Source organism: Paramisgurnus dabryanus, chromosome 10 (assembly GCF_030506205.2).
Source record: "Paramisgurnus dabryanus chromosome 10, PD_genome_1.1, whole genome shotgun sequence".
Lineage (NCBI taxonomy): Eukaryota > Metazoa > Chordata > Actinopteri > Cypriniformes > Cobitidae > Paramisgurnus > Paramisgurnus dabryanus.
This window is the reverse complement of record NC_133346.1, coordinates 18,105,250-18,249,428: the sequence shown is the minus strand read 5'-3', so window position 1 is coordinate 18,249,428 and position 144,179 is coordinate 18,105,250. Positions and strand designations below refer to the sequence as shown.

Genomic DNA, 144,179 nt, shown 5'->3' with positions numbered 1-144,179 from the left:
AACAAAACTATTACAAGTTCAATTATTATTATTTATTTATTATTTATCTCTAATAAAAATTATATTATTATTTATCTCTGCCATCGCGTCAACTAAATTCACGCGCTATGGTGTAATTCCTCAACATTGAACAACGGTCCGTGTCAATCAGATCCCTGCGCGTATAGTGCGCGTTATAGGAATTTAACGAGTCTTCAAGGCAGAAGTTTAGCCTCGAGAATTTTTTTTTAATCGAGTTTATCGAGTAACTCGATGAATCATTTCAGCCCTAATTCAGTGTAGATCCCCCACTGCCTCCAGCAGCTCAGCTGTTTTCGGAAAGAAGCAGTACAGCTGATCTTTCTTTTATACATTTGATAAAACAAAAGACATGAAGGATGCAATACTACTCTGTACCCAAGATTAAAAAAATTCTGTGTTTTATGTGACCTTTAAAGTCTGATAATTTTCTAGAGCTCAGTGGTGATTCTAATTGGTGTAATTATGTCTTTTTTAAATGTAAAATGCAATTTCTTTTGATTTGAGGATTAGCTCTATGACCCGTGTGCACGTTAAAGTGGCTTTACACTGTATTTCTATGAAAATGGTTCAATTATGTGTTCTAAAACAGATTGAAAAGCCATTCATGTTTAATTGGAGAAAAAATAAGAATAAGAAATTGCTTTGCTGTATGTCTATTATACTATTAAGGCACTCAACCGTTTTCTAATGCGCACAATTTTGTTATCATTTGTAAAGTCAAAACAAATAATCCCCTTTAAAGAGTCCATATTTATCATTTCATGATTTTACATTTCTTTTGGTGAGTGTTAGTACTTGTTAAGTTACAAATCCCGAAGTCTATAATGACGCAATTTATCTTCTCCAACTGAAATCTCTTTTCTTAGACTACAGTGATTGTAGGTAACAGTTTACTTCCTGTTGATGTTGACTCGATGCAAATTATCATAATTTGCTTCAGATCGCAGTATGTTTTCATATTTAAAGATTTTACTGACTATTTAAACCTTGATTCAAATGTGAGTTTTGAGCAGTGCAGAGTAGCGCTTGTTGTTTCTATGATTACAAATGCAGACATAGTTTTATGTTTTAGTATCCTAACCTTACCAATCTGTTACTTTCTGCTCTTTGCGCTGGCAAAGTTGATTAACCAGTTTGGTCATCTGCATTTTCTGAATTAGATCCAGGTTTGTATTGATAATGTAGAAAAGGCTATGTTATATCTTGTTGGGAGCTGATCTTTTGCGACACATTTCTACACTAGATGTATTCAGCCAAACGCACTGTGGTGCGTTTCCCAAAAGCATCGTTAGCCAACGAACATCGTAAGTTCCATCGTTACTAACATCGTTCAACGACTTGGTGTTTCCGAAACCATCGTTCAACGAACATTCGCAAACTGCATCGTTAACTTGTGTCGTTGGAACGACAGCTCTTGACCTGTCATTAGAAGCATCGTTCCTTGTTATTATCACATGTAGACTTACGTTGATCATGCTTTTGAACAAAATAAGCACAAAACATGTAGTACAGTCAATATCCATCATTTAAAATATATTACAGTTTTATTTTACGTCTTTAAATTTGTAAACAGAATGAAAGCGCTGCATTTGAAAACTGTGCATGTGTGCAGCCCTACGAGCTTTAAGACCCTGGGGAATCCCTGGGAGGAGTGACGTAAGAGGGAACTTGCGCGTGAATTAAATATGTTGAAAATAAACAACAGATTACTAAATCTCGATAACAAAATCAGTCTTCCGATGCAATATATGTTATTTACAGCAATAATCTGACATTAAATCGATTTGCACAGATTAATCAGTACCTCTCACGTGATCCCAGCAACTATGTTGTTAAACCAACATGGTTCAAACGACGAATGTGCGACAAAGTTACCATGCTTTCGGGAAACAGTCATGACAAGGTAGTTCGTTTCTCCAACGATGCATCGTACAATGGTCGTTCAGCAACGAGTTACGTCGTTGTTTAGGAAACACACCCATGGATAGCTAGCCAATTGCAGCACAGCGTGCTTTTTAAAGCGATAAGCTTTGTAAAAATCAACGTGTTTCAGAAAGGCGGCGCATAGAGGAGCAACAATAATGTACGGTATGTGGAAAAATAATGTACTTTTTTTAACCATAAACCACATGAACACATTACAAATGTGTACACCAAGCACAGAAAATAATGTTATTTTTAATAATATCACCTTTCAAAAGCCCAAGGACGCTTTTCATAAAATTGAATGTTTTTAGCAACTTAATAGGGGCTCTTTAAGCTTCCTCTCACTCCCAAAAGCATCATTACACCTTTCCACTATAATTACGCTCATGGGTGATTCAGAACCATCATCTTTAAACTTTTCAATGCCATTCAATACACCGTGGTCATGAGACCCACAGCGTGACAGAAAGTGTGAACAGAAGTTCAAAGCACGAGAGCCTATTTGACTTCTTGCAGACATGCTTACCAACACCTCTCGGTCTACAGCTGATCAATAAAACATGTGCACAAACACAAACAGCTAACAAAGGAAAGGTGGCAGGATGCCTGGATTTGTCAGCTGTATTCTGCTTGTTAAAGTAGCAACAAAAGTGGCACGATTTTGTTCAATTTAATAAGATTAATGTGTATTGTATCATTTTCAGGCATCTTGTCATGCTTCATGTTTTTTTTTTTTTGCATGGGGTGGTTTAATGGTCACATCATGCCATTCACTTTGCAATTGTTAACCTGAGTCTTTACTTTGAGGGATTAGGGGGGGGGGGGTTTGGAAAAAATAGGAATTTTGGCATGATAGGGGCAAACACAAGGAGCATGCCAGACCGGGTTTAGATTAATCCAGGACTATACATTTAAGTAGTTTTTACAAGCAAAAACGTTACAAGTGTGCGTCTCGAGACAAAAAACAACACTGATATACGTTAAGATATGTGAATGCAAGGTGTTTTTAAATTCAGGCAGCTTAAACATGCATTTTAGTCTGGTACAAAGAGTTGTTATGATATATTTGTGTGAATAACACAGAGAAAATTAAAACATTATTCACCGATAATCTTTCCATCTGTCCTATCAAAAACAGCAGGTTTGCATTTACAGTCATTATTATAGGCAGAAGAGCGGTCTGGATTTAATGCTAAAGCTGGTAAATCAAAATTTTGGGATATTATTGTGAGTAAATAATGGCAGAAATAATTTAGCTGCACTAAAACAATCTCTCGCCTGGGGGCTTGCATATGGGACACATAAAAACGAATGTGCCGTTGTACTTGCAGGCTGTTGCTGTTGTATTGTCGTTTATGTGAGGATAAATATTCCCATAGCAGAATAATCGACATACTGTATATCTGTGAGGTGTCAGGTCAATTATAAGTGAACGAAATCAAACAAAGTTTGTGTTCACATTATTCATATTCATCTACCAAGTCAGTGGTACATGTTTTATTTAGATCTACATGTGTGCAAACACAATTAATGAACACTTTGAAATGAAAAATGAGAACATGTATGGATATGGAGTTTTTTTATTACTTTTATTCACGACCCACGCAGTCACATGATCAACTGGCGGTTTGACGTGTGGTCTAATTAGCCGTTTCTAATTAGAGGTATTAATCTAACATCAAATGAAAATAGACCGGGAAACCTTTTGTAGCGCAAATTCGCCCTCAGCATGATTTCCACTGGCACTAAATCAAATTCAGGGGAGATAATAACGTGTTGTCAGTTACGATGGCGAGTACAGTCTGTTTCTTTAAGAAAAAAGACCCTTCACGATGTTTGTATGGTAGATTGTGTTTGCTCTCATACAACCCCTCTTGTATTACTTAATAATGCAAAACGCTACGTTTGATCAAATCCGATCCCTGACGTAAGCAGCGTGCATGATTAAAAAACTAAATTCAATTACCGGCAAAGTCATTTGAAGTGCTTTGAGACGTAGTTCATGTCTCCTCTGAGATATCATCTGTGCCTTCAGAATGAACTGCACCATCACTTCTTATCTTTGTATACAAGGAAGGGTGCAAGCAGATGTTTGCTTCAAGTGTCATGAAAACAAGGCAACTTTCTCATTTCGCATCAGTTTTTGAGAAGCTCGCGGCTTGTTTGACTGGTGCTCTGTGGGGCTGGCACCGCGAGTAGGGATGTTGCCTGCCATGAGCAAGTTTTTGTAGAGCAGCTTTGACATTTTGTACAAAACCACGTTTGCTGATGTAATTAACGTTGTTTAATTGATGAAGTTTCACTTGTGGTTTACGCCTGAAGTGCAAAGTAGGTAAGAAACTGGCGAAGATGATGTTTATATTGTCAGTGGTTACTGCGAAGGTCAACCTTATAAAACAGCGACGTAAAATAAACTCATAACCGGTGTTTGAATTATGTTAAAGATCATGGGGGTCCCATAGCTAAGCTCCTGCTGTCATTATAGGGACACCGTGATTTCACAAAGTAAAATGTGAACCTGCACTGAAAAAAATCTACGGTTGCACACGATTGAATCAAGTTTTCTTAAAATAATTTTTTTAAATTGTTGGATATACGTAATTTAATTATGTACACCATTTAAACATGAACGAATCAAGTTTTCTTAAAATGAAATTAATTTTAATTAGTGTTCATTTCATTTTAAGAAAACCTAATTTAATTATGTGCAACCAATATCCAGAAGTTTTTTTCAGTGTGGATACATTTTTTTGTTGGTACTGGATCAACGTTTTAACCAAAGAAACCCCAAATTACCCTTAACTCAAACCCTAACCATTTTTACCCATCAAATTAGTGTGAAAAAATGGTTCGAGAAGAAATTGTCTGTCAATTCCTTCAGAAAACAGCTTGAGGCGCACTTATATTTATTTCAGACAGAAATCTTTTTGATTAGTTTATTGTAAAATTGCGACAAATAACAGATAGCATCGCTTTGTGGCAGTGCCGGACAAGAATTTGAAATGTTTATTTTTGTGTTAATAGGGGGCCCCTTAAAGGAGTAGTCCACTTTAAAGATGGGGTCCATTGACTTTTTATAGTAGGAAAAAAAATACTATGGTAATTCAATGGGCCCCATCTATAGAGTGGACTACTCCTTTAATGCTTATAGGTGGTCTGGGACCACCCCAGCCCCCCTCAATTCAAACACTGCTCCTTACCCTTTCACGCAATGTGTTGATCCTTTAAAATTGACAAAAAAAATGCCTTCTGTGTAAATGCAAACACATCCTTGAATAGATTCTGGGATTGCTCCCGTAAAAGGGGACCTATAGTAACACTGCAGTAACGTTTCCAGTATGTATCCTGTGTGAACAAAAAGCAGGAACAATACTGTAATGTTAATGTCAGGGTCAGGTTAAGGTCGTACTAAGGACGCGTGTGTCATTGCAACATATATATTTCACATGATCCCTTAATGGATAGCAAGGGGGAGCAAGGACCCCCAGTACATGTATCAAATTGAATACTGCATTTACATACTTTGTTATGATGGTTACACTACAAAGATTTTAAAATAATCTCTATGATTAAAAAAATTATTAACATTAACATACTACATAACATTTTACATTTACTGAATAGTTTTTAAAATGGGAACCTTCATTTTATCAAGCTTTATTTATTTTTAAAATTAGCCAATTAATGTCTTTAGTTTTATGTTTAATTTATTTAAATGTATTATTTAAAAAAAGTATTGAAAAGTCAAAGTATTTGAAGGACCCCTGGTAATACCACCACGGACCCCCTGTTGAAGACCTATGCTTTAATTTAAACACTTATTCATTTTAATGCATTAATACATTTGTTAAATTCCTCAGGGCATTCATGTATAACATGCTGCTTAAAATACATTCACACTTATGTCATAGACTAATTTAGCTATAATTTATATAATGAGACTAATTGGTTTTTCTTTAAGAAAAAAAATTGTTGTTTTTCAACTCAAAAATACTTTCTGAAGCATTGGTATAGTAAAAAAGACAAGTGATGTATGTAAATGTGATTAGATTTCTCATCAGTAAGCGAGGCTATTAAAATGCCAGGCACAATTATATTTCTCAGCCAAAGGGCATTATATAGTAGGTAATTCTTAGCAGCGACAAATAAACCTGCCCTTCACCCGTCTCTCCATGTCATAAGTACAAAGCTTAAGAGTTTTAAACAGAATTTATGGGTATGATAGACAGTTAAACCCAAAAGAATTATCTAAAGGTCCAATGATGTCTGAATGACATTTATAAATTAGCAAACTTCATCATATAGAGTTCTAAAGATAAATCGTTTTTTTGCACATTATGTACTTGGTTGATGCTTGCGTGTTTGTTGCTTGTGAGAATAACCTTTCAATATCATTGTATACAGATCAAATTAAATTTTTTATTTTTGAAAGGGTTTGAAAATTAGGTTTTTGCATCTTAAATAGGCAGGAAATTATAAAAAAAATCATATTATACTTAAATATTATATCTCATTAGAAATTAGCCTTCAATATCTGTGCACTCTTAAAAATAAATAAATAATTCTGCAGTATATTCTGCAGTTTACATTTATTCAGACCAACATATGAATTATACAGTAGTTGAAAAATACTTTTTTACGAATGTGCTGTAATAATGATCATAATTGAGATTTCATAACAACCCAGCTGAAACATAAACTTGCATAAAGCTTTTGTGTTCCACATCACTGAGTGTCTCATAAATGAAAAAAATTAATAAATGACTCGGTTAATTACATTGAATAAGCCATGCAGAAGGGAGTTTTTGGCTCTTGCCGCCCTTTCATCTTCGAAGTTGCTAAAATACTAACAAAAGGATTTCTTTAGGTGAGTCTTATTTCACCTAATGATATCATGCAATGAAAAGATGTGACAATTAGTTTCACACTTTTTGAAAAACCTGTAAGCTTCATTACCTTCCCAGGGTTGCATAGGACTTGGGTACCAAAGATGAAACATTGTGGATTGGGTCACTGGTAGCCTCTAATTGGGGGAAAATGTCATGGAGAGAAATGCTCATTTTCACTTCCAATTATTAAGTCACAATAAGGGCATACTTGGTTTTTGTGAGAATTAAATTGACCTATATTAAGTGCTTGCTCTTGCTTGCCTTATTCCTGTAATGGTTTGAAGTGTGATTTTTAACATGATTTTCTGTAAGTAACCTATTGTTCGTCCGGGTTTGCGTTATAAATCCTTTGCCAATATCTCCTGGCATTTTAACTTGCTCACTGTCAAATTAGCCTTGAGACTTTTTCTCAAATTGTTTAAATTTTCTACATTTGTCTCGCACCTGCGGTTATCACTTTGTGAAGCTTGACAGTATCTGTCAACATCCTCCACATCCGCGTTCCACACCATCCAGCTAGCCAAGCCTGGAGATATTCAGGGTTTTGCATCATTCAGAATTTTTTTTGAAAATGCTTTTTGAATTCCAAGCTACTTTCTGATTTTGAACAGAATTACACAAAGCACTGCGGTTACACCACACTCTAAAACATGCTGGGTTGTTCCAAAATATGCACAACCCATCAATTATAACTGCATAACTGAAAATACTTTGATAATAAATAGACTTAATTCTCTATGCATTTGTTGCACATGCCATTATGCACAATTGATACAACCTCCTTGTCTAATTCGAGGCATAAGATACCCAAAAAGACTCGGTTTACAACAAAATGTACAACATTTTTGCAAAATATACATGTCTTTTAAATTAGCCACAGAGATTCTCTATGCTGATCTTAGGTCAGCAACTAGTAAATATAATCACTATAGTTAGGATGTAATTGATGTGTGGCTGGTGACATGCATCATTTTATTAACTACATTCTTAGTTATATTATCCAGTCAGCATATTGTAATGAGATGAGTGGCATGGCTATACATTAGTGGTTGAATGAAGTGGGATTTTTTATGGCCGAAGCCGATATTAAGACAGCAATGTGGCCGATATTTAAAATATATCATTATAGTAACTAAGAAACATACAAACAATTAATGAAACTAAATAAACATTTATTTAGCATATTTATGCAATATTCACTTAATTTAAAATAAATTGTACTGAGGTAAAAATTGTACTGCAGTTAAATAATTACTGCTTATAGATTAATGTAACATGTATAATTAATGACAAAAACAGTATTTAATTTCTTAATATCAACAAATAAATTGCATTACGTTCCCTTATTCAGAGGTTGTTTCACTTTCTTAAAGTTGAAAATATATAATTAGAACAAAAACATGTTCTTCTGTTTTGTTTTTGTAAAAACAATACAAAAACTCGACAAATGCATAGCAAGTTTTATATTTGCTTAGTTAGAGACATGTAGCATCAAAACAGAATGATGTCTTGTCCTCCTCATACACGCGGACACACACGCACGCACGCATGCACACACACACACACACACACACACACACACACGCGGGCAAGCGTTTAAGGGCACTCAGTAGTGCACACATGGAGACGCATTTCAAAAAGCAAGCGAACATAAAATCTTTCTGTTCTTAACAGGGCACATACAAACAAAATGATCTCCACAGTATTCTATTTCCAATAAAAACATTTGTTAATGTCTTAGGTTTATGGCTTGTGCTTCTCTTAAAGAGACTGCAATCTCAATTGACACTACTTAAGTCTGTGTCATTAATGTTACAGTTTTTTTCGATTGCTAAACGACAGTGGGCACAACTGGAGTCACATGTGCAAAACTCTAACTACAGTCTGCACAGCAGCAGTTCATGCGGACCAAACTCTAGTTCGTTTTTCATTGGTTAAACACAGTTTTCAAAACTTTACACACTTATCCCATGACTTTAACCACAACCTGCACAACACTGTGGATTTACAGCACTTTGTTCAAATGCTAACACACTGCTGTCAAAACTGTGAACCACACAATCAAAACAGAATTGATTTCAGCCTTGTGCCTTTCAAACACTGCTGATTGCAATTTCATATAAATATAAATTCCAATTTCATTTATATATTTCATTTATATATAATATTACTTTTTATATAAATATGATAGGTAGAGCTTAGAAAGACACATTTTGGAAATGGAACAAGGAAGACGGGTTCGTGGAGGGAGAAGGGTGGCAGGTAGTGGCCTGATGCTAGCGAAAGGCAGGATTAGCTCCTCAATTATTTGTTTGAAATACAGTATGTACTTTTAGTTTCTACCTTTTTTCCTCATTACTATAATTCCATAAACTACTACAGACTATTGAAGCAAACTGCAAATTTTCATTTACCTTAAAGAATTGTTCTGGTCAAAAAATTTCAATAAATCATGTGATAAATCAATCAATAAATACATCATTATTTGAAGAAAATATTACTTTGTATGAAGTCACTGAAATTGTTCAAACTGTAACGACAAAAAAATAGTAATTTCTGTATTGGTGTTTGATGTTAGTGTTTTTCCTCTCAGTGTGTTGTGAGTGACAGTGTGTGTTATCTCAGTGAGGGTTGTGTTTAGTGTTTGGCTGCACTGAGCTGTTTTGAGTCATGTGTTAAGAGTTGTGCTCAGGTGACTTTTGGTATTGCAGGTTGTAGTTAGAGTTTTGCACATGTAGCTCCAGTTGTGCCCACTGACGTTTAGCAATCGAAAAAAACTGTAATCAAACAATCCTAGACAAAGAGAAAATCATTTCTGTAGCTCTAAAATATAATAATTATATTTAATTCATACAATAAAGACAGTGTTGTGATTCATTTGACTTGATTTCTGTACCTAATGCTAATTTTAGCCCTTACTTAATGTGCAACTTTGTTCTTTTTATAAATAAAATATTAAAAAAATGGTGAGAGGGGGGCCCCAAAACAAATTCTGCTTAGGGCCCCTAATAGGCTCGGGCCGGCACTGATCATGGGGACCTCAAAATGTCCCCACAAGGTCACAAAACACTGGTATTCCTATCTTTGTGGGGACAAGTGGCCCCCACAACGTGATAATTAGCAGGTACACACACACACACACGCGCGCGCGCGGGCCCCCCCCCCCACACACACACACATTCTGGTTTCCATGTTTTGTGGGGACATTCCATAGACGTATGGCATTTTATTCTGTACAAACTGTATATTCTATTCCCCTAACCTACCCCATTCCATAACCCCAACATCACAGAAACCCTTCTCCTACTTCACATTTTCAAAATACATCATTTTGTTTGATTTATAAGCTTGTTTCCTGAGTGCGTGAAAAACCGTGTCTTATTTGTCTTATTAAAAGTATGTGAACCCCTAGGAATGAGCTCTTTTTTTTCTGTGATTTGCCATAAAATGTAATCTGATCCTCATCTAGTTCACAACAATAGACAAGCCCAATGTGTATAAGCTGACAACACACAAATAATTCTAGTTTTTTGAAAACTAATCTTTTTTGAAAACACCCATTAAACATTGACAGTTCTGAAGAAAAAAGTAAGTAAACCCTTGAATGTAATATCTTGTTGAATCTCCTTTGGCAGCAATAACTTTAAGCAAAGGGATGATGTTGTTAAGATGTGCCCTTTTTGCGCCGTAGTATTTTCCCCGAACAATCCAACTTTTGTTTCATCAGTCCATAAAATATTTTTCCAGTAGCACTGGGGTTTGCCAAGGTGCTTTTTTGCAAACTTCAGGCTCACAGCAATGTTTTTCAGGAGAGCAGTGGCTTCCTCCATAGTTTTCTGCCATAGACACTGTGCCTGTTCATAGACTTGTGTATGATAGACTCATGAATAGAGATGTGTGACAGTTCCAGTGATGTCTTCGAGCCTTTAGATGTTACTCGTGGGTTCTTCTTTACTTCAATGAGTATTCTGCGTTGTGCCTTAGGGGTCATCTTGGCTGTGCGCCCACTTCTAGGAAGAGTAGCTTGAGTATTTTTGTTGGTTCACACCAGCCGCATTTGAGGCGTCACATTCACGCCTACCGCGTCTAGTTTGCCGCTTGAACATTTTGAGTTTACTCAAGTCATTCGCGCGTGAAATTCTAGTCATCGAGACATTCACGTGGAAATTCACATCATGGAAGGGGTTTCTGCGACTTCGCTCGTTTCCTGTAATCACGTCACTACTAGAGCAAGCTCCTGATTGGTTAACGTGCCACGTTTTTCGCCAAAGTTAACATTTTTCAACTCGTAAGAACTCATGAGGCGGAATCGCGTCTACCGCACCACGCTAACCCCCCCAGTCACATTAGCTACAGGAGACAGAGCGACACGCTACCATTCATTTTCAATGGGAGTGGCTGTTTGCCAGCAACAAGCGACGAGCTCGCCGCTGCGCCGAGCAAGGTAGGGCCAAAATATACAAGAAGGCTATTTTATGCAAATGCTGAGTGATGCGACAAAGCGACTGCCAATCGAAGTGCAGGGGCAGCGTGACGTAGGTCTGTGGGGCTCGAGTCGAAGAAAAAATTCAAGATGGCGGAAAATGCTTATTTCTATATATATCTGATAAGTTTGGCATTTTATCTCATATATTTTGTTACTTTTATAGAGAAATAAATACTTTTAAATCCAAAAACATTGTTCTTGTACCTTAACAATACCTCTGAAGTGACTTTTGATACCGCTTTTAGATACTAGCCAAGGAACGCCTATCAATCGAGTGCGTGTTGCTTGGTGTCGCTCACTTTTGTAGCTAATGTGACTGTAGGGTAAACGCCTCATTCGCGCCGCGAGACCTCCAGACGCGCGTCAACGAGTCTTTACATTGACTTAACATTGAAATCACTCACACTTGACGCCTCTACCATGGCTGGTCGGAACGCAGCATTAAAATGTCTGCATTTATAGACAATTTGTCTAACTGTCAACTGATGGATGTCTAAACATTTTGGGATTGTTTTGTATCCCTTTTCAGCCTTATGGAGTGCAAGATATCTTTAGAGAGCTCCTTCTTGCGAGGTATGGTTCATAAGTGCTAATGCTTCTAAAGGACAGCAATCTTTAAATGTTTAAGTGCCTTTTTATTATGCAAAGTATCACTAAACCACACCTTTCAACTTTATTTCTGACACCAATTAGCTTTCATTAAAGTAATTAGTCTACGGGTTCCCTTCAATTTTCATCCAGAACTGTGAATGTTTAATGGGTGTTTTCAATAAAGACACAAGAAACTAGAATTATTTGTGTGTTGTCAGCTTATACACATTGTGTTCGTCTATTGTTGTGACCTTGATGAGGATCAAATCACATTTGATGGCAAATCACTGTAGAAACCAATTCATTTCTAGGGGTTCACATACTTTTTCTTGCCACTGTATTTACCACTGGGCTGTGGATATGACACCTCATGTCACACAACTGTTTTAGTGAGACTTTGCTGCATCACAATGTCATGTTTAAAAGGGAATGATGATTAGTTATCTCACCGTCTGTTAGATGCTGGCTGTGTCTTCGACTTTGTGCGATGCTCCATGAGTCGGTCGGCGTGTAGTGCTTTAAAAGCATATGAAGCAGTTTGCTCTCCCGGTGCTTTGGTGTCGTGCGCCAACCGGTCTGTAGGTTGCTGCGTGGGCTCAAGTGTATTTATCTTGGAACACAACGCTAATGCGCTAACTTAACCCAACGGGAGAATCTATTGGCCAAAAGGAAGATTTCAATAATAAAAAAAAATCAAATATTGGCTGATAAACCGGCCTCTGCAATATATCATTCGACCACTACAATACTGTAAATACTTTCATTCTTTACATGTTTCTCATCTTCCATCCTGTTTTCCTGACCTGGGCACCAGATGTCTGAGACCTTTATTCTCAATCTCATCTATAATGTTTTTGTGTTAATGTAGACAAGAAATTCTTCTGCTCTTTCTATCTCTCATTTTTGCAATGGTTAATTGTCCTGCGCCTTCTCACGTTTCTGAGTGAGATGTGAGGTGTGTTGACTTCACACAGGGCTGCGTAGACCCATCTGTAAATGAACAGAGCTCATGGTGACATAAAATGATTGACGCATCGTGCAAATGAGCAGTTAAAACCATGTTGTGCCTTCCTTTTTTATTTTTTGTCAAGAGTGCCACGCACATGCTGTCTCAAAAACTTGATCCATTTGGTCACAGTCTGGACTCTGGAGCACTTGGTGCCCCTCTTTTGCCTGGTGCCCCAGGGCACTCGCCCAATCCCGTCTATGGATAATGTGGCCCTGACAACAGAGCATACTGTAGGTTAAATTACAACCCAACGAGATGGGTTCAACCCTTTTTGACCCAACGCTGGGCTGAAAACAACCAAACACTTTTTTTTGAGTGTTTTTGACTTACAGATTGATTTATGAATATAATTCTTGCATTAATTTGAATTATTCTTGTAACACATTCTTGTACAGTATGCATTTTAGTAACTGCATTCCTATTTTAACTTATAAACTGAAATGAAGCTAATTCTGAATTTTGCACAACCCTGACAGGTATGCAAGGTTAGTTTAATCCATCTTAAAGTAACTGACTGAAGTGCAGATCATTCGAGTCCTGTAGCTCAACTATAAGAGAATTGTGTTACCAATGCAAAGGTCATGGGTTTGATCCCAGGGAACACATCCATACTGATAAAATGTATACTGTAGATTGAATGAACTATACAGTAAGTCGCTTTAGATAAAAGCATCTTGTAAATGTAATAATGATCAAATTATCTGGTGCACAGTATATATATTGCAATTTTACTCTCTCTCCTGTGACTCCCAGATACATTTGAGTTGCAGAACTAAATCCACTTTCTTATTATTGCCTTCCTCCATGTCCCTTTTACTGGCAGAACAAAAGTGCTTGATGTGACAAGGAGCTATGCTTTGCCAGAGTGGATATTGGAAAAAATGCTTCTGAGGGGTTGTTTATTTGAGGAGATGTTTTGTATTTGCCATCCTGTTTGAAACATCCTCATTTGGCGTGGACTTTCCTTATCTGTGCACTCTTCTGAGCTCCTATGCAACTGCTTGAAAATCGCATAAAAAGATGAGTATAAGAGTGATTTAGAAGATTGTCTGCTTTTCGGTGGATTCGGTATGTGCTGTGCCTTAAGTACAACAAAAGATGCAAAATCCGCTTAGTGCATCTGACATGTTTTCTTTTTTTAATAGGCTTTTAGGTTAAGGTTTAGCCATATCACTTTAATGGCAATGAAAACTTTCTTAGTCAGTAACTGAAATGCTTTATTTTCACGAATACATTTGAGACTTACAGGTACATTTAAAGGGCCACTAACCTAAGTGTTTTCAGCAATATACAGTAACAATAGTCTCTAGAATGTGTCTTTAAAGTATCAGTTCAAAATAGACCACATAGGCCTATCCCAAATGGCGCACTTCATGTGGACTTAAATTGCGCATGCTCACTTAGTCTACGAGTCCATAGGGTGTCCCGTCTGTCATTTTTACGCTCCTAAGTGTGCTCATCAGCGCCCCCTTTGAACCCTTGATGCGGTCTTCAGCGAAGCCCGCACTGCAGCAGGCTTGGCGCACTGTACCAACCCTGAAATCCTTGCAAAAGAGAAATCAGACCAATCAGATGATGGAAGGGAGGAGTTCACACTGATGGGCAACTTCTCTTCCTATTTCCGCCATAACGCTCGAGTCTGTCCCAAAATACAACTTTGGTGCACCCTCTTGGACTTGCAGGATGTTTCTGCACACACACTGGCGACTCATTTTCTGATAAAAACACATTTAAAGTGCATTTTCTAGGTTAGGCGGGCTTTAAGTTGCAGAACTAAATCCACTTTCTTATTACTGCCTTCCTCCATGTCCCTTTCACTGGCAGAACAAAAGTGCTTGACATGATAAGGAGATGCACGCTATGCTTTGCCAAAGTGGATATTGGAAAAAATGCTTCTGATGAGTTGTTTATTTGAGAAGATGTTTTATATTTGCCATTGTGTTTGAAACATCTTCATTTGGCCTGGACTTTATTAGTCAGTTATTAAAATGCCTTATTTTCACAGATGTCACTTTAGTGATTTAATTGGTGTTTAACAAATTTGACTGACTTTCGTTGCAAAACCCTCTAAAGGGCTCATTATAGTTGTGCGTACATCCTAAGGCATAGCCTCGACGCTGTAGGATATGCATCGGTCTTCATATACACTTCCGCATCGTCATCCCCGTCGATTTGCAAGCACGCATGCAGACCGCTGGTAGGCAGTATCCACGCATTGTACTGTTACCACAGTAGCAGCACGACCATCATTGAAAAAGCATCTTGGCCAGTTTAACCATAGATATGTAAAATAAAAGCTAGATGTCTTACGGTGGAATCTCTAATGTCATCATCTGGCGGTAGGGTGGCCATTCGTGCCAGTTCCGCCAGACACGTCCCGAACATGTTTTCGGGTTCGTTCTCTGGAAGTCGCGTTGGTCGACTGCATACGTCATCAAGGTTTAATATTTCGGGTTTAATTAAAAAAAGCAACCGTTACATTTCAAGGTAAGAATGAAACTACAATGATTGTATGTCTTAAAATAAATAAATCTTAATTTTCTAATGTATTTTAACTGAAATGTGACAACCTCGATGACGTATATGCGGTCCAGCAACGCGACTTCCGGAGAACGAACCCGAAAACATGTTCGGGACGTGTCCAGCGGAACTGGCACGAATGGCCACCCTATCTGGCGGCCATCTTACCTCAGACAGCTCGCTAAGTCGTAGCATTGTGTTTAATGGTGCATGTACTTTTAAATGACCATAACATGCTCAATTATTATCGACCTCCATTGGCCAGCAGCGTGGGAAAGACATCTAGCCTTTATTATACATATCTATGAGTTTAACCCACAAACGCAAAAGAAACAGCAGCTTGTTGTGTATGTTTTGAGAAGGCCAGCAGTGATGGAAGTAAATAAAAAGTGACTTTTGTTGCAGTTTCAGCTAAATCACACCTCAACTTGGCCAATTTTGTTCTCAACGTCGCGAATGGAAATACCTATGACGCATTTTTTTTTGCACAAACCATAGTAAACATTTGAACCACTGAACCACACAGTAGGGGGCGCTGTGATGCATGTGGCTGCCACATTCAGGGTTGTATTCCGATCCAAGTTTTTTCATCTTTATTGCACTTTGAGGAATTTACTGAAAAATCTGTGTGGTGTTTAATAGATTCTTTCAACAAACAGGTATTTCTGAATGGCCTGAGGTCAGGATTAAGTGGATTTGGAGTGAAAGTATTTGATGAAAGTATACAATCGTATGCCGAGAGCATTCGGTCAACATCATTATCTCATTTTTGTTGGAGGTGGCATTTAACGGCTTTGCTCAACTCTTCATATTTACCTGGACTGAGAATTTTTTTTGGTGTGTTTTTTTCTTGAGCTCTTGACAAAAAACAAGCAGAACTCAGTCCAGGTAATACATGGAAAGAGTTAACATTGTTAATTTACAGTACATATGCTAACGAAGTTGCAACCATAAAAAGCAGGTGGAAATTTGGCAAAATTTTACTTTAGGTGTCTATGGAGTTGGAGGAAAGAACAAGCTTGACATTCTAAATTTGAGGAGTTCATAGATATAAAGTTGTGTAAGCGTTCATGCACATTACATACTGTAAACTGTATACCTCAGGGGGGACATGAGCTGATAGTGTTGATAGATACACTGAAATAAAGATGCATTGCTCACCACCATGAACCAATATCAGTTTGCTAGTGTTTCTTATAGGATGGATATTGTTTGGGGAAATTTTTGGTAGATGATGAAATAATACATAACAGATTTGTTTAGGCTGCTATATTTATTTAGCCAAAGTGAATGTTGATGATACTACTGTCAAAAACAGACAGGTTGCGGTGCAAAAACTGTACAATGTACTTAAACTCTAAATTCTGCTGCTGGGTTATTTTTAACCCAATGTTGGGTAAATATTGGACAGAACACATGTTGAGTTAATAAATAAACTTTATTTGTTTCAGTGCAATGCTTGGTTGTTTTAACTCTATGTTGAGTTAACAATACCCGCATAGGTTTATTTATAACCCAACATGTGTTCTGTGCAATATTTACACAGCATTGGGTTAAAAACAACCCAGCAGAATTTAGAGTGGAAGTGAATGTCTGCACTGTTAAATAATTTAAGCAAGAGGTACAAATATATAAGCTAAATGTTTCTAAAGTAAAGCAAGTGTTTTGGGGCTATTACAGAGAAATGAGCAACCTTCGAATGTGAAGCCATTAATGAGAATTGCAAACCATTTTAATGCACTGTGAAACTGTTTGTCAGTTAATTTAACATTATACTAATATATTCAAGTAAAACAAATAAAATGTAGTTTGACTGACTTAATTCAATTCATTTCAATTCAATTTTATTTCTATAATGCTTTTAACAATTGTTCATCCTACCAAAACAGCTTCAGGTGAAATACATACACTGAAAGCTTTAAATTACCTGTACCATAAGCTTAGCTACCCGATCTAAGCAAATGTTAAGTCTTAGATCAGGTAAATAGATCCTTAATGTAACAAATGCTTGACTGTATATGGTACTACCATGACTTTTTACATTTACCATGGTACTACCATGGTTTTACCATTTGATACAATTACTGCACCACAGTGCATTACTTTGTCTAGCATATGTGGTTTCAGTGTCTTTCATAATGTTCAAAGTATTTTTAACATTTCTTTATTTTCTTCAAGGCTAAAAAAGATTCACTAAAGCTTTATGTTGAAAGTTTACATCACTGAAACTGACAGACGATGAATAGAATGAAACAAACAAACATAAATTTGTTGTCTTGCAGTTATTGCTGTAAACAAACTGATGGCAACAGCTTGGTTGTGACTAATCACAGAAAAGAGCTATACAGTAACTTTAAAACTTTCACTGTTATTTACAATAAAAAGTATTAAAAGAGCTCAGACCCCAAACCCTTTGTGTAGATCTGACATGATTTCTTGTAAATGAGCATTTTTATTAGACTCTTAACAGATTTTGCCAACAAACCAGTATTTCTGAATGACCTAAAGCCGGGATAAGTGGATTTGAAGTGAAAGTATTTGATGAATGTATAATACGTGCCAAGAGCATTCTGCATTTTGGCGGAGGTGACGTTTAGAGGCTTTTGAAACATCATAAATAAACAAATAAAAGTCTCTTCTACATTGCTTACCTTCTGAAATATAATTCCATATATCTTGTGTAAAACCTCACACCAGGTCCAAATTAAACATGGTCCTATCATTTCAGTGCAATAAATATTTAAGAGGTCAGAGGTTGTGCTTCATCCTTTTGCCTAAGAGCTATCCTTCAAACTGTTAGAAATAAATGGCCCCTAGCTCTTACCGGGGCGATACCCTTTCAAAAAGTATGCCTAAAGAGTTCATAATACCAGTATTTTACCACAGTATTTTACACTTTTTAAAGTGTACTGCCCTACTGACAGATAGGGACCATTTTAACATTTTTTTACTGACAGTGCACCTTAGATTTTTACACCTGCAGTTTTTTGGCACCTGCAGCTTTTAAGAAGAAAACTTTAATTGTCCTTTTTATTATATTTATTACATTTCTACAGTGATTTTCATGATGATATTAAATAATGATGGAATGCATTGCAAACAAATTTGTAAGCAAACCAAACATGTCATTCAATGTTTGAAAATGAATCTCTCGCACCTTGTTATAGTAACTCGTTCCCTAATAGCTCCCAAAGCAAACATCATTTTATCTGTGAACCACAGAAAGCTATTGTTCAATAACATGCCCACAAATATCAAAAGAGTTACATCTGACTTCATTTCCCTATTGCCAGAAGTGGCAATCCAATCAAACAGTTAATAATTCATTGAATACAGTATGTTCCTGGCTTAATTCTTCCTGAGCAGAAAATAAAAACCAAACCGGAACCAAGAATGCTAAAAAAGTATGCATTTCGCTGTGTTGAAAATAGGTGAGCAGGGGCTTCTAGTATAGCGAGAACAGGTTTTTGCTCTCCGTGTTTTATATTTAGATGTTAATCTAAGAATGGGCTTGCAGACCTGACACCATCTGAGATGAACACGCTAATGGAGAGTGCACAGGACGAGATCCAGTAAAATACAGAAGAAGAGCGCAGTAATTTACCGTACGAGCTTTAAACGGCCTCGCTTAAAGAAACAGCCAAGCAATTTCCAGGCAGATTTACAACAGCATTTGATGCATCCTTATAAGCCACTCTCTGGTGTGATTTCTTTATGTGTTTTAAATACACTGGATAGTTTTGCCTTCAAATATAGCTAACAATTACAACTGTAAAAAGTAAAAGTTGGACCTACTTAAAATAATGACTTTTTAAATCATCGTTTAAGGGAAAAAATGAAAAAACTTTAACCCTCATAAGCCCAGATTTTCCTGTTTACGTTATAGTTCAGCAGGGGTAAAAATGACCCCAGAAATTAAAAGAGTGATTACAAATAATTTATGTATATATATATATTTTTGTTTACTTCCCATCTATAAATGCTGTGTTTTGGCAGATATGAAGTACTGTTTTACCTGTTTACCACTAAATTCCTCAACTAAACTGTTAGCTTGCCTGTAAAATATCAACTTTTATTAAAAATTTACATAAATTATTATCTAAATTTGATTTAAATTGTTTTTAGATATTGATCTAGATGTTATGTTATGAATTCGGACATCAGGTGTTTAGAAAAAAAAAAAACATAAAAGAATTACAGTTTAGAAAATAAATTATTTCAACTAGCAAAGGCATTCATTTCAGTGGATGTGGCCAACTGCTCACATCACTACTTTACTGATACATTTTGTAAATGTATGTATATATAAACATTAGAAATGCCATTAAAAAAAATATTTCAAATACATTTTTTGTAGTTTTTGATGCATTTTGAAATGTTTTTTTTTCTAAAATGCCACAGAAATTTTACTGAATGTATGTGGGTGTGTGTGGGGGTGTGTGTGGGTTTGTGTGGGTGTGTGTCCGTGTAACTTTGTCTTTCTGCGTGTCTGGGTCTTTGTGTCTAAGTGTCACTTTATCTTTGTGAGAGTTTGTGTGTGTGTGTGTGTGTGTGTGTGTGTGTGTGGCCGGGTAATTATCACGTTGGGGGGACCAATTGTCCCCACAAAGATAGGAATACCTGTATTTTTGTGACCTTGTGGGGACATTTTGATGTCCCCATGAGGAAACAAGCTAATAAATCAAACAGAATAATGTTTCTTGAAAATCTAAGGTATCAGACAGTTTCCTGTGATGGTTGGGGTTAGGGAATGGGGCAGGTAAGGGGAATAGAATATACAGTTTGTACAGAATAAAATGCATTACGTCTATGGAATGTCCCCAAAAAACATGTAAACCAGAACGTGTGTGTGTGTGTGTGTGTGTGTGTGTGTGTGTGTGTGTGTGTGTGTGTGTGTGTGTGTGTGTGTGTGTGTGTGTGTGTGTGTGTGTGTGTGTGTGTGTGTGCATGATGTGCATGATGGACTGGGATATTGGCTGCTGTTGTACAGCTTTTATGCTAAATTTGGATTATGCCATGATAACTGCTTATCTTTTTATCCAAATAAAGAATTGAAATGTGTGTGTGTGAGATTGAGCATGTTTTTTCTATATTGCATTTGTGCCCTAGAACAAGGCCTTATTTTCTGTGTTGAAATTTTCAGTTTTATTCTGGGTGCATTGATTTTTTTTCACAAATAAAAAGAATAAAAATGATTTTTTTTTGCATTTCCCATTCATTTTCAATTGGTGTCATTTTTACCCACGAGGGTCTATGTAAGTAAAAAAAGAACGACCGAATCAAGCCCAGTTTTTATATGAATATTGACAGATAGTCTGGAAAAGTCCCAAAATCTTATTCCACTGAGATGAAGGGAACCATGTTTTTTAACTTTAAAAAGTTGCTTAGGGGTAAGATTGACTGCCAACACCTAAAATTGCCAACACCTAAAATAGTTTGGCTTCTTCAACTTCAATTTTTCACTTAAACTGAGAATTTTTTAGGTGTTACTGCACCAACATGAGAATTTTTTTAAGTTAATCCAACATTTCACTTCTTACTGTGAAGAGCGTATTTATGATTTTCTTCATTTCTTTATACATTTGGTTGTGTACAGTACACATTATGAAGAGGAGTCATGCATTGAGTTAATCTCACTATTAAATCAAAATCCTCACCGATTGCAATCACTGCTTCATTAAACTGGCTTTGCATTCAGGCATTGGGAACAAGAAAAACTCCAACTTGATTTATAACCAATTGTTGAGTGCTCTGTGAGAGGAAAGGTCCTTGGAAAAATATAGCTCGGCAATAAAATATATCACCTCCACAGTGCTGTGTTCTGTGTGGGAGATGGGGCTGAAAAATTAGTGGGAGTTTTATAAAGAGGATCTTGGGTGATGAGGCGGCTTCATCCAAAGCTGTTTGATCTGGCTTTTCTCCAGTCTAAGAAATTCTGTAGGACTTAAAATTCCTTTACATTTACATAATGATGTGAGATAAAATGCATGCGAAATATCTCCTTGATAGACGATAGCATCTTATGAATAAGAATGATGCTATTATTAAATTAATGAGTGGAATGAATACATTTACATCTTCACTGATGGATCTACGATATTACTGAAGTAGTTTTCTGTATGTGAATGTCGGCTGATCTAGGTTCTAACAAGAACAAGCATTTGGCTTAAAAATGTATGATTTCATGTATGTTCATACATTTTGATTGCAATAACGTTATTATGATGTATCATATATCTTGCATTATCTGCAGAGTAATAATATTTCTATGGATCAGTGCATTATCGTTTCATCTGTACTTGAATTTTTCAAGACACACAGAAATGAAATAAACTGCTATAAGATGCATGCAAGATTACAAATCACTTAATTTGTAGCAACACTGGTGAAAGTCTTTTTCGACCTATACCTCTCCGTCTTCTGCATAAGTTTTTCTCTGAAACATACGTGATCTTTTCCCTCACCTCAGTTAACTCGCTTTAATCCAAAATAAATGGTTTCTAGAGGAGAAAAGAGCAGATGCTATCAAGCGTAAAGATCACCGCACTCTGAATGTGGGTGTGTGGATCATTACAGTAAATGCAGTGCGGTAGACCCGTATGGCATTTAAAATCATTTGAGGAAGTGCTTGTCAGTTCGCTAGTTCGTTGTTATGATTTATGTTATACTGATTAGTATCTATTTTTAGGTATGAGTTATTAACAGAAATATTGTGATTGAAAAATACAAGTATCTGCCCATGTAGCTCAAGTCAGACAGCTATTCTTGCAACACCATAGTCATTAAACTCTAAAAATAAAAATATAAATTGGTGCTAAATAGCACTAAAAGATTGTAGGCCTAATCATACACTCAAAAAAAATTTTGTTCAATCAACATAATTGAATTAAGGAAAACTTTTCCACGAAATAAGATTAGGCTTGTACAACAAGAATACAATAAGTTAATTTAAACAAATAATCTTTTGTTGCACCAACTTAATAAATATATTTAAATTGGTCATAAAATTATCTTGTTCAATAAACTAAATTCAGTTAAGGAAAACTTTTCCACGCAATTATTTCTGGTCTGTTCAACAAAGACAAAACAAGTTCATTCAAACAAAAAAGTCTAGTTAAACCAATTGTCAGTTTCTATATAATACTAATTAGCATAAGCACACGTTAACATGCTAATGGCACATTGGATGAACATGCGAGACTGATCTTTAAACAGTCATTAACAAAGTTATTGCTTTTTAAAATAAGTACGTATGTCACATCCACAACTTAACCACAAGCGCCACTCTTCTGCATGATGGTAACCAAACAATTGGTAAAAATATAACACAAAATCTTCTAAATCAATAAGATAACCCAACATTAAACACTATAAAGTCTTTCTCTTTACCTAAAAATGCATAAAATAACACTTAATTAAAAAAATTACTCTCCAAAGGCAGTTGCATGCAAAGCATGCTGGGAAATACAGATTCACGGCCCAGTAAGTAATAGCAACAAAAATCATTAATGTGGTCCCAATATAAAATTATTGAGTTCATGTAATTTTTTTAAATTTAAGCAGATTGAACATTATAAAAATAGGTTGAGACAAAAAAATTAAAATTGTGTTGTATTAACTTTATTCATTTAAGTAAATTAGACAAGGTGCAAAAATATTTTTTTTGAGTGTAGGGGAACCATTTTTAGTGATATATAGCACCTCTATGAAGCACATATGAAGAACCATCCAGGGGTGATATACAGTAGCACCAGATATGGTTCTAGCACAATATGGTTCTACACAGGTGCTATACATAGGTGCTATATGGTACTTAAAATGGTTCCCTATGATTATGAGACAGAAAGGTACCTTTTCTCTGTATTGTATAATGGGGAAATGTTCAATATGGCTGCCCAAGCGAAGGAAGTCCAGTAAGAAAACATGGTCGTGGTGCATTTCATGTTGTCTTGCATTCTTGTGGACTTACAATAGCCACCACATGCGTGGGTCCATTAAAGGAAAACACCACAGATTTTCAATATTTGTTCTTACCTCAGCTTGGACGAATTAATACATACCTATCTTTTTCAATGCGTGCGCTTAATCTTTGTACAGCACCTCAACAATGTGTTAGCATTTAGCCTAGCCCCATTCGTTCCTATGGCTCCAAACAGGGAGGAATTTGGAAGCCACCAAACACTTCCAAGTTTTCCCTATTTAAAGACTGTTACATGAGTAGTTACACAAGTAAGTATGGTGGCACAAAATTTAGTTTGGAGCCATAAGAATGAATGGGGCTAGGCTTAATGCTAACACATTTACCAGGCACTGAACAAAGATTAAAGGTGCACGCATTGAAAAAAGATAGATATGTATTAATTCATCTAAGCTGAGGTAAGAACATAGTAAAATATTGAAAAACTGTGGTGTTCCTTTAAGTCCACAATACTGTAGATTTAGATTTCAAAAGGGTGCTCATGGACGCTCTCTTTTCGGTCAATATATGCCATTGATGCTCACTTTTCCTTATGTTGCACTTGTGCAAGCCTCAAACTTTTTCCCAAAAAGTCAAAGCAGAGTGTTAAGGGTGCCATTTGCCACAAAGTATGTGCTAACTTTTGTGCCATAGCTGGAGCAATCTAAAAAAAGGACAATTTTTGGGCTACAAGAAGGTTGTGCTACATTTGTTGTCAAGTTTAATATTTGTTGGAAATATGTTGTTGTGACCTTAGCACTCGATTTTAACGATACTGGCTTTTCCCATTCAAGTAGATAGGACTTGGTCTTGTGTGACTGAAATAGATGCCTGGAAGCGTTGCAAATATGGCTGCCAAGTGCGGAGACTTTACTTCATAAAGGAAGATATTTGTAATGAAGCAGGAAACAGAAGCACCATTGACTTCCATATTAGGAAAAATAGTGCTGTGGAAGTCAATGGTGCTCAAAAACGGTTTCATTGTTCAGAATCATTATGAGCTGAACACAAAGAAAGATATCATGAGCAAAGAAACAGTAAAAGAGTGTGAGTAAATGAATTTTTGGGTGAACTTTACCGTACTCTTAAAGGGATTTTGTTAGTTCACAGGTAACATACTGATAGATTGGCAAATGAATGATAAATGGTGATTTAAAAACAACTCTAGTTGACCAATCAAATCTCATGTAAGTCTTTCTTCTGCCCTTACTGGCAGGGCTATAAGCCAAATCATAATTTACCTCAAGTGGTTATGGTATGACATTTATTTGAGACCCTTCTGCTGGATTCGTCCCATATGTCCTGTGACTGTTTAAACAAAAGGGTTTAAATCATTTTACTGCTCCATTAAGCCCAAGCAATTTTAGAGTCAATTGGACTTAAATGACCCACAAAGGTTTTCTCAAGTATTCCTCTACACCTATTCCTCCACTGGCATATCCCTGTAAGAAATCAGGTCAAAATTGTTGTTTACAAGGTAGTCAGTGATCAAGCACCCTCGTGCATATCCTCAAAAGTCTCAATTGGTAATTTTGTGATTTGGGCTTTGAGGCTGCGTGTCTTTTGTGTGGATGCATCTAATGGTTGGAGCTGTACAAGTGTGCCCATTGTGATCATCTGAGAGCGATCAGCATCAATACTGCTAGTTTACATATTTATGACATAAACATGCAAGAATACCTACAAAACATTGCATCTTACCTGACACCCTAAACTAAATTTAAATTGTATTTATAGGCTTACAATAGTGTCAAGCAAACTTCCATCAATATTACTGTGCCCGAAGTCGAAGTGATGCAAACTTGGTGCTCTTCCGCCATACTAAAAAAATGTAGTTCTCTTCTTTATCCACTTAAAAAATCGCCATGATTTATTTTGTTTCACCATATTTACTCGTGTATCTACTCATGTAACAGTCTTTAAATAGGGAAAACATGGAAGTGTTTGGTGGCTTCTAAATTCATCCCTGTTTGGATTCTAAGGAATGAATGGGGCTAGGCTAAATGCTAACACATTCACGACACACTGTAGAAAGATTAAGTGCACGCATTGAAAAAAGATAGGTATGTATTAATTCATCTAACTGAGGTAAGAACATAGTAAAATGTTTTCCTTTAAAAATGTTTGACCCATAGTGCAAACAGACAGCATTTTTTTCCAACGGAAAAATTCTAAGTATAAGAGAGGCACTACTTTTTTTTTTTTTTACATTTTTCTTATTATTTATATATAATATGCATTGCACAGTCTCAGTAGGGCTAAGCGTTTTTCAATATCACAGTTTTTGTTGCTCTTCTGTGATTGGTATTGGCTAAAGGCCACTCCATGTACCGCTGTCTTGTCAGTAAGAACATTCTTTTCAGCCTAATTCTGAAAATCGTTGCACTCACAATGCCACCCTTACAAAACAGGAGAGCACAGAAACATCTCCACAAGGACAAGCTATCTGTCTAGAGCCATAGACTTGTGTTTACTTTCATATTTAAACTGAGCTTACCTTTTAATAATGCCATGAAAAATAATTTTAAATCAAATAATTTCATCCTTTTTGTCCATGGCACACTTTTTAAGGTCGTTTTGCGAGTAGGCTGTTTAAGGCATATTGGAAATGTTGACAGTTCTTATGGATTTTGGCTGTTTAAGGTATTTCTGTCTCTTCATGTAATCCCAGACTGAATTGATGGCGGTGAGATCAGATCTCTGTGTGCGCCATATTGTCTGTTTTAGGACTTCTTGTTCAAACAAGCCTTACCTTGTGCTATTGCAGCAAAATGCAAAAAATGTTTACAAATCCAATCTAATTGATCTCTCCAACCCAGGTGTTTCAGCTTTAGCACATATTGAGGAGTCGCTGGTAAGATGAGCCACCTCTTGTTTCTAAGCAACCGTTTATGGATAAAGCTTATGGCAGCATGTTCACCAAGAATCATTTATATCATATCTATAAAGAAGTAGAGCAGATAGGTGTTGCCAATAATTTGTACAAAAAGTTTTTGAGAAACTCTATTTTACTTACGATGATTTAGAGAAAACTTGTGTAGTTTAAGATACATTGCCTTTTTGTTGAAGATTTTCTAAGGTATAATGTGACAATTTAACAAAAATAGTATAGTAACTCTATGCGTCAGTGCCATATATGACACATGTGTAGCAATATCCAATTTGCCTGTTGTGAGGTGGCTCAGTGGGTAGAGCGGTTGACTCACAGGAAGAAGATCTCCGGTTTTAGGCCTGTCTGGGTGTCACAGTTGTGTTTTGTGTTCATTGTTTGTGTCTTTTATTATGAAGTTTTGTGTTCTATACACTCCAATGCTACGTACACACCAAACGTGGGGCATTGCGTTACTTGGTCTAGATTACTCTTGGGATTTAACTTCGTGTTATGTGAATTTTTCGCTCGAGTTGAATATTTTCAACTTGGGCGAATACTCATTTGAGGCGAATAGCGCGTGTTTTCGTGGCAAACGCACCACCCATATGGCAACATTTACATTGCCCCACGCGAGGACGCATCTGATCGCGTATTTGCATTGACTTTGCATCCCTGATGCTATTTTGCAGTTTCAAAAAACAATTGCGCCACTGACCAGAAAAAATTGTCTAAAGTCAGTGGCGCGTTGCGCGTGGTTCATTATGCTATTTTAAGGGCGCATGCTTGACCATAATGTATAGCGTGCACAACGCGCACACACTTTGCTTATCTAATCTACACAGATGCAACAATTATTTTTGCAAATCATAAATTGTTACAATAAAAATATTAACACATGAGATAAGGGAAATCATTGTGGTGAGCATTGTGGTGATAGTTTTTATTTATTTTGTGTGGCTGCGTTAAAAAATTATCATGCAAATAACGATTAAATATTTTCATAAATTTGTTGTGTGGCTGTATTACGTTTATTTTATGTAAATAATAATTTAAATGTTTTCATAAGAAACCTTAATGTATGTGAACTTGATTTGTAAGTGTACTTTGGGGTTGGACTGCTTGCGTTTCTTGGCTTTCAGCGGTGGACGCAGCGATGTCCTCTGCTGGCGTCAGGTCCTAGAGGCAGATCCACCTCCCGTTATACGGCGTGCCGATTTATGCTGGCAAGCTTGGGATTCCCCCGTCTCCTGACATCATTGTAGCGCTTGCAGCGCATGAGACAATTGTGGCTATTTCCTCCCACGCCTGTTTGACTGACGCTGATTTGGGCGGATTTCTCCTATCCCCATACAAAACAACTTCTCTGTCTTTGACTGCTCTTACAAGGACGTCGGTCTCCTCGGCTGTGAACCGCTCCTGGCATGCGCCTGGTAAATCCGTCATAATAATAGCAACCCGCCATGGAACTTGCGCCCTTGCGTTTAAAGGGAATGTTGGATGACGTTCTGATTGGTTTATTTAACGTTACGCCCAAACCACACCTATGAATAATGAACCTACTTCAGACCAACCCCTTATTGATTTGCGCCTGGCGCAAGAGTTACTTCTCCCGCCGGGAAAATAGCAACAGCGCCCAAGATCCGCCCACAAAGTTACTTGCGCTTTGCGCTTCGCACTTGCGTTTCAGATCGTTAAAATAGGGCCCATTATGTGTCATTTCATGTTGATTTTGTGTTTAAATAAATAAAAGGTACACAACAAGAGGTGTTAAAATAACACAAAGATGTGTTATTTTAACACATTAATTTTAAGAGTGTAGTCATGTCTTTTATTTTGAAAGTGTTCATTGTAATGTTTGTCTCCTGTTTCCCCATTCCCTGATGTGTCAGGTACTGATTGGTTCGCTGTCTGTATATAAGCCCTCTTGTTTCCCATTGTCCTTGTCAAGCTTTGTTTAAATGTATGTGTATCTACTAGAGGTAGAATACGAAGCTTTGAATCAATTGAACAAATTGCTTCGCAAATTGATTCAGTATTTCGAAGAGTTCGAAACGCACACACAACAACGACAACTGCTGGTCAAAATAGTCTAAAATCATCAAGATCTGTCCAAACATTTTACACTTTGTACAAAATAATAGCAAGACTTTTCTGAAAATATGTTTTTAAGAAAATCAATTATTTAACTTAATTCAGACATAATTAAAAGTGTATTCTGTGTTTTTAGTTTATTTATGGCAAACAAATCATTAAAAACTAACTTGTCTTTAAATTATGGACATGTTTGTCATTAAATCTGTCTATAAACAAAAAGTAGACAATTGTCGTGTTATTAGTCAGAAGGATGAATGTTTTATAATCTTGCATATTAAATCTCACATGAGTTCACCTAACCTCATTAAACACTGGTCATTTGTGTACAACAGGGTTCCCACGGGTCCTTAAAAGTTTGTGAATCTGGGCGAAAAAATTCAAGGCCCTGGATTTTTTTTGAAATATGCATACAAAGATCCAGGTCATGGAAAGTGTTTGAATCTATTTTATGCAAGACGTTTTTTGGAAAAAAAAATCCATATTATTCCCTGTGTAGTGTGGGATAGTAAAAAAATCTAGACTTTTTAAGCACACGTGCTAAACTGTTCACTTTAAATGCTTATTTCTTCTGTATGCAATGTTGATTCATACCAAAATGCTTTTTTGCATAGTTGTGTTTGACACATGAAAATGTCTCAGGTTAGGTATGTAACTGTTGTTCTCTGAGAAAGGAACGAGACGCTGCGTCTCCCGCTGCGTCTCCCTTGCCATACTCCCTGTAACGCCGTCTTTGGCAATTCAGTCCCCACATTTAGTCCTTGAATTTGAGGGTATTGGACCTGGAAAGTGTGGGGTGTGGGAACCCTGGATCAATTCCCCCTAGTGGTGAACCATCGGTTTTTCGAAACGTTTCAAAACATTTATTAATGAAGCCTCGTTTGCTAAAATCATGTGACTTGTCCAGTTTGACACAAGCTCCAAACCAATGATTCGAAACAAAAGATTTGTAAATGTTTCGAAACCTCATGAAGCAGTGCTTAGAAATCGCCCATCATTACATGCCATGTCATGTTTTATGTTTGTTCCTGTTTCTGTCAATAAAACAGCACTTGGGTCTAAAACTCGTCTGCTCTTTAGTGGATATTGTTACACTGAGTTGGGAGGCCTTTCTGTGTGAATTTTGCATGTTGTCCCTGCTTTGGTACTCGGGTTTCCTCTCAAAGTCCAAAGAACTGGAGACACCAAATTGCCCTTTCCCAACTTTTGTGTTTTCGCCATTAGATCAAAAGGGGACAAACCTAGAAAATATTTATATTTGACCCAACAATGGGTTAAAACAACCCAGCATTTTGGGTTTTAAACAAGGGGTTAAGTCGTCCTTTGTTGACCCAACGCTGGATTGAAAATAACCCAGGATTTTTAGAGTGTAAATGCTGGGATGGCATTAAGAATAAATGTATAAATTTAACTGTATATTTACATGGACCAAAAATACACAGCCCAATAATGCACCCTGTGTGAATGAATCTACCACGGACATATTCCAAAAACCTAAATCTAAGATGGGAATAGCCAACTTTGCTTTTGCAGTGCTGTTCCACTAGAATTAAGCCCATGTCCTATCCAAACACAATTCAATCAACTTTTCAAGATTACTTGAAAATTACAGGAAGCTGTGTTGGAACAGAGCTGAAAAGAAAATCTGAATACTCGAAGCAGGTTCAACTAGCCCTCCTCCACAGGCCTGGAAAAGACGTGTTGTGTCATTTTTTTTTGCAGTAAATATGCAGGGACAAACAGCAATAAATTATTTTATTACTTGTTGTTCAGCAGTGGCTTTTTAAAAACAACTGTCAGCACACTCATTATCAGAATAAGACCCAGGTTTTGCCAAGTGTACAATAGTGGGAGGACAGGAATCTGATGTCAGTGACTGTGTGTCTGCTGTTAGCAGCTCAGGTTTGTACTCCCACATCCGCTCACTGAAATAATCTAAGGTGCCATATATAAAATAGCAACCGGAAGATGGTTTGCATTGACAAAAGATGATCACAAAGAATATAGGAGGTGCATTAGTATCATTTCAACATGAAAAGATGCAAGTAACTACCCTAACCATTCTCAATTCACTTTCATCAAGCACCATTACCACAGAAAACAGAGTTTTATATAAAGAGATGTTTTTGTATGTTTTCCAGTGAACATGACAGCGGTGATCCATCATACATCATCATTTGATGGAGATGGTTATAAACAGTATTACAGAATGCCACATATGCATACATCTGGCGGCACATAAAATGCACTAAACGCAATTCAAACTTATAAACATGGCCAGCATATCTTCAGCATTTCTTTACCCACAATGGTGGGTTTTGGAAAACATTTCCACATGCATGCTAATCACGTTCAATATTTCAATTCACCGTTTAATTTCAGTCTGATTGAAATTTTTAATACCTTGTTGGGGAAATTTGTTAATGCATCAAAGCGCATGAAAGCTATGAATTATGCAGAAAGAAATGGCGCACAACAAGCGTGCAGTCTCAGGTTAATGGTAATTGAATTTGATGATGAGGCGTCCCTTCGGACAAATTGTTTCGACGAGTTGTCTCTGATTCCCCGGCTGTAATTAAACATGCTGAAAACGACGAGAGTGCTCACAGTGTATTAGACAGGCCATGTCACTGCGCTCCCTAATGCCGGCTAATGTGACACATCGCATTGTGAATCATGAGCGGATGCGCAGAGGTCCGGCCGACTCTAATTATTTAAGACAGAAGCTTTTAAAGCTTGTGTCACCAGTTTTTTTCCTTCGTGCAAACTCTAAATTATGTGGTTTTATTTTAGGTGACAAAAGTTTTGTTGAGAAGTTGAACTCTTTCAAGTTTTAACTTAACAAATTTGTCAGACATGTCAGAGAGATCAGGGTTTTAAACGAACACTGATATAAATATTCTTCTAGACATTTCCTGGAATAGAGTTTGTAATGCTACCTCTTCTGTGGCACAGAAGAGCGCCCTCTGGCTTTTCAATGTGGCGGCATTTCACCGTAATTCATTCAAATTCATTCATTCAGAAATTGCGCATTTGCACGATAAATCGTTACAGCCCTAATCCTTAAATTTTATTAATTTCTCGTCAAATAAGAGAAAACGCTTTTCTGGCATTGAAGAGTTTTTACGGCAACCCATATTTCTGCTATTATCCACTAGGTGGTACTCTTACCCAACTCATAAAACACTGAAGCATCCACTGATCCAAAAACCGTAAAAACTCTGTTTATGTTTTGATCATCATTTTGAATCTGATCACTAACAAAAGCCCTTTTACAAAAATGCAATTATTTTAGCTTTTTTTTTTTGAAGAAACCTACCCATATTTGAAAGGTCATAAAAAGTAATTTTATTTGATATATTGCATATTTGGTCATATATATCTCGGATTACTTCAGGGTGAGTAAATCATGAAGTATTTTTTATGTTTCAGTGAACTATCCCTTTAACTGTTATATGTCTCTACAATGTGTTTTTGTTGGCGTCAAATTGTAAACTGTAAAATGGTCACATTGCTTAAAGATATAGTAAAAACGTAATATATTCTTAAAAATACTGGTTCCTATAAGGTTCTTTATCAGGCTTTATGGTTCCCATAGAGAAACTTTAACATGCTCAGAACTTTTCTGTTGCTCAAAAGTGGAAAAGTGTAATATAAAAACTGATTTTTAGTCTACATATTATAAAAAAATATATATTTTTTTAAAGAACCTATAACCGATTGGGGGGTAACCACAAAAAGTTTCTTTTATAGCACTCCTGCAATGAACCCCTTTTAGTGCTTTTTTTTTAAGAGTTTATTTTTATTCCTAAAATACCTGTTTTGTTATAAAAGCTTTAAAAAGTTTTTAAAAAGTTTTAAAACCGTAATTAAATGCAATGTAGCAAGACAACACGCTGTAATGATAAGATTCTTGCACACTGTCCAAAGTCCAAAATACGTTTTCGTATTGGTCATCCTAAAATTTCGTCAGACACAGAAACCTTGCACACTGAATCTGATGCGAATTACTTTATCCACTGCGAAAAATGTGCAAAATGGAGTCTTCATAACATTAGTCCATGCCGCAGACATCACGTCCCACGAACCGTTGGCTGAAAGTCTGATCCATATGGGGTACTTTTCTGGAAACACTTCAGCGGATGTCGAAGTCGTCCTCTGATTGGTGGAATTATACAGGATTTCCGGGAGATCTATGTGTTGAAATCTTTAAACGTCCATCCGAAAACAACACAAAGCCGTCTGATCGAAGAAGAAAGCTTTCATGTTTAGTGACAATATGAGATCGAATAAATGCTGCATGTTTAAAAGTATGCAAGGTATCTTAATGTGTTTGCTATTGTTGTTATAAACTTTAGAGACGTTCATGAATGCTGGTTTGTTATTGAGGTGACATATCCAAGCCCCTAAACATAACACGGCACAAAATGAAACTTGAAAGGTTGTTTTACGTGTCAGTCATATGGCCTTGGGCGGTCCTTGGCCATTTAAAGCTGCCATGACCTTCAGTAGCAACCTTTTCACTATGAATAGATGAATGACATGACTAACAAACTATTGTTTAGCTAACAAAAGCACATCACTGTATTATCTTTCGTACACCTTTTGTTTTGAAATCAGTACGCTACAATCCTGTTTTCCAAGCTGTTCCACAATCATCTGCCACAGTCTGTCTTTGTATTCATCTCTTTGTATCTCACACTTTGTTTGTCATACAGTGCTTTGTGCTGCGAAATGAAGTGGATCAACTTCTCAGATGCCATTCTGAATTTTGGCGTTCTCTCAAAATGCTTGCAACAGATGCAAAAAGCACAGAAAACGATCCAAAATTTTGATGACAGACAAATGTTTCGGAGGCCGTGTGTAAATGAGATCAACACAATGTGGGGTTCTACATTCATCTTCGTCTTTGTAGATAGCACCAACATTGGTGTTTGAATGACTTCTGTGGTGATAATGCAACTAAATGTTGGTGCTACCTGCTAGGGCTGTAATGATTTTTCGTGTGTCCCATTAAAAAGACCTGTCTAAAATCGATTCTGCATCGCAAGGCTGCGATTCTGTGTTTCATGCGCAGCCTGTGCGTGTACTATGCACTTTTGGTCAGTAGGTCCTTATCAATCTAAAATCATTATGAGTCGGAGTCGTTTATAAAAAAATTTTTTTTAAAAAGCAACACTCCTTAAACAAAATCATTAAAATATTCTTTATTATATCATGAAAATACCTGAAACATTCTGAAGAACGGCGATATAAATATTCTTTTAGACATTTCCTGGAATAGGGTTTGTAATGCTACTTCTTCTGTAAAACAGAGTTTCTGCACAAGAGCGTCCTCTGGCTTTTTAATGTGGCTGCATTTCACCGTGATTCATTCAAATTCATTCATTGAGAAAACGCGCATGCACGATAAATCGTTACAGCCCTACTACCTGCCATTAATTCATTTCCTGCCATTGACGAGTTATCTCGTCAAATAAGAGAAAAAATTTGGGGGCCGCGAAGGAATGCACCATATACAAGGGGGGCCGCACGCTGAAAAAGTTTAAGAATCACTGCCATATAGAACCTTTAACATGGACAGAACTTTTCTGTTGCACAAAAGTGGAAAAGTGTCATATAAAAACTGAGTTTTAGTCTACATATTATAAAAAGATAAAAAAAAAATTTTACTGATGGGGGGACCACAAAAAGTTTCTTTTATAGCACTCCTGCAATGAACCTCTTTTAGTGCCTTTATTTTTTAAGAGTTTATTTTTATTCCTAAAATTCCTATATTGTAATAAAAGCTTTAAAATTACTGCAGCTGTCAGATGAATTTGACTGGGTAAAATGACACATTAAAAATATGAAACTAGACATTTTTGAAATGACTTATTCATATCATAAAATCCTTGACACGAAGGCCGTTTTTCCATATATTCTGGAGGTGGAGTGTCTGCATTTGTAATTGCTCCCTTGGAGAGATTAATTAAATTTTCTTGAAATAAAGAAAAATCAGACCAGCTGTTTTGCTCTCGGCTATTTGCTTGCCACCGTTTAAACACTTTCTTATTAATTGGCATCGGTTAGATGTTTAATCCCACCGAAGCCCCATTGGGAGGCCATTGAGATGATGTGGTGAGAAACAAATAGCGATGTTCATTAGGGATAAAGACATTCCCTAATGATCTTTATCATGATGTTATCTTGTAGATAAAAGCATGGCATTCCTTTGTCTCTAAGCGAGAACATTAGGCATTTCAAACATGTGAGTGCTGTGATGTGCTTCAGTTAGCAAATGCATTTGATGAAAAAAAACTCATGCAGACTGATGACCTCCAGTTCTGTTTGAAGAAAATAAAGTTTATGTATGTTGGAATTGGGCTTGCTAGAGTCGCATCTTGTGTGATTGGATCTGTTTTGCAGCATGTGGTCTTCATTATTAGAAAGCTCTAAAAATTCAACCCAGTGTTGGATCAAAAAGGAACAACCCAGCTGTTAGGTTAAAACAACTCAGCATTTTGGGTTGAAACATCCCAGCATAAGTTAAATTCCAAACCCAGCATATTTGTCACGTCGCTTTTTGACCCAACGCTGGGTTGAAAATAACTCAGCATTTTTAGAGTGTATGTTATCTGAAAAGTAAAAATGCTAAATGATAATGCAATGATGAAGTGACTACGTGCATGCTTTCTTACTGGTGGTATACTAATCTTTACAAGTAAGCTCAGCGTTGAGTCATTTTCAAGTATTCGTTTTTTGTTTTTTTTTGGATTTGACACAATTTGGTGCCAGCTGTAGTTAATTTCTCATAAATGATTGCTCGTATTATCATCCTCAAAATTTTCCTTCATGACGTTCTATCTTGTACCAGAAATCTGATTGTCAAGTACACAAACACACTTGTATATCATTTTACTGTAAGTGTCTTTTCTCAATAATCTAACAAATACAGTATGATGAATAGAGACAAAGTGCCTTTAGTGAAGTCGCACCACTCAGCAGCCATGCTTGCAATGCCTCCAGGCAGTTATTTTAGGCATGGAAGACTTGATTCCTTTCTAACTAATAGGAGAATCATGTGCAAAACCACAATTAAACAACATATTTCAAAACAACTATTAAATATGACACCTGTACCATAACGTTTGGTGCTTAAGCTCAAAGCTAAAAACTAATTCTCAAGGTCGTTACCACTCATTCGCACAGGTTGGCAAACGCCTCACCTGATTTTGTATAGACCCCTTCCCCAAATAATCATCAGTCTTGATCGACTTCCATAACATAAACAACATAAACAAATGGCCAGACCATTAAACAAACAGACACTGAAATTTAAGTTTCGCCCAGTTGTGTAATCACCTAGCCTGACGTAGTCATACTCAATTCTAGTCAGAATTTGAGTCTGATACCGCTCCATTGAGCTATAATTATGAGGCGTGTCTCAACCGAAAAATGCCTCTGCACTCAATTGGATAGACCTACGACCAATCAGAGCAACGGAGTGTGTAACGTATGTTGAAATGTCGTCTTTTGTAGCCTGACTGAACTGCTAGTTATTTCGCTACAATGACACTAACATTGTGATTATACTAAGTCTGAGTTAGCAACGTACATCAACACCTACTATGTTTACAACATTTAATTTATTTCACAACATTGTATTTACTAAGTCATACAGTAAGACTATCTCTTACCATTTGTACGTTAGGTGAACTTCATCCACGATGATACCCATTAACGTTACGTTGGCTTGAAAAATATCGGAGACTAGCATGTCCCTCCACTTATTCAGCAGCCACGATTCCGGGCTTCCGAAAAGAAGCTGGCAACGACCGCTAATTATATATCCATCTCGTCGTGCACGCCGAGTTGCATCGCCGTGACACTCATTTCAGTTGCTTCTTTAACTTTGTCCTTCATAAGTGCGACCAACTTTTGCCGAATCCCGTAGGAAGGCAAAAACATAAACAAATGCCTTGCTCGCGTTTCTCTGTTCCTCTTTTAAAATCAATGCTCTGTCGATATCTTTTAGAACAGACTCAATGTCAGAATTCACACATCTAAATTCTCCAGCGGCAGCCATTTCGTTGTAAACAGATTCAACACACCGCTCTTTGGTGACGCGGTTGATTACGTTACTGTTAAACATCTGTCCATCATCGTATAAGGCCCGCCCTCACAATTTAATTGGTTCGACCAGCTTTGGGACTCGCATAGTAGTTACTCAACGGAAAAACCCCAGACCGATCTTCCCCTCTTCAAAATGTGGTGGGCGGGGCTAAGATCGGCTGGCACCCAGGCGTGTAATCACCTGTGTCCGAAAAAAACTGTCTATATATGTTCCATGAGAATCTATTTTATGACCTTGGCATTGCAATTTGAGCAGCAATGGTACAAGCTGATTTCATTTAATCACCTCATCTGAACTAGACACCTTTTGATATCAAGAGTAAATATATATGACCCAAACAATCACAGAAAAAGGCTTTTGACAAAAGAAAAACCTTTTTTCTTTGTTTGGTGAAAAAGCATGGAACAATAAGATTTTTATAGACTTTATATACAGTATTATACAAATACAATATGGTATAGTGAGTATAGTACGTGATGCTGGGCGAAAAAATATTGAAATATTAAAAACACATAAACCATTAATTTTTCATTGTGGCTCCTTGTTTCACTTCTTCTTACTGTTTTCATTTTCATATATGATTTGTAGATCTACTATATCACCAATGTGTGCTAGACTGATACCAGAAACAGTACGTGTACTTACCTTGTACATAAATGGCAAATTTGTTGTACCTAAAGACAAATATGTGGTACTTACTTTTGAGTATCTACATTGTAATTAAATGGTATCATTACTGTACTTAGCAGTGGTACATACTTGGTTGTTATTACGTAACTCTAGATAAGTACTGGGTAATAGATACGTACTTATAGTATAGGTATAACGTAAGTAACAAAAAACACTAATGTACTTATAAATGAATGTACAATATATTATTTAGTACTTACAGGCAAGTGGGTTAATGATAGGTTCTTATAGTGTTCATACATGATAACTAATGACAAACAGTACTGTACTTACAAATTATATGTACATGGTAAGTGTGTTGTACTTACAAGCCAGTGTAGTTAATGGCAGGGACCTATAGGGTACGTATATGATAACTAATAACAATGTGCCATTTTTGTACTCAGGGTCTTTGCCTTGTACCATTTAAACCCAATAATGCATCTTATTTTATGGTCTGACTAGTTAATATAACTCACAGTTGCATATCTTTGCTATGTAATAGGTGGTAGGTCATGTGTAATGACTGTGTAAAATGTAGCACTTTATTTTACAGTCATGTTTCCATGCAATTACTATGGACGTACTAGTGAATGTACCCAGCAGTTAATGCTGTTATTAGTTATAATGTTTGTTATTAGTTATCATATACGTACACTATAAGTATGTATCTAACATTACCCAGTACTTATCTAGAGTTGCATAATAACTACCAAGTACCACTGGTAAGTACAATAATTATACCATTTAAATACCATGTATATACTCAAAAGTAAGTACGACACATTTGTCTGTAAGTACAACATATTTACCATACATGTACAAGGTAAGTACACATACTGTAAAATAAAAAGCTACCGAAACGTCTTGTATATTAAATGTAAAACATCAATCTACTCTTCAGGAATATACTCATTCTCTCTGATATGGATACGGTTTAAAAGTCAATATGTACTTTGGTGTAAATATGCAACCTTGAACAACAGCCCATCATATTATCCCTTTCATTCCATATGAGTGTAACTCTTCCCTCTATGGATGTAAAGCATCTTACATACAGTGCAAAAAAATGCTTACCTAGCAAGCATTGATAAAAGATTATGCACAGATTATGCTCGCAAAATGTGAGTTAAGTCATGCATCATATAATGAGACGCGACAAAACGCTACAGACAAAAGTAATGTTATATGACACAGACCTTCATAATCAGACCTGCTTCAGACAGCACCATTGATTTATTATTGTACACCATGTGCCTATGCTATTCATGTGCTTTACAGCTGGGTGAGTAAAGCTTTTAAGAATTAAACTGTGCAGTGTATTGCTTGCCAACGAATAAACTTTAGCCATTTCATACTTGTCATTTTTGATTAATTTCCCTTATCATTTGTCATTCCTTCAGTGTATATTTATGATTCGTGACTGATGCTCGAGTTACAGTAAAAAAAAAAATATTATAAAGACACACACACATATTCAGAAAACAGCACAAATTCATGTGGGCGACTCGGCGCGGTTTCATAGTCTTCAAAAAATTAAATAACAGAGAGAAATTATCATGGGTCCGAAAAGTGTCCTTGTGCGGTGGTCCAGCGTTGATGTTTTTGCCAACCTATGACAAAACACATTAAACTAATTTGCTTACAAAACTGGTTATTTTGCCAAACGTGCACCATTTGTGGCAAATTTACAGCAATGTTTGTACCAAGGGTTTGTTGAAATGCAATATTTTTGTGAACACATAATAAAAGTTTTTATACTAGTTCATTTAATATATTTGTAAAAAATTTACTTAATAAACACAAAGTCCTGCGATCCTGGAAGGTATTATACCAGGCTTCTGTGACAGCCCTGTGTCTTATCTAAAGGAATTATGTTTAGATCCCGACTTTTTGTTCTTGTATTTGGCCTTGTCCTTGGTGTCAGGATCTAAACTCATTTCCATTACATTTCCATTAATTCATTTAGCAGACGCTTCTATCCAAAGTGACTTACAAATGAGAGAGCCTTTAACATTTTGTCAGAGGAGCCAACAATAAGCATAGTCTACAAAGCTGTACAACATAGAAAATGGAAAGAAAATTTTTTTATATACCAAAAATTCAACTCATGCTCTTGTCTCTTATATGTTGGAGCATTGTCTGGATTCCACCACTTAGTTGGCATAGTTTAGAATTGGATCCTGACTCCTGTGTGTGTGTTATGTTCAGTTTAATGTTTATGTCTTGTTTAGATCCTGACACTCTACAGTCCTGGTTCTTGTTCCTGGTCTCTGTTTCTTCTGTGATCAATGTGTTCATGTGTTTTCTGTTTGAGCACATGGATTGTGATCTTTCTTGGTCATTTGATCTTCTCTCCTTTGTTTTCGATATGCCGTGTGCTCCCCTTCTTCGTGTTTTGATCCTGCCCCCTTGTTTTCGCCTTAAGCGTCCAGTTATTAATGTAGTTCATTAACTTCACCTACTTTATTTGGTATCTTTAATTCCTTCCCTATTTAATGCTCCCGTGTTTGCTGTCCTGTGCTGGTTTGTTGTCTTAAGGGCTCGTTATAGTCGTGCGTAGGTTCTACGGTGTAGCCGCAACGGGGTAGGTTCCACGTCGGTTTTCATTTATACTTTTGCTTAGACGTGCAAACACACACGCAGACCGCTGGTAGGCAGTAACCACGCGTGTAACCACAGTAGCAGCGCGAACGGCAAAGAAGAAGAAACTTAGCAAGTTAACCCACAAACGAAGAAGAAACAGCAACTTGTTGTGTATAATTTGAGGAGACCAGCAATGATGGAAGTAAATAAACAACGACTTTGATGCAGTTTGAGTTAAATCACTCCTCAACTTGGCTCATCTTTGTTTTTACCATCACAAACGGAAATACCTATGAAGCAGTATTTTTTTACCTGACGGGAGGGGTTCAGGTTAACCAATCACAGCGCTTGCGGTCCGCGTAGATCTGATGCGCTGTTCATTTTTTTGCAAGGTGCACATCAGGCTACGCAGAGCTACTCACAGGCTACGCACAGGCTATGGATAGCCCTAGGCACGACTATAAATCGGGCTTTACTGTATCAAGTCAAGTCATATTTGGTGACGTGCTCTTGGGTTTTTTGTTTAAAGCTCATATAACATACACCGTTTTTGCCAATCTAATGTTCATCTTGGTAACCTATAGAGTAGTATTTCATTCTTAATATGTCCAAAGACTCTTTCGTGTTGTTAAATTATCAAAAAACAGAACAGCCATTCTGTTTTTCTCCGGAGAAAGACTAACACAGGTGTACGGTGGGCGGAGCTAAAGAGTTACAAGTACGTGCAGCCTTCGGATACTAATCTTATGTTGAGTTGACACCAGATGCGGAAAAGGCGACATGCGTTAGTCGACGCGAATAGCCATCTGAACTTTGGCAGATTTTCGCGCCCCGTTAACCAATCAGGAGCTTGCTCTAGCAGTGACGTGATTACAGGAAGCGAGCGGAGGTAGAAAAACAAAACAACAATGGAGGACAATCATCATCGCTATACAAGACATATTTGTTCTTTTACTGGAATTAAAAGGATCTTGTTTGGAAGAAAGTAAGTGAGGTGGTCGAACAATCTGGTAAGTTTACTCAATTTGAGCTATATAAGCGAATTTTCGCATGAATGTCTCGAATGACTGTTCAAGCGTCCATATAATAGCACGTTTTTGCTGCCTCTTCTGCGTCTGGTGTGAACACACAGTAACAGCAGTAACGGCATCAAACTGTCTTACATATATGATCCAGAATTGGATTCTGGGTCAGTAATTGATCAACAGAAACAACAGCAGCAACTATTACAGCAGGACGTCTCTATCTGGTAATTAATCCTTATCTTAATAAAAAAAAGTGATGTAAATCTTGATGTGTTTTTTCTGCATTTGCCTGTTTAAAAGGTGTAAATGTCGTTAGTGCAGTACATACCAACTGAGGCGAAATGTTGTTGTTCGTGTCGTTTACATTACATGCACGTATGCGCCGATTGCAAACAAAACACGTGAGATTTTGATTTACTTACACCTGTGGATGCGACTCCTAAACAGGGTCTTTTAAAGACTCCATCAGTTGTAAACAAGTGGCAAATCCGGCATCAAAATGAGCCTTGTTTGTAAAACAATCCTCTTCGAAATGCAGCCAGGGAACAAACATAAACCCATTCGCAATTATGTTACTCTCCGGGAAAATTAAACTGCATCCACTGTTGTCTTAAGACAGGGAAAGCTGAATAAGGTTTCCTTCTCCTTACATCCAAAAACACACTTCTTTTGCCGAAACATATATTCTTTTGAAAACCTGATATAGACATGACAAAATTGAGAATTCATGCTCAGACACAGCACATAACAAAAGTAAGAAACAAATACAGTACTATGAAAATGTGTTTGCATGCAAATGTAATCCAAGTAATATTAAGTAATATGAAGAGCTCAGATGCAAATGCCGCTAAACACCACCAACATCAAAAATGAGATAATGATGAGATCTGAACGCTCTTGGCATACATAATGATGTGGTTTCCCGGACAGGGATTAAACTATTCCTAGACTAAAATAAATGTAAGAGCTGTCCAAACTGAAAACAACTTGCACATATCTTAAAATTCATCACTGTCCTTTGTTTTGCCTCAAATTGCCAACAATTATTGTTTTTAGTAAGGCATGTTTGTTAAAACTAGTTATATTTCCAAATTAAACTAAGGCCTATTCCTGGCTTAATCGAATCCCTGTCTGGGAAACCACCCCAGTATGTTTAATTAAATACTTTCGCTTCAAATCTGCTTAATCCAGGCCTCAGGTCATTCAGAAATACCGGTTTGTTGGCAGAATCCATTAAGAGTCTGATAAAAAATGCTTTTTTTTTTACAAGAAAACATGTCAGATGTACTTTCTGGGTTTTGCATCTAAGCACCTCATATAGTATATACACGTAGGTGTGCCATAGAGCATTTTTGTACACTTTTTGAAAACATGAAATTATGTAAATTGAAACCGACAACTCAGTCAGTACAAACGCTCAAGACCACAGTGACCATGATGCTCATCCAACCAAAAAATGAAAAATCTCTTGATACTACTCTGGTTTCCTTTTGCGACTCAGTCTGCTACATGTAAATGCATTAAATACAGCTTGATGGGCTTTGATTTATATCTATACACATATGGGCTCTTTTTGGCTCAGTAATCTTTAGGAACATGATGCTTCTTTTGAAATGCAGAGAAGAGCGATGCCATACATTAGCTTGATTGGTTTTTGGTACGGTAATGGCACTGAAGCGGTTATGTGAAACTGTCTATTGTGACTGAACAGTCTTGGAACAAGAGTGGAACTGATGAGCCAGTGCTCCTACTCTTCCCCACTGGACCAAGTCCAAGCTGCCCGTCATCTGAATGCCAGGCCTCTGAGTCAAATTAACAGCAAAAGCTATCTATGCAGCAGATCAATCAAGATTACTTCAATTTTGATAAATGAGCTCTAGGTTATCAACACGTTCTATAGATCAAGCGTAATATGATGGCATCACGGCGTTCGCGGAACAGAAAACAGGCCAGAGGAAAATGTTGGAGGAAAACGTCTGAGTGAAAAGGAGCGGAAAATATGCTGTTTAAAAGTAATTGAAAGCAAACACATAAGAAAACAATTGTTTTTGACATGATTGTTTTTCGCTTTTAACCTTTTACTGATAATCTAAAATTGTTCTTCTCTTGAAAAGCACTAAACACATCCATGTGTAACACATGCAGTCTGTCTGTCCTCCCAAAAACAACGAACGCAATCTCATGGCAAATCGTACATATTTCACACGTTGGCTAATACTTATTGATTTGTACAACTACATTCGAAAATTTTGTACGATTTGCTTTTGCCGCTGTAGTGCTGGGTTAGGTCTGTAGCATTTTGGACATGCTATAACAAATGATCTGTGGGGTATTTTGAGTTAAAACTTTACAGGCACATTCTAGGCACACTTGAGACTTATATTACATCTTGTAAAAATGTGGGAGCATGCCAAAAACTTTGAAACCACTGGTGGAAGGGTATACAGGTTTTTTTTTTAACATACTCTACTTACAGTAGAGTCTCTGCGTTTGTCCTCGGTTTTCTGTAAATTTGCTTTCTGAGAGTTATTTGTTTACATCGGTTTATTATTATGAAGAGTTTGCATGTCATCTAATAGGTGGTTCTTAACCAGTTTTGTCCGGATAAAGTATATCCCCCACAATTTGAACACAGATCAAAGTAAACATTATTATTAATAATACTGTACAGTTAAACCATTCTTCTAGTATATTAGACTTTGTGCTGCATGGCCACAGAGACCGTCATGCATTATTCATGTAATCTCTTTCAAGGAAAGGCCTTTTCTGAACTGCAGAGTCCACTAAATGTGGCAGGGAACACAAAACGACACACAGCAGAGATGCGAAACCATCCCGGAGGAAACCTTATGCAAACCTCCATTGTGTCCCCAATCCATCAGAGTGGGGGGCTTCACCATTGTTCCCACTTTGTGCCAAAAATACAAGTTTAGGAACCAGAGGGTGAAACTGTCGTGCACGGAGGGCTGATGCACACACATATTTAAGCGTATAGACGTGCACACATGGATGAATTCCTCCCCCACAGCTTCCATATCTGCCACCACTGCCTGAAGAGGCTTAGTAATGGCAAAAAAACTCTGCCCACAAAATCCGCCCTGGCGGTGGAGCGAGCAGGAGAAGAGAGAGAGAGAGAGAGAGAGAGAGAGAGAGAGAGAGAGAGAGAGAGAGAGAGAGAGAGAGAGAGAGAGAGAGACCGTCTGCACGGTTTGTGACTTGTGCCAGGGCTAGCATCGCTAATCATAGCTTACATCAACGTTTACTAGCAGTGATTTTAAATGGATTTTTCCAAATAGCATGCCAAACTTTACCTGTCGAGTAGAAACTTTGCGTGGGAAGCCCAACCTGTGCTTTTAGCGCATGCCAGCGTCTTCCAAAAACACTCTGGTCTTGTTTTCTTTCTTCAGAGGCCTTTCTCTTCTTGTCATACAATTCGTAGATCCTTTTTCTCTTGCGACCCTCAGACATTTTGAAAAAAACACGATGAGAATGCGAGTTTCAATGAATGGCTGAATCCGTTGACCAGCACACATATACATCTAAAAGTGCGCATGTGCAGAAGGCGAACCTAGGGACGAGCACGTACGACGGCCTTACGTCAACATATCAGCAGAATGATTGACAACTGGGATGACCAATAGTCTTGATGATCCACCCGGAAAAAGAAAATCTTCAGCTATACATTTAATGTCAAGGCCTGTGTGTCTAAACATCTCATTTAGAAAAGTTTCTTAAGAGAAAATAAAGAAGAAGGCATGCATAATATAGCATCATACGTAGAAAGTGATGCTTCCTGATACTGACACAAAGTCTGTCCCACTGGCTAGCAAGTTAACTTGAACAACTTAATTTATTAATATACATATATGTTTTGATGAGAAGATGATGTATTTCAATAAAGTGAAAAATAAACCCAAGATGGTAAATGAAGCAGGAGAAATGTGGGATATCCTTTTAACATAAATGTTCCTTTAGCTCACATTGTAGAGCATTTTGTTAGCAGCACAAAGGTGATGGCTTCAATTTCAAGGAAATTGAAAAAATAAAAAGCTTAAACCTTCACTGCAAAGAAGTAAGTTACCTGGTTGCCTTTAAATTTTGATTGAATTCAACATAAAAATATTAGAACAACTTCATATCATAAGACTTGAAGTAAATAAGAATTTGTTATTTTCAAGGTGTATAAACACATCTAAATGTAAAAAAAATAGAAATCACACCAAAGGCCAATTCTTAATGAATGCTAATAAATGGTTATATCCAAAATAAAGCATGTGACGCTCCATCTGTTTACCTCCGCATGACCCAAAATAGAAACAAGCAAGACAGATAACTTTGCGCATTCAAGGAGCCGAGGAGAAAAGTTATTCTGCTCTTTGTTGTTTTGCCAAGTTTCTTTTCTCACGTTATCCATTATTTATATCTTAAAACATAATTTGTTGTATTTATTGTTAAAACACCGCTCTAACCTTGCAGCAATCCAACCGAGTAGAAGTTTCAATTAATAAACATAAATAGCATCTGTGCTGATACACAGCAGGGGCTCACAATGTAATCTTATTAGCATTTGAAAAGAGGCTTAATAAAGTCCTGAATGAAGTACTGAATAAAGCCCAATACAATACATAATTTTTTAAGCAGGCACTTTTTAAATCCGCTAAACTGTGTCATTTTTTTCATTAATCCCAAGTTTTGAAGGGTTAGCTTTTTGAACTTCGATACATACAACATAAACTCTATGGATGTTCAATGCAGTTCATTCAGACACTTTTACAGGGGACATGTCAAAATAATTTTTAAGATGTCAAATAAATCTTTGGTGTTCCAAGAGCACATATATGAAGTTTTAGCTCAAAATACTATATAGATATTATAGCATGTTAAAATTGCCACTTTTTAGGTGTGTGCAAAAATGTGCCGTTTTGGGTGTGTCATTTAAAATGCAAATGAGCTGATGAAGTGCAAACACTGATCACAATGATGGTGGTTTGTTGCAATTCAAACACAATTGTTCTGTCAATTATTTTTCTCTCTCTCTTTCTCTCTGAACAAAATGGCAGTTCCGTGTCTGGATAGTGCAGATTAAGGGGCGTTATTATTATAATAAAATCCCCTTATGACATCATAAGGACAGCCAAATTTCAATGACCTAATTTTTCACGTGCTTGCAGAGAATGGTTTACCAAAACTTGGTTACTGTAAGATTTTCTAGGTAAATAGAAGTACTGGGAACCCAATTATAGCAATTAAACATGGAAAAAGTCTGATTTTCATGCCATGGCCCCTTTAACATAACCTACAGTAATAATTCTGCATACACTTGATTTATAACATATATTTAAACTTTTGTTTAAAGCAAGCTCAGGGTAAACGTTTTTACCTGCAACCTTGGTGTAACTAGTGCAAGTTTCTACCGACTACAAGACAAGATGAGAAATGGCTTGAAACTAGCATGAAACAAGGAAATACAACCAAACTGTTGTTTTATAGGTCAATTGATATCCAAACTTCTTTGTGCTGTAAGCATACCTGCTATTACACTGTAAAAAAAACTTGTTGCACTTCAATTTGTAAGTTTCATCAACTTGAAGTTACAACTCTTTTAAACTTTCTTGACTATTAGCAGTTGCTATAAAGGATAAAAAATTAAGTTAATTCAACTTTATTTTTATCATTTTTAGCAACTCCTCATATACTTGCAGTGTAGATGTTTAATTGAAAAAGACGTTTATAAATACTTAAAAATTATTTTTTAATCCAAATTAATCCAACTTTTTACAGTGTATGATAGTTAGATCTACTTAAAACCAGTGGCAGCCGGTGACTTCTCTTCCGAGGTGCGCAAATTCGAAATACACTTTGGGCCAGATTTACTAAACAGGGCAAATTAGCGCATGAGCGCAATTCCAAAAATGCGCTGATGGGAGTGGTGATATCTGCGGGTTATTTACTAAAAAAGCGCTAATTAAATAACACAGGCGCAACAGCTGATTTCCATAATGACCAACCAATCTACTAAGAGCAGCGCAAATTAGCGCATGGTTGCAAATAAGCAGAGATGATGCTCCTGCAGGTGCATGTGATATACAGGCCGATAAATAAAGGCAGAGAGACGCGTGAACTTATCTGGTAAAATGATCCTGGAAATCCTCTCCCTTCTACCATGCAGTCTCTGATTTCTGCGATGTCTCCTCCTAGCAACAACAATTGCAGCCATTTCGAGCGCAAAATGATTTAAGACATGCTTTTTTTCGGCGTTAAATAGTCGCGCAAATGCCATACATAACACATGCGCAAACATTAGTAAATCGCGTTGCGTGAATCATTTAAATAGTCTCCTCCCAAAATGTTTGCGTCTGAAAGGGAAACTCCTAGAAATGCATATGCAATCAGGTCAGTCGCAAAAAGAACTAGACCACACCTTTTCAGCGCTAATGATCCACTGCGCGTCTTTAGTAAATTCCGACATCGCTATTTACCGCCAAAATGATGGTTTACGCTGGCGCAAGCGCTTAGTAAATCTGGCCCTTTATGTGTTAGTTTTGTCATGTGCCTGCTGCACGCACATCGAAAGAGTTTATGATATAAGAGATGCTCACGTTCACAAAATACTCGCAAGACACTAACTTAAAGGTGTTCTAAGTGAATCTGCGAGACGTTAGTTTTTGTTGACATTTGAATTGTTTTCAAACAGACGGAGCGTAGCTAACTCCTCCCCCTCCCTTCCGTGCTTTCATGAACGCGTCCAACCCCCACCCCCAAATCCTTCTTGTCGTTTATTGGTTAGAATACTTTGTTATGGTTTCTGTTTGTAGGTTTGGCCAATGTGTTGTTATTGCCGTTTGTGAAGTCTGGGCTGTCTACAGAGATCGCGTTTTTTTACAGTTTGATCAGCGGACAAGCAGCAAGCAGATAGTGAGGAGATGTTTGCTGTATGTACCAAAAAATGTTTTATGGTCTAAAACGCGTCAATCGCTTAGAGCACCTTTAACACTAAACTCTGATTACACATGAGATTAAGCGAGTGTCTGGCAAACGTGGACGTCTCTTTTATCAAAAACCCTTTTGAAGTGTCTGCAGCAGACACGTATTTTGAAATACGTGACATGATGTGCCGAACACAAATTTTGACTTAAATTTTCTCACTTTAAATTAATCCAACTTGTATTTTTTACAGTGTATAGACAGCAATAGTGTAAGAATGATAACTGCCCAGTTTCCATTATAACCCAGAAGTCTGGAATAAATTAAGCTTCCACAAAGCCATTTCTAACATATTGTCACCCAGGTGTTCGTGTAGCTGCTTGTAGATGCAGTGTTTATGCTTTTCTGATTGCAAAAACTGAAAACAGACAAAAGCATAGTCCTGTAATGTTCAAATGACCTTCGGTCTACTCTCTACAAGATGTGATGGAAAAAGGTAAATGAGTTTACTTTCCTCTATTCACCAGCTGTGGACTATTGGCCTTTCAATACAAAACAACATTACTCATTCTTATCCATTCTCTCTATATAGATTAATATTTCTTGATTCTTGTTTTAACGCTTTTAAACATGATGAACTGTAAATTCCTCAACAGTGTATGATAGCGGCACGACCCTATCTCTATTTAAACCTAAGTACAGTACTTTTAATGAGCAGTGCTAAATGTCAAGAAACTGCAAATCAAAATAAATTGATACAGGGACCAATTATGGCACTTTTTCTATATACTGTGTCTACGTAATATACATGTTTTTCTATACAAATGAGCTCATTTGTACCCCTCAGAATATAAAATGGAATGTAAATGTGTGTTTATGATGTTCACGTCTAAGTTTTTGTCGTAACAATCTTTCATTTAACTGTTCAAAGGGTTCATCTTGGTTGTAATTCACCATATTTATTACTAATGTTAAAGATAATCACTTCAATGAGAATTGAAAAATTCAAAAGAGGTGCTTCTGTGTAGTATTTTGGAGTCTTATACGGCGCACAGCACGTTAGCGTTTGTGAAGTGGTGCATACTAGACGCCTTGCTGTATCGTTCTCCATTTAAAACTTGATTTCTCACCCCACTCTGCATAAACTCTCTGAATCAAATGGTCACTCGTGTATCATCATTACAGTATGATCGCCCTCCAACATCTTGTGGACATCTTGCTATGAGTGACTACCTGTAATTAATGTTCAACATCAGGAGATGAGGCTCCTGAAAAACCCCTGCGGGCTTCCAGACAAACACTGCGGGTGACTCACAGCTGTTGTTGCTTCATGGATCTGTTTCTTAATAACTGCAGTGAATGTGACATGGATACAGATCAAAACATGGACATTCAGGATGCAGGCTTGTGGACCATCTGTAGATGCGTATCACCCTTTGAGGACGCTGGAATGAAAGATGTAGCATGTATCGATCGTAGAGATTGCTATAGGTTCGTCTCAAATGGCATGTGAGCTCACTTCGGATATCACACTTCATATATAGTGTCGATATTCAAATCGACCTATTTTTGCAAAAGAGCTTTTCACCCATATGTTGGATGAAATTTTCAGTATTTGGGAAAAAACACATGGTTAGCTAAAATCTTTCTCAAGGTTGGCTGAGGACAGCTTATTTGAATTTCAATTGTGGAAGTATTTCTCAGGGAACGCACTGATAAAATGTATCGCACTGTAAGTCAATCAGGATAAAAGCATCTGCGAAAAAAAATCAAATAAAAGGTGATTTTCTTTGCAATCAAGGATGTAGGACGTATTTGAAAAGTGTGGGATGCTTTTCCGGTTAGTTCACTTGGGAATGATTAGTTTCATTAGCTCCCTGCTGTTCCAAACCTGTTTGCCTCAGCTTCCACAAAAGCAAAAGATGTTAGACAGAATGTTCATGCTGTTCTTTATAATCAAAGTAATATAACCAGTTCTGTGAATAAAGCAAACTAAGACTATCAGACGGTCATATTTAACCCATATGTCATGTTGGTTGACTAAGAATCCATTCTAAGCTCAGCACTTCTATTTTTAATACTTTCTTTACCCCTTAACGCAGATTTATTAAAGAATTGTGAATAAATCAAATGCCCTGCAATTATCAATTTTGCGCTTGTACTTTATTATTTTCAAAAAGTGTTTTCCAAAATAAGTTCTATTTATAAGGCAATTAGTGATTTGACACTTTTTTGTGAGGTTACAGTAAATTGTTTTGTAGATCTGTAATAGCTGTCTCGGAGGCTTTTAGGCTAAAGGAAACATTCAGTAATTGGTAAATAGACAAAAGCAACATTATACAGTATTGTTGTTTTTAAAATAAAACTTAAATGTTCAAGTGAGCTCATTTGGAACTGTTAATTGATTTATTTGTCATTTACGTAAGTCTTAATTTGTGATAAGTTGACAACTTTAAAATTTAAAAACTTTAAAAGTTGACAACTTATCACAATTTAAAAAGTTGAAAGTTGAAAGTTAAAGTTACATAAAATACATGTTGATATGATATCATTTTTACAGTGTATATTTCAAAGTGATTATAAAGTGATGTTATACAGACTAAAACTAAAATCATCATTTATCCCTTGTTGCTCTCAGATCTCAAATAAGATATTTTAAATGACTGATTTATTATCATTTTAATGCTATTAAAGTATTATTACTGAATTATAGAAATTTGATGAGAATATTTTCTTTACTGTAAAAAGTATTTTGTGGTGCTGCTGTTTCAACTTATTGAATTTGTTCATTTCAGCTCAACATCTCAAGGTTTTACTGTCTCATCTAAAAAATAGGTTAATAGGGTAACATCTATATTTTTATAACTTGAGCCAATAAAAAACAAACTACATTTTGTAGGTCTATGAAAACCTGCACTGTAAAATATACTTTCCTGCCTTTTTACAAGTTATTTCAACTTACTATTATTTATCTTGCCTAGAGATGACTTGTTATAACTACTGGTGAGTTGTTATAACTTATAAAATTAAGTTGAATTTTCTCAACTATATTTTATAAGTTGTGACAACTCATCTCTGTTGACATGACTTGTAAATTTGAGTTGACAAAAAATTTTAAGGCAGCAAAGTTTTTTTTTTACAGTGTGACAAAGTATATTTTTTCTTGTTGAAGTCCATTCATTGTAATTCTAGTCCAGTTTTTTATGTTTTAAGAACGTTTATTGTGTCTGTGAATGTTAAATGAATGTTACATTCTCATTTTCAAACTGTTAAACATTATTTCTGATTGTTTTGTAAAACATTGTTGTAGAAAACACTGTTGACTTATTAGGTTTAGATGTTAGTTTTGTTTTATTTAAAGTCACCATTATGGTGATCAGTGGTTGTTTTAGTTGAACTCTTGACTCTGAGCTTGCTAGCTTATGCACTGGCTGCTACAACATAATAAAAGAAACCAACCATTTATACACACAAACATCAAGAACCAAAGTATGGATCTTAACAATGGTGACAAAGCTTCATGTTGCAATGCATGCTGGGTATCAACAAATTACAAATAAAATCCAGGATTCCCAGCATGCACTGCAGTGTGAATAAATTAACTTTTTTACTATTTCCTTTGTCACTATTGTTGAGATGCATACTACTCTGATTCTTGGTGTTTGTGTGTCTAAATGGGCGCAATGGGCACAAGTGCATTCCGGGAAGAAACTCCAGGTTTATAATAGGGCCCTATATATTTTTCTTAAGGACATTGAGGAAAATTTGACCGCTACTGTAGCAGCCCTGCTGTTGATCATATTATTTTTCATTCTTCTTCTGCAACTATTTTTTTACTATGCTAGTATACACTTCCAATCCTCTTATGTAGTCAAGTATGTTTAAGCTCAGACAAAACCTTTTAAGCCTTCTGATGTTGTTTGTGTCAAAAAGAGTTACCATCATGTGTGAAGAGGTTTGTAAAGTAGGGCTATGCGTCACGTGCAGGTTCATTCTGATTCAGTGATTGAGTGGGTGGCCATCAGTCTACCTGTGAGCCAGGAATGTTGACCTCACATTGAGGAGATGTGAGGAAATGCTCTGAACATTTGCCAATCATGAGCGTTCAAGTTACGGCATCATTATCCCATCAAACAGTCCCGCAAATGTGAAGCAAAGTGTGGCTCTCCCACACTGCCTTTAATGGCAGAAAAGTGAATAGTCTCTGATGTCATCAGGATTAAAGTCACAGAGACAGTTAGTCAAATAACCTATTTAATGTATGCTTGAGATAGGGTTGAGGGCAGGCTTTCAAGGAAACGTAGAGACTTATCGATTGTCATTTTTGTCCTTATTCAACCTGCATAAAACATAAGACAACTTCTGCTGTCATCTGCCTCCTAATTTCTAATTGGTGAAACTGCTGCTGTTATTACAGTAAAACTTCTGTACGCATCTACAGTAATAGCTCTGAATACAAATGCTGTAAGTGACGTGCCAGATTAAGACATAAATTCAAAAACAGCCATTACACTGTATTACTGTTACTATATTTAGGTTTATTTATCATCTACTTTATAAACCTCACATAGCCAGGCTGTTCAATTGGTGGCCCTCAGCCCAAATTTGGCCCATCAATCATTTTTACTTAGCCCTCTCATTGATTCTGATGATATCACTGTTTTGTTTTTAAAGAGCTTTGCGCACAAAACCTCAACCATGTATTCAAAATTGCGGGAGTAATTTTCTGATGTGCATTATACTTTGCCCCGCTACTCTGCGCGGATAAACAGGATGTCTGTGATCAACGCATAAGAGTGGATCTGTCATTATTATACATCAACAGATAAATTTTTTAAGATTATCTTGATAACAAATGTAAATTCTAAGAAACCGTTACATAACCTATAAACTCTTCATCACCTGCGGCAACACACACACATTTGATATAGTAGCCGGGTCCTCTTCTTTCTGTTTACAGATGTAACTTATTCCCGCAATAAGTTCAAAGAATTCAAGTTATACTTTCCGCAATGTCAGTTTTTTTTGTTGCTTATTTATACTAATGTGTGTTGGTCGGTCTCTAACAATTTTAAACACGCTTTAGAAACAAATGAACTTGAAAAGTCTGACCCGACCAAGCAAATGACAAATTATTTATTATAAACTTAATGTTGCAAATCAGTGTAAGGTAAGGAGACAGTTTTGAACACTGCTTTTTTATGTATACTCAGTGTTCGAATTGAAGGGGGTCTGGGGGGGTCCCGGACCTCCTATAAGCCTTAAGGGACCCCCCATAAAGCACAAAAATATAAATTAGGGGGGTCCCCTGGTTTTTATTAAAATTAAAATACTACATGAATTTAAAATTCTCATGTTGCGTGTCACAAAGCGAAACTGTCTTTATTTGTCCCAATTTCGCAATAAACTAATTCAAATGACTTCTGTCTGAAATAAATAAACTCGCAAGTGCGCCTCATGCTGTTTTCTGGAGGAACTGACAGACAAACAGTGGCAAATCTATCCTCTCAGTCTGACGGCTGGTCCACCCAGTCACACAAAATATTTTATTGGGGAAGCAGAAGAAATCACGCTTAAATGATAATAAATTATAGTCTCTTTAATACTTAACACCAGGGCACATAAATTGCAATTGAGCGTGGTTGTGACCAACCCTCATTGACAACAAGCACACATACATAGCCTCGCGCGTTTGTGAGCGGCATTGACAAGTACATAAACCCTGTGCGTGTTTGCTGTGATTGTTTTTAATGATAGAGAACACGAACCATTTGATATTTCAGATGAAATAAAACTTATCACTAAGTTAAGCAGATCTTACTTGTAATTGTCATCTATGTGACGCGACAGTCGGCACTCAGCAGCACATCATCATTTCAAATCCGTTTACAAGATGAATTCTCTTGTTATGTTAAATATGAAGTTTACATTGCGTTGTAAAAATGATGAAATTATCTTCATACGTGCTTAATTCATAATGAGAACGTATTAATACAAGCTTTTTTATGCTGCTATATTATATAACAAAATAAACAATACATGTCATTTTATATACTATAATTCTATCTTGACAAGCACATTATCTGCTTCATGTTGGTCCGGTTTAATTCAGAGGACTCATTGCTTTGGTGTATTCATTTTCATTTTAAGCCTTTAAAAAGTAATTATTTTAGATGCAATTTTGTAATATTTATAGCTTAAATTATCTAATATAATTTTTAAAACATTTAAAATCATTTTGCAGAATTCCGCAGATTTTCCAAAACATTTCCAGAGATAAAGCAAAAAAAGTACGCATATTTCGTCTGGCCCTGTTTATCGCTCAAATACGCATCATTCAGAAATAAATAACTATATTTATAGAAAATATCTTTTGCATGTGTTTTTTTAAACCTTGCAAATGTTAACATGCAAGCGATTTTAAACAATTTGAGCGGAAGATGTTAAAGTGGGCTGTTTTATGTGCGCAAAGACAAGGACGCATCGCGCACACATACTTAAATGGACGCAACACTCATAAGCGGACGCACGGAGACGCGCAATTCCTAAAGCATGCAAACACAAAATTATTTGGAAATACCACAGTCTTGGCACCTATTCTCATAAAAACATTCAGTTATGTTTTAAAGTAAGTGCAATCAGTTCCGAAAGAAATCAGATGTTTGTGTTGGTCTGAAAGTAGCAGTTCTTATCTGCTTGTGTTTCTGTCATTTAGGCTATATTAATTAAACAACAAAACAAACGGAAGGAAAATCACTTCTGTATCTAAAAACAGATTAATTATTCGATGAAGAAGGCAGTGTTATTATTCATTTGATTCTATTTATGTACCTAAATATATCTTACTTTATTTGTAACTTTGTTCTTTTCTATTTTTTATGCTCATAATTTCTTAATTTGTTCTTATGTTATTTTCTCACCCCCAGTTTTGAAAAGTATTCGATCTATGACTCAAAAAACGCAATGTAATCCATTTAACCACTACTATACTGTATAGTAAAATGATGTAATTTAAAAATGAGGTCTACCCTATTTCACCCCTATTCTGTGTAAAATTTCTGCCCTTGCCAGTGTTTCACACTAATTTGAGGGGTAAAAAATGTTTTAGAGTTTGAGTTAAGGGTAATTTGGGGTTTCTTTGATTAAAACCAGGATCAGATGATTACTGATCAAGGACGATCACATCTTACTTTGTGAAATCACAGTGACCCTATGATAAGGGGGTGGGGCTTGGCCAGGGGGTGGGGCTTAGCTAGGGGACCCCCCATAAGCTTTGACATAATTCGAACACTGTGTATACTCAACAACTGATTTTTGTTTATATTTCAATGAAAAGGTGATGGATTGCATCTTTAATATTAAAATTTTTAATCCTATGCATGCATGCATTTTCAAGTGCGACTTGTATGTTCAAGAACTTCAAAAATGTTTTTAAGCGTGCATACACATGAACAGTGAAAAATCTGAGCTAATTCCTAGAAAGATTATTTCTTATTAAATCATAATGCGGATACAGAAGGAAGTAGGCTAGTTGACTTCATCACAGATCCAGCCCACATGGGTTAAAAATATCTTGCAAAAAATTAGAATAGCATTGTTATTATGAATCCATTTAAATATTACCATGACTTGTGCCACAGGAGAGTGGATCTAAAGTCTTGTAGAGTAATTAAATCAAATCAAGCAAATCATTTGCGTTTAGTCTTTATTATTCGCCATCTAAAACTGTCAGATATGTGTTATACTGAACAGCGAAAAATAATTCATTTAGCCACCCCTCGAATTAGCATCAAGACATCTCAGTCGCTGCAATGGAATGGTTTTATTCGTCTGCATTGCCAGATTTCACAAGAGAAGCATGCAAACTTGTATGTTATAAAAATAAATGAAACCGAGATAAAAATCGCAAAAGATGCAAATTATTTACTAGCACCTCTATCACTAATCTTAGAACATAGCACATTGTGATGAATGCTTTCCTCATTTTGAATATACACTAATTTTTAAGCAATAAGTTTGTAAATGCATAACTAGTACTGGGTTATATTTCATATGCTAAGACAGTGGTTGGAGCTGCGAGATGGTGCCAGGGGGCCCCAGTTTTAAGAAATTTATAAAATACATTAATTTATCATGAATTCTGTGTAATAAAACAAAACAACTAAACTAAATAAGGCTACTAACCAACAGCACTATCTTGTATAATTTAATGTTTTGTTTAATTAAAATGTTAGGTTTTAGAACTGTTTTTTCTTTGGGGGGTCCGCAAAGGAATGCACTGTACACAAGGGGGGGGGGGTATGCTGAAAAAGTTTAAGAAACCACTGTGCTAAGATATATTTTGATAAATGCAGATTGTTTGTCACAATGACATACCTGGGGTACAGCTTTTTTTTTGGTTAAAAGCGTTTTTAGGCATGTTGCATTGCTGGTTAGGTTTTCATTTATTTCATAGTAAAAAGCCTTGTTTGTATGTCACATTATCAAAAGAGCGATTCATGTGTAATTTCCTGCATTGCTAAAGTCTTTGAAAGGTGAAAGGAAAGTGAATACACAGTGATGCCCAAACAGCACGTGACCACTTTGAAAATCTATCATTACAGACCTGCTAATGCCAACCGGAGTGCATGCTGTCAGTAAAGCAAAAGAGCAACATACCAAACAGCAAAGCATCATAATAGCATATGTACAAGTTTATTCCTGTGACAGTAATTTCTTCATGCTTTAAAACAGCTTGAATGACATTTATGCAAATCTATGAATATGCAAATGAGTCCCCACTTCTACTCAGTCGCACAGCTCGGACCATAGATGTAAATATGAGAATTAGTCCACGCCTCCACTTCATTTTCACCACAGGGTTAACTTTTATATGATTTTGTATTAACAACATTTATATTCAATAGTAACACAACTGAATAAGAATTAGGGTTGACCTTTTTACTTTGTTCTTTAAATACTGTGCACTAATGCAGAACCAATAAGGACGTCAAATTGTGCTTCAAGCATGAAGCACTTGAAAATCTGCCTTGTGCTCTGAATTATACTTTATTTTAGAATACAATTGTGTTTTAAACAATATAAGTGCTTTTGAACTTGAGTTTGCTATCTGCTACCATTGTTATTGTGATTCATGTCTAAAATGAATAAATACAAAATGCACAAAAAAGTCCTGCTTCATGTAACTCAAGGGTCTGGTGGAGATATTCATAGCTTGACTATTTGGTTGGAATGTTGTGCTGCATACAAAGATTTCAATCAAAGCAGCCATGACAGTGAAAGCACTAGGATCAAATATTCAAATTGATGCTCATTTCAATGGCATTTTAATTAGATTTTGAAAGGTAAAATGCTCTGTGTTGAGTTCACAGTGTTACTGTAGAGTATATGGTTTTATTGTGATGGCTATATATTCTTTACTAACCATAAGAGGAAAGTAAGCAACTTTAATGCATTTTCTTATTCAGTGCTAGATGCTTGTAATGATTGGCATACTGATGGATATTTAGTGCGTTTAATTTTTAAATGAAGAAACCCAACACAAGGGGATATTGTTTTTATTAGCCTAAAGATTACAGTTTTTATTTATATAAAAATAAAAACAAAAACATGAAATAAAAAACAGGCATAAGTGTCCAATTTTGCATTGATTATTATTTGCATTTGTCAAAAATAGGTTTGTTTATCAGTTCAGTCGACTGCCAGCTTTCTTCAGCTGAGCGCTTTGGTTGCTGTGATACTTTGTTTATCAGTCGGTGTACGATGCGCCGGTTGGTTGTTGTGTATTTGATATTTGTGCCACCCCTCCACCACTGTGATTGGACGACATTTGAGAACTGACATTGACGAGCTAAGCTTTTCACCCAAAGTTGAATATTTTTCAACTCGCGCCGCTCAGCGCTGAGTGTGGCAAAATTGCAGAGCGCCGGCTTTCAGTGTGAAAAAAAAATACACTAGCTGCTGGCTTTTTTGAAAAATGCTGCGCTTCAGTTGAAAACAATTAAAAACATATGCAGTCCGCGGGCATAAAAGCTTTGGTGTACACGCCCCCTTACACAGTAAAGTACAGCACTGTCAAATAAATTGCTACAAGAATGTTTGGTTATTTTTAGTCCATACAAAGAAAGTCCATGTTTGAAGTTCCAGTAAAGACAAAGGTAGTAGAACAATTATATCCCTAGAAATTAAAAGAAAACACTATATTTTAAGTGTTAATTTAGTTCTGTTTCTCCTTTCTTGCTAAATACATACTTTGTTTCCTGTTTTCCCCACTAAGATTCCCTTTATCTCACTCACTGGAGATTTATTGTAGTATATATTTGAATTGAAAATGTTTCCCTTCAGGTTTATAATGCCTACATTACTCAGAGTAGCCGAATATTTGGTAATAATATATAGTCTTTATACTATCACAATTACTATTTATCTGACACAGTTTAAATGTTTCTTATATATATATATATATATATATATATATATATATATATATATATATATATATATATATATATATATATATATAAAATATATATATTAGGGATGTGCATCGATGCATCACGTTCCCATTAAAAAGACCTGTCTTAATCGCAAGGCTCCGATTCAGTGTTTCATGCAGAGCTTGTGCATGAACTACGGCTTCGTGATCAGTAGGAAGTCCTTATCAATCTAAAATCACTATGAGTTTGAGTCGTTTATAATGTGAATATAAAAAAGCAACACACTTCAAACACAATCATTCAAAATATTCTCTATTATCACAATCTGAAGAACAGCGATATAAATATGCCCCTAGATATTTCCTGGAATAGTGTTTGTAATGGAGTTTCTGCACGAAAGCGCCCTCTGGCTTCTGAATGTGGCGGCATTTCACCGTAATTCATTCAAATTCATTAATTGAGAAAATGCGCATTTGCCCGATTAATTGTCACAACCCAAAAAAGTCCTTCGATGACCCAAAATGACGATTTTTGCAGCATCTGAGGACTTTTTGGCCAGAGGCAAAGAATACAGCCAGTATTAGTAGCTACTTCCGCCTGTTTTCTCTCCGCCCATAGGAGTTGGAGTGTCGAGTCCATTCGGAAAAGCCTGAATCGAAACAAGTCAGCCATCTTTAATCTTCACTAAGGCAGTAAACGGTGTCAGTTATCATGTAGCTAAGCTAGCTAGGAGAGCTGTCCAATAGTAGCGGGGTGGGAGGGGCAGGGGCAGAGGGAACAGGATTAATGTGGTAAAAAACAGCCTTAACCCTGGACACATGAAAAACAGGGTGAATCCGACCAAGAGCTGGGGGCAATTTGAGCCTGACTGCTACCAGGCTAACGACCTTGACTATACTGTATGGCCCAAGGATCGACCGAGATCCTTATTAGGCCGTTCACACTTCCCATTGGAAGACAAGCTGGCAGTGGCACCGATCTGTCTGCAGAACTTTTGCCAAAAGCGAGAGATAAACTGAGGACCCCTATCAGATACCACATCCAACGGCAAGCCATGAAAGCGAAATACATGTTCAATAAGTATCTGAGACATAGCTTTGTCAGAGGGAAGCTTAGGCAAAGGAATGAAATGAACCGCTTTAGAGAAACGGTTCACCTTATGATACTGGTAAGCCAGTGACAAAATCAATGGCTGTGTGTGACCCGGGTTGAGATGGCATGGGGAGTGATTTGAGCAGACCAACGGGAGACTGGTGAGATGCTTTATTGAGTGCATACACCTGACAGGCTAAAACATGCTGTCATTAAGACAAAGTGTGCCACCAGAATCGTTGACGGATGGTAGCCAACAATCTCAGAACTCCGGGATGGCAGACAAACCTGGACTTGTGGCCCCACCAGATGACCTCGGAGCGGAACACTGCCGGATCTGGAATAAAAAGAACAGGAGCAGAGATAAACTGGGACTTCAACTTATCAAAGGCCTCCTGAGCCATACTATTCCAGTGGAAACATTCTTTAGTGGACGTGAGTGCATTAAAAACTCTGGGGCGGCAGTTGCTCAGTGGTTCATGTAGGTTGTCTACAAATGGGAAGGTTGGTGGTTCAATCCCTGGTTCCACCTGACCAAGTGTCAAGGTAACCTTGAGCAAGACACCTAACCCCAGCTGCTCCAGACGAGCTGGATGGCGCCTTGCATGGCTGACACTGCCATTGGTGTATGACTGAGTGAGTGAATGGGTGAATGTGAGGTAACTGGTAAAGCGCTTTGGATGGCCATAGGTCTGTTAAAAGCGCTGTATAAATGCAGTCCATTAAGCGGTTTAGCAATTTGACTGAAGTTTCTGATGAATCGCCGATAAAAACTGACGAAACCCAAAAACCGTTGCAACTCCTTATGGGTGTCGGGGACTGGCCACTTGGCGACCACTTTAATCTTGGCGGAATCAGGACGTATCTCTCCGGAGGCAATAAGGAAGCCCAGAAACAAAACTGACTTATGAAACTCGCATTTCTTTGCCTGGAAAAAAGCTGATGCTCTAAGAGGCACCGTACGACTCTACGAACATTGCTGAGTGTGCATCTGCATAGAAGGGGAAAAGATAAGTATTTCATCAAGGTACACAAAGACAAACTTATTAATCATGTCTCTCAGCACATTGTTAACCAGAGACTGGAAGACAGACGGGCCATTCGTTAATCCGAATGGTAAAACTGAGTATTCAGAATGCCAGGAGGGTGTATTAAAACCTGTCTTCCACTCATCCCTCTTTCTTACGCACACTAATGAAAAGCATTGCGCAGGTCTAATTTGGTGAAGACCCGAGCTCCCTGCAGAAGCTCAAAAGCCGAAGACATTAAAGGCAGGGGATACCTATTCTTAATCATAATGTAGGCCTCTGTAATCAATGCGAGGACACAGGGAGACATCTTTCTTTTTAACACAAAAGAACCCCGCCTCCGCAGGCAAGGTAGAGGGATGGATGAGACCAGCTCGGAGAGAATCGTTAATATAACGGTCCATAGCCTCTCTTTCGGGACCCGACAAGGAAAAAAGTCTACCTTTTGGTGGAGAAGTGCCTGGGAGGAGAACAATCATACGACCGGTGGGGTGGCAGGGAAGTTACCCGGGCTTTACTAAACACCTGGTGGAGATATGCATACTCCGCTGGGACCCCATTCAGATCGGCCACTGAAACCTGAAACACAAAAGATACAGAACCTGAAGAAGCAGCACCAAGACAAGACACATGACAAGACTGAGACCAAGCTAAAATAACACTATTGTGCCAATCAACATGAGGGTTGTCCTGTGCCAGCCAGGCATGTCCCAAAATGATAGGAGAAAGGGAAGAGCCTAGGAGGTACAGCACAATCTTCTCACGATGATTACCAGAAACAAAGAGACTAACTGGGGGTGAACAGTGTGTAACCTGAGCAGTCTGCTGCCCCTTTAAAGTCCACACGACCAGATGTAAATCAAGGGGTATGGCCGGAATACCCCATGCACAGGCCATATCCTCATCCAAAAAAGAACAGGATGATGGGCAGATTGGTGCTCGAAACGGGAGAGTTTATAAGAAGCGGCGCCCATCAGGACTCCCAGACTCACCGGCAAGCTGCATCTTTTAAAGGACAGTTCTTAGCCATATGTCCCGGTTTTCCACAATACATTCACAGGGCATTAGGCAGGTGGCACTCTCTCTCCCTCTGTGAGAGGCGCATCCGGCCCAGCTGCATGGGTTCACCCTTGACGGAAAGAGAAAGCGCAGCGGGTAAGGAGGTGTTGACCGCCTCTTTCAGGAGGATGCGTTGACGCATCGAGCGGCGGTGGCGGTGAAGGAGCATCTGGGATTTGACCTTAAGCACAAACTCTATGATGGTGTCCTGAGAACGAGGAAGGTCGTGGGTGGTGATCATATTCTGGATTTCGTTGTTTAGCCCATCCACAATCCGAGCTTGGAGAGCCGCCTTGTTCCAGCAGTATGCTGCTGCCAGGGTCTTGAATTCGATGGAAAAATCAGTGACAGAGGGGTCCCCCTGAACGAGACCAAAAAGGCGAGTTCGTCTGTCAGGAGAGAGTGATAGACAAAGAAAGGGATCCAATTGCAAATAAAAGTTTATTAATAAATAAGAAGCCACAGTATGATGCCAGGGAGATATGACCACAGGACGTTACCAGGCAGAGATAACCACAGGACGATGCCAGTGAGAGATAACCACAGGACGATGCCAGGGAGAGATAACCACAGGATGATGCCAGTGAGAGATAACCACAGGACAATACCAGGGAGAGATAACCACAGGACGATGCCAGGGAAAGATGACCACAGGACCTTAGCAGAGCTCTGCTGGACAGCGGCAATGAAGCCCGCTAAGTTCAGCTGGTTTGCGTCAATGAAGGCTGCTGAGCTCTGCTGGTTAGTGATGATCTCAGCTGTGGTAGACTCGGCGTCCACAGAGGATAAATGCGGGAGCGGTGAATAGTCCTTACAGAAAGGTAGACAGGGAGAATAAGCCTGGCAGAGAACGGAGGCAGCAGAGAACAAAGGTTAAAAAACTATGAAAACCACAAACGCAATAAAAACACGATAACACGAACTAGACTGGGAGTAAACTAGACAAGACTGGAGAAAAATGGCAAGGCACATACAATGACAAACTCGCAAGGAATAAAAAACACGGAAGGACTAAATAACCAAACGAATAGGGCAATTATTAGGATCAGGTAAGGGGACGCAGGTGCAGAAGATGAGAGATGTTTAGAGCACCAAAGTGACAGGCGCGCACGTGTTGATCTGTCAAAACACAGTGAAAACACAAAACAGAGCGGTCAATCAGACCGAAGTCATGGCTGTTATCAGAAATAAACTACTCTGAAAGGACCCTGTTGTTATTGATTCTTTGTGGATGTTTAACGTAAGTTTTGTGTGTTCCACGAAAGTCTTTTATTTATGTTGCTACTGTACGTGTAAGCATTGTGTGCAATTTATTACCATAATCAGTGCAATGATTCTTACACATTGGGATACTTTAACAAATGAGGCGATCTCATAAACATTTTCTTTTTTAACAATACTTTTAAAATCTTTCGAGGTCTTCTAGGTTCCCACTGGAACTCTGTTAACCTGGGCATTTGGAAACAAAGAGTCTTGTGTAACAATGCTTCTGCATTTGTTAGCATTATTTTTTGGAAGCAGGACAATGCATGGAAATATCAAACGTTTCCTTTTGCAAAGTTTCAAGGTGCACAAAGTGGCTCTTTAACTAAGAGCTCTGAGGAGGTCAAGATCTTTGTGAGAAAAATGTCTCTAGGGGACTGTCGGATAGCAAACGGTGTCTTACCATAGTCATTAGAGTAAAAGAGGAGTGCTACTGAATGTGTAATGTTAAACACAGACTCTATAGAGTGATAGTTTCACATTCTGGTTTGCTGCCACAATGTCAAGATAACCACCAGCATTATATCCATAAACAGTGTTTATCCAAATGTCAACAAGGCAATGAATCAAGAACCGGCTATTATTTCTTTCCTGTTAGCCATTATCTAGCTGCCAGGCACTGTCAGACACCGAGAAATCAATTAGTATTGAGGATTGTGACAGCAGACAGCAGTGCTGGACTTCATGATGTCCCTGCTGATGGAGGCAGATAAAGTTTAAGTACTGTCGACAGGCACTCACGACCCCTCTGTGCCTGGAAAAACCTTTGCAATCGGTTCAATGAAATGAATAGTTCACCAACGTGAACATTCTCTCATAATTCATTTTCTCTCATGCCTTTTTTCACCTAAACACAAGCAAATAATTTTATATTAAACTAAAGAGTTTAGATCTTCACTCTGAAATATGTAAATGAACATTTTCTATGTTTAGGTTCAGTAATTGAAGAGCTCAGATGCAAAACCCTCTAAGTGTGTCTGACATGTTTTCTTATAAAAGAATATTTTTATCCAACATGATCTTACGGAAAGTCGTGTTATAGTCACAAAAAATTTTATTCATTTATTCGTGTCAATGTCACAAAATTTAGCTTTTTTCGTGCCTTGAGCACGAATGTCTTTTCTGTGTCACTCAGCACAAATTTCTATAAATAGTTTTTAGAAACTTTCTTCTTCGTGTCATTTTATGTATTGTTTTCCCATTTTTATCCCCTATTTTTAATCATTGTCGCTTGAGGTTAGATTTGGGGTTTGGGTTATAATGTACTTTTATGTATTGGTTTCTACATGTTTTTCTTCTGCTTTTAAAACTATTCTCACCTGGAGTTGTGGTTAGAGTTGGGGTTTGGATGTCTAAACATGTAAAAGAAAGTGATTCTAACCCCAACCCCAAGCGGCAATGGTAAGAAAATAGGAAAAACTTATGAGAAAACAATACATAAAATGTCACGAAAAAGAAAGTCGTGTAATGGATATGAAAAAGTATTTATAGAAATAGTGCTGACTGACATGAAAAATACATGAAGGCACGAAAAAAGCTGAATTTCGTGCCATGGACACGAATAAATTAGTCCAAATTTTCATGACTATAACACAACTCTCCATGAGATAAGTCTGTTTTAATCAGATTTTTAATGCATTCTGCTAACAAACTGGTATTTCAGAATAGCCTGAGGCTGGGATTAAGTGGATTTAAAGTGAAAGTATTTGATGAAAGTATAATATGTGCTGAGAGCATTCATATAATTATCTGATTTTTGAAGGAGGTGGCGTTTTGTGACTTTTGCATCTGTGCTCTTCAAATGTTGTCATGTTATCTTCTTATATGTCTTACTGTGCATTCAGACCGCCACCGGCGAGAGCGTCAAAGTGGCCGGAAGTCATTCATTTTCAATGAGAGCCGGCGGTGAACTCCGGCGAGCAGCGGCGCGGCGCGTCATGTACAGCGTGAGCGTCGAGGAGAGTTGAAATCAGCTCAACATTATAGTAATGAGATATGACGCGGTTCAGCGGCAACCAATCGGAAGGCGGAAATGTTCACCGGCAACCAATCGGAAGGCGGAAACCTCCGGCTGAGAGGAGTTCAGAGAATGCATTCGAGCGTCCACTACAACTTTTCTTTAGCGTCGTTGTCAGGGAAGCCAGAGCTTTTATTGACGCTCTCGCCGGTGGCGGTCTGAATGCACAGTTAGGGTTAACATGGCTAACCCTAACCCAACAAAAAAAAACGTTTCATCCTACCTTCATTATTAAAAAGCTGAGATAATTAAATTTTTGTGAAGGACTTTTGATAGAGATCAGATGCAGAGCGATCCTTAAAACATACAAGGAGTTCTCTCTCTCTCTCTCTCTCTCTCTCTCTCTCTCTCTCTCTCTCTCTCATGTGAGGCGCTATTTCCGGCTTGTATAAGTTTCGGAGGATATAGCGGTATTGCGGAAAGCCGGAATTTCTCGTCATTGGCAGGGAAGCGTTTCTCGTAATTGACGAGTTATCTCGTCAATGGCGGGGAAAGAGATAAAAGAGGCATAAGAGCATATGGTACAAGGCAAATGATTTATTAGCATTTATTACACGGCTCTCTGGAATGCTTGATTCTGATTGGTCAGTTGAGACATTTGCAGGTTCGTTCTTTTCAAATAATAACCGCTCCAAAATAATAACGCATAGCCGGACTACTTGTACGAGTAAAATCGCTCCGCGCCAATAAAGATCAATAAAGATTACTGTCTGTTTGGCGCCATCTTGTGACAAACACTGGACAACCACGACAAGACACAGACAGCTTACTGAGACTGAACTTGACAAAATAGAGCATGACAGCTACGAAGCCAACACACAAAAAAATACAGAATGGGCATTAAAACTTCTCAAAGACTGGTTAAAGAGAAAAAAATGGAGACAGACAAGTATGAAGCAGAGGATCTTAATAAGGTATTACGATCATTTTATGCATCTGTGCAAAGTTTCGCGGAAGGATAAAAATGTTAATTTAAAACAAATATGCCAATAAAATGTTTCAAATTCATATTCATGTCCAGTTTTTTTTTCTTATGTGGCAAGTAGCCGTGTAATAAGCGGGATAATGTAGAGGCAGCCGGTAGTTATTGGGAAATAAGCCCCTTCAGTGTGATACAAGACCCTCCGCTTCGCGTCGGGTCCTGATCACACTGTCGGGGCTTATTTCCCAATAACTACCGGCTGCCTCTACATTATCCCTTACGTAACAGTTTGTTTGGAATGCCAGAGGAACATATTATTTAAAAATATTGTTTGCTGGAGGAAATAAAATATGAGTCACTAGAAGTCGTCACACAATACCAGGTGTTTCAAAACTTATTGTAAACCTTCACTTTTCAGTGTCTTATGGCTTTGTTAGCTGTGCTGTCCATGGTGCTGAACTCAAGCGCATCACATTTTAGTAGATCATGTGCAACTCATCAACTCAATTCTAATTTGCGCTGCTCTTAGTAGATTGCGTTGGTCATTTTGGAAATCACCTGTCGTCCCCTGTGTTATGTAATTTGCGCCTTTTTAGTAAATAACCCAGTGTGCATACTGTTTGCACACTATTTTACTTGTGTAATGTGGTATATCTCTGTATAGAATAAATATAGGGTGGGGCCGTTACTACAGTAAATGCGGTTACTACACATTTTTGAAAGCAAAAAGCATGCTTCAGTCGTTTCAAGTACATTACAACATAATATTTTTTGCAAAGGACTTATAAATCACATAAATGTAATTTGGATGTTTTGCTATTACACGTTTTTTTGAAGGGCTCTTAAAAGTAAATGTGAATAGCTCCCTGGTGGGTCTCTAGAATATGTTGTTACATTTTTATATTAGAAAAGCCTTTTAGTTGGGAAAACATGCACTGATGAATCATGCAAAATAGGACCAGAGTCTTGCATTAAGTAAATGGGGTCAATTGCGATGTCAGGATTATTAACATTTAACAGTTTGATTCGCATTGGCTTATTAGAATTGTGTCTTTAATGCAGATGCTCTCTGGTTGGATCCATATCTATAATAAGGTCATTTAGCCTGTTGGATAGTTTAGACTTAGCGGTTTTATTACAACCCCCTTCACCTGCTGTGAATTCACTGATAGAAGATGACCGAAGTTACGGGCGTACAGTAGATCACCGCTGCTAGTCCCCAGGGATTTAATGTAATAGTGCAGACAGTCTGGGCAACTCAGTCTTTGTGAAGGCACATCTCAGTGGGATGTGCTTTTTAAATTCTAGCTTGATGTTTTCCTTCGCCTTATATAAAGCTGTCCTTTTCAATATCAGTGGAAAGCTGTGGAAGGCTCTGCTGTTGTTGGTCACTAAAAAATAGACCATTTTGTTACAATTCATCACAATGATAGCATTGATCAGTCTCCCTTATTTTTGATTGTAATCAATTGTAATTAATGTAATTTGTTGGCACACTGCAAGTGTACCTGAGAGGCAAATATCTAGTAACTCTATTACAACTGCTGTATGCATACTAAGGTAACAGGCATGTTGGATGACCTTGAGTTTGACTCTTTGGCTCTTCTGAATATGATCTGATTTATAATAGTATTAATAATCCAATCGGTTTAAGTATTCCCAGCCTGACCTTGCGTAGTTCATTAGTATTTTTTCCAGTTGACTATTTTGTACAGCATGAATTCGTATGATGTGAAACACATACAAAACAGTGGAATTACCCGTGACCCTGTTATGAGCCCTGCTAAAGTCATTTCTTGCTACAGTACAGGTTTTTTGCACATAATCATCCTTTATAATGTAAAGAACATTATGTGAAAATATAACCTTGATATCTTTAATATTGACCGAGTAAGGTCATGTTAAACATTGAATTTAATGTTAATCACTTTAATGATTAAAATCAAACATTGATGCTTCTACTCTTATAATCGGGTTATGAGACTTTAGCTTAGATTTCACAGATAGGATCACATTTTTGAAGACCCCATAATGAAACCCCAGCCTAAAAGGAATATTCCATTTTCTTAAAAGAAAAATCCAGATAATTTATTCACCACCATGTCATCCAAAATGTTGATGTCTTTCTTTGTTCACTCGAGAAGAAATTATGTTTTTTGAGGAAAACATTGCAGGATTTTTCTCATTTTAATGGACTATAATAGAGCCCAACATTTAATACTTAACTCAACACTTAACAGTTTTTTTCAACGGAGTTTCATCCCAAATGAGGCATAAGGGTCTTATCTAGCGAAACGATTGTCATTTTTGACAATAAAAATAACAAATATACACTTTTTAAGCACAACTTCTCGTTTAAATCCGGTCCTGATGCACCAACGTGACCCCACGCAATACGTCATGACCTCAAGAGGTCTCTATTAAAGTCCATTAAAATGAGAGAAATCCTGCAATGTTTTCCTCAAAAAACATAATTTCTTCTCGACTGAACAAAGAAAGACATCAAAATTTTGGATGACATGGTGGTGAGTAAATTATCTGGATTTTTCTTTTAAGAAAATTGAATATTCCTTTAAAGAGAACCTATTCCATTGCTAAAAAAACAATGTAATTTTGTGTATTTGGTGATTTATGGTTAAAAAAACACATTATTTTCCAGATACCGTACATTGTAGCTCCAGATATTCATGTCTTCCTCAAGCGATTTGATTTTGAAAAGCTCTGTATCCCTGATTGGCCAGCTAATTTGTATGTTGGGATTGGCCTGAATACCTCTGACGTCAGCCAGAAATGTGACGCTCCTTACCATGTTTGAAAGATTCGATGCTAACAGGAGTTAATTTACAGGCTGAGAGTCTGAAGCTGGAGGAATTATGATAATGACCATTGTGTCCATGTCAACAATCCCAGGAAGTAAACTGTTGCCTACAATCTGTGCCTTTGTTGTTGTCCAAGAAAAGAGATTTACGTTGGAAACCATAACTCGCGTCAACGTTTAACTTGGGTTTTGTACCTTTTGCATATCATTAACATGTACTCAGGGGCGCCATTATGGGGGGTTCAGAGTATGCAAGGCATATGGGCCCATGAGCACGCTAGGGGGCCCCACCGTCTTCACTTTTCCGTTTTTTTTTTTTTTTTTGTACACGTTTAATTATTAACACTGTAGTAAAATGTAAAGTAAATTAATATAAAACTACTGTGAATGACTTTGTGTTAAGTAAAATTGAGACACTTTAAAAAAAAAAAGCGTGCAAGCATGACCTAGTAGATGCAATTACATATTTGGCGGTTCTGGTGGTCTTTAATTTGATTGTGCAGGTATGGCTATGGGTGAGTAGGCAACATTTTGGTTTGGGATCAGTTTGGTGGGTTTGCTATGCAAAGTTACCACAAATAGTCGACAGCCCTAAAGTTTGGCATTTCAAGGTAAGATCTCACATGCCACTAAAAAGCATTCATGCTGATCCGTAAACTGGATGTTTCATGATTAAATGAACAATATTTCTGTTAATACAAAAGGACAGAAAGAGCTTTATTTAAGGAAATATTAGCATAGTGACTGCTGACAACTATTGCATTTCTAAGACGGACAATAACTTAATAGGCGGAGTTAAAAATATTATTTTATAAATAAACATGAAATAGGAGAATTGTCTAAGCCATAGTTGAGTAACATTTTAAATGATTAAGAGCTGGTTTTAATGTGACAGCGCATCATTTTCAAATTGAAAGTAATTAATTTTTTTCAGGTTTGGAACGGAAGTTTTGCCCAAAATAGTAAACTAAGTGCAGCTATTATAAACGCTATATAAGATTGTTTTTAACATGCATCCTAATACAGAATGTCTGTTTTATATTTATGTTTGAGTATTGTTGTGTTGTTGTTAATGTTTTGTTTTAATTTAAAGGTGCAGTGTGTACATTTTAGCAGCATCTAGTGGTGAGGTTGCGAATTGCAACCAATGGCTCTGTCCACTGCTCACCCCTCGCTTTTGAAATGCATATAGAAGCTACAGTAGCCGCCACCAGAAAAACGTTATCGACGGAGACAACTTAGTAAAAAAGTTTGTCCGTTAAGGGCTTCTATAGAAACATGGCAGCACAAAATGGCAACTTCCACAGAAAACAATTTGAACATTCTTTAATTTATTATTATTTTATTTTATTTTTTATTGCATTTCATTTATTTATTTTAATTCAAACCAGTACAGTAATACACCAACAAATAAATTTTAACAAAACCAAGTAATCTTTACCATATACACATTCTCAAATTTTACAATCACTTCCATACATCCATTACTTTAAAAAGTTTTTATATAACTTTTGCATTATTAATATTTGCATATTTTTTTAAACATATGATCTTTTTTAGTCACACTTTGATTTCAAAATCACCGTAATACCTTCATATGACATTAATAGAGTGTATAAAATATTCTGATGATAAAATTTGATTGAATCTGATTATAAGATTAATTTCTCTTTTATAGTGGTAATGTCCAGTTAGTTCAATTGGGATCTGGCATTTGTAAGTGAAAAGCAGAATATTAACACATTATTATTGAGTTAAACTTAATTAAGTCGTCAAATGACCCTGCTGAGATAAACGAACTGTATTAAAACATCAATGAACTAAATATCTGCATGTTGAATACCAATAAAGAGGAACGGCTGTATAATGGTCAGTGAATTTATACCTACTGTAGTAGCTCCTGGAAAATGTCCTGTGTTGAAATATAGCTTTGGTAAAACCTGAAAAATAAAATAAAACGTAAAAGCAAACGCTTCCAACTAAATATGACACAAAGATACAAATTTGCACAGGCTGTTTTACATGCAATATTAATCATAAGAACACAAAAACAAATTCATGTTTAATAATGATTGTTTAATAATGTATTGTGTTCCAAATAATTTACTGTTTTATCGAGTGCTACAGTATGTGAGCAATGTTTGTGTCTTGCGTGAAGTTAACTTGTAATTGCCCGAGCTTGCTCCAAACAGTTGGAAAATAGACAAATATGCTGCGCCCCACATTGTGTGCAATGTTTGCGTTCGACAGTTCGCCTGTAATTGGCCGAACAGGAAGACAAAAAAGCACCATGCCCACTTTAAGAGATCAGAAATCGACTAGCTAAGCCTATTAGATTTCCATGTTTATTACAAGTCAGGTTTTGTCTGACATAAATTTAAGCTAATGAAAATCTTTTGGCTCTGACTGTGTCCTTTGGAAGGTCAAATGTTGGTCTTTCTTGCTTTCCATATTAATGCATTTACTTTTAATCATGTAGAGACCATAAGCGCGACTCAGTCCGGGGATGAGCAAGCGGGCAAACGGCATTAGCGATTAAACCTTCGACAGGTGACTATTAGGTCACGTACCGGCTATATCTACTACGCTCTTCAGCTTTGTTTTCCATCCTTATCTTTTTTTTATCATATTATCTGATTAGCATTAGAGTTATTGCCCTCACAGTGTGGTGTAGAGAGTGTTACATTTGGTTGATCAATACGTACAAGACAGCAACAGTGCAATGCAATTAATGTCTTCCCTGCTATTTCAGCAAGCTGTTGAGAGCTGTAAATATCTTCTCTTTTCCTCTGCCAAGTTTAGTTACCCCTCACCGCCCGTGATAATTTGTGTGTGCGCGCTTGTGCGTCGAGTGCTGTCTTTGCACTGCGAAGGCGGAACGAAGCCTCTGCACGCTGTCAAACACAACTTTAATGTATTTACACAGATACATTTATGTGTGAAAAAGTCATGTAATGTTGTGAAATTAATGTTTACGTATGGGGAGTACGGATATAGATACGATGAGTGAAAATTGAAATTATTGATTATAAATATACTGTGGAGTTGTCATGACAATGTTTATACAGAACCAAAGCAGCTTCTTCTGAGGCTTTGGTGAGGAAGATTGGAGCTGGTGTATTTTAATATGGCATTTATGAAGCTAATGCAGCAACTGTTTAAAGTAAATCAAAGTTGTGTCATGGCTGCGACTTGCAAAGTATGACACAATAGCCTCTTAAACACACAGTGATTCTGGTAAATTACTATAAAATTACACAAATGTTTTTTTTTACCTGTAGGATATCATTCACACTCTATCCGAAAGCAGAGGTTTCCTTTAAACTACTGTGTGGCAAGGTCGGTGTTGTGTTAACAAACAAAGCCGGTTTATAGCTTTATATCCAAACGTATGTGTTTTTTTATGTTTTTATTTTTGTGGCAAATGCTAACAGTCATGCAGTTGCTTCTGACCAAACAACATTATATAAGATGACTTCAAACTGACCTTGAAGGGATAAAGAGAAGCTACTTGTGTTTAAAACAACAGTATTTTTTAGGCTTTACAGAGAGTGTGCCAAGGGCGTGGAGAATTTGGCAAATAGATGGTAAACTTTAAAGGGGACATATCATGAAAATCTGACCTTTTCTATGTTAAAGTGCTATCATTGGGTCCTCAGTGCTTCTATCAACCTAGAACATGTGAAAGATCTTACTTAGTAACTTAGTTTATTCTCTGCATACATGTGAAAAAATAGGTAATTGAAATCTGGCTTCCCTTGTCATGTCAGAAGGGGATGTACCGCCCCTTAATCTGCACTATCCAACCACGGAACTGCAATTAATGCAGAGATCAACTCATTTGCATTTAAAAGGACAAACCCCAAAACTACACATTTTTCCTCACACCTACAAGGTGACAATTTTAACATGCTATAATAAATTATGTATATGGTATTTTGAGCTAAAACTTCGCATACGTACTCTGAGGATACTAGTGTTGGGCGATATGCCCCATTTTGAGATCGTCCTATCGTCAGCCTGTGAGATCGCCGATACACGATAGTGTCGGGGGGCGGGGCAGTAGTTTACTAATTTATTTGTAAATTTTTTACTCATTTGTGACAAGTCACTTGATTGATGGACAAAAAAAGAAGCAAGGGCAACACTGTCATGACCCCAACCTTCTTAAAACTGATGCCATTAATCCGAGCACAGAAAAGCCCAGGCGCTCTAAAATTGCCTGTGTGCCAGTGAGCGGGGACAACACACTCACTGGTTTTAACCTGTGTGCTAACAACCTCTCTAGTACAAAGAAATGTCAGAGCTGCGCGTATTACAAGCTCATGTGCGAGGAAGAGTCTGAATGAAGCGCATTACAGAAGGAGTCCATGCCGTGCACATTCAGGTTCGACCAAGAGCTCAAGACGCGCTCACTAAAGGGATAGTTTGGCCAAAAATGATATTAAACCCATGATTTAATCACTCCCAAACCGTCCAAGATGCATATGTCCCTCATTTTTCAGACGAACACATTTTTATATTTTTTTTAGAAAATGTCTTTGATCTTTAAGTTAATCAAATGTAAAGTTTGAGGTCCACTCCTTTAAGTCCAAAAAATGTCCATTCCTCCTTCACAAAATAAATCCAAACAGCTCCACGATGATAAACAAGGCCTTCTTAGGGTAATCAGCGCCAATTTGTTGTAGAAATATGCTAATTTAAAACTTTATAAACGAAAATAACTAGCTTCCGCTAACGTCGGCATCTTAGACTCTGTATTCAGGAGAGAGTATCAGCATAGTGTACGCACTTTTTTTAGTGATGTATGACAAATTTGGAGGATGGGGGCACAGAGCAGCAGCGCAGAACCCTCCGTAAACTATGTACCCTCTCATCTTGAGTGCAGACGTGACCAAGATGGCAGTACCGGAAGCTAGTTATTTTCGTTTATAAAGTTTTAAATATGGATATTTATACAACAACACCGCACGGATTACCCTCAGAAGGCCTTTGTTTATCATCATGGAGCAGTTTGGATTTCTTTTGTGAAGGATGTATGCAAATTTTTGGGACCCGGTAACTTTACATTTGATTAACTGAAAGATTTAAAACATTTTCTAAAATAACTAAAAATGTGTTTGTCTGAAAAATGAAGGACATATGCATCTCGAACCGCTTGGGGGTGAGTACATGGGTTTAACATCATTTTTGGACATACTATCATTTTAAGTCCAGGTGTATGCGAGAAGGATTCTGCGCATGTTACAAGCTCTCTTGCTCAAAGTGAAGCCCACAAACCCTCTCATGTGAGGAAAATCACGCAATGTGAATGTTAATGTGAAACTAAGATGATAATAACAATATCCATCGCCAACTATCGTCGTGAAAGCCTGCTATTGGCGATATTTCTGACGGTCGTCCATACACGATACTATCGTCTATCGGGACAACCCTAATCCAACCACGGCACTGCAGTTTAGTGCATAGTTCAGCTTATTTGGATTTAAAAGGACACTTTTTGCTCACACCTACAAGGTGGCAATTTTAACATGTAATAATAAATTATCTATGGTATTTTGAGCTAAAACTTCACATACAGTACGTGCTCTAAGGACACCAAAGATTTATTTGACATCTTAAAAAAGTCTTGTAAAATTAAAATGGCGAAATAGTTATAAAGAATAGTACTGTATTGTAAACAGTCCATAAACAGTGTGAGAGTTAACGTTGACTTTCTTAAGTTTTTGTCATGTGCTTCCTTTGCCCATGTGTCACCCTCTTATAGATTTCTTTGTCTGATGTGTCCTGTTCTCGTTGGTTGCTTCCAGGTCTTATTTATTCATTTGTTCTTGAGTATAAATAAGACGCGTTTGACTTAATGCGGCATTGAGCAGAACGACAGTCTCCTGACAAATGCATTGAATTTCGGTTTGTCAGTTTTTGCCTTGAGATTTTCGCTGCCTTTTGATCACATCTGTCACACGAACACACCTACAGACCTCATGTTTCCAAAGCCTTATGTCTTTCTTCGTGTCAAGCCGCTATTGTTGAGTCTTGTGTGTTTAGTTTAGTTAGTATATATATTGTTACCCAGAATTTCGATTCTGTATAGAGCAGCCTTGACTCCGCTGGGTAAGGGCACCTTAGGCACTTTTTTACAGTAGTGCTTGTTGCAGTATATATGTCATTCTGCAGTATGTTACTGCACTCCGCTTGTGCTGTTGTTTGGCATGGCAATAAGATAGATTCACTTCAGATGGTAATTTGTTTAAAAGAGATCCAGTCTATGAGAAATCCCTGAGTCACTTATATGAAGCAGACAGAAATGGCTATGTTATGAGAGCTTTCATTTTATCATGTTTAAAATGTCACATGCCTATTGGAGAGATCCTCAAGGGGATTGGTTGTTATTTTCTCTAAACAAAGAAAATCACAGACTGAAACTTCTGGCAAAGGTGCAGCAATGCAATGCTATTTAATGTGTGAACTTCCAATCTCAATCCTTGTTGTGACGAGTTGTAATCATGGAATATTTATGATGCCCTGGGAGAATTACAAAGAGAAAAGTAATTGGCTTACATCAGCATATCCAAAGATTTGGCTGTTGTTTCGAGATGAATGGTCGTCAGTTGGTTTTCGTGTCCGGGCTGATTTTCCAAACACTGATTATCACATCCACTCACTTTCTTAATAGGGTTATTGACACCAAATGTTGTCAATTTGCATTGTTTAAATCAGAAACTAGTCATGACAGGACTTTTTGTTTTACTCATTTAGAGTAAAATGTGTTCATTGCATGTGTGGTGGACTCATGATCCCTTTATGAAGAAGACCACAGACTTGCAATCATTTTCATAAGGTCAATACACAGACTGCTGGGCTATTCAGTATATAGATTTTAGTTTAAATCTAATAACCTAGTCTGCATTTTAATAAAAAAAACTTGGCTTTTAAATTCTTAAAAATTCCCACATGTCTATTATAATTTGAGAACCAAGCAAGTACAGTAGGGTGAACTCGGGTATAATGTAAGACATGTTTAACGTTGAGATGAAAAGTGTTCAAATTAACCTGAATTAACCAGTTCTTTTGAAGTTTTGTTAAATTCATTTTTTGAAAACATGTTCTTTCTATTCAGCAGGGTACGCAATGATAATTATGATGCCTTGCAGTTGTGACCTTGTTATGTCCCTTTCTTATATTGCCGCTAGCTAAAATACTAACTGCTGGTGCCAAATTGCACTTGCACTGTTTAAACTAAATAATCCTCTTCTAAGATTTAAAGTCCAACAGTAGTCAATAATTTTAATCTTTAAGCATTATAATATGTAAAGCATATGTTAAAGTTTTACCTGTCATAGTAATTTCTTGATGCTTTTAAACAGCTTGAATGTAAAGGGGATTGCACACCGGACGAGAAGTGCACCACGGTGTTGCATCGCTGCACTTCTAGGACATCGCTGCGCATCTAGGACAACTCAGAGGTATCTTACACCGGAAGTGAACATAAAATAGCGCGAGCTTATTCAGATAGCGTCTACTTCTTCAAAATACAAAATATACGTTAGCAGCCAATGTTAATCGCTAGCGATTTGGGACAAATTTGATGTTATTTGAACTATGTGGCGCCCTGTGGTGTGACAGGGATTTGAGCAGTGTCCTGAGTCACACTGGATTGCCCCTGGTGTGCATACATTCATATAAAATAATGAGTTCTGTTTTTAGATTCATGATGCTTCTCGTTCGGTGTGCGACCCCCTTAACTCTCGCCTCATTTAGTGTATGTGGAGCTATGAATATACGAATTAGTCCCTGCCTGTATTCTTTTGCACCACCTTAGACCATAGATATAAATGTAAATAGATGATACATTCGGCAGTTTCAGACACATAACTGCTAAGTCCGGTTTCACACAATGCACAAATGAACTGTGCATTTGCAGCACTAATCTTTAAAGACCAACTATTGTACGATTCACGATTTTACATGTCATGGTCCTGCCTTCCTGTCATAGTGATTCATAGTTCATGTGGCAGGACCGTGGCAGTACCCATGTTTGGTGTGGTAGCTCATGGCCTGTGGTTTAGGTAATGTGCTCCGGTGTCTTGTCTCTTGTCCCCCCCTCGTTCTCCTGCTTATTGTTAATCATTAGTTAATTCCCATCACCTGTTCCCTCCTTGTTATGTTGCTTGGTTTCCTTATTTAATGTCACGGTTTCCTTTGTTCTGTGCAGGATCATTTTGTACCGTGTGTGTTTGCCAGTCGTGTTCGTCTAGAAGTCAAGTCAAGTCTAGTTTATCTGTCTAGTTGTTCGTGAAGTTTAGTGTAAAGTCTCTGTTTAGTGTATTTCCCATGTTGATGGGTTTTGCCCCCACATGGGCTATTGTTTTTTCTTGTGTTTTCACTATTAAAGTCTTTTGTTACCCCTCCATCTCCGTCTGCATTTGGGTTCTTCCTGCAATCCTGACATTACATTTCCTTTGGTGTGTAAGTGTGTATTAGTACATGTTGCAAAAGGTACATACCCCAAAGTGAACGATGACCAAGTTATCGTCTCCAACATAAATCTCTTTTCTTGGACTACAACAAACACACGAATTGTAGGCAACAGTTTACTTCCTGGGATTGGTGATGTAGACAAGACCGACATTATCATAATTCCTCCCCACTTAGACTCACGCCCTGTAAGTTAACTCTTATTAGCATTGCATTGTCATACGTCACTAAGAAAAGTGCGTACACTGTGCTAATACCTTTGTTTATCATCCTGGAGCCGTTTGGATTTATTCTGTTAAGGGTTGCTGCACATTTTTTGGACTTGAAGGATGTGGACGCCGTACTTCACAATTAAATTAACTGAAAGATCTAAAACATTTCTAAAATATCTGAAAATGTGTTTGTCTTAAAAAAACGATGGACATATGCATCTTGGACAGCTAGGGGGTGAGTAAATAATGGGTTTAATATCATTTTTGGCCGAACTATCCCTTTAAGTACTTATGTTAACAAGTTTTAGCACTCACCCTACACATGCAAGCAGTGCAGAAACAGAGCTAAAGCAGCTGTGCCGCAATCGTTTCAGCACCAAGTCTATACGGCATGCATACATAATATCTATGACTCGAACTGATCCACGTGTTCAACTGTGTTGATACGATTGGTTACATGTTTGAGACATTGGAAACCAAGGCCATTTTAAACCACTGGAATGAGGCTGTCTCCAATTTTATGGAGAAAATACTCAGCAATGGCGTTGATGATGAGTTAGCACATGGCGTGTCTTAAAGCATATTAAAAACTCACATAGACATGCGACACAACAATAAAAACCTGATTTTCCCCAGAGTGGGACTTTAAAATTATCTGTCTGTCTTTAGTGCGACATGAGATCAAACAGTCAAATCATCTTCAGTCCACTCATATCAAGACTCCCAATGTACGGAAGCTCAAAAAAAGTATTGTCTGAGACAGCCAAGATAGGATTAGAAGTTGTTAAAAAATTATATTCGCAGAACTTTTAATTGTTTTAGACACTTATACAACACATTCGGAATATCAAAAAACAAAGTTGCGACTTGTTAACAGAGCCTGTGACAAAAAAATAATTGACTTGCAGAGCATAAAATTAGACGGATTCGTAGGTTAAGGCTGGAAAAGCTCATCAGAATGCATTTCATGAACATGCACCAGCTTCATGTCTCTCCTTGGTGAAAAATATCCAAAAAATGTCACATTTCAACCGTTACATTCGAATTACCCACAGTAGGCTCAGTGAAGTAGATGGCACAGGTATTTCTTTACATGGTTTCTAACCTTTTCAGCCCTACATTCAATCATATAAACTAAGAAAGATAGGTCGGCACAGATCACATGTAGAGCTTGATACAATCCAGCTTGTCTAACAAGAAGATGAATCAAAATAATTGGTTTCTTTAGTTTGTCAAACTGGGTTGTGTTTCTTATTCACCATTATATGTCATAACTCTCTGATTAGCCGTGTACAAGCAATGTTGTTGTCCAAAACTGGGTCGATCTTTACAGCCATGGTGGTTAATGTAAAGCTGCTGTAATGACTTCTTTAACCAATTTTTTATGTTTAGACAGGAAATCAAAGTCACATTCACAATGAAAAGCCATTAAGTGAGACATGCTGAATACACAGACCTTCAAGTTTGAATGCTGGTGTGTTTTTTAGGGGGGATTTATGTCCAATTATTGTTATTGTTCTTATTCATATTGTGCATTGACTTCTGTGTATGTCACTTGCTGTATTGTGTATTTTTGCATATTATTTTTCTTGGGTTATCTTTTATATATTTTGTCTTTTAATAATATAGTTTCGTATGTCCCTCCACCCTGCCTTTATTGTTAGGTTTTATTGTACTAGAGTACAGGGGACAATATATATCTTGAATGTGTATTTACACTAGAATGGTCATACACTTTGGGATCAGAAGTAAACACAATTCAAGTCTCTCTCTCTCTCTCTCTCTCTCTCTCTCTCTCTCTCTCTCTCTCTCTCTCTCTCTCTCGGTTTGTAGTGTAGTTGTTGTTTTGTTTACATACAGTACAGTAAAACTGGTGGTGATAGCAGTTCTGTTCCTCTTCTGACTGCAGATGAAGAGAAGTTTTGGTCAACCTGGGGCCTGAGGCATTTTATGGGATCCCTGAAGGCTTCCACTTTAAATTGTCTTTAACCACCACTGTGCCTTTGCCTTCAAGGTTAAACCCCTGTCCCATTCACCCTGGCTCTCTTCATCCTCTCCTTTTAGACAACAGCAGTCATTCTCCTGGGTCTTGACTCCGTAAACTTTGCACATGTGCTGTTTTATTTTTCGTCAAGCCTTTTTAAAGTCTTCCTTAAGCTGAGCCTCAGTATACAATCCAAGCACAACACATACAAAAATGTAATACATCTTTAATAATATATTTAAATAAAAGGCAAAGACATCAATTCTTGGACATTACTTTTGCCCATTACTGTATGAGCTCAGATGCAAAAGCCTCTAAACACCATTTCCATCAAAATTAAATAATTCAGTCCTGTATGCTTTCTTATTTCAAATATGAAATTTAGAACTAGAAAAAAAAGATAGTTTCTCGGTACATTCAAGGTACATGTCTAGTAAGATCAGGAGAGATATAGTATTAATAAGAACAACAAGTACGGTCAAATTATACTCCAGCATTTACTTTAATAATGGTTGCAGCTTAACTAAAAAACTAGGAGGAATAAAAATAAGCTACAGTATGTTGTTTGCAATTAAATAATCATTTTTATCTTTGAAGTGGCATTGATGTTGCCAGCACTGTGGATCACTGAACATTTCCTTCATTTTTTTTCTACAGTATGCTGTTATCTGCCAGAAAAAAGTTGATGGAGTACCTGAACTGATAGATTTAAAATGCAAACGAAATGATAATTTAAATATCTTTCAATTAATGCCCATTTCTATTGTTAACAATAACATCTGTTTTAAAAATGTATGGTAGGTAATTTAACTGTATTTTTGAAAGTCTACAATTATACAATAAATCTAGGATATTAAAAAAGAATCATAATCGGCATAATCAAATAATGGTAATTAGTGATAGATGGATAGATAGACCCAGACAGCAGATGACTCCGGGCCGGATCCACACTTGAGCTGCTTCGGCACGAATCTGGCCTGGAGCCATCATATAGATTAAAACCTAAAGCACATTTAAGTTTTCCTGACATATATCTTCAATAGCACCACACACACTGCATTTCCTATTAATACTGTGCAGTGATTGTCAGCATGTCATTTACATTCACCAACAGTGTCTACTCTTGACTATGCTGAGCAGGGGGTTGGGCTGAAGGCATCCAGCTTACTGTTTACCGCTGTAGGTTCACCTTTATTATGACTGTAGAAGACCTGGAGGCGGGTGCGCGCAATCTGTATCACCACGCGCGGTGATATTTCTCAGGGACTGCGGCGGTGGCGAGCACTGAATTCCTCTCACGCAAAGCCCACGGATGTTGACTTAACACTCTCTCTAGCCTTCTTTTACTCCTGATAGTCTCTCTGTTGGACGGTCGATAAGCGTTCGCATAATTAAAGATTTTTCCTCTAATTATGCGAACGAGAACAACTTTTGCTCGTATCTTTTGAGACTGCCGCTCGACGAGAATTTAATCATATTCTGTGTGAACGACGGTTGACCATCATCATGTTGTTAAATGCTACGGGATGTGTACCGGTTTGCCGTGTGGGAATGAGTGGCATATTTTAGGTCATTTGCGCCATGGAGCCAAATCTGAAGCGATAATGTTATTTGTGCTGTAATAGTGCTCGGACCACAGGTAAAAGTGTTTGTGGAGTGGAGGCTGACAGACTGAAGCTGCGCGGTTACCGCAGGGATTAAACGCGAGCGGAATCAAGAGCGCGCAGCTGATATGGGTAAGTGCTCGGTTTCCTGAAGTAAAGTTTATCGATTACTATTGAAATGTTTTCTTAAAATGTGTGCATGTGTTTGAATAGACGTTTAACGAAAATGAATAGAGATGTTAAACAAAACGAGGTTACCAAAACGCATTCTCAAATCTTTACATAACTATAGATTGATAGCTAACCGATTTCTGTATTTATTAGACAGCTATAGAATATAAAATCGTCCAAAACAAAGGTTAGCGTGGCTAAATCCACTTGTGTAACTGTTTAAATCGTGGTGTTTTCTCAGCACATTGCGTATAGCTGCTGAGGAGACGAAGTGAAATGAAGCCCAAAACTCCACAGCTGAGCTCGCCGACATCTCTAGAAATTGTTTGTTAGTCAGAAAACATTCAGACAAAAAGGCACATTTTAGATAGCATACATATCAGTGTCAGACTCTGGCTGTCAGGTCAGTGAGAGTTTTACACGTGATGAAATCTGTATTGTAAAACGCCATATAAAGCTTACGGTTCACTATAAAAACTGGTAATGGGTTAATAAAATTTATCTGAAATTACTGTTTTTGAAACAATGTTCTTGTCCACACACTGTAAGCAGTTATTAGCTATTTTCTAACTAAATATCTTATCAAATATTAAATCATGACCCAAACTATCTAGATGGATGAAGCTAAGTTTTTAGGGTAACGTTACCTGACGAACATCTCTTACAAAAATGAACCATGGTTTAACTGAAGTAATTATAGTGTATTTTTTTCTGTAGTAACCACAAATTTACAATGATCTCACTTTTACTAAGCAATTAGTTAAGGTAATTTAATGACTTTTCCATTGAAAAAGTGAAGAAAGGCAATACTCTTATTTTTCAAATTATTAAGGGTAAATACAGTTACATACTTCTGATGTAATTGAATTATTACTGTGTTTGCAGATCAATTATATATAATACAATAGTGGACTTAACATCAAAATTTAAAGTCTAAGGTTAAAATGCATGTTTTTTATGTTTCCTTCTCACTTTAAATACATTGGGGAGTTAATAAGAATGATGGTAATGAGCTGGTGTAGTTTACAATTTTCACTATTAACTGGTGGGTTATTAGCATTAATATTACTGAGATATTGGCATGCATTAAGGGATATCAACATCAAGTCCTATACAACAGACCTTATTCTGGAAAACCTTATTCTAAGTCCTTAATCCTACCCAATTCCTATAATACTTAAACTTTACAATTATTTTACTAAGTACACTCTTAAAACAAACAGTGCTAAATAGCACAAAAAGTGGTTATTGGCTTGTAATCATAGAGGAACCATTTTTAGTGCTATATAGCACCTATGAAGAACCATACGAAGGTCATATAGCACCACATATGGTTCTACATAGCACAATATGGTTCTATACTGGTGCTACACAGGTACTTCATCGGTGCTATATGGCACTATAATGGTTCCTCTGATTACGAGCCAAGAACCAATTTTAGTGTTTGTTTTAAGCAGTTATTAGGAGCATATTGAGGCAAAAGTAGTTAATATATAAGTAAATAGTGAGAATTGGACCTTAGAAAGTGTGAAAAGAATAATTTATGTACTTTTATATGATTTATATGATTTATTCAACTCATTGTATCATTTCCTAAATAGGATTTAGAAAGTAAAAACTTTTTGGAAAGAACATTTTGTACAGTAATCTACTTACATAATTAAAGATGCAACTAGTAACTAGTAATTAATTACTTTTTTGAGTAACTACCCAACACTGGGCTCACAACAGTAACCCTAGTTTAACCCTGAAATTTGTATGAACTGTGGTAAAAAAAATGGTAATCAATCTGCCAAAAAGCATGGCTAACTCTCTTTTACTATAATAAAACCATGGTTCATTTTCATAAGGGATTTCTTTCTACAGTGCATAATTATTTCAGATATGCATTGTACGTTTAACTCATGAATTGAGCATGTTTAGCTTCTTTCCTTTTTTTTAGCAGTATTTCATTTGAAAACACCTTTTAGTGTTCCTGTGGTTCACTTAGCTGAGCATTGCATTAGCAGGGCAAATGTCATGGGTTCAATCCCAGGGATGACACATACTGATAAATGTATACCTTAAATGCACTGTAAGCCACTTTGGATAAAATCATCTGCTAAATGCATAAATGCAAAATGTAAATAGTGAACCTAACAACTTTTTTAAACATGTTTGTTGTAATTCCTCCTTATTTCCCCCACTGAAATCCAAAAGCTTTTTTTGCTTATGTCTAATTCTCATTCTGTGTTGGACTTCCAAACTGACTAACCTTGCTAACCTGATTTCATATTAATTCCTGTTGAATGAAGATCAGATAGGCAATGACAGGGGAGGATGATGGATTGTGCTAAGAAATTGCCAGTTGTCATGAATTTAGTCTACATCAAATTCATTCTTGAGGCTATTAAGTTGATCAGTAGTCTGGGCTTTAAGAGCCTGCCAGGGAAGTCTTATATTACAACGGCTTTATCACACCAACAATCAGCTTTGATGTATTTTATTCTGGGCTGAGATGAAAACATGTAAATCCGGAACTGAAATCCAGGTAATGACCAAGGATTTTATTTCCATTATAAAAAACCCACAGACATATTAAAGTGAGCACCATCCATTTCTTTCATTACTTCAGGGCTAATATTCGTTTTGGTTTGATTGACGGTTTTGAGAACAGACCCAAATCTGCACACTGTAATATCAATTTCACTTGATTATATCAGCACATGTTTAATCATTCAGTATTGCACCCAAACTAAATGTTACTGTTATTCTTTTTTGTTAATAGTCATTTACATTTACACATTTAGCAGACGTTTTTATCCTAAGCAAATTACAGTGCTTTACAAAATAAACATTTTTTATCAGTATGTGTTTTTTTGGGTTTGAACAATTACCTTTTGCGATGGAGCACCCCTTACTTCCCACGCCCCTGAGTAGGGGTGCTGAGGGTGCTACAGCACAACCTAATAAAAAAAAAATTGTAAATGCAACACAAGTTTGGTTAATTTATTTATTTATTCAAAGTGTCTGTTTTCACTAAGTGCAATTAGATTCACCAATGTCTGTTGTTTAAACTAAAGTTTAAAAAGTTTAAAACACCTAAAACTCAACATACCGTAGACAGTAGAGCGTATAAACTGGCTTTTGATGTGCCTGGTTCGAATCTACCTTTTCTCTCATCTCCCGTTTCCAATCACAAAATACATTTATTTTCAAAAAAAAAATGAAGAAAATGCTTGAAAAGAGGAAAGAAAGTGCTCAAAGAGGCTTTATTAAGAATGAATGTATTGGGTAGGGTTAGTGGTCATGTCAAAAGGGCTTTTATTCTCCAAACAATCCAGCATTCAATGAATCTGTTTAATAAATATAATCATTTACACAATATTTTATTATTGAAATGTACAAAAATAGGTGCAAATAATAATTTTCAATATAAAGTATAGATAACTGCTGAGGCTGTACCCGTGCCCTCATCACAATTCTCTCTCATACTCTGCAGTGATATGAAAGTACACCACAGATGCTTAACAGTTTGCCAAACTGTCTAACGTGATTTAAACAAACAGATACTCAGAGTTTATGCACATTTTATTTAAATCGCGTTAAACAGGGGTTAAGATGCTTCTTCATTCTTTTCAAAGTGCTTGGTGTCAGGAATGGGAAGGACAGAACCCAAATGCAGACAGCGCTCAACCAAAAGACTTTTATTATATAACAAACACACCCTTGAGGGGGTAAACAAGGCAAGAATTAAATAATAACAAACAGGGCAAAACGAGACAGACTTCTGACCATGACACACAATGATCCGGCACAGGACATCACACACAGTGGCTTAAAATAGGGAAGAACTAAACTAGGGAACGAGGACACACAGGTGAAGGGCGTAAATTAATAATGAATAATTAACAAGGAAACGGGTGGGTGGGGTCAAGACCAAAGACAGGAGAGCATGGGGTACACAAAACATAAACAAAGGCCACGTGACTCTCCACACAAAACAAGACAACAGTGAGGGCTGCCATGACCCTGTCACACGAACACATAAAAGACATACAGGGCTGACAGGATCATGACCCCGGATTTCCACCGACTGCGGAGCAGCTGCAGATCAGCTCCGCTGCGTTACGTCTCCGCACTCTGCCGTCCGCCAATACCCACCAGTTCCGTTTTTGTTGCAGAGCGGCTGCGTGCTGAAGTGACGAGGTCTCCCAAATTCACGTGATGATCGCGCGATACCTAGTTCTGTCTCTGCCCATTATGCCGTTGAATTATGACGTTTTTACAAACCAGCCCAGATCACAACACGAGATCTCGCATAGACAGAGCAGTACATCAAATCCATCCAAAATTCAAAAAATAAGAAGGCTGCTAAAACATTTATATATGCTTTATCTTTAATGTATTTATTTGAAACTCCCCTGGCTCTGTTCCTGTCTATTATTTGTTGTTTCTGTATTAATGACTTTATTTGTGTGTGTTTGTAATGTTTGTATTGCAAAGATTTAATAAAAAAACACGAGTTCTCGTGAATTCAGGTATGATCACGCGATAAAGTCATGGCTCCGCCCTGCGGAGCTGTCCGGCATCCGTCAAAAATAGAAGCTCTGCGTATTTGTGCCGGAGGGCTGCGGATGGCCGGAGCTGTGACGGATTCGGAGCGCAGTCAGTGGAAATACACACATTGACTTGAATGGAAACCGATTGACTCCGCCGCCGTTCCGCAACGGATCCGCAGCCGTTCCGCAGTCGGTGGAAATCCGGGGTGACACTTGGGAGGTTGCGCTACTGTGGCGTCTTCCGTTGCTAAGCAACCATGTAACATTAAATACTACCATTTAAAGGATTTAGGGTCACTTTCACTTATTTCTTAACCCCTTCAGACCCTGCGTCCACTGGAATAGACATCACATGTGTTGTGGTTCCAAAAATGCTGATCAACTATTAAAATAATTGGAAAACACTGTTTTCCAAAAATTTCTATAATGACAAATTTATCAAAACTACAGTACTGTGCAAAAGTCTTAGGCCACCATGCTACCATAAGATTGGTTGTTTTTTGGAATTATATAGTGGTCATATATAATTATTTCTCAGTCTCTTTATTAGAATACAACCAGAAAATACAGGAAACAGTATAAAAGTATAAACTGAAGTGTGAAGTATTTAGGGTAAACTCCCCTTCCACTTGAGCAATAGCAGGCAGCTGCAGGATCTCTTAAACCTAAATAAATTTAAATCCTAATTTCTAATTCTAATCGAATGACTTCAGGACTTCAGTCTCCTCAAAAAAGTTCAAGAAAGGTCACACTAAACACTGACTGATGCATGAAGAAGACATTTAGTTCTGAAAATTGTTTTGTTTTTTTCTGTTTCAGTATTTTTTGTTTGTGTCTTAAAAAAGAGTGTAAAATAAATATAGATGGACATTTGTTTGCTAAAACAACAAAGCTGGTGATGGTGGCCTTTACACTTTTGCACAGTACTGTATATATGCAATAGTACAGATGGAACTAAGCAAGTCAATACTTAAGTCAAAACAGAAACACTACCGCAAAAATGTATAATAGTTCATAAATGTATTACCAAGGAATTCAAGGAATTGAATTTAGTGCAGTATTATTTAAGATAAGGTTAAGAAAAGATTTATTTACTGTTATAAAATAATGTATATTGAAAACAAACTGTTATAATATTTTTTGAATGTTAAAATAGCTCTGCGGCCTTCCTACAATATGTCAATCTTAGAAATAACCCTAAGCCAATTTGAGTTTGAGACCCTTGTTGCTGATTTAATAAGGTTCAAAGGCACGGATGAATATTTTTCATTTATTCAAGCAGATTACTGCTGATGACTTAGTTCTCAAGTCATTTCAAGTTGAATTCAAAATCATTTTGATTCATATGTGATATGAATGTGGTGATGCCCAGCTGCGACTGGTCTGTCGGTTTCCACCAGTTTGACCCAGCAGGGCCATTTTTTGACATGGTTGGGAACGTGAACTAAAGTTCATTTACTCACTCTGCATGTTGTTCAAAACCAGCATGACTTTCTTTTCGTTGAACACATAAAGAGACAGAGTAAAGCATAAAATTTGTGTCTGGCAGCCTCATTTGCCATTCACTGTCACCGTATTGAAAAAAGCAGCATCAGATCTTCATTTTGATGTTCCACAAATGAAACAATGTCGTTCTGGGGTACATTTTCTGAAAGCATCGTTAGTCAAATGGTTGCTTGTTTCATCATTACCAGCATAGTTCAACGATTTCAACAAGCATTTGCTAAGTGGGTTGCAAACTTGTATGGTGTATGTGTAATGATTAGTGATGGCCGATTTCAAAACACTGCTTCATGAAGCCTCAAAACATTTAAGAATCTTTTTTCTCAAATAAGGTTCTGAGCTTGTTTCAAACTGGCCAAGTCATGTGATTTTAGCAACGAGGCTTTATCACATCATAACTGTTTTGAAACGTTTCGAAAATCCAATGATTCCCCACTGGGGGAGTTGATCACAAACGACCAGTGTCTAATGGTTAATGGTCTAATATGGTGTACTCGGGCAAGTTTTATTATGCAAGTTCCTAAAACATTTATTCTTCAGACTGATAAGGCTTCCATTTTGCCTACTTTTTGTTTATAGAGAGATTTAATGACAATCATACATTTAGTTAAGGGCCATTCACATTATAACTATAAATAAAGAGAATAGCGGAGTTCACACAACAACTATAACGATAAAGATACAAAGAACAATATTGATGGGATCACTTTCAGAGCGATTTTTTTCCAACTGATGAATGGTAAACCAATTACAGCTAATAAAATCTATTTGAACTTCAAGTGCACGCAGATTTGAAATGACAGATGACATGGTGGAGAAGCTCATTTTGAGGTCCATAACATAAAATTACCTCAAGTATCCAGCGTTGATGCAGTTGCTGTGAAATTCCTAATCCTTTTTTACCAGATATTAGATTTCAATGTTTAAAGTCTTCTGCTGGTTATACACGCTGTGTAAATGCAACAAGAACAGCATAGATATGCAATATTAGTTAATGCCAATAACGTAATAGAGTGAATTGACATAAAGTTATCGGTGATGTAGACGCTTATATAGTTATCGTTGTAGTTAACACTTCAGTTATCGTTATAATGTGACACGGCCCTATAGTGTTATAATGATATATAAAACTAAAAATAACAGAATACACTTTTATTTAATGGCCTCATTTAAGTAAAATAATTTATTTTTCTTAAAACATGTTTTAAAATGTAATATGTTCGAAATAATATCTTGTTGCTTTAACAATGTTGTCACCAGGAGATGGTGCCATATTTAGGGGTTTTCGAGCCCTTTAAAACAGTGAATCATTATTTCAAAGCAATTGGTTCAGTTGATCAAAGTTTCGAAAAGCTTTGGCTGTTTCTCAAAATGCGTTCTTCAGCGATCTTGCGTCCTTGTGTTCTTGCTCTACGTCATGTTCTTGCTGTCGAAGTTCAATTACAATTCTCAAAAACACAGAGGAAGCATGAAAATACCCGGATGTGTTCTTGGTATCGAGGATGCATCGAGTGCAGACTTGTGTGCTGAAATCTGGGGAGGTCACGTGCCCAACAGGAAGATCGCACACATCTCAATTCTCACAAGTGCGTTCTGCGTTCTCGCAACCTGAGTCCTTCTGAGCCAAGGTCGCCTGGCAAGAACAATCTCCACGAGAACGCAAGTCCATTCGTTGCATTCTTGGAATTGAGAAACAGTCAATGTTTCTCACATCACTAGTAATGATGAGAGAAGAGCTTGATCCAAATGCAGTAAAAAGGTTTCATAAATCCACATTGAGAACAGGAACCAGGACAAAGGAAATAAATACAAAACCTCATGGAGGAAACTCACTACAAAGTGACAATACCGGACAAAAGGCAAGCGAAACACTGCGGTATATATACAAACTAATGAGAGCTAACAAGACATACCTGGGAACAGTCAACAGGGAACCAATGAACAAAAGGACTACAAAATAAAACAGGGAAAAGGATATCAAAATACAAACTAAAAGACCAAGAAACGCAGAACATGATCATAACAGGTTTTAAATACAGCTGTTTATTTCTTTATATACATCATTCCAAATATATGAAAATTTATATTTCCATATTTTAACTTGTCAAGAGAATTAAATCACTGCTATTGAAGATTGCGCATATGCGTAGGTTCTCTAGTATACCAGGTGAACGCCGAAGTGACATAAGTTAGAGGGACCTTGCAATTAAAAGAAAGGTAAAAAAGCAAAACAACGAAACATGAAAAAATGTAATCTTCAGATGCCATGTTTTTATTAATAACAAAAAGTCTGACTGATGGAAGAGTTTGAATGATTATTTAGATCTCAAACTGATTAGTTAGTGGAGACTATTACTTCACCACCAATGGGACATCATTACTATATTATTGAACCAGCATTGTTCACACAATGGATGTGCAACATCCAAGTTACTGGTTTCTCCAACAATGGTGCCATGGTGGTTAGAAAGCAAGTTACATTGTTGGTACAGTAACAAATCTTGGTACTTATTAGGATTTCAGTATGTTACTATTTGGCATACTAATTCTAGACTATTTTGCATGGATAGTATTAAAATTGTTATTTATATATAGACTAATGGTGCAATCCCACCAGCCGCGGTAGAGGTGGCAAAAACGCGCTATTTGCGCGTAGTTGGACGCTTGAACATTTGAGTTAACTCGCTTCATTCGCGCATGAAATTCAAGTCATTCGAGACATTCACGCGGAAATTTGCGTTATGGGAGGGGCTTCTGCGACTCCGCTGAGACTCCGCCACTCCGCTCGCTTCCGGTAATCACGTCACTACTACAGCAAGGTCCTGATTGGTTAACGCGGTGCGTAAATTCGCCGAAGTTCAGATTTTTCAGCTTGCGCGTTTTCCACGGCAACGCTTAATTCGCGTGGAATGCGGCATCCGCGCTGCGCATTCCGCGCCATTCGCGCCACGCATAAGCATGTCCCGCGCCTAATCGCATCTTTGCATTGACTTAACATGTAAATCACCTGCGCTTGCCGCTTCTACCGCGTCTGGTGTGAACCCTGCATAAGAATCACAACACTGAGAAACAACATTGTCCCTGTAAATGCGGTAACTTTAGCTGGGATCATGTTTGTACAGTGTGAAGACGAGCAACAATCGCGAAGGACTACAGTATTTAAAATTTCATAGTGTGCAGCCGGTTTTACAACCACTTTATGATCAGTTCAGGATGTCATTCAAACTTCCAGTAAAGGGTCAATTCAAACGTTTACTCCTACAGCATTCCTTGCTGAAAGACCTTTCAGCATTTTCTTCATTCATTGCTGTGGATTTTACAATCACAGCTGCAATAAATAATGCTTTTAACTTAAATCACTTTTTCTATTCTGCTCTCCGCATCTTTTCCAAGACACAGTTACGACACTCGTAAGTCTATGAATTATTGTTCGTCGAATAACACAGCCTTAGCGTGCAAGAGCTTTTAGATCACAGCTTTGTTTTACCGGCTAAATTATGTCCTCTGGATGCATCTTTTTAGGGTTAGCATCACTTTTATAAAACTGGATGGGTTCCAATTTGCTGAGGAATCTGTGATAATTTAGGCATTCTTAAATTTCATTATACTAAAACTGGTAGTAAAACTGGCTAACACTGTAAAGAGCTGTTGACATTGTTATTACAGATACTGTGTCTTCCATCCAAATGGGAAACCTCTCACATGAGCTATAAAGATGTTTATTTGTAACCAGAATGAGTTAAGAGAAGTGTTAGGCCATTAGATTTGTTTACTCAGTATAAAGATGACTGTGACTATTTTCATACTTGTAATCAGGGCTTAAAAACGAAAAAAATTATCAATCGTTTCACTCCGAGCAGAATCGATATTTTAACGTTTCCGTTTTTGCGTTCCTCATTGAACATTTACGTTCCGAAAACGGTTTACTTAGAAAAAATACCGGTTAATAACGTTATTTTAATTCAGGCTATACTTTAACAAATGCATGCATCCAGACTAATTTTCACACAAAAATAATAACATAACACATGATATAACTAAACTTCAACATTTCATTAATTGTTAAAACCACAAAAGAAATACCTGCATTCATTTTAAGTATAAACAGCTGAAAAAACGACCCGTTTTCAACCATGTCTTTTTCTGGTTGAACCCGCAGCATACTCTGCTGGAAGTTTATGTTAAATGTGCCTCTGTAAGTTACCTCAGTGATTCCCGGCTACTGTTCTTCTCCCCCACATCCTTCAATATTGCAGACAGACTTGTTAAGACAGCTTGTCGTAAGAAAAATAATAACGAAAAGGAATTTCTTGGTGGCGACCCATCTAAAAAGTTATTGACAGTGGTATAAGTCCCCTGGCTTTTTTGAGTTACAGTTTGCATCTTCATATTTCCAAGCAAGTTTTAACTTAAACATACCTCTGAACATTTGATGGGTAGCTTTGTGGTTATTTAAGACAAATGCTATCGGGCCGGAGACTCGATGACTGCTGCGCGGGCATTTCACTCACGCTATGTGTCAAAGTCACTCACGCTTGATGCGTCAAAGTCACATGTTGTACTGTTCAAATCATGATTGGCCACTGATAAGTACAATATTAAAGAAAACGATAAAATAACGTTATTAACCGGTTAATGGTAATTTTAAATAAACGTTTCTGTTCAGAACGATTAAAATTGATTTTGTTTTCGTTTTCGTTTTTGTTCCTGTTAAAATTTCGTTCATTTCCGGTTTTCGTTTTCGTTCCTTGAACCGGTTCAGAGCCCTGCTTGTAATTTTGTGTTTCATGCACATTTTTGAACGATGACACACAAAATCAGTGATTCAATTCACGTAAATGATTCACTGATTCAAACGTTCCATTACAGTACGTAACCACGTTTGACAGACATCTTTATTCAAAGTGACTTACAATGATTTGATCTTGACATAGCAAGTGCCTAAGGAAATACCACCAACTATTCTTGTCGTGTTGCTTTTGAAGTTTAAGATTAGCAGTGAAGATTTGAAGTTAGAGATGCTACAAAAACATTTCACTGAAACAAACAGTTTAAACTGATAAACAGAAATGTATCGATCTTTTTTAAAACACTTCTGTTTTATTGCTTTCAAAAAAAGACCAAAATGGGTCATGAAAGTAAACTAATGGAAAATAACACATCAAAAATAATTGCAGTATTCACAAGGTTTAATTTATAGCCAAATCATTGCATATCATTTGTGAGACTTTGATATATTGACCAGTGCTAATTTACACTTTTCCACCTGGTTTTGACTAGAGAGATGGGACATTTTGAGTGCAATCGTTAAACATTTATTCAGACTGTATAAAACATTTGTGTTGACCTGACAGCCGATTAGTGCACACGACGGATTGCCGGTTATAGATTTTTTCCTCCGCTTTAACCTGAAAAGTAAAAAGGACGTACAAATAATATTCTTGGGTTAAAACCATTCAATTTCTTTGCGAGCACTCCATCTACAAATGTTCAAATTTGTCCAGGTTATGCCATCATCTTGGTACTTTGGGTAATGGCTTTAGCTTCAGCACACCATAACAGTGTAGCATTTAAATGAAATATCAACTTGTCACCGTGCCAGAAAAATACAGCAGCTGACTCTTCTGTAAGTGCCAATATCTTTTGAAAGGGGTACTGCCACAGTCATACAGTTTTTTAAATGAGTGGCTTTTAAATGAACTAACCTTGCATGAGCTATGGCTCGTCGGCCATCAATGTATTTTAGTCAGCAGAAGTGTAAAAGTAGCGTACAGGTCGATTTTTATTTGGAGTATTAGTCACAGGTGGCGCATTCGGCACTCTGGTCCGCAATACATCTCTAAATCATTATACCGTATGCTGAAGAAAATTCGCAGCCAGATACTGCAGTAATACCTGGTAAAGGGGCCCAGCGTTTGTTTTCTTGGATTATAAGTCATAAGTCGATACGCATTGCAGAGATTTGACCTAATAGAAGCTATCTGATGTGTGTGTTGTGAAAGAGCTCAGCTCGATTGTTGTGGATTAGCAGTGTCTCTGTAGATACGGATCATACATATGGACACATTGCTATCAGCCGTCTGTACCAGATGTTGCACTTGGAATATAATTTGCAGTTAGGGCTGTGATGGTGCCAGTATTTTACCACCGCAATGGTAATGCACAAATTCACTGTGGTGGTGCGTTGATTATAGAATGTGTGTGTGTATGCACGCATGCATTGATGCATATAGGCTTATATATAATGCATAATATATTTTGAATTATAAAAATGTAAACGAGGATCAGATATATACGTTCCTTAAAAAACGCGTCTGTTCATAGGCACAGATTTCTTTTTCCGCTGAAGCTGCCCGTAATGACGTCAAGCAATGGCTGATGCTCTGGAGTGCCCAAGCGCTTTACAAAGGAGGAAAATGGCGTGTCACGTTTTGAGCAACTGAGCATAATGTGCTTGGCCATTTTGGTGGGTGCTCGAGCCCTGGAGGACCCACAGGATCTGCCCCTATGAAAGTGTTTATTGTAGTGTAAGGGATCTCAGGTTTCAGAAGGAGAACAAAACTGCAATCGTTCCCAGGTTTCAGACACAATATGTCTGAGAGTGTTGCTAGAGTATGAATATATTGTATTGCAATATGTAGCGTTTAAGTATTAACCTTAAATCAAAACTGAACAGATCTGTAAATGAAACTAATAACAGTACTGTCTTAAAGTTACAATTGAAATGGTTACACTATAAATGTATGAAATGGTAATTAATACATGTACAATTAACCAATCCAATGTATGTGAGATATTAACTGATAGTATAGAGAACAGATAAAGAAAGAAAGAAAGTTTAGAAGAAAGAGATTCACACTTAAGAACTGGAATCTTGGGCTAATGGCCTGAACCCAAGTACTCAGGTGAAGAAGAAAAGCAAAGGGAAGAAAGCAAAAGGCAAAACCCAGAGCTCATGAAAACCTTGACCTTTATCTAATGACCATGTGACTAAACCTAACCTGATACATTCAAATTGACCAATCAGAAGATCACCTTTAACACCCACTGGATGAACGACTCTGCCAATAGTCAATGAGCACAGGAATACAAATGTTACAGGATGGAAATGGGGGTTGTGCCGGAATAATAAATTCCTATATTTTTAATCTTACAGTAGCACTTCCATTCCACCTTGAAAGTAGCACACTTACTCAGGGGACCCTATTTTAACGATCTTAGCGCATGGTCTAAAAGGGTGTGTCAAATACACTTTTGCTAGCTTAACGGCAGACAATGGTCTATGCGCCTGGCACACAGTCTAAAATGGTTGTTCCTATTCTCGTAATGAGTAAAGGATGTGTTTTGGGCGTAACATTTAATAAACCAATTAGAGTCTTATCTCCCATCCCATTTAAAAACTGTAAGCAGAGGAAGAACACCACCAGTTTAAGATTGATGTTAAAAAAATGCCATTATGTTTTATTCAATATAATGGTTATTTATGTAATTAAGGCTTTGGTTCTTTTTAAATGCCGTTAATGGAGTGATGAGTAAAATAAGCAGAGTTTAATTGCTGATAAAGTATGATGCATAATTACAAAAAAGATTTTATAAGAATAATTTACAAATATGCAAAAAAAAAGGTTTGCATAAGTACAAATTTGTAACAAACAGGAGTTTCAGCACTCGGACAGCGCTGTGATTGTTTTGAAAAATAATACTTAAAAATGGTTCACATCTCACCATATCCAACTTTATCCAAAGTCATCATTTACAATAAATGCGTGGGGTGAAATTTAAAAAAATCAACAAAAGCAAACAAATCTGCTTACTTTCCAAGCTACAAGTGAAGCAGCTCTTCTGCCAGCTGATATCAGCTTTATGCCTTCTAAAGTCCTGTAAACTTTCCTCATTTATGTCAAAGAGACAATATTATAATCTTTAACATTTTAATCCTTTAATTTTTCATTTAAAAAAAAGTTTATGTGCATGCATCCATGTGTGTAAAAAGCAAATGCGCGTTGATGTCCTGTTTATAGGTGCATATTACTAATTCGCTCTTTAAATAACAAAAACAATATTGCACCATTGACTTTAGACTATGTTTTAGTTGGTCAATGGCATAGTCTATTTTAGTTGCCTCAAAATAGCATCGCACCAACAATGCGCCTGAACACACCTCGTTTTCAGACCAGAACGACCATGAACGTGAAAATGATAACTGCGCCAGGCTGAAACTATCAAAAAACACTTGCGTTGTGCTTTGCACCGCATCGCGCCAGGTGTATGATAGGGCCCTAAGTCTGCTGACCATTTGCAATCACACAAACTTGAAGACATCTTGCTGGCAAGATTGTACTTTATATTTTGCGATGTGCACGGTGGTGCAGAGGTTATGACAACCGTCACAACCCTATTTGCAATCTGTCAATGTGCTTTACATTTCAGATGGTGGGTGTGTTTATAAATGAGTTAAATAAGTAAATAAGTTAAATAATTATAACAGAAAAAAACATAGATATTAATCAACTTATTATTTCACTCAACTGGTTGTGGGAACATTCATTATATGGTAAAGAGCAACTGTTATCACGCTGTAATGACATAACTCACAATTAGATGACTGTAATTGTCCAGTCCAAATTTTAAGTGTACGGTCAGATCATTTAAACCCATTAGCCAAAAGTAGCAGTTAATGCCAATGCAATAAGAACACAGCAATCAGCAGGATTACAGTATGGATCAGTGACTCATGACAGGGTCTTTAAAAACACATCGAATAAGACCCCTAATGAGATTTCGGATGTTTTTGTTGTTTTACTGTTGAAGTGGTCCGCTGCCTGCAAAAGTTAAGGACCCACTGCTGCAGAATGATGAAAAAATTTTGATTGCTGCACAGCTCGGTTTGTAATAAGCTGTTTTCCTCATGGAGCTTGGGTCTGTGGCTACAGTATATGGACAGCACATTGTTTATCTGCAGGGTTTAATTGTGAGCACTGTCTTGTTTTCTGCTTCTACTTTGCTTTAATGCATTCCACATTACCTGCTTGTTATATCTCATCAGCTCTCAGGGACTAGAGAGGTACCTTGAGGAACATTGAGACATTTTCCAGACAAATATGTGTCTATTAAAAAGGGGGAAATAAGGTGGGTAATGGGCTACCATAGAAACGCAACAGCAATTAGTTGGAAACAGTGACGTTTCTTGGATATTTTTTCCAATTAGTTTCGAGGAAAGGTAATGGCAGGTTTCATTGCCACGTGTTTACTAGAAAATCTATAGCAGGCAGCTGCACACTAACAGCAAGTTTTGACAATGATATGTAATTATTGCATGAGATTGATTTCTCATATATTGAATTGGCTCGCTAACCAATAAGTTCTTAAAAGGGAACATTGGGAGTCACTTTTGAAGATGTAATGACAGTGACCTCTTTGGTTTCTTCTCCCACATTTCTCTAAAATTTCTTAACAGCACCGATGGGATTGCATTTTATGTGAAACTGATGACTCTGTAATTTGCTCTGTATGCTTGGATGGCCTCTGTTCAGTTCTTTCAGCGACAGCAGGTAATGCAGAATGCATGGCACATGTAGTACGAGTCCTCAGCAGAAGGGCTCTACGAGTCCAATCAATTTATTCTTTGTTATATCGCCTGGCAAAGTGAACTGTTTAAAATGTTTCAGAGGCAAAAGATTTTAACGAAATTGCTCATCTTGCATCATCTTTTGGCACAGACGACACAAAATGGAACAGTGGATGTAATAGCTTAAATGAATTATGTCTGATAAAATGATTCTGCCTTTAATTGACTAATCAATTCCCATAGAAGAGTTTAAAAATATGGTATCAAAGTTATTGCCGGATGTTAGTCTCAATTTAAAGAAGATTAGTAAGTGGTAATTGCTAATTATACTAAATGGTTCCTTGTAAATTCATCCAAATAAGTGTTTATGTGTTTTTCATCAGAAATGCCAAGAACTGCTGTATTTCTTCAAGTTTGACTTTAAATTTGTGAACTTTCTATTTTTGCAAATGTACTTCTCAGTTTGTAGTGACAGACCACCACATATTCAAATTATGTAGTCAGCCTATCATGGCCGATTATTAAAATAGTTATTGCATATTGTGTTTATCTATAGTTTTGCTAATTTTTTTTGTTTAGTGTCTATGCATAATGTGCCTATTGACTAATTTAGTCAATATAGTCAAAAAAGTTTTGCAATTCATTTTTAGGTATAATCAACTTGATATAAAAGTCATTTTATGATTTTATGTTGTAAGTTGAAATAAGATTTTGTATTAGTTATTAGTTTAAAGAACTGTCACTAGTCAAGATTGAAAAACTAGTCAAGAAAAAAAATTAAAGTTTAAATGACTTGAAAATCCAAGATTATTATGCTTAATAATTTTTTTTACAGTTATGTTTAATTAAAATGTACTTGATACTATAAAGAAAATATATTTGAATTAAGAAAGTTTAGCATATACGTTAAGTAATATGTTGGAATGAAAAGGTTATAAGATAAATGTGCTTAGCGTTATGTGTTTCTGTATAGCTCAGTGGTAGAGCATTGTGTTTGCAGCACAAAAGGTCATGGGTTTGAACCCAGGGAACACAAATGCTAATACAAAATGTATAGCTTATAATGCACTGTAAATTGATTTGTATTAACTCTTTCACCGCCAGCGTTTTTAAAAAAAGTTGCCAGCCAGCGCCAGCGTTTTTCATGATTTTCACCAAAGTTTAATGTCTTCCAGAAAATGTTCTTCTTTAAATATATAAACATACAATATACCAAATGAAAGAACAGACCCTCTGCTTTCAAACAAAAAAAACCGTTTCATCCTACCTTTAGTGGTTCTTTTGCAATCAGCTTTTGAATATGGGTAGGTTTTTGCAAAAATACCATATTTTGAGCAAAAAGCAGAGATAATTCCATTTTTGTGACGGACTTTTCATAGAGATCCCATTCAGAGCGATCTTTAAAACAGACACGGACATGCAGCAGCTTGCCATAGGGCAATACTTCCGGTTTTAAAAAGTTCGGAAGTGCGCCACCTGGTGGATAATAGCGGTATTGCGGAAAGACGGAAAATCTCGTCATTGGCGGGGAAGCGGTTTCTCTTAATTGACGAGATATCTCGTCAATGGCGGGGAAAGAGTTAAAGCATCTGCCAAATGCATAAATATAATATATATTTGTTAAAGGAACAGTATGTAGGATTGTGGCCAAAACTGGTATTGCAACAACACAACTTGTGGCTAAAACTGGTACTGCAATCAACCAACTCGTGGCCAATACACAACATGACAACATAAACATCAGTTGAGGGCTGCAACTCCACTTTTTAAATGACAATATCCTGGCAGGACTGCTGTTGCCAGTGATATAAGTATTTGAAATGAAAATGATTACTTAATGTCTAGTGACATATCAGGGCCATTTTATGATTAATTGATATACATTTCTTACATACTGTTCCTTTAGTAGTGGAGATGGTAGCAGTATTTCCTCATATGAGCATTGAGAACTGAGAAAATGCTATTTGACTTAAATGTGATAACTGATGTTGTGCTGTTATCCTTTTCAGGTTCTGTTGTATGTGACAAGAGATTAGCGGGCCTCATCTTTCTCCAAGCCTCCTCCCTCTTGCTGTTGGGTTCTGGTGAAAGGATGTGCCCTTATAGCTGCAGCTGCGAGGGAAAGATCGTCCATTGTGAGTCAGCTGGCTTCCAGGACATCCCAGAAAATATTTCTATCAGTTGCCAAGGTCTCTCCCTGCGCTACAATGACCTGCACACAATGCTCCCCTATCAGTTTGCCCATCTTAACCAGCTTCTCTGGCTGTACCTGGACCACAATCAAATCGCATTTGTGGATAGCCGTGCTTTTCAGGGGCTGCGACGGTTGAAGGAATTGATCTTGAGCTCTAATAGGATATCACAGCTTCATAACATCACTTTTCACGGAGCACCTAACCTCCGAAGTCTTGATCTCTCTTATAACAAGTTGCAGGAGCTGCAGCCAGGCCAGTTTTTTGGTCTTCGAAAACTGCAAAATCTGCACTTGCGTTCCAACGGGCTCACTACGATACCGGTCCGGGCCTTTTTAGAGTGCAGGAGCTTGGAGTTTCTGGACTTGGGTTATAATCGGCTTCGTGTTGTCACTCGCACTGCGTTCTTGGGGTTATCTCGACTCATGGAGCTCCACCTGGAGCACAACCAGTTTTCGCGAATCAATTTCTTTCTCTTTCCTCGTCTTGTTAATCTTCGTGCCCTTTATCTACAATGGAACCGCATTCGAGCTGTTAATCAAGGCCTTCCGTGGAGCTGGTACACCTTGCAGAAACTTGACGTCTCTGGCAATGAGATACAGACACTAGATCCTGTAGTATTTCAGTGCCTACCTAATCTTCAGGTTCTCAACTTGGAGTCTAACAAACTGGCTAATGTGTCTCAGCAAGTTGTGGCCGCCTGGATTTCCCTAACCACTATTAGCCTTGCAGGTAACATGTGGGATTGTGGACCTGGCATTTGTCCTCTCGTCGTCTGGCTCAAGAATTTTAGAGGCACTAAGGACACTAGTATAATCTGCAGCAGTCCCAAGCAACTTCAAGGGGAAAAGGTCATGGAGGCTACAAAAAACTACATTGACTGTGATGATTATGAAATCACTGCTCAATCACCACTGTATCTCCAAACCTTTGAGCCAAGTTTTGAACTTACCTATGAACCAGATGAACCAACAATGGATCCTTCAACATCCCCTCCACCCCTGCCGTCACCTGCCTCCGAGGCACCCATACTTCCTCAACTCCCCACCTTTCCCAGCCGTACAAATACACATCCCAGAGACCCCCACTGGACATCCTCATCTTCCAATAGCTTATTAGTGACACCAGCTCCTGATCAGGACGTGTCTTTCCACAAAGTGGTGATGGGAGGTGTTGCCCTGTTCCTGTCGGTGTCAGTTGTGTTGTCAGTCATTTACATCTCCTGGAAACGTTACCCCGGTGCCACCCGGCTATTGCAGCAGAGTTCAGTTGTGGGTCGAAAGCGGAGGAAAAAGAGTCAGGAGCCAGAACAGAACCTGAGCTCCCAGCTCCAGGAATATTACATGAGCTACAACCCTGCAGCCACACCAGAAGCCATGGAGGTGCTGGGCAATGGGACAGGTACCTGCACCTGCACCATATCCGGCTCCAGGGAATGTGAGGTATGACATGTGAAAGGCAGCCTAAAATCAAATCAGATCAAAACAAATGAACGGCTCAGGACATAGAGGTAAATTCTTCATTGTGCATGATGCAATTAATCATCAGAGCAGGGATAAGTACCCTTGACTCCTGAGGTCCTTCATAAAAGCCCATCAGGGAAGTCCAATTTTGTCCACTTGTCATAATTTCACCTTTTAAAATTGAATAAACTCAAAACCAGGAGTCAAGGGTTGCTTTACCAAAAGCAATGCACTGCCTACACATTTACTATTTTTGATGGCATCATCGCATTCATGTAAAGGTTTTTATTTGCTTTTTCATACTAACTATAATGTACAGTATAAGTGTCAGTAATAATGGTTTCTGAAAATAATCAGATGATACCTTATGATTTAACAACTATGTCTAATCCAAAATGGTTAATCGGATGCATGCCCAAATGCATTTGGAATTTTGCATCATTTAGCGTGTGAATCGGCACCAAAAATAACTTTTAAATGAAAAAGGAAAAACAAATGAGGGCTAATGATATATTGAATGTCACAATCCATTAGAGCACACAAAAGCGGCTTTGCCTCAGTATCTAATGTGATGTGTTTAAAAGCATCTCTTTAACTGTCTAAATCTATAGCTGGTGTATTGAGCTTCAGATTTTAAAGGCTATATGTGACCCGTGCTGGCAAAATGAGTCGTAATAAGTACATTTTAAAAAATTTGCTGATTATTTTAATTTAAAAAAAAAAATGCATTTATACCTTAAAATCACTGGTAAAACTAATAGATTTAGCATGCACAAAGTTTAAAACAATACTATAGGAGAAATATATGTTCAACTTTTTTCTTTCTTTTATTGTTTGATTGACATTAAGACAGACAGCTTTACGATCTACTGTAATGCAAAGATCTAATATAATGTTACACATCAGATAATTTTTCCCAACATTTATCCAAACATTCACTTAAGACATAACAGATTATATTTGGATGAATTCTTGTTAAAACAGATATTTTTAAAACGATCTGTGTAGATGTCTATAGTCCCGCGCTCGTGGATCTGTCAGTCAGTGCGAGGAAGATCGTTTTCATGTCTTATCGCTCTTAATAACTCTTAACATCAATCAATCAAACTTTATCTTTCTTAATTGCTATTTTAACATCAAACATGTCCTGCACTCCATTTTCTAATTCCAGCATGTTTTAAAACCGAAACCAAAATGGTACGCATTTAGGACTGTATACCCCTCAGAAAACTTACAAATAAAGATCATTTTAGATTTAGAGCATTGCGATCGGTTGAAGTTGGCTTAAATGGGTAGTTCACCCAAAAATGTAAATTCTGTCATGATTTACCCACTCTCATACCATTCGTTTTTATTACTTCGGAAGTCAATGGGATCCCCAAACAATTTGGTTACAAACATTTCTCAAAATATCTTCCTTTGTGTTCATCAGAACAAAGAAATTTATGCGGGATTGAGAGTGAGTAAATCATGACAAAATTTTCATTTTTGGGTGAACTATCCCTTTAATGTTAATGTTAAATGCTAAGGGGCGGCAGTGGCTCAGTGGTTCATGTAGGTTGTCTACAAACCGGAAGGTTGGTGGTTCAATCCCCGGCTCCACCGGACCAAGTGTTGAGGTGTCCTTGAGCAAGACACCTAACCCCAGTTGCTCCCGACGAGCTGGCTGGCGCCTTGCATGGCTGACACCGCCGTCGGTGTATGAATGTGAATGTGAGGCTAATTGTAAAGCGCTTTGGATGGCCATGGGTCTGTTAAAAGCGCTATATAAATGCAGTCCATTTAATGTACTTATTTATACTTTTTTCCTCTCTAGCCCAAAATTAGACAGCGCGCATTCAGACTCATTTTGCCAGCACGGGTCACATTTTCCCTACTTTGTTAGTAACAACAACACAGCATACAATCTAAACAGGTTGAGTTATTTACAACCCAGCAATGGGTCAAAAATGGATGATCCCAACCCATTGGTTTGGTTGTTTCAACTCAAAATCCTGGCTTCTTTTAAACCATTGTTGGGTCAAACATGCTATGGGTTAATTTAACCCAATGTGTGAAACTTTTTATTGCCATGCCATGGGTTAAAACAATGTTTTTTTTTTTAAGCAACAGTTACTGGTTTAACAGTAATGAAAAATCCCATGACTTGGTCCTACTTTAGTCGTCCTAAGAATAGGAGCCAAAATATTTAAGGAATTACCATAACCTTCCTTTGTAAAATTTTAAGTTCTGTGATCCCTGCTTTGATGTCAAAGAGCACATTTAACCACAAAGATATAAATCTTATCAATGGATAAGCACCGTGCATGTTTAACAAAAAATTATTTACACTTAAAAGAGAAGCCGTATGTCATAAGAAAAAAACGAATAGTGAAACAGAGGTAATCTGCTTATTCAAATGAGCAAATTGAGGTAACCAAACATCAGACAATAAAATCTGTTAATTGTGAGTAATTCAATCATTGTGTTGAATTCATGCAACAACGAACATACACCACAACACCACAGTTTCTCAATATCCACAGCTAGAATTTCTCTTTAAAACTCAGCATTTTACTTTAGGAATTATTTGAAAACACCAACACAAAATCCTTCCTGCAGGTTCTTTTGCTCCGCTGTGAATTTGATCCAAGCAGGTACTTAATGCATTGTGAAACTTGCAAAGAAAGATAACACATTTTTAATCCCAAGAAGAACAGATGTGTAATGGCTGGAGATTTAGCAGATAGTTGCACACCTGGATGGCAGCAGGGAGGAAGGTGCCCCATGGCGTATTACAAAGTAGATGCTTTTTATGATGGCTGAGAGCCTAGACAGCATTTCCCTTAGCCACCAACTCCAGGGGATTGGGGTTCAGTTCTTGCCAACTTTACTGATTAAACTATAACGTCATGTTCCCGATTTGAAGCTGCAACCTCAGCATATACTGTAGACAAAGTCCTTTGCCACTACTGTTTTAGCAAAATCTGTAGTTGTTCCCTTAAACATTTAAAAGCCCAAATTAGTTTTTTTATACACTGTAAAAAGTGAATCTTAAAAATTACTTAAAGGGCCAATATTTTGTGGCTAAAAAGCACATTACTTTGTGAATTTGGTGTAATACAATGTGTTCGCATGCTTTATGGTTCAAAAAACACATTATTTTCCACATACCGTACATTATTGTAGCACCTCTAAGTCCCACCCTTCTGTAAAGCGTCGATTTGTACAAAGCTCATATTTCGGAGAAAGTGCGGTGTGATCCCATTGGCCAGCTATCCAGTGCGTTGTGATTGGCCCAATAGCTCAATTGCGTAAACGGAGATGTGACGCTCCTTACCATGTTTGAATGATTGTCTTTACTACCTTATCAATATGAGCCTGAATGACCTAGAAAACGCAGATGACCAGTGTTGGGGAAAGTTACTTTTGAAAGTAATGCATTACAATATTAAGTTACTCCCCAAAAAAGTAACTAATTGCGTTACTTAGTTACTTGTTATGGAAATTAAGGCTTACATTACTTTTAAGTTACTTTTGCATTACTTTTTCTTAGTTGGCTGAGGCAGGTGTGCATTATTTTCTTATAATTCAAAGGATTAGTCAATTATTCCTCTTATATCACGGTTACCACAAACATCACTCTGGTGCCTATTTTTAAGACAATTGACAGGATAGGTGTGCGGTTTACAGAAAAAAATTCGCAACACCCATAGAACATTATTCAGAATAAAGCATTCAACAGGCCCGTGGTATAAGTTCAGTTTAATTCAGTACATATTTTTTTTATCAAATTAATTAAACTAAAAAGTAACTTGCATTACTTTTTTAAAAAAGTAACTCAAATATTGATGTCGTCATGTATAAAGTAATGCGGTACTTTACTCGTTACTTCAGGAAAGTAATATTTCTACGTAATGCAAGTTACTTGTAATTAGTGCTGGGCGATAATTCGATAACGATAATTTTACCGGTATAAACTTTTTCGATAAAACAATAAGGACACTTCGGTAAGTGATCGATAATGTTTACGCACTGTGCATAATGTTGCGCGAGCACTTCCAGATGCGGCACGCGCTCTTGGTTTACAATCACAGTGTCAGTTAGACTTGAAGTAGTGGAAGATGAGGCAAGTTATTCATTTATTAGTAGAGACCTATGATTTTCGCGATGCGGATAACGCGGACGGAATCACGGAATCCAAATGCGCGGAAACATTTTCTTGTGTGTAATGTTGGACGCGCAAACAGGGTTCGTCAAACACAGCAGACACAATAGGTGCAGTATACTGTACTTTCATTCAGCGTCCGCCTTGCGCACGCACACGTCCGCACAGCTTTAAAAGTATATTTACAGGACATTCACAAATTCAGGAAACTGAGGAAAAGCAGCAGATCCAACACTGCAGTGAATATAGTGTTTGCGTATGTGCGCTCCCACAGCAACGTGACACTCTTGACATCCATTTATCAGCGTGTATAGCTCGTATATGTATAACACACGCGTGATCAATGAACTAAGTTTTCTTTCTTGTTTAAGTGAACATAAACAGCTGTTACTCAGTATATTGAAACTTAAAGCAGTCTGTCTTGGGTCTTAAAGTGACAGTAGTTTGCTGCTTTTGTGTCAGAAATGTGTTGATTTCATAACAAATAGATTTACATTTAATACAGGTGCATTAAAACAAGATTTTAGTATTTGTATTTGTCATGTTCTGAATAAAAAGTAGTTTAAAACCATTATTAACTGTCTGGTTTTTACAATTTTCATTCAGGAGCAAAAATCTGCCTTTAAATTTGACAGGAGAAAAGATTTTTTATTTATCATGATAATTATCGATATCGACTTATATGGAAAACATTTTCTCGAAAACATTTTCTCGAAAATGTTTTGGGTCATATCGCCCTGCCCTACTTGTAATGCATTACCCCCAAAACTGCAGATGACCAAGCTGATCGATCAACTTTAGCGTGAGGTGAGCAGAACTTAAAAGATTGGTAAGGTAAGGATACTAAAACATAAAACCATGACTGCATTTGTGATTGTTAACACTACTCTACACAGCACAAAACTTGCATTTGAATCGTCAGTGGGAAATTCATTAAAAATGAAAACATAGATGTGAATCAGAAGATCCAGAGTGTACTTGCAAGGTTGGAATCGCTCCACTTTTTAGACTAAGCCGTTGGGCACATCCAGCCTTGTACTCCCCCGTGTTCAGAAAGTAATCCTCCGTAAAATGTGCAGCACACAATCGAACATTTGGGCTCTACTGTTCTGGAACAGTGTTGTAAATAAAAACCTAGCCACTGGTTTCTAAATGTTTCCTCTATTGGGAGGCCAAACAAAGTAGTTTGCCTTTTGCATGGAAAAACAGTGGCTCCATGACTTGGTGCCAGGAACAATACTACAGTACAAATGAAAGTTACACCGTCTCTCTTTGTGTATTCATTAGGGCGGTGTTATGCAAAATTTATTTTCAGTATGACGTCCATGCGGGGGCTGGGGGCTGGCTGGGGGGGTTTAAAAGAGCCGTATTGGGAAGGTGATCTCTCTGGATTGGAAACTTAATTTTTTACAACTTTACAGATCTTCTATATGCACAGACATCTTATAACACTCTAACAACACAGAAAAACTTGAAATTGGGTCATGTGACATACTTAAAATTTTTTCAACTTAGAATTTTCACTTAAAGGAGTCATATGACCAGATTTCATGTTTTATTTTCTTTAGGGTGTTAAAAGATGTCTGGTTTAAAAGATAGCAGGCCAATCGTATCACACTGTGCTTTCTCAGAACAATTTGTACAAATTGACGCGTTGCAGAGCGAACACATTGCATTACACTAAATACACAAAGTAATGTGCTTTTTAGCTACGGAATATTGGCCCTTTAAGGGACTTTTTTTTGAAAAATGCTAATTTTCAGCTCCCCTAGAGTTAAACATTTGATTTTTACCGTTTTGAGCATAACATTAGCATAGCTTAGCATAATCCATTGAATTCACTTAACCCTGCTGTAGTTACATCGTGTACTAAGACAGAGGGAAAATTAAAAGTTGCAATTTTCTAGACCGATATGGCTAGGAACTATACTCTCATTATGGCGTAATAATCAAGGACTTTGCTGCACCTTAACATGGCTGCAGCGGGTGTAGTGATATTAAGCACTGCCCGAAAATAGTCCCCTTGGTTACTTTCAATAGCAGGGGACTATTTTCAGGAGCTGCGTGATATCGCTCGTTATTTTTAGCGTGATGCTAATGGTCTAATCAGATTCAATGGATTATGCTAAGCTATGCTAAAAGTGGTACCACCAGACCCGGAGATCGGCTGAATGGATTTCAAAATGGTAAAATTCAAATGTTTAACTCTAGGGGAGCTGGAAAATGAGCATATTTTCAAAAAAGTGGCTTGTCCCCTTAAACATGTATGTTAAAAAAAAAAAAAAATTTTTTTTACTGTGTATATGTGATGCTTCACACATTATTTCTGCTTTATTTGCTCTTGGCCACTGTTATCTCAGACTTTATTTGTTCTTTAAAAAAATTATGAAACGTATTCATCATTTACCAAAGCGTTTTACATATTTGTCTGTTGTCGGCACATTTCGTCTTCATGAGCATTGCCATAGAAACGGATGAGTCCATTGGTTTCAAGGACGCGTGCCCACCAGAGTAGAATCTCCAAGTTGTCATCTCATAATTACAGTCATTTTCGACAAGACGTGAATGCAACATTAGCGAATGTCATTAAGATGAATATATGTATGTCAGCTTCACCATGAATTTGTACGTTATAGCTGGAAACATATTGAAACTTTAAAAAGCAAGAGGTTTTCTGCTTATTAAATTTGAAAATTAAATCAAAGTCAATTTTCGTTGACTCCCTGAGATGAAAAAAGTGGTTTTGTTTATTGATTGTTCAGTTCCTTACCAGCTGCTAACCAAAGGTGACAGGCAACTTTTTTGTTTACACTTTCCTTATTTCTTTTCCAATGTTTTTATTATCGTCTTCATTTCTGGCTACGCATGTTTAATAATGGAAGGGCAGGAATCCACTCTGCTTATGATTATGAAAGCACAGTGTTGCTGTGCCGGGCCCAGATCTTTTCATTTTATCCTTGCTCTGTGGAATCCGTCCCTATGGATGCTGGTGAGACGTGCTTATCGTGAGTGGGATGCCTGTGCTGAGGTTTTTTTCTCTGTGATTGAATCTGCATTGGTGAGGAGGAAGGGAGAGATGGAATGAAAGGCCAAGCCCAGCTCTTTGGGCTTGAATGACCTTATTCATCTGTTGTTATTCAATAGAGTGCATTAGTACAATTCAGATCTGTTGGTTCTGAATTAGTACTACACCGAAATGAAATAATTTCAGGCTTTAGAAATGGTATTGGAATATCTAAACTTAATGAACACTCTGGAATAAGATATTATGATTTATTATATCACACACAAGCTAAAGTGCTGTTGCACTAAATATCATCACAGCTGTGGGTGCTGCAGGTTCAGTAGTCACAGCCGTCCCTGTGCTCATATACTAAATATCAGCATTTTTTGAAAGGTGTTAGACCAAAGATATTTACTTAGTACATTAAATCTGATATTTTTGGTTTTGCACCTTGTTCAGAAATTAAAGTGCATTAAGCAAAAGAACATTCGTCATAATTTACCTTTGTTAGACTGTGATGCATTTTTTTTAAACAACTGCATTTATTTATTAAGCAGAATGTCCGGAGTGTTCATTTTGTTTAATTGATGTAGGGATGTTAATTTGCAAAAAATGTTGTGTTTAGTATAATAATAAAATTGTTAAAGAAAATGACAATTATTAATTTTGTCTTTTATAAACATTAATTAAATACAACATAGAAGCTAATGTGATCATTTAGTCATCAAACAGCAAAGTTATATAACATAAATTATAATATAATATAATTTAATCTTTTCATTTACAGTTCTAATGTCTAAGACGTAATCTGTTATTCTTTTTCTTTCCTTCACTTTTGACAAACAACTATTTTTACTGCCTTTCTAACAAGTATAGTGTTATATAATAATATGTAATAATCATATAAAGTAGGGCTGTCAAAAGATTCATCACAATTAATTGGATACAAAATAAAAGATTTTAATATTATGTTTTTGCATAATATATGTGTGTGCACTGTATATTATATATATATACTGTAAATGAAAACATGTGCATTTAAGAAACATATATATATATATATATATATATATATATATATATATATATATATATATATATATATATATAATTTATTTATCTAAAAAACATGTTTTTTATGTATATATTTTTAAAATTATATATAAAATAAAATATATAAAAATCTAAATATTTATTTATTTATTTACATTTTGATTTATTTTATATATAAATTGTTAAATATATACATAAATAACATGTTTGTTAAATGTCTTAAATGTATGTGTGTGTTTATAATTACACACAATACAAACGCAAATATATTATACAAACTTTTATTTTGTATGCGATTCATCGCGATTTAACTTTTGACAGCCCTAATATAAAGCCCTTACATGAATAATCATTAGTAATAATTATATGGTGTCTAAAGTAATTTACCAGCACAATATTCACGAAATATAGATAATATAATAAGGTATGTGCATTTATGTCATTTTTTCATTTCGATTAATCCATGGGTCTGAAGAACGAGTACTCGATTAACTGGGGGCGGGGCAATCGTTGGGGCGTACACGTCATGGTGAAAATGAAAATATTTTTATTAAAAACACTCAAATAAAACTTAATTTTGAAGAAACTATGACAGAACAATGAACACATACTAGAATTTTAATGAATTAAATGTTTTTAACAGAAATCTCTAACAGGAAAAGCTGCGTGATGAAGTGAAACTAAAGGGTTAATAAACACAATAGCAGCAACATCATCCAACTTCCAACGATTCTCGATGGACAAATTTATGTCCCGCTCTGCCTTTTTTCATTTCAGAAGCTAAAAATAATACAGTGGGCTTGTTTCCAGGTCCAAGCCCCCAATCATTTCAATAGAGGATATTATTTATGAGCACTATTTATTCATTACACACATTTAGGCAAAAACTGCATAAACTCACAGTGTGCACAACAGTCTCCAGGCTCATAGAATCACCTACAGCAATATATTAATAATTCGTTAAAATCGTTGTCCATGTCTGGTCATCTCAAATTTTGTTATGGAGAGAAAAATTAGGATTGGGTGTTTTGGGGAGTTTTGCATTATGATACAAATGCATGTTAGGGTGATTGTTTTGTTATTTCCCTATGGGGATCGGTTGGACATGCAAGCGGTGCATGATGTCAGTCTTCACAAGGTACTTCTGTTTCATTGTGACTTAAAGTTGCAGCTCCTCTTGTAGTTTAGTCAGCACCTCACTGTGCTGACAGTTTGTGTTTTTAGTAAAAGCACATGACAAAGACATGTTTCACAAAATGGGGTGGAAATGGCCCCATTTAAATTCTCCATGCAGAATAAATCCTGATAAAGCACCATAAACATGCTCCATATTCCTCATGACTTATTTTATACCTTCTGAAGCCATATAATACCTTTTTATGAGGAACAGACGCTTTGCTGAATTTCTTTTTTCTGTTTTTGATGTCAAGATATTGATGTTTTTCATCTTGGTGTGACTTCATTTGAATCGAACATGAGCATACGTGAGCTTTCAAAACTATGGTGTATGTATACATTTTTAGGGATTATCAACTTTAATTTCAGTTTGACACAAATTGTATGCCTTAGGATATAGCGCTCAGGTTAAATATACTTAAGATTGTTGTCCTTGATAAAACTCGACAGATCTGGGGTTTTTTTTTCAGATGAGCTCAGTGGACACTGAAATAGTTATTTTGTGTTCGACAGAAGAAAGAATTTCACAAGTTTTGTCAAGAAAAGATGAGTAAAAGATAACAATTTTCATTTCAAGAGTGTTTTCATAAAAAACATGTTCTTTTCAGATATAATAATTACCTAGCCAGGGTTTTTAAGGGTACTTCAGAGAATTACTAAGAAATATCGACATGCATATGTCAGTCCTGCATTCTCAAGTATGATTATATACTGTTAACAGTTTTCTCAACATATCCATTGTGTTTAAAATGGGTCCTTGGCAAATTGTAAAATATGTAAGGTTTTTCTCACTCAAGATTCATAAAAAAGTGAATAGATTCTTTCAGACATTTGTAAAAACGAGTCAAGACATCTGAGCGCTTAGACCTCACAATAACATGGCCCTGGTGTGCCAGAAAAGACGTAAACAACAAGTTCTCAAGCTCTTTAAGGAACTACTATGGTTCGAGCTTCTCTACAATTTCCATAAAAATATGTGATATATCATTCACCTGTTTTATGATATCATGCCGTATGAACCGATTACAGCATATGCCAGTTGATTTATTGCCTCATCAGATTAAAGTGCCCATTAAATGCCTAATGCCACCAGATGTCAAAGAGTGCCACATTATGAATGGGATTGAATTTATGATTCACATTCAATTTCCTGTTTTAACTTTAAATGTATCTTTTAAAAGCAGCTTCCCAACCACCCCTCACCAATTCCCCATTCATTAATGTAATAATCATTTGTGGAGATTGTTTGCCATCTGAAAGCACATGCAGTAAAAATGCATAAAGAAAGGTACAGTAATTGACAAATCACAGGTATAAAGGTTTTTGAAAATAACAGAACATAGCAAATAACCATAGGTAAGTCAGAATAGGTAAATAAGGAAGACTGCATCTTTACAAGATTTAATATAAGTCTCAGGTGCGCCAACAAAGAATGTGTCTGTAAAGTTTCAGCTCAAAATACCTCACAGATCATTTGTTATAGCTAGGGCTGTCATGGTCATGAAATTTGGCTGTTAATTGCCTAATGAATTGTGCCGATTATGGCGATTAATTGCCTGTTTTATAGGTTTGACATTTAATTCTTACATTTTTTTGTTTGTTCATGAAATAATTTTCACACATTGTTGTGATTATTTTAATTAAATCTTAAATAAATATTAAGATTTATTAGGTTTTTCCACCTGTATTGAATGGCTTTGCAATGTATCGTGTTACACTGTCAGTTAAGGAGGGGCATCAGATAGTCTAGTTTATACAGGCGCTGCAGCTCCCCCTTGTGTTTTTAGACAGATGTTCAATCATTGCGGTGATCTGAAATCATCGCGATTAGGTCAAACAATCGCAACGAGACGATTACTTAATCATTGTGACAGCCCTAGTTATAGCATATCCAAATGCCCCTACTTGGGTGGGAATAAAACGATTTTCGTGTCTGACCTTTAAATGCAAATGAGCTCCTGCTTTCACTCCCTTACCTGAGAGTGAGCGCTTTCGGTTAAAAATAGATCTGATTCCTGTAAATAAAGTTTGAGAAAATAGTATCTCACTATTGAGATATGGCGGACAGTGTGCAACCCGCTGCGGGTGGAAACTGTGGTAATGCAAGACTGTCAGTCAATGGCTGGGGGCGGGGCTTTATCAATGTGATGTCACATTAACAAGATAATCAAAACATCAAGTCTAATAAGACTGCAGTGGTTTAATGGGAATTAAAAAAAGGAGTGGGTGGATTTTTTGATTGTAGGGTGGTTGTGTTCACACACTGCCAACAGACTTTGTAAAGTGGATTTTGCATAATAGTCCTCATAATCCCCATTCCAGTGAACTAAACTTGAATCTAACTCAGCAGGTAGACTCTTTACAGACTCTTAAAAGTTCCTAAAAGTTATATATATATATATATATATATATATATATATATATATATATATATATATATATATATATATATATATAAAAGAACTTATAATGGATTAAATTCTTTGCAGTGGAAAAAAGTTTCTACTATATAAGGGGTTGTGTACACCAAAACTTTTACGCCCGCGGCCGGCGCATGTTTTCAATTGTTTCCAATGGAAGCTTGGCGTTTTTCAAATAAGCCAGCAGCTAGCGGGTCTTTTCCGCGCTGAAAACCGGCGCTCAGTGTTTTTTCCGCGCTCGGCGCTGAGCGTCGAGAGTTGAAAGAGATTCAACTTTGGGAGAAAAGCTCCGCTCGTCAATGTCAGTTCTCACACGGCCGCCCAATCACAGTGGAGGAGGGGCGGGACATTACTACAGCAACCAACCGGCTCGCAGCTGAAGTATCACAGCTACCAAAGCGCTAAGCTGAAGAAAGCTGGCACTCAGCTGAAAAACAGCTGGCATTCGGCATCCTCAAGGCGTTTTCAGCTGTGTTTAAAAGTTTTGGTGTGTCTAGCCCCTAAATGTAAGTAACAGACCTTTTAAGAACCTTTCATAGGTTCTTTGGGAACCAATAATGGTTCTACTATGGCATTGCTACGAAAACTTTTTTTTTAAGAGTAATGACTGTACCTCAAATGGACTTTCTGTGTACAATACATCTTGATTGTGCGTTATTAAAACTTCCAGCTGGGTCCATGTCTGGCTTTCAAGCGACGGCAACCGATGGGAGCCTATTTGTTTTCTGTTTTATAGGGCTTTAAAATAAATGCGAGACAGCTGAGGATTGGAAATGCTTTTGATGTGTAGTGACGGGATAAACAACAAAATGAGGATGCTGACACTGCCTTCACTCTGAGCATGCGGCAGTATTAAAACTATCTCAAAACTGCATTAAAGTTTTCATTTGATGAGTACACACATACACACACTTTAATCTAACAGACCTTTCGTGCCAGGCTGACAGGCATATTAGCTTAGATGACAGTGCAAGCTCTGTTTGGTCAGATCATCTTTCTTATTAAATCAGTCATTTTAATCTTCCGTGGACTCGCTTGAAGAAAATTTTAAGTTGGAAAAGTCAGTGACATCTGATGATAGCTGTGAACCACTTAGGGTTAAATGAATAGTTATAGAAACCTATGCTTCCTTTCATAGCTTGTAAATTGCTTTTCCAATATGTAATCATTGACGATTTGTCCTGACGTTTCTTGACCAATTCCCACATTTCAATGTGCACAAGGAGAGATATGATCTGAAAACTACAGTAGATGGAAGACATTCAGTTAAGGGATAGTCCACTTTTTTGAAAATATGCTTATTTTTCAGCTCCCCTAGAGTTAAATATTTGAATCTTACCATTTTGAAATCCATTCAGCTGATCTCCGAGTCTGGCGCACTTTTAGCATAGCTTAGCACAATCCATTGAATCTGATTAGACCATTAGCATTGCGCTAAAAAATAGCCAAAGACTTTCAATATTTTTCCTATTTAAAACTTGACTCTTCTGTAGTTATATCATGTACTAAGACTGACAGAAAATTAAAAGTTGCGATTTTCTAGCAGATATGCTAGGAACTATACTCTCAAACTGGCTTAATATAATCAAGGACTTTGCTGCTGTAACATGGCTGGAGCAGGCGTAGTGATATTACACAGTGCCCGAAAATAGTTCCCTGTTATTGAAAGTAACCAAGGGTACTATACTAGTCAACATTTGAAGTGGATCAAAAACGTTCATCAAAGTTGTCCTAAGACATGAAAGGGTATTGGGTATTGGTTTTAGGACAACTTTTAGGAAAGGTTTTGATCCACTTCAAATGTTGACTAGTGTATTTTATGGCGTTGCGTCAAATCACTCTTTGGTTATTTTTTAGCGTGATGCTAATGGTCTAATCAGATTTAATGGATTATGCTAAGCTATGCTAAAAGTGGTACCGCCAGATTGCCTGAATAAATTCCAAAACGGTAAAACTAAATTGTTTAACTCTAGGGGAGCTGGAAAAGTCCTATTTTCAAAAAAAGTGGAGTGTCCCTATTAATTTTGGGGTCGATCTTTGCCTGTCCCAGACAAAAGATTGCCATCATGGAACAACTGTGGCAATTTTTGTGATCGTGGCACTTTATCGGTGGTCCTATGTCTAACTGTGCATTCAGACCGCCACCGGCGAGAGCGTCAAAGTGGCCGGAAGTCATTCATTTTCAATGAGAGCCGGCGGCGAACTCCGGCGAGCAGCGGCGCGGTGCGTCATGTACAGCGTGAGCGTCGAGGAGAGTTGAAATCAGCTCAACTTTATGGTAATGAGATATGACGCGGTTCGGCGGCAACCAATCGGAAGGCGGAAATGTTCACCGGCAACCAATCGGAAGGCGGAAACCTCCGCCTGAGAGGAGTTCAGAGAATGCATTCGAGCGCCAGAGCGTCCACTACAACTTTTCTTTAGTGTCATTGTCAGGGCAGCCAGAGCTTTTATTGACGCTCTCGCCGGTGGCGGTCTGAATGCACAGTTACAGTGAGAGGTTCAAAGACGTCCGTTTTCCCGGTCTTGGGTACAAAGGTAGCCTACGATAGTTTTCTGACAATATCAGAAATTCAGCATGATCAATGCACAGTATGATTGCTACTACAATCTGTGCACCGATATTTGTTTACCACTAGCGCATGCTGGTGATGTTGCTAACGTGTAACGCAGCCGTCGAAGCCTCCGATTCAATAGGTATCATCTACATGATACCTTGCCCAAGTTTAAACGATCCATTTCGCACAGTGTGAATTACTAATAAGGTGATCTTATAGGAGTGCAAAAATCCTGCAGTGTATCCCGGGCTTTACACAAAGCTTAAAATGGTTTCAGCAGAATAAAAAAAACTCTCACAATTTACTCGCCTTCATGCCATCCCAGACGTCCTGTTTACGACTTCAGCCAAATTCTTCAGTCAAACACAAACAAAAGATTTAATACTAAAGTGCCTTCATGTTACTTTATTTTATATGGGTCTCAAAACAGCAAAGCTTCAAAAGAACATGCATCCATCATAAGGGTAATATGATGGCAGTTTATGAAAATTATTCATTTGTGTTCTGCTGCAGAAAGAAGGTCATATATTATGCATTTGCGCATTTGGCAGATACTTTAATCCAAAGCGATTTACAGTACAACACAAGGTACGCATTTTTATCAGTATGTGTGTTCCCTGGGTTCAAACCCATGACATTTCGCACTGCTAATGAAATGCTGTACCACTGAGCTACATACACTGTACAGTACAATGTCTAGAATGGGATGAGGGTGAGTAAATTAAGTGAGCTATTCCTTAAATTATGGGGCATGAGTCATTAGGTATGTTTTTATCAATTTTTTGCATTACTTTTTGATGGTCACCATAATATGAATAAATAGAATTTATTTTGTAATTCGTATCTTGATGATTGCTGCTTTTAGATTTCTTCTGTTGATTTATTTCCCATTGAATCTGATAGTGATATATTGGGTTTCTGTATATGTGGGCTGGGAATTGCATGATATGTGTGTAAATCTGTGGTGGGTGATTATCCATGGAGGTTTGTGAACTGACTGTACACTCTAAAAAAAACAAAAAATGCTGGGTTATTTTCATATATGTGTGAATTATTGAAGGCCGATTGAGCAGGGTGGACAGAATATGGTAGGAAGCTGTATTTTTTTCAGGGGGCAGGCATGTTTGACACATGAAGGCTGGAGTCATGCACTCCACTGAAAATAAATAATACACTTCCTTCTATCTTCCTCCATTTTATATTGTGCCACAAGGGACAGGGGACAGACTTTTCTGAAACTTTTTTGAGCTCCTCTTACTGAAAGAAAATATTTCATTGTTTTTTTTTAATGGCTTTGTAATATTTTGTTTGCTAGTTAATGACTTCATATATGTATATTTGTGTGAGAAGTTCTTTCTCAGGGTTCTGCAGTTAATTAGATTATTAGTTGGTTTTCAGCTATTGTACTGTATGACAGGTCTACTTTTGAATATTAACTGTGACCTCTCTGTGCTTTATATCCATGCAACTGCAGTGAAATATTGCTCACGATCATGGCTGTGACTATTCTCATTGCTAAAAAATATGCAGTAACAACTTTCTTAGGAGCTAATTATCACCACTGACAATGATATTGACAGTTAAATGTTTAATAATAGTTCAAAAAAGGTGTTATAAAAGCTATGTCATGTAGTCAGATTGACCGTGTAACATTTGCGAGAAAATGTGAGATTTCTTATAAAGAAAATATATCTTATATTTCAGATGTTTGAGATTACTGTATATTGACCAAACAGAGAAAAAACCCTAGGGATCTGGGGTCTCATTTATAAAATGCTGCGTAGAAACCTTCCTAAATCTTACGATTTGTTGCAGAGGGGTTGAGCGATTTGTTTTTCTCATATTGTTTTCACGCTGCCAAAAGATGGTCTCCTGCTAATTTATGGAAAGGTATGTTTTTCCATCGAGTTATTGATGAAAGAGTTGGCAATTGGCAACTGGTGGCATGTAGGTAAATTTTTTCATCATATGTTTTTTTCGTTTTCTGAGTTAGATGTGTAAGGTACCAAATCCAATGCTATGTCATCTTAATAAGCGTCTTGTTGACTAAAACATAGCATCATTTTGAAAATGTCTGCAGCTCTTAGCAACCTTCTTGGTAGGCTTGAAAATATTTTCACCCAGCGGGGTTAGTTGTAACGCCTCAGCACTAATGATGTGAAAACCGAAAAACCCAAATTCTTGCCATTGTTTTAAATAGGCTACTCACTAATGATTGTTGGCTGCCAACAAAATATTTGTGCCTTATCAAATGTCTTAACAAAAATGGTTTGTCAAAATTAATTTTGTTCATACCATTAATATTGAAGGAATTAGGTCATGTCAAAGATTGAAATCAGAATGAAATGAATGGCTAAATTCAGACTTTGATGCTCATTATCTAAGAATTTGATTTTGAGACTTTAGTATTTTTACAGACAGGGTCACATATAGAAAAATTGTCATAATTGTGCTGCTTTTTCTCACATATTTAGCCATTTGTATCCATTTATGGAACTATTTATAGAAAAGGGCTGGATGAATGAATACAGTGTGGATACCTATCTATTATAGACAGATATATAAACAATATCCACTTCAAGTATATAGACAAAATAGTATCTAAATATTTGCCTGCAAACTTAATTTTTAGCAAGTGTTACAACTAACCCCCTGCCTGTTATAATTAACCCCACCTATGGGGTAAGTTGTAACGTTTGCACTTCTGTCATGTTTGTTGTAATTGTCCAAGAATGGTAAGTAATAGAAACAAACTTCAAATGCTTATGTGTAGTAGAGATGTGTGTGTTGCTTGTGTAAAAACTAAATTAATCAAACTCAATTTTTTTTAATGATTCAGCCAAACGCAAAAAGCATTTGGTTGTGCCCCGCTCTCCCCTACTATTTATACTATTAGCTCTATACGGTTTTGTATGTCATAAAATATACACAATTCAAACTAAGTTGACACATCCATGATACATAACTCTGGGGGTAGGTCTCAGTTACGATGGAGTATGTATAAACAAAAAAAAGTTTTCCTCTAGGCCGCTCTGTCTATTAACATCACTATTAGCTGAAGAAATGTTTCCAGTTATTCAAATAATAACTCTCTCTCTAGCGAATTTCAATATTGCCTTTCTTGAGATTAGGGACCAATGATTAGCAATATCCATCTTGAGGTGAATAATATCTTACATGTGGCTCAGCCTTAATGAGTTCAATAATGGAAAAATGAACAAACACAACCCCAGGGTTTCAAGCAGACCTCCGCTGTCTTATATTTACATAGAGTCAAGGCTGATAAACCCCGTATTTGTCATAGTAAATGAATCAGAAACACCACCCCAACAATCTCTTGTAATACCTACCCAGTCTCACAAAGTTTCGTGATATAGTCACGTATTTTTTTGATTCTTTTTTCGTGCTATTATCACAAAATTTCATGTTTTTTCGTGATCGTATAACGAATTCCTGTTTTCGTGTGATTATCACGTATTGGTTACTCAACTGCTTTTTCCTATTTTTAAACCATTGTCGCTTCGGTTTAGGGTTAGATTTGGTGCTTGCATTAGAATGTCACTTTATATATTGGTTTATACAATTTTTTCTGATTTATTTTTTATATGTCGCCTGGCGTTAGGGTTAGAGTTGGGTTTGGTTAGGGATGTCATTTTATGTAAATCTAACCCTAAACCGAAGCGACAATGGTAAGAAAATAGGACAAAACAGTTGAGTAACCAATACGTGATAATCACACGAAAACAGGAATTCGTTATACGATCACGAAAAAACACGAAATTTTGTGATAATAGCACGAAAAAAGAATTAAAAAAAAATACGTGACTATATAACGAAATTTCGTGAGACTGGGCTGTGTAATACACATTAGGGCTGGGAAAAAAATCACGCATGTGTAAATTATTTTGCTGCCAATATGAAATTAAGTAACACTATGATGATCTTAATATGAGTTTCTTTGCTATTGTGGGGATGGGGGGAAGATTTGGGTGGATACTAGGGTTGGATTGAAAGTATTATTTTTTCCACAAAGCACAGTTGAACAGTGATCTTACATGTTTGACCGTTGCATTGCAGCACTTTTCTGTTATCAAAAGCCTGTCTCAAGAGTTACCCTTGAGTTCCCTTTTTAAAACCATTCCTGAGTGCAGTATCCTACAGTATGTGTTCACAATGCTCCACAGTACTGCTTGCAATGATAAAACGCTTGAATCCCTGGAAATCAATCATGAAATCAAACTTTGATGCACCTAATCATACCATTATATAAAAATATACATACCTTATTATTTTTATAACTAGATATTTACATTTAAATAAAACACTTAAGTTATATTCATTTTTAATAGGGGTGCACTGGGCAAAAGCTAACGCGGGGTTAGTTGTAACACGGACTGTTTACATTGTTGCACAAGGTTTACCACTTTTTTTTCCCCGTAATTTTTTCACACTGCCAAAATACGATCTCCCACGAATTATTGGAAATTTATAATGTTTTTTTTAGAGAGTTATTGAGGAATAAGTGTTTTGGTGGCTTGTACAGTAAGTACATTTTTTCATTATATGTTTTTTTCGGTTTCTAAGTTGGGTGTGTAAGATACCAAATTCAATGCTATGTCATATTAATCAGTGTCTTGTTGACAAAAACATAGCATCGTTTTGAAATATGTCTGCAGCTCTTAACAACTTTTTTGGTGGGCTTGAAAATATTTTTACCCAGCGGGGTTAATTGTAACGCTGTGTTACAACTAACCCCTCAGCACTTACGATATGAAAACCGCTAACGTTAGCGTAATTCTTGCATTTGTTTTAAACAGGCTACACACGAATGATTGCTGGCTGCCAATAAAATAAATGTGCCTGTCTTATAAAACATTGTGTGTCAAATTTATTTTTATTCATATCTTTAATATTAATTGAATAAGGTCACGTCAAAGATTGAAATCATAATGAAATGAATGGCTAAAATCAGACTTTGATGCTCATTTTCTCAGAATTTGATTTTGAAACAGTAGTATGGTTATTACAGACAAGGTCACGTATTAAAAAAAAAAATTTTTTTGTCATAATTGTGCTGCTGTCTCTCACATATTTAGACATTTGTATCCATTTAAAATTTTACTATTGTTAGAAAAGGGCTGGATGAATGAATACAGTGTGGATACCTGTCTATTATAGGCAGATATATAAACAATATTCACTTCAAGTATAGACAAAATAGTATTGAAATATTTGCCTGCAAACTTAATTTTAAGCAAGTGTTACAACTAACCCCCTGCCTGTTACAATTAACCCCACCTATGGGGTAAGTTGTAACGTTTGCACTTCTGTCACGTTTGGTGTAATTGTCCAAGAATGGCAAGTAATAGAAACAAACTTTAAATGTTCATTTGTAGCAGAGATGTGTGTGTGTTGCTTGTGTAAAATATAATTAATCAAACTCAAAAAAATTTGAATGATTGAGCCAAAACCAAAAAGCGTTAGGTTGTGCCCCGCTCTCCCCTATACATTTTTGTTTCATTTTTGTTCAATTAGCCCTAATGCACACTTTACGAGAAGCGACTGTCTTGGAAATACCACTAAAGTCAATACCATTGCGATCACCAAAGAGAATGATTTCAAAGCCATGCGATTCAGGCACCGAAATGTTGGAAAGATTTTCAAAAGCAACCTTTATCTTGGCATTCGAAACTTTTGCTCTATTACTCTTTTCTATTTTTCATAAGAAAGAAAGAAACAGCGTACAGTCGTTGACCTCCCACTGTTTGAAAGACACAATGGGATAATTGGAGCCTTGGGCAGGAAATGAAGAGGAAAACAGCATGGATTTACTAACAGGTTGAGCCTGACATACGCCTCACTTTGCGCTTCATACTCCTGCCACAATCCGATATAATTACTGCATTTCTCTGCTCCTAATTAAACCTCACTAATATGATCTAAGTGCAGCTCTACCCGCGGTGAAGTGAGGTTAATTTCACTTCCCAAAACCGAGAGGAAAACGCGTGTAAAGTGAAAGTTCCTCATCCATTATTTAACTTGGCTCTTAACCAATGTATTTTTTGCTACTTGGTGTTAATTGGAGGTGCTGAAGGTTCAGCCAGGCGAGACTTATTAGCAGACTAATTAGTTAAGTCAGCTTTACTGCCAGGGGTTTCTGTCCACCTCCGTGTTGGAATTTACAGTCGCATGCGTCTCCTTTTCTCTAGCAGTGTTTAATGCTTTTCACCTTGTCTGTATCATTGACGTCTGTTGTCGCTTTCTTATTAGCTGGTGCCAGCTCTTTGGCCGATAATCACAGTCTTATCTGCCCAGTGATTTCGCCTTTCACTCTTGTGTCCATAACAGTGACTGTTTTTAACATACTAGCATGCTACTACAACTATATCTGTATGGTGTGTGTAATTCAAATAGATTTGCATGTGATAATGTAAAATATTTATGTATTGGTGACTTACAAATGGAGAATGTAAAACACTGACCTTGCATTTCACTATATTCAACCGGGCAATCCTGTATCCCACAATGCAAAGCATGTGTCCTATTCACATACATATTGTATGATTTCAATAGACCACCAGTGCAAAAAACAAACTAAGTGCAAAATAAGTACTTTAACGTGATAACTGAGATAATGTCATGAGACATGACATTAAATTGTGGAATGTTTACAGTATATTCATAAAATTGATACATTCAGACACGGGAGACCACTACAAAGTTAGCATCAGTCAAGCATTAAAGTGAATATTCTATTATGAACTTTGGTTGAAAGGAGATGTGTCTTCTGTGTTGTATTATTAACAATTCACAACACACAACAGTGTCAGAGATGTGTAGTTTTAGCTCAAACCTCACGACTTTTCTTGAAGTACAGGTTACGGAGCTCAAGGATATACATTGTGTGCTGTTATGCTTGTGTTTTTAGCACTCTAGAGTGTAGAGCATCTGCTTTGAGCATTTGTTTGCAGTGTGCCGAAGTGCTTGCCTATCCTCTTCATTTTTGTTGAAGTTACTGAAAGTACTTTCAGCCTCTTGTGAAAGTTCACTCGAAATCTACGTCTGGCCTTCACCTTGTGTCAGCCACTTTGACTACAAGAATATCAAAGCTCAAACTTAGGAAGCTTAAATCAAATCTCTTGCAATGGTGGAAATAGTGGTCAGTCTAGTTGGCTTAGCTGTTAGACACAAAATGCAACTTTCCTTATCCTTATCTTTTCCTCGCCAAATTAACTTCTTTAGAATCCTTTCCGTTTGGCAGATTGAGTGCATTTACCACACATACCCAACAGATCACTATAATCAATGATGCATTCACGTGCCACTTCTGAGGTTGATTACGAGTTTGTTGTGTTCAGGTGTTTTGTAGTCGGAAAGAATCGAGGATGCCAAATTCATGCTATTTTTGCGGTGTATAAAATATATACAAAATGTCTCAAATGATTATTCATATATGTAAATATGTACTACTTTAATGACAAGACAAGGAAATGAAGCTGTTGCAGATATAAACTAATACAGCATACACTCTCAGAAAAAAGGTATAAAAGTTCCTAATATGTACCATTTATGGCACTTTTATATTGCATAGTACCCCACGGTTTGGGTCGCATCTGGTTAGCTTACGTTTGGGGGCTTTACGTAGTACCCAATAGTTTTTTAGTACCACGTCTTTTGGGTTTCTAAGCGACCCAAGCTGATACCAAAACGTGACATGAAAACACTGTGGATGACTGATTGGTCTGAGAGAATCGTCACTACCAGCGTTACCACTATAAAGTAAAAGATTAGCTTTACCTTCATGCTAGCTTGCGCTGTCTCGAGCAAACCTGTTGTCATCTGTGCTCTGCTATTAGTTCCCAAACTCCCTTTTAGTGATGAAAAACATCCACAGGTTGAGAATCAGACACCATATCAGTTTTTTCCAAAAGTTTCGCGACACGCACTTCCGGATATATGCTTAAATGCAACTAAATGAGGCTCGGCATAGTGCGTCGATTTACGCCACAGGTGTGTGTATAGAGGTACTGAAAAACGTGATGTGCAAAAATCTATTTGTGGTGGTCAATTTTAATTTTGTGGCGGACTGAGAAATAACGTTAAATGATTGTACGGGGATGTATTCCAGCGCTCTCACTTGTATGATGTCAGAGCAGTAGGCAGCGCAAATAAAACAACACGCATATAATCCCTCCCACTCTGAAGTGTTACTAAACTAGATGGAAAAGCTAATGAGGTGAGCTGACCCGACCTGACCCAAACCAAACCGTGGGGTACTATGCAATAGAAAAGCGCTATTACTTACAGAAGTATGTACCTCTAAGGTACCAGCGTGTACCCTACAACTACCAATATGTACCTTTTAAGTACAAAGGTGTACCTTTTGAAAAGGTACCACCTCAGTGACAACTTTTGTACTTTCATGTAACTTTTTCTGAGAGTGTAACAACAGAAATCCTTCTTTCATCTGCCATTTTTAAAATCTTTGGACTGGGTATTAAAATTGTTTCTGAACTTTCCAGAGGTAAAAAAAATAAAAACTTCATCAGAGGGCATTTATGTGCAAAGTTAACATCTAAAAAGAATGTGAAGGCAACATTTATATCACAGACAATTGCAGTTTTCAAAATTCAAACAACAACCTTAGTCAAGGGTACAAATGGCACATTTATGCATTAGCCAGGTATCTATTCAATTTTTCATTCAGATCAAATCTATTATTTTGCATTGTTGCAAAGCTTTATATAAAACAATTTGCAGAAGGGACATAAAAACAATTCAGATATAAAAAAAGAAATTTGCGAAAAACAGGAATATTCTAAAGAACAAGATCATATATTTTATATAAATAAATATATATAAGTTTAATTTTTTCTTATTTTGTTTTGCATAAATCTGTTAATCAACCTCAATACTGATCAAAACTACTAAATATTAACAAAATTCCATGATTTTAACTCTTTAATTGACAATTTCATAAGGGATGTCACTGATTTGGGGAAAAACACAAAATGACTGATTTTCAATGCAAAAACATCCAGTGATTGTGGATTGGATATTTTTTTACCTTTTTTACCTTGACTTTGATGCAATTGTAGTTTTTGTGCAACATCTTTTTACACACACACACGCACACATTCTGGTTTCCATGTTTTGTGGGGACATTCCATAGACGTAATGCATTTTATACCGTACAAACTGTATATTCTATTCCCCTTACCTGCCCCATTCCCTAAACCCAACCATCACAAAAACCTTTCTTGTACCTTAGATTTTCAATACACATCATCTTGTTTGATTTATAAGCTTGTTTCCTCATGGGGACATCAAAATGTCCCCACAAGGTCACAAAAACACTGGTTTTCCTATCTTTGTGGGGACAATTGGTCCCCACAACGTGATAATTACCAGGCACACACACACACACACACACACACACACACACACACACACACACACACACACACACACACACACACACACACACACACACACACACACACACACACAGTATTATGCTGTAATACTCCATATAACTCAGTGCTACTAAAGGGTTAATGGTGCCACATAGTGATCCCCAGACATTTTACCTCTTTGCAAAAGGAAAAACCACCAACAATCAAGAATGCATGATTATATAATGTCATAGCTTTGTAATAAAAAAAAAACATGGTTATAATGGATATCAATGGGGCAAAAACAGCTACGAACAGTAAACAAGGAAGAAAAAAATTAGATGCTGCACAAAAACTAAAAATGCCGCAAAGCCAATGTTTTTATTATTCAATAAAACATCACAGTTATGTAATGCCTTTTTCTTTGCTCAGTGTTGAAGGTGCGAAACCCAGAAGGCTTCCCCTACAGTGCAAATTTCACTTCACTAATATAAAAGAATGAAATGAAAGACTTTTCAGATTCTTTAGCTTTTGTAAAGGCAGACACAGTACTTTGTCATTCATAAAGGCAGTTCTGGTTGGCTGTTGTACACCAACGCCTCTTAAACAATAAAATCCATGTAAGGTATATTGCCTAATTTGATGTTGTTGCATATTGCCGTTTTAAATTTATTTATAAATGCATACGATTTTTATTCAAAGGGTGAACAAATACGTGTATTCTGTCTATAGTACTAATTAGTATGCAGATGGATTTTCTTAATCCATTTAAGACAAAGTGCTCATGTCAGGCGAGGTCGCGTGAGCTGGCTAAATTTACTGATCTTAACTTTTAATATCGTGACAATAATAGCACGCAATGTGCTGCCATATTTCAATTTCTGACTCGAAATGATTTTCATTGCATCGGCCAAAAGACTGCTGCCTCGACAACTTTTTAAAGAAACAGTTCAGCCAAAAATGTAAATTCTGGGATCATATACTCACCCCAATCACTAACTTTCTTATTTTATTAACATGTCAAGGAGAACTGGGGATGTCAATAATTTTTGTGAACAATTAATTGGAGTTTGTTCTGTTCCTCTCGCCAATCTATCACCTTGAAATATAATGAACAGGTTCTTATGGAGTCCTTTAATAAAACTTGTATAGCCCCACTCTTCATTTACTTTCTTTTATTCATCTGTGTTATTGGGAAGAATGAGTACATATTTAAAACAACACGGGGATGAGTAGCCTAACATTGGTTGAGCTGTTTCTGTAATGCTCATGCATGACTGCTTCATTTCGCATACAGTATGACCGCATGTAGCACCTTTATCATTATGCTTACATTAAATACAGTAATTAGATTTCTCTTTAATCAGTTTTTTGGGCTATTCACTGTATCAGTACCAATCGTATTAGGTTAATTTTCTTGTCTCTTATTTGTTACCTGCAGAATGAATACACCTGTCCTAGACCATTACCAGGGACTTGGATCGGAGACTTGCCCACCATACACTAAAGGGAACGTTTTGTTCAGCACGAAATAATCCACCTTTTTACCTACCGACGTTTTATCAATCACATCAACTTTTGCTCCCATAATGCCACTCACGCTTTTACTGCTTTGAGATCTGGATATAATCGAATCGGAAATCCGAAAAGGATTCACTACAGCCGGACGATTCTTCGGATGCATATTTTATTAAAAGGATGTTTCGTTTATTTGGATGGCCCACTTTGTACTTTAATTCACAGAGACTGAAACTGTGATGAGGACTTCAGATGGGCCATATGAAACAGGGTCATATTGCTTGATTGAAGAGCAGTGGATCATACCAATGAAAGTTATCCAGCCTTTGATTAACTACCCAGCGCCAATAAACTGAACTTTACATAAACTGTGCGACGAATCCACAGTCTTTGTTGATAGACCCTCAGATTAAAACCCATCCTTTGTTATTTAATGTAAATTTGTGTATCAGAATAACTCATAATAAAAAACGACTTTGATTTCAAACTGCTGTCTAATACTGGATTTGCTTGACTTTTGCAAATCTCTGTACAGTTTTGTTTAAGTAGCGTTTACATGCCGTTTATAACACTAATACACTTTGTTCTGTTATGCAGACTTCTTCAGACATGGACTATGAACTCGAACTATGCCAACATTGACGTATATAATGACATTTTATTGGACTGTGTTTAAACATTGGGATGTTTGTAAGCTACGCAAATGTGTGTGTGTGTGTAACTATCAAGGTTTAAAATATGGATAAGACATTTTAAATGCCAGTGTGAAGTGTGTATTTTTATTACAATTTTAAAATGCTGTATTTTCTCAAGAAGTGAGAAAAGGTTAACTTCCCCGACAATGAAAAACCATTAATTTCTCTCATAATTTACTCAACCTTATGCCATCCTAGATTTATAAGACTTAATTTCTTTTTCAATAACAAATGTTTGGCGACTTCTTGTTACTGTGTTTTGTCACGAGACACAAAAAACCATAGACTTTAAAAAAAGATGGACGACGCCTGTTCGCTCCCTTCCATTGGTGAACAGTGAAGCCGCCATTGTCCCGCACTGCGCTGACATCTTGGGTCTTGAGTCTGCGCAATAGCGATTTCGGGACCAGTCATGCGCAGTAGTGAGCAGGAAGTACAGCAGCGAAATCAAAACCCCGCCCTCACTCTCGCAGAATGCGCATATCACAGCTGTCAATCATGACGTGACACCACCGTTTTTATATCATTAAATAACTAACTAAACACAAAGTTATTTTAAAAACAAACATATGAATTTACATCAGTGTGATAAAAACTACAATAAATGACAGAAACCAGGTTCAGAAAAAAGATCATTGAAGTGTAATTAATTTTTTTAGTTGGTCTCAAGTCCCATTGAATAACATGGGGAGGCGGGGTTTATGACCTATACTGGGACCAGTCACTGGGGGGCGATCGAGACGTTTTGGCTTCACTTTTCATGGCTTGTGCGGCACGCTTGCAAAAAACAATCAGATTTAGCATTGAATATTGGGGTGCCACCATACCGCTTTTTTGTTTCTATAAACTTTGCTAGCGTACAAACGTATAACTTTGCTTCAGAACACATTAACCCATTTGGTCATTTGGATTAATTTAATGGTGATTTAGGTGATGTTGACCTTAATTTGCGAAGTTAACATTGAGACCTTTTTATCTAAAATTATGCATTTGTGATCAGATGAAGAACCAAAGTCATATGCATCTGGTATAGGATGAGGGTGAGCGGCCTAAATTATGAAAGATCAACCAATGGCATGAGTTTAGGGTGGGACCACCTGTTTGTCGACCAATGGAAGAAAGGAGAGGCAGAAAGGGGGCGGGGTCTAAAAGTGAAAAGTTGGATCTTAAACTAAAAACAAATACTTAAATTGTGAACACCTAAAAAATTTTCTTTTAACTAACATATTTCACTTAATGTATTGTTGAAAAAACTGATTTTTTTTAGGTGTTACCAATTTAAGTTGATCCAACTTATCACTTTTTACAATGTGTTTGGGAATCATGTTCAAAAAATCTGCTATTTTGGTTGATGTCACGAGCGATACAGAAATGACACACTTGACCTAATGCGTGTTGAGGATGAGGCTTAGAGATGTGTGTGTATACAGGTGATTAAACAGGTGACCTGTTTAGTCCACTATTCAGGGTCCACCTGCCCCTAAAACCTGCAATACTGTCATATGAAAGTACAACTTCTGTATGCTCCCCACTTTTAATTTAATAATTACGTTTTGTAACAAACTGTATTAATTGTACTCCACACAAATTCTGCTTTATAATGAGATGTCGAAATCAATGGTGAGCAATATACATTTGTCAAATGAAAATTAGTATTGATCGACTTGCTCCATTTTTTATGAATACGTGATTAATTTGTAGTCACATTTTTTCGATATAGATTTTTGCGGCAAAAAGAAATTAAAAAACGATACTGCGAAAAATATCAAGTGGGCAGCTGGACTACTAGAACAATATAATGAACCTGTTAACATTTATGTAAGTTTTCTTACGTTTCTAATAGTCTTGTAATGCTAGGAAATCCAAATAGGTAATAAAGCTTTGAAAGCTTGTGTGACTGAGGAAGTTCATGCAGACAGAAACTGCAGTGACAGTGCAACCCAAAGCCATTCATTTTCAATGAGAGCTGGCAATTTCCGGCGTGTCTGACGATGCAACAAAGTTGAAGGAAGTATATGCAAATATGAACTATAAATAGGAGCGAAGACAGTGGAGCTAATGTGATTTTTACTGTGAGATGCTTCCCAGCAAGCAATGTTGTGCTTAAAAGAGACGGTTTCAACAGTAAAAACATAAACAAACAGCTTTCGTGGAAAAACTTTGTGTAACTTCCGGTAAACTTCCAGAAAGAATCAATAACAATAGAGTCCTTTATGAGTAGTTTATTTTTGATAACAAGCTAAATAAATAACAAGTAGATTACCTTCGTTCAAATCATAGCTAAAGCATATCAAAAACTACACTGAGCTAACGTTACTGTGTAAAATGTGTACTATACAATGTATACAATGTTAACTACAGTACAGATCGGCTGCCAAGCCTCCCTTTACATAGCGGTGATCCATGATTGCCATATCCCCTCGTCTCAAGGAAATCAAAACATTTGTTATTTTCGACGAGGTTTTTGTTCCAGAGTTTAGTTTAGCAACCATCCAGACCTTTACACAAACAGTGACTTGAAGTTTTAATGGACTTTAATGGACCTCAACACCTAACAATTTTTTTCAATGGAGTTTCAAAGGACTCTAAACAATCCCAAACAAGGCATAAGGGTCTTATCTAGCGAAACGATTGTCAATTTTGACAAAAATATGCACTTTTAAACCACAACTTCTTTTCTTCCTCCGGTCCTCTGACGCGCCAGTGCGACCTCACGTAATATGTCATCACGTCAAGAGGTCACGGATGATGCACGCGAAACTACGCCCCAGTATTTACAAGTGTGTAAAAAGAGGACCCTTTCCGACGTTGTTGTATGTGGAACGATACTAATTCATGTTTTTGTGTCAGTTTATTGTTTAAAATGGTCCGCAAATGTGTGTTTCATATTGTTTCATATGTTGTGGTTTAAAGGTGCAGTGTGTAATTTTTAGAAGGATTTCTTGACAGAAATGCAAAATATCATACAAAACTAAATTATCAGGGGTGTATAAAGACCTTTCATAATGAACCGTTATGTTTTTATTACCTTAGAATGAGACGTTTTATCTACATACACAGAGGGTCCCCTTACATGAAAGTCGCCATTTTGTGCAGCCATGTTTCTACAGAAGCCCTTAACAGACAAACTTTTTTACTACGTTGTCTCCAAAGATTACATGTTTGTGGCGGCAACCATAGCTTCTCTATGTGTTTCAAAAGCAAGAGGTGAGCAGTGGACTGAGCCGTTGGTTGCAATTCACAACCTCACCACTAGATGCCACTAAAATGTACACACTGCACCTTTAAAAGTGCATATTTTTTATTTTTTTTGTCAAAAATGACAATCGTTTCGCTAGATAAGACCCTTATGCCTCGTTTTGGGATTGTTTAGAGTCATTTGAAACTTTTGAAAAAAACTGTTAAGTGTTGAGTTAAGTGTTAAGTTTTGGGGTCCATTAAAGTCCATTAAAATGAGAAAAATCCTGCAATGTTTTCCTCAAAAAACATAATTTCTTCTCGACTGAACAAAGAAAGACATCAACATTTTGGATGACATGGTGGTGAGTAAATTATATGGATTTTTTTAAGAAAACGGACTTATCCTTTAAAATGATAAAAAATTTGACAAACAAGCATTAAAATAAGCAAAAATCTAGATGTTTACGTCTGTAGTCTAGATACGTCTGTATACGTCTGTAGTCATTCCAAGCTCTAGTTAATTTTATTTGGAAAAAAATCAGTAAGTGGGAGGCCTTCAAATATTGTTGTGGGCAACAAAGGGGCCTTGAAGTGATAAAGGTTGGGAACCACTGCTATATAGCCATCTGAACACAGCCCAGACGACTAAGCTAATACAAAGCCGAACTTTTAAAGGATAAATTCATTTTCATAACAAGTTTTACTCCCCTTCATGTCATCACCCCAAAATGTTTATGTCTTTCTATCTTCAGTCGAAAAGAAATTAAGTTTTTTGAGAAAAACATTCCAGGATTTTTCTCCATATAGTGAACTTCAATGGACCTCAACGGTTTGAAGATTCAATTTGCAGTTTCAATGCAGCTTTAAATGGCTCTAAACGATCCCAACAGAGGCATAAGGGTCTTATCTAGCGAAACAATCATTATTTTCACCCAAATATAAAAAAAGTACTTTTTAACCACAATTTCTCGCCTTGCACCAGCTCTGGGATGTTTGCAGGGTGGAAAGGAGGACCGTTCAGAAGTTGTTGTATGTGAAATGACACAATTATTGGTTAAAATGGTCCGTACGTGTTCATACCATGAATGTGGCATCATCAACTTTCGGTCTGATTGTGTAATGCCTAAAGTCTCGGACGCACATCCTTGAGCCAGTGCAAGACGAGAAATTTTGGTTAACACAATTTTTTGGGGCAAAATGACAATTGTTTCCTAGATAAGACCCTTATGCCTCAGTTGGGATCATTTTGAGCCATTTGAAGCTGCATTGAAACTATAATTTGGACCTTCATACTTGGGGTCTATTGAATTCCACTTTATGAAGAAAATCCTGGAATGTTTTTTTTTTCACAAAAAAGTAATTTCTTTTCGACTGAAGAAAGAAAGACATAAACATCTTGGATGACATGTGAGTGAGTAAATTACAAGAAAATTTTGTTATGAAAGTGAACGAATCCTTTAATAGTTGTCTAACCATAACCCCCAAAATAAATTAAATACAATAAATAAATAAATGAAACCAAACACATTTGAATTACTGTTGACTTTGCTTACACGATGCAATATCATATGTTATTTTGTTGTTTCTTATTGCCAGACTTAATTGGATCTATAGTTAATCTAGACAGTGAAATGATGACTTGCTTGCTGGGTTTATTGTAGTCTAGTTGTGGGCGTTTACATTATTTAGTTCAAAGATATTTTGGGATTTATCACATACAGCAATATAATACAGAAATGTGTGGAAAACATGGAACCTGCAAACAAATTGTCAGCACTTTGAGTTCTATTCATGCCTACAAAATCATTCATTTTGTTAAAGAAATGTGTAAATTTTACTGCATTATCTTACTTTAAATCATTTCTGTTCTGTTTCTGTAGCTGAACTGGCAAATATTGTGTTTGCAGTGCTGAAGATTGTGGGTTTGATTCCCTTGTGACATGCATACTGATAAAATACACAGCCCGGATGCACTGTAAGTTGCTTTGGATAAAAGCGTATCTTGCAGTATCTGCAAGACATCTTACGGCAGAAATGCAAACCAGCAGCAACCCGGTGACCTCCAGCGCTAAACCGGTTGTCAGTGTGAATAGAAAATAAGTCAGGAAAGTAAGCTTGGGGTATTTGGCTGCATCTGTGCGCTTTTAGTCTTTCTTGCAGTATGGCCTCTTTGTGATCCTGTCAAATCAATATTGGCCTCCTATACCTGAAAGTCTGCCGAACGCGCGCCAGCTCTGGTCCTGCCCGAACAAAGAAAGCAATCTGCAAGTTCAAATCTCATCCCGGCATGACATAATTAGTGCTAAATATGTCATTTCACAAGAAAGGGCTATCGTGAAGAGCAAGCCCCGCGTAAAGTCCTCCAGGAACGCGTCAAGCTGTCTTACATGACGTCCAGATGGCAAATCAGCTCTGATGTTTTCCTGCACCGTTCCAGATCTCTTGTGTCTCTCTTGCCCAGCGGGGCGACAGCTAAACAGACTCAGCACTGTGTCCGACCTAACTATCCCCATGAATTATTCACTAGCTCCTTCCCTTTACATTCGGCAAGGAGCCCTGACATTTAGCCCAGTCAACGGTCCCCTACTGGATGAGGGCTGCGCTCAGAAGGCCTGATTGCATCTCGATATTGGCTGTTACGTGCTCTATTAACCTTAATCATGACATCCCAAGAGTACAGCGCTCGGACACAAAAGACCAACAAAATCGGATTTGTCTGACAGGCCAGATGAATTCAGGAACATTTATGTGTTAAATGTCAAACAGAAACTTGGACTAAGGGATATACTTTGTTCAATGGGTGCATTCATTTGATTGCTTTTTTAAAGGTAACCCAACGAGCTCTTAAGTATCTCAAGCCATTTCTTAAAGCTTTTTTATTGGTTTACAATAAACAAAAATGATTGAGCAAGTGCATAAATAAAAATAATTCAGAACTCTTGACAACGATTCTCAGCGGTAAGCTTATAATAATTATCCTTTTTTTGAAAAATGGATGCAGCAGTTGCAATGATATTACGCAGCACTTGAAAATAGCCCCCTCTGTTACATTCAATAGCAGGGGACTATTTTCGGGCAGTGCGTAATATCACTACGCCTGCTGCAGCCATGGTACGCCAGCAAAGTCCTTGATTTTTACACCAGAATGAGAGTATAGTTCCTAGCCATATCTGCCTAGAAAATCACAACTTTTAATTTTCCATTGGTCTTAGTACAAGATGTAACTACAGAAGAGTCAAGATTTAAATAGGAAAAATATTGAAACTCTTTGGTTATTTTTGAGCGCGATGCTAACGGTCTAATCAGATTCAATGGATTATGCTAAGCTATGCCAAAAGTGGTACCACCAGACCCGGAGATCAGCTGAATGAATTCCCAAACCTTTAAAATGAAATGTTTAACACTAGGGGAGCTGGAAAATGAGCCTATTTTTAAAAAAAGTGGAGTGTGCCTCAGCTTGGTCCCCACAATACCTCCCTTGAGCTTCATTAGGGCAATCATTTTTGAGGCGTAATGGTCAAGTTTCTACATGAAGCTCTGCTCCAGGGAAATTATACTGTAAGTATTCTCCTAAATTCTTCATGGTTGAAATTATGGTTTAATGATTAATAAATGAATATAAATAATCAAGTTAAGTTATTGTTACTGCCCCAACGAGATGGTTACATTAAAGGGGTTAGATCTACATATACATATACCAGGCCATCTTTCTTTGAAATCCTCAACAGTTGGACTACCAAGCCTTCGATTGGAGAATGTTTTGGCCATTTCTTCTTTTATCGCCTTAATAGTTCTTTATATTTTTACCACCTTGTCGAAAACCTCATGCCTATCCATTTTAAGGCTGTCATTAGTATTTCCACTTAGACGCAGAGGAAAGTGGTTTTCCAGGAGTTTGCTCTTTTTTTAAGGAGTTCTCCAAGCTCTGGACAAGGTACCTCACGCTTTCTGATTTTAGAATGGTAATTGGCCATTTTGTACTTAAGACACTGCTGTTACCTGAAAATGAAGTACCAGGCAGCCTCGGCTACGGATGTTTGTTAATCAGAGCTTCTGAATTTGAAACCCAGTGGGATAGGCAGTATAAGCGAAAATTTCTTCTGCAAGATTTTGTCAAGCACATCAGAGGTACAGTAATGCTTGGACTGTGAAGGAGTGTACCGTCACTTTAAAGGAGAATTTTAACATCAATGATAAGATGTAGTTAGGGGCAGGAAGACATTATCACAGCTTTGGGCAAGCAGAACTACAAGGTAATTGAACACAAAGTAGCAGTTTTATGCCCAATTCCAAGGATGTTAAAGCTGTATGTACTGTAGATTAATACATTCTAAAAACAAATTTGAAATAGGGCTGCGAGAATTATCTAAACATAAAAAAATCCCAATGGTTTGCCGTAACTGAATGATTGTGATTCTTCATATAGTTAGAGATAGATAACAGAGAGACTGACAAGAAGGAGATATGCTCGCTTTTTCCAGAAAGAATGTTAAAAAAGGCAGAAAGAATGCATTTTAAGCATCTTATTGCAGTACATCAGATAGGTAACCATTGTCACATAAAAAAGACTTAGGGGGCACTCACATTATCCAAACCAAACCATGCCCCAACGCTATTGTCCCCCCTCCCTACTCCTCCATAAGCACGCACTCACACTTTACTTTTATCAATCCGAGCTTGGGCGTGCTTTCGTCACTAGGATGCATAAAGCAGTCTCTTAGACTTGAACCCATCGTAATGTAAAGGTTTTGTCGTTTGGTGCGTGATGACACACAGCCCTCTCACATAACGAGTAACTGCACAATGTGTTTTATGGGTGGTAACACCTATCGGTTTCCGCATCGAACTCCTGTCCTTACTTTAAGTTCTTGATACTATGATCGATCTCCGGCACAAAATATGCAAATGGGTGATTCTTACAAAATCCAGACTTAAAAGGTGTCCATCATCAGCCACTGAAGCCGAACTTACTATAACCATTTTTTTAGAAGATTAAAAAAATATTTCCTATAGAATTATTTAAATTTTTTAGATTATCATTATTAAAAAATTATCATTACCGCAGCATAATATTACATTAAATTTATGCATTTACAAACTCATGTTTTGGTAATGAGAACTAAAAAGTTGTCTAGGTAACTTTTATCTGTGAGAAAAAATAAGAACTGCTTACCTGGTAGCCATCTTGAGTGTCACAGTCAATTATGTCTCTTCCAAAAAATGTTATTTTGAAAATGTTAGTTCCTTAAGGGCTTAAACAATGATTGAAAATTGTTGTGGAGGATGAGAAAATTGGTCTTGGACACATTTATATTCCTTATTATTGTCTCTACATTTACCAATGATCACCAAATACCACATGTTTCTTTACTGTAAATGTTTATAGTATAACATGCAATGAAGCTTTTTATTTTTTAGATTTTTTTATTATAAATATTTCCATGTCAAAGAACCCAAATCTAGTCATGGACACGTTGCGGTAATGACAATTTTCCACTTAAATGTGGAAAAAACAACTAAATTGGTTTGTATGATTTAATTTGCAATCATGTGCAAAATAGTACATGAAGAGATGTTTGTAAGAATCACACATGTGTGACCAACTGAATCTTTCAACAAAACCCCCGAGTGAGTGAGCGAGCGCCAAGATTATCAGCAATCACAAAAAAGCTGTGCCTTTTATGACTTTTCTAAGTGAGGCACAAAAAAGAGCTTTCTCTTTAAAGCTTTTTAAATCCGTTAACGCCCTAGCACTGCAGAATAGCCACATTTCTTGACTTGCACAAACTAACTAAGTAAATAATTGATGGTAATGCAGACCTTAATAAAAATTGAATATCAGACTCCTGTCACCTTTTGCTTTTTGTGAGAAGTTCCTAACAGATTACAAATGTCAGAATCATCACAGTAAGGTAAAAGTGAAACTGCTCTTCAGACACACACATTTGTTTTCCTTGTAATTGGAACCATCACAAAAACTGACATAGCGACATAAACCACAGTGTCTTGCACTCTTGAACACCTTCTCCTGAATGTCAGGATGTCACCGTTTTTAGAATTTCTGACAAGGACATCAAAATTGGTACATACTGGAACTTCCTTCCCTCTTTCGCATCAAGTATATACTCTAATGGCTCCACGATAGAGAATTGTTCCCTTAGATACCTATTTCGGTGGTATGCTGTGCCGAGAGGACCATCCTCACTGCAGAATACATCTGAAATACAGTATTTTTATCTTCAAGGCATTAAGGATTGTGCTTCCTACTTCTAGGCGTAGCAAAAGTTGAATATATAGGAAGTACTGTAGTCACAATCTTTAAAAACACAATAAACAGTTTCATGCTTTTTCAGATAAACACCAAGAAGAAGCAAAAATATTGCTTCTCTGTACAGTGGCGCACCCAGAAAATTTTAATAGAGGTGGCAAGAGGGTGCCATAGCAAATCGTGAGGTAGCACCAAATAATAATTCAGTGTAATGTGTGTTATATTTATTTACTTTTGTTTCTGGTTAATTTAACATAACATCTTTTGTCATAAATGTATGGTTCTTTAAATAGTGTAGTCCTTTGCTGTTATAGGTGGATATGTCGACTGCCTTCCTCTTTATTTAGATTTTTATAATAACGCTATAGTGTAAAGATATTGTTAGTGTTTAATCTACATGCTATATACATGGCACGCTAATTCGCCCACTGTCCTACAGGTATATGTGACTTTAAGAGCCAATGAAGTCCATTAACTGTTACCAAAAACTGCTAATCTAATAATAGAGATCAACAGATGGAGTAATATATTTTATATATACTAAAAAAAAACATATAGTTTTCAATACACAAAGAAATAGCTCAATTTAAAAACCGAGGGATGCCTAATTTTAAACATAAAAAAGGTTTAAATTCAGTCTTTCCAGAAAAACACGATTATGTTATCGCATGATTTAACGCATAATCAGCCAAAGTCTGCATATTTATGTGGGGGACGCATTTTTTCAAATATGCCGCACTTTCGCACATAAATTGCAGATTGCATTTTCTTAGCAAAAATCACATATTTCTTAGCAGAAAGTTATAAATGTTTCATTTACCTCACACAAGCGCAGCCATTTATCCATGTTGCCATGGGAACGTTATGAAGTGACGTGATTATGTGACGTGAACATCATTGAAAACAGTTTTTGCAAGTTCCCGCAGTTTTTGCAAGTTCCCACAATTTCATTGCATATAATTGCATAAATATCCTGCATATTCCATTGCATTTTTTTAAGAAAACGTGCCGCAAGATCAAGGATTTTTGCTCGCAACAATCACAAAAAAAAACTTTTTTATGGAAGGACTTTTTCAGTGTGAATACAATAAACAATGCTTTATATAACATACACGAAAAACGAACTTACTTTGCAGGGTTGCACAATAAGCATAGCTTGATGCTCGGACCACTTGACAGAAATTACGTGAAACAGATCTCAACATTTTTTTCAAGCATTTTATAAGGTTTGTGTGCGCACCTCAAGCAATGCACGCAAACAGTAAAGACAACGCCCAAAATTATCTCAAAATGCCGTGATTATCTTGGTAAGTCTTACTCTTTAGTAAATATAAGTGTTTGAGAAATCAAACTTGTATGTAATAGTGTGGCTACATGGGATCTGTTCAGTATAGAATACAGTATACAGTATAGAACTATACAGTAAAGACTATGCAATATTATTTTACATTTTACTACTTAATTCAGTTGTTGTACTGTACCTGAAAACGAAAGACCAACCTGAAAAACACAAAACGTATTGTTTATTTCATTTTTAAGTTTGCTTTATTGTATTTATTGTGCTATTGCTTATAAAACACACCTGTTTGCTAAGTTTTCAAATGCAACGACAAACACAAACCCCTAAATTAAACATAATGGCCTGTGCACAACTGCCATTTAAACACATACAAGTGAATTCAGAGCTACACATGTCCTGGATAAAAACACAATAATGTTTACATTTTCCTCAGCCGATTTCAATGGATCTTGATCGATGTAGAGTACAGTACAAAACGTTTTATCTCCAGTTTTTTCGAAATCAATCGTCTTTAGAAATTGTATTTCATACTTGTACTGCCCAGTATTATTCGTTTTTTTACTATTCTACAAATGTTTTACCACTGTAACTGTTTATACGGATCCATAAAAGGATTCTTTTGACTTTTTAATCCTCGGTTTTGTACTTTTCCAATCTTGTCTTTTTTATTCTCTACAACTTCAACATGTAATGCTAATCAATGCTTCTCTGCTGTGTTGCTTAGTATCCATAACACACTTAACATAGTGTCATCTAGTCGCTTTCAACAAATAACAAACAAGATGAATAGATATCATTAAATTGGGGATGGATTATGTCTAGAATTATAAGCAAAGTAAAATGGGCCAAATACATGCACAACTGTGAGTTAATCAAAATTATAATTAACTGGAGAGAAAATGTTCTTGTACTCCATGAAGATTCACTTAAATAATAGAGGGATAAGAAATGTTTAAACTTTACATTAAATGTAAATGATATTATGCTTATTTTTACCCTTCTTAAATGTGAGGGTGACATGTACTATACTGTATATAGTGAAGACCTCTCCAATAATAAGCTGGTGTGTGGTGGGCGTTCTGGCACCATATAGCTGCCGTCACATCATCCAGGTGGATACTGCACATTGGTTTTGGTTGAGAATAATCCCCCTTTCATATGTAAAGCGCTTTGAATGCTGCAGAAAAGCACTATATAAATGGAACAAATTAAAGCAAAATAAACTGTGTCATATTATACCCAAAAAATTCTTTATAAAGAATTCTACCGGTAAATTTGATTTAAAAAAGTCGGACCAAAATTATAGTATAAGTGTATATAGTATATAAGTGTTTTTTCTTTAATTCAAGAAGAACTTAAAAGCAAGTAAATGGTCAGTAATAACAAATAATAAATAAATAATTGAACATTATGACTTGTAACATTTTGTCCAGGGACAACGGATGAAAAATAGCCTTTGGCTAATTCTGGTGCATTTACAGAAATGTTTTATTAATGTGCAATGTCCCTAATAACTAAATAAAAATAAATGAAACAAATAATATAACAAATTATGAGCAATAGCCCACATAGTTATAATAAAAAGCACTGTTTATTTGTAAGCTTGTTATATGTTTTTTCATGTTGGTCTGTAGAAATGTAATCAAATGTAAGATAATACTGCATGAAGTTACAAAAGTTAATGACAAATGAATGATTTTTTCTTTGTCCATTATTTGATTAATATTAGAAATAGCATACTTTAACTTTGAGAGTAAGTGCATAGATCCAGTAGGTTAGCCTACTATGCATTAAATTTCTCAACTGCTTACATTCAACTTAACCCTTGTGTGGTGTTCGGGTCTGTGGGACCCGTTTTGAATGTTTACTGAAAGAAAAATTATGCAATTAATTGTTGTTTCAACCTCAGATTCATTGGCCTTGGCTCATTTTCTATGAAGAACATAAAAATAAACAACTTTATAATTAATGTACACTGTACACCCCCCCTACACATTTATATTACATATGTGGTGTTCGGGTCCACTGGACCCGGGGTTAATAAAAGTGTAAAAATTGAATGTGCTATGTAACTTCACTCTGTTTTTCTCCTACCAGGGACTCATGTGAGTGCATGAGTGTGTTTGTATACATGTCTGTACATTATGTGATGGATGCATGTCAGAGTTTTCTCCTTCTGCTTTTGCTGTAATGCCGCAAGGATACAACATGTTATATGCCGTGCATGAACATTTATCTTTACCCATTATCTCAAACACTTTACCTTCTGTCTAACAAGAACCATTCTACATTTTACCATTATAAAAAATCCATAGTTTTATTGTAGTAAAAGAGTAGTTATCATGGTTATTTGGTATATTGATTACCATTTGTAAAACCATGGGTTTACCACAAAACCTATGGTGTGTGTACCTGCTTTTTATCACGTTGTGGGGACCAAATGTCCCACAAAGATGTGTGTGTGTGAGAGAGAGAGAGAGAGAGAGAGAGAGTGAATAATAGAGAAAGTAAAATATTATCCATGTATTTTCATCATTCTAAGTTGTGGCCAATAGCAACACATTGTACTTCAATGTGTGTGGACCAGATGGACACAGTATATGTGTATAAAATGCAAGAAATGCATACACAACACAGCTACACATTAAAAATTTGCTTCTTATGTGTTGTGTTGGCTGGCATGAACAGGTTATGTGTTCAGTGTGGATGATGTCTTATGATACGGCATCTGTCCAGTTGGGGCCTGTGCTGTGTAGACTGACACAAATGTGTACAATTACAAAAAGTTCAAATAATTAAACATCAACAGTGATGAAAAACTTTGTTTCATTTATACTTATTTAAGATAAATATGATTTTCCCCCCAATATCTGGATCAGAATAGAATTTTCTTCTTTTATTCCATATTACCACAAAAACGAATGGCACTTTAGTTTATAAATAGTCCTCTACCAGTGGTAAATGACCAATATTAACCATAAATTCTGTCTATATTACTTGCAATAAGGCTAAAGTTAACATCTGTAAACAATATTACATAAATTTGTATGAATGCATTGGATTAAGATACTAATAATGCTCTGGGTCCACCAGACCCACAAACATCGTCTAAGTAACAAAAATACGAACACCACACAAGGGTTAAGACATGACTGTGTTTACGAAAATAATTATGGCATTTTTAGTTTGTTTTGTGTAAATAAACGCAAGGTAACATGAACTTCAGCGTTGTCTGCAGCATACAAAATGCAGGTTTCCATGCACGCGCTTCAAGTGGGCGTATAAGCAACATTTTCAAACAACATGTGAAGTAAATTTGTGTTTCGTGTTTTGTTGTGCTTAAATTTTTTAAATGGGAATGCCTAAAAGCAAAAAAGGAAAATAGATGACTGACTTAACTACCCAGTCTCATGTAGATGCGTAATAGCACGAAGTGTAAAAATCGTGCAATACATATACGCCAAATTCCACTTTGGCATGCATTTGATATGCCAGTCCTTCCCATTCACTTAAACGGTGCATCTTTTTTTGTCGTTTTATTTATTGGTTTCTCAATTTTTTCTGTTTTTTAAACCATTTTCGCTTGGGTTTAGGGTTAAATTTTAGATTTGCTTAATGAGGTTATTTAATATACAGGTTTCTCCATGTTTTTGTCCATATTTAAGCCATGGTCGCTTGGAGTTGGGGTTAGAGTTGGGGCTTGGGTTAGGATGTCATTTTTATATAACAAAAAGTTGTTCTAACCCTAAACACAAGCGAAAATGGTAAAAATATATGCAAATGAAAAATAGCAAAAAAAAATTAGAAACCAATAAATAAAACGACAAAAAAGATGCACTGTTTAAGTGAATGGGAAGGACTGGTGTATCATATGCACGCCAAAGTGGAATTTGGCGTATGTATTGCACGCTTTTTACACTTCGTGCTATTTATACGCAACTCCGTGAGACTGGGCTAGACTTAATCAGGTCCCTGTTTTACTCTTTTAAAGCTCAAACAGTGGTGCGTGCATGAAAGATGCTTGCTCACTTGTGATTGGGTTAATGTTCACTCAAATCTTTGCAACAAACAAAAATACATTGGTGCAATGGTGATGGTGACTTGAAAACTGCGGGGGACATGCTTCGTGAATGACTATGGATAGTGCATAGGCCTCATAATGGTTACATGTGACACCTCAAGTTAAAATTACTTAAATCATATCAAAATAATCTAACAAAAATGCTCACATACCTATAATGTCACAAATTGTGTGATAAAAATTTCTTCCATACAGGCATGACATGATGACATCTTGGTTTAAAAATACTTTTTCAAACTGGGTTTTCAGTCTATCGGTGATTATAAAAAAGTGTGATTGCATCACAGATGATTGACAGGTGATCTCAAAGATTGATGTGGGTGTCGAGTGACTGCTCGGGAGATAAGGTCTCATAGGAAAAAATCTCATGGTGAAGAAGACACTGTCCTACTATTGATCTTACGTGTGGGTTTACCTTCTCAAGGGACCATGGGATTGATGCAAAACCCAAGCAGAACATCTCTTTTAGACTCACATCTTGTGGCTCATTAAAAGTTTAGAGATGACACGGATTGCTCAGTTCTCCCTGCGCTCAAATTCACCTAAAGTACGAGGTCTGGTTGGAAAAGATGAAGAACTTGTTAATTAATATGAAAGCAGTGGTCTGTTTCATCCACAAGTCTTACAGAGATTCCCACTGGAAAGCCAAACCCAAAATAAGAAGCCGGAAAGAAAAGTGTTGCAATGGAGAGCAAACAGAGACTTTTGCTTTAGTCGGATGCTTCTCAGATTTTTTTTTTTTTTGATGGAATGTACAATATCATATCCGTACACGTAGTTTAAGGTTAAAACATCAAATTTTTTTGCTTTAATGAAGCTATCAAAGAGTAAACGTATAAAAGAAATGAGCTACCAAATAAGGGTTAATCAAAGAAGAAATAATTAAATATACAGAGAACGGGACTGATTTTGAAAATAAGCTTTGTATGAATAAATTAAAGCAATTTGTGTCATAATGAAATATAATCATGAAGAATTGACTGTAAGTCTTGAGTCTTGATTTTATTTACACTTTGGCGAAGAGAAATTTATGAAATAGGTTGCGACATGCTATGCTATGTAATGAAATATTCATTTTAAATATTTTTACTCAAACTGTCAAAGCATATTCCACTGCAAGACCTCTTAAACCTAAAACATTATAATTACTATAAAATCAAACAGGAATGCATGCGATTTACTCAATGTCTATTTCAAACTCAAAGCTAGGTTGATGGAAATTCATGTTTCATCACTTATGATGGTACATTTATGCATACGGTCGATTTCAACTCCCTATTCTCAATATTACAGATTCACAGCGTGATGCCGCTCATCCCAAGAGAAGGACGCAGTTGGCTTTCTTGTCCAATCTAGCTCCAAAATTGTATGCATATTACCCTAAGGTGCTGCTTTCCACCTTGGCATGGATCTGAATCGGATGTCTTCAAACCGCATGCTGACACGGGCACCCTGCCAAAGCTCGGGACAAGTTGTTATATTATGCAATCTTTAGGCAGTAGATTCAGAACGTTCCCCGTGAAAGCCATCGGGCAGGGTGCGGGATGGCCAAAATAATAGCCAATCCACACTGCGCGGCTGCTCTAAATGAAGACATGTGGCTATCCGACAGGACGTGGAGGTAATCTAGCAAATGGAATGGAAAATCAGATTCACGATAGCAAGAGACTCATCTTCCCTGTGGCTTTTGGCCAGAGTCTGGAGGACGTGCCTGTGTACAGTATGTCATCTCAACGCCACTGGAGGCCGTAAATCGAACACGTACAAAGACACGTCAGTCGGGGCAGGGTTGGATCTTGATGGGGTTTGGGCGTGGGGGGGAACGCAGCGCTGATCTCCCGTAAGACTCAAATAAGTCCGATCTCCCGCTGTCCACAAAACACTAGAGGAGTCAAATAGTTCCTCGGATAGCGTGTAAGCTTGACGGGAGATTTTTCCATCATTCGTGTAATCAAGCGCCAGCGATTAAATCACTTTCACAGGGACGTGAGCTCGGTATGAGCCGCTCACCCGTGGAGAGTTGTGTGTTCTGTCCAGCATGTGGGTGGCCCAATGCGTGAGCTTGTGAGCTACTGTACAATATGGATGGCTACAGTATTTTAGAAAAGTCACAGTGAAAAGCCAATTGCAGGTCAGGCGTGTGCAAAGATGCTTTCTTGAAATATTCCTGTAAATTATTACTGTAGCTTAAGTTACAGAGCATTGTGTTAGCAACACAAAGGTCATGGGTTCGATCCCAGTGAACACACATACTGACAAATGTATGGCTTGAATGCAGTGTAAGTCTCTTTTGATGAAACAGCCAAATTAAGACATGTAAATGTGTAATGACATTTTTATAGACGGTTTGATTAGATGCATGTACATTGCATGTACAACTGATCACCGAAAAAATACCTTGTCGAAAATAGCTAACATTGTATACATTCATTTTAGACAGTAACGTCAGCTCCGTGTGTTGATATAAACAGTATATGTCAGAAATGATATATGATTGAAGCTAATTTACTTTCATTTCTTCCCATCAGAAATAAACTACTGTAAAAAGAACTTTGTTATTGATTCTATGTGGAAGTCTACTAGAAATTGTGTTTAGTCTATTAAAGTCCTTTCTGGTTTAGATTAATACAGGACTAGGCTTACTTATTTTAGGACATTTAAGTGGTTTTTACAATCAAACCTTACAAAAACGACACTTTTATGCATTTTGAGACAAAACAATGGTACTGATATATGTTAAGATACGTCAGTGCAAGGTGTATTAAAAATAAAGCTGCTCAAACATGCATTTTAGTCTGGGATTAGGATAAGCCCTGCCCGGGAAACCGTTTAAAACTTCATATGCTGCTATAAAAACGGAAGATGCTTTGCATTGGCATACTTGTTAGTTAAAGGTGCACTGTGGTTTTTAGCGGCATCTAGTGGTGAGATTGCAAATTGCAAACAACCTCAATGGACCTGTCCCAAATGGCGCACTTCATGAGGACTTCCGGTCTCATGGCCTTAAATTGCACATGCTCGCTTAAGTCCAGTTTATAGTCGTGCGTTAGCTCTACACCGTCGGTTATCCGTAGCCTCAGTGCATCAGTTCTACGTGGACCGCATGCGCTGTGATTGGTCCACTAGAACTGTAGCCGTCAAAACGATGGGATGAAACACGATCTGTAGAGCAGTTTGTCCATTACTGTAACAAAATGGCGGCAGCTTCCGTCAGGAAAAAAAACTACGTCATAGGTATTTCCGTTTGCGACTGTGAAACAAAGATGGACCCAGTGATTTAACTCAAACTGCAACATTAGTCGCTGTTTATTTATTTCCATCACTGCTGGTCATCTTAAAACATGCACAACA

The 144,179-nt window shown here is 36.9% G+C and overlaps 1 protein-coding gene across 2 annotated transcripts; it reads left to right on the top strand.

Annotated features, from left to right (window-relative positions):
* The first annotated feature begins 80,176 nt into the window (after window positions 1-80,176).
* Window positions 80,177-126,903, top strand: lrrtm4l1 (leucine rich repeat transmembrane neuronal 4 like 1). Of its 2 annotated transcripts, none has more exons than XR_010544846.1 (3): window positions 80,177-80,727; window positions 98,388-100,080; window positions 125,228-126,903. XR_010544846.1 is itself a non-coding variant. In XM_065290490.2 (3 exons), the coding sequence occupies exons 1-3, from the start codon at window positions 80,724-80,726 to the stop codon at window positions 125,291-125,293; spliced, it is 1,695 nt and encodes a 564-aa protein (XP_065146562.1). In that variant the 5' UTR covers window positions 80,177-80,723; the 3' UTR covers window positions 125,294-126,903. The 2 variants fall into 2 exon arrangements, 1 of the variants encoding a protein (XP_065146562.1); XM_065290490.2 differs by having other exon boundaries at window positions 98,388-100,012.
* Window positions 126,904-144,179: the final 17,276 nt, after the last annotated feature.

What these genes read in the sequence shown, in the direction of transcription:
- lrrtm4l1 (XM_065290490.2), top strand. An exon ending in CCGGCTCCAGGGAATGTGAG is followed by an intron (nt 100,013 to 125,227) that starts GTATGACATGTG and finishes TGTTACCTGCAG; the next exon opens with AATGAATACACCTGTCCTAG.